Source organism: Macadamia integrifolia, chromosome 2 (genome assembly GCF_013358625.1).
Source record: "Macadamia integrifolia cultivar HAES 741 chromosome 2, SCU_Mint_v3, whole genome shotgun sequence".
NCBI lineage: Eukaryota > Viridiplantae > Streptophyta > Magnoliopsida > Proteales > Proteaceae > Macadamia > Macadamia integrifolia.
In genome coordinates, this window is record NC_056558.1 from 20,495,653 (window position 1) to 20,639,831 (window position 144,179).

Below are 144,179 nucleotides of genomic sequence, written 5' to 3' on the forward strand. Positions count from 1 at the left end.
TTAATCCATTACACTGACAAGATTCTTTATAACAATCTCTATGGGGTAGTGATCCTCATCATCACTATTCGTTATGGTAAATATCCCTATCATAGGATCATTCTCTTCTTTAGATTCTCCTTCCCTGCTTGGGGTGGGAAGTCGAGGTCCTTCACAGATATCAAGAGCCTTAACTAACAATTTCTTGACCACGTTGGAAAGGTGTTTGACCCTTGCATCCACTATTTCTGTAAGTGTGTCATCTCCCCCTATTTTTTTAAGGTTTTCCATTTGTTTGGTGTAGTAGCGCTCACTGGTAGCTTCTTCACCTAACATCTGCTCAATTTCATCAACTTCAAGTTTTATCTCAACCAAGCACCCATAAACATCAATCATATGCTTTGCCATAGGGTCCATGTTGCCTTCAAAAATGATCTCATACCCTTCGATATCCTCACTATCTTTTGAGTCTAATGTAGGCTCATCCCCTTCCATGTGGATTGTGAGTGCTGATTGGATAGCATCTGTCAAGTCAATCATCGGGTCATCTTCACCGATTGCATACACGGAGTATACTCCCAGATCCCTTGGTGAGTAATACTCAGATTCATCATCTTCATCATTATTCCAAGGTCCCTGGTAGTCACTGTCATCCCAATCCTTGTACTCATCATCACTTCGAGCATCGGAGTCATCACCATCATCCCAATCCTCACTCTCATCCTCATCATCATAATCATCGTCCTCTTCTTCACTGATTTCCCCACTTGATTCTTCATTAGATTCCTCATGGCCCTCGAATTCTCTTACATCCAAATGTTTGTAGTATTCAGAGCGTATGGATCAGAAGATCTCCATAGGGTCAGACTTAACCTCATTGGCTTGGAGCCTGATCAGACCAGACTCATCATCTTCTGTGTCACTCCCTATATGGATTAGGGAGGTGTGTTCCTTAATTTGTTCTCCTACTATCAATGCCATTACTGCTCTAAGAAGGTCATCTATGACTTCTTCAATTGTTTCTGGATCATCCTCCTGAGGTACAATTGTTTAAATCAAAGATGTAGGATTAATGTCTTGACTTTCTCCTAAGACATTCACCGAACCTATTGACGAGGCTATTTTTGGAGAATCTGGCAAGATAAGCATATCCTTCCAACTATACCCGCCAATCCATCCTTCTTTTGGGTTATCCACCGAACCTTGAGAATGGGAATGGCATGAGGGCGATGAGGGATATGAAGCAGAGTGATATGAAGGTGATGTGATGTGGGAGATAGGGTGTTCTGATGAAGATAAGGGGTTGTAAGATGATGATGAGGTTCCTTATCCTTGATGGTGTGGTGAAGGTTGATGGTATGGCAAAGGTTGATGGTATGGTAGAAGTTGATGGTATGGTGAAGGTTAATAGTAGGATGAAGGTTGATGGTAGGGTGAAGGTTGAAGGTATGGCATGGTGGATTCTCCTATTGACGATGAAGGAGGGATGGTGGATATATGATCTTTTGATGATTCTTCTCTTTTGGGAGTTCTTATGACTTTGGCCTTTTGCCTCATGATTTTTCTATAGGCACGGGCATTCATGTGATTCTTCCGAACTCTGGGTGTGATGAGTTGAGTGGTATCACTCTCTGTTGCTTCCTCTTTTAGATTGTACATGTGCCAAGAGCAAGAACCATATAATATGGGACGATAGAAGTGCTTGTCTGCATAGTACATATAAATGGACCTTTGGAAAGAATCACATTCCTTCTGATAAGCCACCTTAATGAAGCTGATTATAGATAAACCTTTCACATGCAACAACTTCTCTACCCATTTATGTTGCTTCTGGAGATGGTACTTCTTGGAATTCCTAATAAGATAAGTTGGATCGAAGAACCAAGGATCAAAATCTTGCCGATCATTTATCATTGACAACATGTTGACGGTTCCATGATCTGGGAGTGGGTTGGTATTGACATTGGGAGGCTGCTTGACTTTAACTTCAATAGTCCCGTTGTCTACCAAATCTTAGATTGCATGTAGAAGACATATGCATCTTTCAGTGGTGTGCCTCTTCTGAGTGTGGCAAGCACAGTATTCATGGTCCCTATACCAGATTGGAGGAGGATTGATGATTACCCTTGGAGCTACTATTCCTAGCAGTCCTTATTTCTTTAGCTTCTCATATACTGTTGCCACGGGCATCCCCAAATCAGTGAACTGTCTCCTTAGGCAAGGAGCCTTTTAAACAGGAGCATCCACTTATATTACAAAAGGTTGTGAAGAGGTGAGAGGTGATATCGACTGTTAGACTGCACGTACCACATTGGTTTCAAGACGCTTTCCCCGCCCAACTCTGGTATTCTTTCCCACATCTTGAGAGGATCCTTGATACTGTGCATCTCTTAGGATCTTGTTCTCCACACGTGTGTCGGTGGCTATCAAAGCATCAAAAGTTTGTAGATGCTGATAGTAGAGAACATCATAGTAAGGCTTGGACAAGTTTTCAATCAACATTTCTAATTGTTGTTCTTCAAAAGGTCGATCTACCATCTTGGCGGCCTTGTCTCTAAACCCCATCAGGAAGGTGATGAATCCTTCTCTAGGCTACTGCCACAAAGTCTCAAGTTCCCGACGCTTCACATCCACTTCAGTGTTGTACGAGTACTGCTTGGTGAAGGCTTTCACCACTGTTGTCCAATTCTGGGTCTGGGTAGACTCCAACTGTGTGAGCCACCTCAGTGTTGGCCCTGATAGAGTCAACATGAAAGCTTGTCCCATCTGATTATCAGCAAGTTGCCATGGTTTGGAAATGCTAAGGAAGACTTTGAGATGAGCCTTGGGATCCCCAGACCCATCAAATCTGTTGGTCTGCCATTTGAACTTCTAGGGAATCCTTGCCCTGAAAAAGAAGCTCATCTCGTCAGAATCCACAACTTGACTTTCCAAACTCTTTCCTGCTCGGATTATATTTTCCAACTTTTCCAACTGCTCTCTAGTTTTTCTTTCTCTCTCCGTCTCCGGAGGTTCCATTTGAACATGCGCCACAAACTCTCCTTCCTCATCTTCAATCACCACCCTAGGCGGAGGAACTCGGGAATAGGTTCCTCATTAACCATTCAGATGGGTGGGTGAAAATCTTCATTGACCGAATGGCCTGACTAGTTCTAGCTCTCCTGAGTCAACTAGGGAGGAAGTTCCACGATAACCCATAGGTCCATTCTATTCCAATTCTCCTGTAGCCTGTGCTGGTTCAGCCCTGGGATCAGTCCTGGGAGAGTTTCGTAGCATGTGTAGTATCTGGGCTAATCCACTCTTGACCTCAGCTTTTTTTGTTTGCAAAGTCTCTACGGGGTGGACCCATGCTTGCTCGGGTGATTCAAGGTTGAGTGGATCCATGTGAACTGGATTGTAATCACTTGGAAGGAGACAGTCTCGGAGAGACGATGGAGGTGACACTAGACTTAAGCGAGTCAATCGGTTACCCTAACGTGTCCAAACGGACCGCGGAGAATACTTGAGGTGTGGAATTGTGCATGAACCAAAAGTGGTTTATTTTAGGATTCTTGTATTCCCACCCCTTTATTCATTCATCCACTCAATTGTCAACCAATGATTCATCCAAAGTTAGTCTGATAGCGAGTAGATAGGGGTTAATTCCCCTAGTCCAGGTTCATACAAATGGCTTGAATAGAATATTCCTATAAGACATTCTCTATCAATAAAGACGTGCTTTCCTTAATCTTATCCCAATAGTTGACCTTCATTCTAGTTTCCTTAAGTCTTTTAGATAATTTGGCATTTTGCGGGACTTTGACTAGAATAACCCCGGAGTCACATATACCAAATCATCCATATCTCATTTATAAGGAGGAAGGACACCTTTTATCCAAAACCCACTTAGGAGAGCATTTCTTTATACAAGAATGCATTATAGGAATCTTCCTTTTCAAAACCTTAAACAAATTCTACAGATCAGCTTGTGGTGTTCCTAGCATTCTCCATCTATTTCCTACATGATGCGAGTATGCAGTTGATGCAATAGGACCGACAAAGCTTCCTTGACAGGATCTATATACGTAAGGTACATGATCCTTTTGATATACCCGGAGGTACGAGATCAAGGGGTGACTTTCGTACTCATTACTCATGACTACACATGAGGTTAAGTAAATTGGCCACAGGGGTGGTGGAATTGTGAGTGATTGTGTACAAAAGTGTAATGTGGGAATATCATTATTCAATCTCAGAATATTATAAAGTGCGAAGACCTCCCCGAGGGTGCTGGCACAATTACGAACATCATCGCCGTTTAACAATACCCCACACCCTTGTACAGGAAGAGGCTACCATTTGCTCTCAGAGTACTCTCCATGACATGCACTGACCTCCACAAGAAGAGGCTACCATTTGCTCTCAGAGTACTCTCCATGACATGCACTGACCTCCCCAAGGGTGCGGGCATGAAAGGGAGTCCCTCACCAAATGATTTCACTTTGAGCATGATGCATAATGCGGTTAGTGAATACAATTACAAATATGGGGTTAGCCAAACATGTTTTCAAACAGATGTGGTGGAAAATCTTCTTGCATTTAATGGTAGCATCTAGTGTTGGAAGCTTGGCATATCCCTAGTGGAGTCGCCACTGTGAGGGTAGTGGCCGAAAAAATACCTCTCTCCCCTTTGGTGGGGGAAAAAAGACTTTGGCATTCTACCCTCTCTCCTCTCTTTCTCTTTCCTAAGGAGGGTTGTGTCGTGTGTGCTTAGCCATGGGCCCCGCACCATAGTACCACCGCTCAGAGATATGTGGGGGCCTATTTCGCAGGAGTGTAAAGGTCGTCATTGAGATGACGATTTGATGATGGTCCAATACATGGGACTAGGATCATATAAAAGGGGTTTGGAGTGGCCACCTAGTATTATAGGCGTAAGACCTGGGGGTGGGCCCAATTCCTAAGAAAAGGGCCCGAAAGTTGGTCTGGTCCAGAGATTTAGGGTATGTGTCAGGTTGTAGAGTTGGGAAGATGTTAGGCACCCAATCTACCCGGTTCAACTTGTCTTCCTATTAGATGCTTGAGAATGAACATTTTCCATAATTATTCCTATTCCGCATGCATGACTAAGTTATCACATGTTTATACATTAGCTGAATTGAATTAATTATGTACACTAAAACAAGGTCAATAAAAAGCCTACAGTGTGCTAATTCGGGTGAGAGATTATAACTAAGCTTAACCTCTGTTTCAGGTCAAGAGGGGGGGACCCCCGATTAGTGCTGGTATGAACTTTCTTGTGGATTCTCCTGGCTCAGGGGAAGATGGTCTTGACCTCCAACTTCCTTTTTTAAGAGATGCTAACTGTGGTAATGTTTGGACAGAGTTCTAGCTAGGAATGGTTACTTTCGGATTTGAATTTCGGCAGAGCTTTGGCTAAGGAAAGCTACTTCTGGGCTTAGGCTGAATGGTCGGTTTAGCAGAGCTTCCATTAGGGAGGGGCTACTTCTGTATTTTGGCTGAGGTGGCACTCTGGCAGAGCTTCCGCTAAGGATAGGCTATAGGAGGGCTCTGATGAGGTGGCACTTCGACAGAGCTTCCATTGGGGATAGGCTATGGGAGGGCTATAATAAGGTGGCACTCCGATAGAGTTTCTACTGGGGATAGGCTATGGGAGGGCTATGATGAGTTGGCACTCTAGCAGAGCTTCCGTTGGGGATAGGCTGTGGGAGGGCTATGATGAGGTGGCACTCCGGTAGAGCTTCCGCTGGGGATAAGCTATGGGAGGGCTATGATGAGGTGGTACTCCGGCAGAGCTTCTGCTAGGAATAAGCTATGGGAGGGCTATGCTAAGGCTTGAAGAAATTCAAATGATTGAGGAACTTCGAAGGCCCAAAAAACACTTCGAATCTTTGAAGATTGCTTCAAAGACTTGAAGAACCTCAAAAGGGAGGGAAACGAAGGCAAAGCTTCTCCTACACAAAATTGTCACTCAAAGATTTCTAGATGATTGAAGAACATCGAAGGCCCAAAGAACACTTCAAATCTTATGAAGATCTCTTAGAAGACTTGAAGAACCTCAAAGAGGGGAAGGATAGAGGGCAGAGCTTCTCTACAAGGGATGCTTACTAGGAGGCTTGAGTGTGTAAAACCAAAGGTGGGGTATTTATAGATTTTTTAGGCCAATGGGGTGGAAATGGAGATTTTCTTGGCCAATGGGGTAAAAAAGTAGATTTTCTTGGCCAATGGGGTAAAAAAGTAGATTTTTGGGCCAATGGTGTGAAAGATGAATTTATTTGGCCAATGAGGTGGAGAGATGCTTTTCTTGGCCAGTAAGATGAAAAGATGCTTTCTTGGCCAATGGGGTGAAAAAAGCAATTTTTTTGCGAATGGAGAAAAAAGAAGCTTTTTTTTTCCAATGGGAAGTTGTGGTGTAGGGTATGCTAGCAGGGCGGGGTGGTGTGAAGTACACAAGTGGGTGAAGAGGGAATCTCATAAAAAATTTGGTCATTGGAGTGAGGATGCCGATTGCCGGTGGGAAGTGAGGCTGAGCGTGGGGCCAGATGCATGATAGGCGAGTCCATGCGTATAATATGCGGGGGTGTCTGTTGACAGGAGGGGATGCGCGGTGACAGGAGGGGGTGTGCAATGACAAGCGGGGGCACATAGTGACAGGTGAGGGTGCGTGGTGATAGCCAGTGGCACATGGTGATAGGCAGGGGCACGCAGTGATAGGCGGGGGTGAATGGTGATAGGTGGGGACACACAGTGGCAGGGGGCGCATGATGATAGGTGGAGGCACATAGTGATAGGCAGGGGCTTGCAGTGACTGGTAGGGGTGCGCAATGACAGGTGGGGGCACATAGTGACTAGTGGGGTGCATGATGATAGGAGAGGCACACAGGGCTGGTGCACGCGGGGTGTGCGAGGCTGGGGTTTGTGCTCACAGGGCACATAAGGCTGGGGTATGCTGGGCCCGCAAGGCTTGTGCACGCAAGTCTCGCAAGGCTAGTGCACATAGGGCACGTAAGGCTGGGTTGTGGCTGCTTGCATGGGTGGGGTTTGAGCGCTCATGGCACAGTGTGGGTGCTCGCATGGGTGGGTTTCTGGTGCTCATGGCATGGTGTGGGTGCTCGCATAGGCGGAGTTTGGGTGCTCATGGCATGGTGTGGGTGCGCACGGCGTATCTTCTGGGAATGATTATGGGAGATCCGACGGTCCAATTTTAAAGCACCATATATCGTTAGAATCGTGATTTTGAGTACTATGCATCTGTATGGTCACTTTGGACTGGATTCTTTCGTATATGAAAAGTCATAATTGGACCCTCTTTTCTCTTGCATAGGATTTCTGGGATTTTTAGGTGAGTATGGAATGTTTCTGGGTTGGATCACCTCAGTCAGTTGTCATCTCTGTTGATTGGGAGTGAGAGGTTGTGTCCACAATCCGTAAGTCATCATAGCTGGGGGAGGGTGACAAAATTGGGTGTCTACAATGTCTTGACCACCCACACGGCTAGGGAACTTGTACTTCCCAGTGCGAAGATGTTTTCCAGTAAGATTGCAATAAAAGGCACGAACTAGTCGCGGGTAGACCTCTTTTTTCACCTTCAACATTGCTTCCCAACCCAAGGCTTCAAATCTTTCACGCACCCGAAAGGCTCAAAGGTCGTGTGTTACAATGGGTCTCTTTATGATGATGGCATTTAACATGAAGTGAACCTAATTATCTTGGTCTGAAGGAGTTCGAAACCAAAGAATATCATACCCTACATTTCTTGCCATATGCCCCAATGGCATGGGAGCAACTTTACTTCTAGTGCATCTTTGGGAAGCCATAAGTTCTACATCATAAAAAAGCATAATTTCAAGTAAGGGTAAATGGGCAAATGGAAAATGTGCTATCAAACCAAGAACACATAGCTAAGTAAGAGAATGGCATAAAGAAGAGAAGAAAATTTCACAAAAGAAGAAGAAAATAGAGAAATGAAATCTAGGTTAGGTTATGTTCAAAGAAATTGAAATATTGACCTATAATGAGTAAATTGAAGAGAACGCACATGCCTGGAATGACTCGAAGCAAGGAAAATGATAGAAAGTAGTGAGTAGAAGCTTAGAAATGAGTTTGGCAGTAGATTGGTACCGTTAGAGGGAAAAATGACCAAAATAGAGTAGAATAAAATGCTATCGGATACTGTTTTAAAAGTACAGATTTTAGCGAATCAATCGGCCTATCATGGAACCTCTCCCACTGGTTATCTCCCACTGATTTGGTCAAATGGGGTTCTGCTGGCTGGACTTTCACGAGGGAGGTCTATATGGTATTAATGGAAGTCAGAGGACCATGTTTTGAGTGTTTGTCATTAGAAATGAAGCGATAAAAATAATAATAATAAATGTGTGAAAAGACATATTTACTATGAGGTCATGGGATTTGGAAAGGAGAAATAAAGGAATGATGTTAAATAGGAATCAAGAAGGTGGAGGCAAATAGGAATTTAGAAAGTGAAGAAAATACGAAGTGGTTCAGCACTGATAAAGTAGGTAAAGACTTAATGATATAAAATTTGGATAAGATTTGGATTGGATAAAGATGAAAAATGATGATGTGTAATTAAACCTATAAAAAGATGGAATAATATGTGGATAATGACTTAAGTAATCCTCAATAAGTGGAGATCAGATTTATTTATTTTCCCAAATCCTTATGGTGGAAGCTATTACGTGGTTGAGGATGGATCTAGTAATAAATGAAAGTAGAAAGTGGAACACGATAACAAGTCTATGTATAGATATACGACTACAAATTTTTCTTTTGTGGTGGAATATAATATGAATGTGACAGTTGAGGTTCTAGATGAAACATGATGACAATTATAAATATATATAGCATACGAGGGTTGAAGACAAAATATCTTGGAGTTTGATGATTTTGTGGAAACCTATGAACTTGCCTACAAGATATAGGAGATCAGAAGTGACATAAGAAGGAAAATCACACTTTATGCAGAGACATTTGAATCCTAGAAATATAATATTATTAAAAACTCAAGAATTTATAGTCATGAGGTATGAATTGGACAGATGAGTAAATTACATTGATGACTTAAGTGTATTGACAGAAGTAACGAGGTGGAAAGTGATAGCTTTTGATTTTGATGAGAAATCAAAGAATGAGTGAATGACGAAAAAGAAGATGAAGAAGTAAGATAGCTTGTTTTGAGTACTAGCCACCTCACAAATTTCGTGGATGAAATTTTTGTAACGAGGGGAGAAATTGTAACATCCTGGTTTTAGAATCTAGCCTTAAAAATAGAAAGTTATGGAGAAGGGTACAAAGGGTACATGGTGGGAAGGATTTATAATCAGTTGTATAGGAGGAAGTAAAGGGAGGAAAGGATACCTTACTATGGTATAGGGATAGCCTTTAGGACGCCCACAAGACCGAAGAAAAGGGGTCCCACATAAGGTGGGGTACCTTAGACAGAAGTTAGGGCAACAAGGGACCAAAAAGGATCTAGCCAGCTGGAGTGCCTCTGGCCAACCAGCCTGCCTGTTCAGTGGCAGAATGCCCAGAATTGGTGTTTTTTGACAAGGTTTTTCCACCTATCTTCTACCATAATTAGGGTTATGTTTAAGGGTTTTAATGCAATTGGTCTCATAGTAAACCCTAATTCTATAAAATGTTATTTCAATTTAAAGAGATAAGAAAAATCTATTTTTATAAAAGTGTTTTTGCCAAACAAACCCTAAGGTCTGTTTAGCTTATAAATAGGGGGAGAGTCGGCTAAGACTCTCATTTTTTCTACTGCAAACAAAATAAAGACAGAGGAGGGAGAAGAAGAAAGGAAAGAAGAAGGGAAGAAATAAGGGAGAAAGGGAGTTATTGGATTCCTACGAGTTACTAGACTCCTACTACAGCTGGGCTGCTATCCTATTGTTGCTGTTGCTGCCAAGAGGTTGTGGCCCTCCTCTAAAGCTACTGGAAGTGTTGTAGTTGTTGATGCTCTGTGCACTTACGAGTTATCCAAGTACTGCTATTGCTGGAAGTTGGAACCTGAGCTGCATAGCTGCTGGTAGACTCATCTGCACACCCAAGGAACATAGAATAGGTAAGAAACCCTAACCCTCAGTTAATTCAACCAAAATAGAAGATGGTTAGGGGTAAGGGTAGTACAGAAGTGAAATTAAAAGCAAGGAATTGCTTGTGAATACTTGGCACAGACTTTCACAGCAAAAGCACCAACTATGGACTTCAATTAGGAACTCGAATGGGTATAGGGTTGTCCCAGAAACCCTAATTCATAGGGCTTTTCCAAAATAAATGGAATTAAGTGAAATTGAAGGTGGGATTGACCTCAACATAGGTCTAATTAAGCCCAGGGATTGTCAGAACAAGAAGCCAGAATGTTGGTGGAAGAAATTGGGTTAAAGTGAAACCTAAGCAACACAATACAGTGTTCGGAGACCCAAATTGAATTGGGAAATTTGCTTGCTAGGTGTAGGAAGTTTAACTGAAATGGGTAAGATGCTAATTTGAGATTGGAATTGATACAACAAGGAGCTTAGTTGATAGGTTGAGAATAGCCTATTCTGCCAGGCAACCTGGCCAGCTAGTTAAGGCCTAATAGAATTGGGCTATTAAATGGATTTTGTTAATGAATGACCTATGTCTATGTCTGTGTTCTGACTTGCTCAAGACTATTTGTATATTGTGTGGCCATGCTTTATGGGATTAATAAGGGAAAGAAAATGGTAGAAAAGTTAGAGAAGGCATGAGGCTTAAATGATAATATTGCTCCTATCCCATCATTCAAGTGTTTCTTTGAGCCTCAGGCAACACCCACATGCCCAAGAGGAAAAATAAAAATTAAATACCTGTACGACCAGCCTAGTAAGCCAAGAATGAGCTTAATAACTATGTGGGTTGGATGAATGCCCTCTAAATTGGATAAAAAGGAATTCAATTGCAGTTGGATCTGAATACAGGAATCTAAATGGAACCTAGGAAGGATAATTTGTAAATAACTATGTCAATAAATTGACTTACATGTAACTTGACAATTAGGAACCTGATATGTACACCTGGTGAGGATACGCGAGATCAAAAATTTTGTGAAAGACATGAGAATTGGGAATTTCAGGTGAGTGGGTGCTTGATTTCTTATATGGAGTGTTTCTATCTTTCCAGTTTTGCATGCTCATGTGATATGTGATGACTGTTATGTTATGATTATATTTTATATAAATGATAAATATAAACTATATAATTTCACATGATGCATGTTTTACCGATATGGATGTGATCGTGGTTTTGTGGATGCCTAGTATGATAGATGTGTGGTATTGGATGTACTATTGACTGTTTGTTGCACGGTGTGGCCGAGGTTCTGTCTAATACTATGGGCTCAAAGGTTAGTCTTATAGCTAGAACCACGAATGTATGTATGTGGAGATGGATGTAAAATTGACGGTCTGTGGCACGGTGTGGTCAAGGTTCTATTCGGGTACTGTGGGCTTAGAGGTCAGTCTTACAGCTATAGCCATAGTTGTATGTGTGGATGCTATGGATGCATGTAGATTGCATATGGTTAGGCTCACACCCCTAATGCTATAACCCCTTGCCAATAGGGGTGAGGTATTGGCCAATCCCACTCAGTGGTATGTCGTGTAGGACTACTACGCCTGGGTACGACATACTGTATCCAGAGAGGGCATAGCATGGTACGATGTACTGTACGCATGGCTGTTGGACACATAGGGGATAGAGGCTCTGACCAAGACTGACTGGCTCCTGCTTGCAACTAGCTTGTATTCCTGAGACCCAACGTATAGGGTAGGGAATGCCACCTACGTTGCTTATAGGTTAAGACTTAGTAATTAGAATGGAATAGATAAATAAATGAATCATGTGGATTCTTGCATATGGAGTATGTGGTTTGATATTGTGAGCCTGTGTTGCATTCATAACTTGTATGTATGTGCTTGCATGCCCACTCCCTCACTGAGCATGACGTGCTCACCCCCCGTTGATATCTATTTCTAGATGACGGAACCAAGGCTGAAGAACAACTGATCATTACAAGTGAAGCTGTGTACGCAAGATACTGTCTTGCAGGATGGAAACTCTTACTGGTCTGGATCATTGTAATTAGTAATTGTTGTAAGGTTTATGTTATTATTTGTAACCTGTGGATTCAATACTTATGGGCCTGTAATATTTTATATATATCACATAGATGTTCACCACACATAATTTATGTTTCTTATGGATTTTATATGCATACTCTGATTTAGTTATTGGGTAAGAGGTGGGTTTGGTTACTACACTACATCCGGAATCCTAGGTATTGGTAGGCTGACTGGATTGAAAATTCCAGTGCCACATACCCATGCCATATAGAGGGCAGCATGTGACATGATGCATCACTATACACAACCATTCCTGAGGTGCCATCAGGAATAGCAAGCACTAGAGCTGATACCAGTAGGTTCTTTGACTCTTGAAAGCTTATTTCACAGTCTTTAGTCCACTCATACTTAATTCCTTTCCGAGTCAACCGAGTCATTAGGAGCAGAAATCCAAGAAAAATTTTCAATGAATATCTGATAGTATCCCACTAGTCCCAAGAAACTATGAATTTCACTGACATTTTTAGGTGACTTTCATTCTAGCACTGCCTTGACTTTTCCAGGGTCTACTTCGATGCCTCTTGCAGATACAACATGCCCCCACAAAAATCACTTATGAAAGCCAGAATTCACACTCGTTGAAGTTTGCATACAACTGTTTTTCTCTCAACCTTTGTAGCATTGGTCTCTAGTGAACTGTATGATCTTCCTTGCTCTAGGAATAGTCCAGAATATCTTCAATGAATACGATGACATATTGATCTAACATATTATGGAACACCCGGTTCATCAGCCCCATGAAAGTTGTCTATGCAATTATTAACCCGAAAGGTATGACTAAGAACTCATAATGCCCGTATCGAGTCCTGAAAGCTGAATTCTGTATATCACTCTCCTTGATCTTTAGCTTGTGATTTTCTGACCTCAAATTAATCTTTGAAAATTTAGTGGCACCTTGCAACTAATCAAAGAGATCATCAATGCGGGGTAGTGGATACCGGTTCTTAATAGTCAACTTGTTTAGTTCCCAGTAATCTATGCACATCTGCATACTACCGTCCTTCTTCTTCACAAACAAGACTGGTGCTCCCCAAGAAGACAGACTACATCTAATAAAACCCTTTTCAATAGGTCATGTAGCCATTCTTTCAACTCCCTTAGCTCTGAAGGTACTATCCTGTATGGAACCTTAGACATAGGTGTAGCCCCCGGTATTAGGTCAATACAAAACTCTGTCTCCCAATTTGAAGGCACATTACACAAATCTTCAAGAAATACATTAGGGAATTCTTTTACTACTTCTAATTCCTCTATGGATGTAGCTTTCTTTGTAGTATCCATTTCGTAAGCTAGATATGCTTCGTAGCCTACATCAAACATCTTCTGAATTTGAAGGGCAGAAATCATTAAATTCTTTTCTCTCTTCACTATATTTCCTTGGAAAGTGAACTCATCCCCATGACGAGGTTGGAAAACTATTCTCTTTTCCGCATATAGAACACAGGCTCTATAGGCGGACAACCAAACCATCCCCTTACATCAAAATCCTTCATGTCTTGCTGAAGCAAATGAGCTATCATTTCTCGACCACACACAAACAAGACAAGGTTCACATATTCTAAATCAACAACACAACTAGTAGGTGTACTAATTATTAGCTTATGTGCCAACTTCTTTGGTTCAACACCCAAGTTTGCAGCAAATTTTGATGACACAAAGGAGTGAGTTGCGCCAGAATTAACTAACACTTGTGCAGGCATCATGGAAATCGGCAGTGTACCTATTACTACTCCAGTGTTGGTCTGTGCTTCCTCTACTGTCAAAGTAAACACTTTCGCTTGAATTGGTGGTCTCCCTGATGTTGGTACTATGGGTGTCTGGCAAAGTGACCCAGCTGATTGTAGATATAACATCTCATAGCCACAGGCTGGGCTGCCACTGGTGCTAGTCGAAACTGTGAGGGTGCTTGACTTGCTTAGGCTTTCCTTAGTGCAGAGGGGGTCGATGTATGTAGTTCCCTTAACTGCTCTCCCAAAGCCTCTATGTCCAACTACCATTCCTGCTTTCTTGGCTACTTGTGCTTGATAATTGTCTCTTTGTTTATCTTCAATGGACTTACTATTTGTACTACTTCTGCATAAGTCTGAAACTGATGTGCAATAAGCAATACCCGAATACTAACTCTCAGGCCATTTTCAAACTTCTTGGCCTTTGCCCTATCAGTCTTCAAGTGCTCCGGTGCAAAGAAATATAGAGCCTCAAACTACTGTTAGTACTCTAGAATTGACTTTGGCCCTTATGTCAAGGCCATGAATTCTGACTCCTTTTTTTCTCTAACACTCATAGGAAAGTAATTCCCAAAGAAAGTCTCTACAAATTACTCGTAAGTTGGGTTAGGATGCATATCCAGCAATATAGATCAAGTAGCTCTCCACCAAGCATGTGCTTCGTGTTGCAACTGATAAATGGCATATATTATCTTCTATTCATCTATGCACCCCAACATTGTGAAAGCTTTCTCTACACCCTCTATCCATTTAGCAGGTGCTAACGGGTCATCTGTTACTCCATTGAAGTAAGGGGGCCCGATATTTTTGAAATTTCTCCATCAACTTGCTAGTATCAGTTTGCACTTATACAGCTGGTTGGGTTTCTAGTGTTTGCTGCCCAAGTGGTGTCCCAAGTGCCGATACTACCTGGGATGACTAACCACCAGCTATTTGTGTAGTGACTGAACTCTAATCTCAATAGGATGTGTAGGAGTAGGAGCAGGTGGTGCAAATGCAGGTGCCATAGGAGGATGTACCAGAGGTGGATCTCTGGCACTATGTTGTTGTTGATCCTCTCTCTGTTATTGTTGTTGCATACTTTGTTGGATGCCTTGTTGAAAAGCTTGCATCACATTAGTAGCAATAGCAGCCACATCCTGCACTAACATCAGTGGTGGGATAGGGGGTAGCACTGATGGAGCATGAGGTGGCACTAGTGTTGTAGGAGGTACGACAGGTGGTGCAGGAGATTTCATTCTAGCTGCAACTCCACACTCAACCTCTGACTCAGGGTCAGGTGGTGGGTTTGGATTGGCCCGTGTACTATGGCCCTTCTTTCTTTGTCGTGGGTCATGCTGAGGTTGGGCATGCTTAGGCATTCTGGGAATTCCTGTATGATAAGCAGATGATTAAATTCCCAATACCTTACCATACATCAGCATATAATGACCACACAACATGCTTTGCATATATGAACATTATAAAGAACAAAACTATTGTAAGTAATACACCATATAAATTTCAATTGTCCATTCCATTATCATCGTCTCTTTTATAGTCCAACTAGGTTTACCTTTTTATGCTCTTTATATTACGGACAACGAATGGCTTTAACACTTAGGCTAGTCTCCTAAAGGTGTATAATAAAGCTTATGCTTTAATTACTTTATCTTGAGTCTTTTAACTATAGTCCTATAACACTGGTAGTCCTAAAATCTTGTATATTTTTGGATTAGCTCAAAACTTCTGCTCTAATACCACTCTTACACACCCCATCTCATTTAGGCCAAAAGGTATGCAGACTGTATTCAGTCACCCAGACTCTCCAGGACCACAAAGCTGTAGGCTGATGACCACAATTCACAAGATAACTAAACTCATGTACAATAATAGGATCAAATAGATAATTTTGGTGTTAAACTACATGATACTCCATATATTTACATCTCAAAAGGTGAAATACAATCCATCTCCCAAAAGTCTACATATTCATCATTCAACAGAGTATAATTTATAGTAGCGGAATATATATATATATATACAGACATAAGCAGAAAAGAAATCCTAAGACACTCATTAACTCCAACCTCCAAAAGCACAGTCGTCACACCTGCAGTCAGGTCCATGCTTTGGCTCTGCATCTAGAATGATTGCCAAAGTGTCCAAATTAGCTCCCAAAGGATCAACATTGGTGCCTAAAAACTTAATAACTTATACATCTAAAAAAAATTACATAAAGAATGGGGTGAACTCCACAAGCTCAATGAATGGTGAGGGTAGCCAAGCAAACACAGTACAAATGATGCAATGTATGTTCCACACCTTTATATGATGTTCATGAGTCCATTTGGCTACACTACTTCATATTCTATTACTAGGTCCATCATCGTGGTATTAGTGCTACACAACGTAGGTGGTATCGCCAACCCAATATGTCGGGCTCCAAAGATAGAAGTTAGTTGTGAGCAAGAGTCAGCCAGTGCCAGAAAGAACCACAGTCCCTAGGTTAGTAAGTTTGGTAGCTACTGGTACAATACATCGTATCGCGTTGCAACTTGCCCCAAATATAGTCTATTGTACCACGAAAGTGCATTGCTGATCAGGCAACTACTAAAGGGATTAGTCAATACATCATCCCTACTAAGGGGTTTTAGCATCCAAGATATGAAAAATTAACCCACAAATATTCTACAAGATGCTAATCATCCATCATCCATCACACACAATAATCGCAACCATTGGGCACAGGGTGTCGGAATTCACCGTTCGTCCACACCATGTCTCGTCTTACCTCTCTTACCGCCACAGTATCACAATGTCCATTGCCACAGTATCAAAATCATGTAATTCAAATCATATCAACAACATAATATTAATGCAACAGTTCAATCATGCATATTAGCAGGCATAAAAGAAAATAGGCATTTAAACGCTATGTAAATTAAGGTCAACACCCACTCAACTGAATCACGTATATGAAAATAGATATTAAAACACTATGCAAATTAAGGATAACACTCTTCGTGTCCTCACCGTTGATTTAAGTTCTAAAATAATGTATAGTATGGAATTGGAATTAATACACATAAAACTCAACCCTCATTGTACATGAGTTCATTTGTGAACTCCAACCACATTTCCACAATCCAAAACCTAATTTATTCCTAAAGCATGAAATGCTCACAAGATACCCCACTCCCATAGAGCCAAACTCATATAGGATATGTATAACATGTCCCACAAGAGGGCAGGGTGCCAACAGTAAGAGCAAGGACAAAATAATGTTGCTGAGGCTCCACTGGTAGGTTGGTTGCATAGCCATCGGCCAGCCGCTGGCACTCACTAGTTCATGTCTATATAATTTTTGTATTCTGCCACTCTACCTGTTGAACACCTTCTACTTGAATTGAGCACAAGACCGAGGGCCATTGCACCAGACAATAGGGGGATGGTCTCCTTATGCATCTAGGGTTAATTATACTACACCTAATGGCTAATTTAGTGAACCATGACTCAGCCCATTCAATTCCATAAATTTCTAAAATTTTTAAGCAACGTCAAGTTGCTGAGCTCTTTCCTCTTAACTCCCACTTAATTGCAGCTGGAAGTACACTGAGATGAATGTTGTTCACTTCCCATCTCCAATATAAATTCACGCATTAAAACTTATTTGGAAATCGCAAGAGATCATACTCTATGAGAGAGGAAGGCATCAATTTAACCTCCAATTTGCCAACCCACATACACATATCACTAGGTCGGGGTATTCCCATCTAATTTCCACTCATATGAAGCTGAAACACTATAAGAAACATGTATTGACTATAATTCAGCTTCAATTGAGTTCAATTAAAGAGTAACATAGGAATCAGAGAAGAAAATGAATAAATTCTTCTCAATTAACAAAGAAGAAACAAGAACAGTATATATACTATGCTCAAATTCTGAAATCTATTGCTTTCAATCATCATCCTAAGCTCCAATCACATGAATCTAAGCATTCAACTCAAAACCCCTAATTTTTAAGGTTCCAAGAGATGGGTCAAGGCAAGTCTGAGTCCCATAACCCACTCTGGAGCCAGAAATTTGGCAGCAGAGAACTGGTTCTCAGTTCATAAACTCATTTGCTACCACCAAACTTCACATGCAACTCAACCCTAGCATGATACTACCCTTCTCTGCAAAATTACATAATTGGAAGGGGTAGAATCACTTACCTTGGTGCAGGCAAGTTCAGTAGCCTTCTTAGGTGAAGAAGGTCTGCAACTATCTCCCTTTCTTCTTCTCCTTGTTGTTCCAACAATTTTCGCAGTTCACAAATGTGTGAATAGTGGCAAGAAGTAATTTATATAGTTTCAACCAAATGGACCTTAAGGTCTACTTGGATGAACACTATAAAACTGATTTTTATCTTAAAATTTCATAACTCATGGTGAACCCCACCATTTTTCGATCTGAAATTAGTATACAATCAGCATTGGGACCCTTACATATTGGGTAAACATAGGAGGCTAAGCTGTAAGGCCGTGGGCCCCACAGAGGACAAAGGTCGAATTCTGCCCAAGCCAGCTCCACTAGCCAGCTAGTTGGACCTGCCAGTGGGTTGCTGTACAGCTAGTCCACCTTCTATACTGAACCTCCACAAAACAACTTACTATTTACCTTTTTGCCCACTAATCTTTGAATAGTTTCCAGTGTTGCTGGCATCATGAACACTAATAGGCGGGGTCATCTTGTTCTTCTAGACACTTCACCAGTGCCAACCATCTAGCTGAGGTGTTTCTTCTCACTTCCAACTCTTTCACTGGACAATAGAAATACAAGTTAGGTTTGACCAGTGTATCACAAGATTACAGGTCTTGTGGTTTGGATTTCTTTTCTTTTGCTTTGCTTATTCTTATGAGTATGGAATACTGCAAATGACAAAAACTTTTTTTTTTTTTGTAGACAGGAGGGGTATCCGACTTTAGGCCGACTAAATCCCCCTGGGCTCGTACATGAACCCCGCGCCACATATGAACCGAGAGCTTTTGGGCCCTAGTGAACCTCAGGCTTGTGGCCCCAAGGAATTATGCAGTGACGAAGTTTCAAATGACAAAAACTTCTTTTGCTTTAATCCCCTACTTGCCTCCATAAAGCTGCAAAGATTAATTGTTCATTGCTTAGTCCTGTAAGAATTACAACTAGTTTTAGTCAAACCCACTCTGGATTTTGTTTGAAGATTTCTTATTCAAGTTATCTAGTCAATTTCACTTGCATTGCTTGGTTCGAGGGCTATTAATTGGAGGTTTCTTCTTCTTTACCTTGCCAGATAAGACGATAATTCTCGATAGATTTGAGGAATCCAGTTTACATTCTCGTTAGTTGGACATAGATGCAGAGGATAATGCTAATTTGGGTTTTCAATGGAGAGGCAACAATGGAAGTGAGAGCCTTTTCAATTGTCTTCCTTCAGGAATGTATACCCCTCAACAGCAGTCTAAGAATATTGATAGAATGGCAACGACTTCAACACCCATTTTCATAAGCAAATCCTTCGATGTGGTGGACTCATTCTTGGGTTTTGGTTCGGATCCTTTTTTTCATAGGCAGAGAATGTCGAATTCAAAGTTTCTTCAACAACTTCTTCCTATTCCAATTAGATTTCTTCTTCTCCTTACACTATAGGTTTTCTGGAAACTTAGGGAGTCAGTGGCAGCTCCCATCTTGATTGTAGGTGAAACCACTCGGATTGTATGATCCGTCCTTTGATAAGGACTCAGTGAGTAGTCTTTTGTTTGTTGGAAGGTTAAGACAATAGAGAAAGCCATTGTGGGCATTGACCTACTTATGACTCCACTTAATAGATCAAACATCAAAAGCCTCTCACGGTGTTAGCTGGGCTGGGTTGATTTGTAATTTTGAAATGTGAGTGGGTGGATGTAGATCAAACCTTAGGGGATGTATATGTAAATTTCCCTAGTAAAATTTTTTATGGCTACTTGGTTTGCAGGAACTTTCCTGTTACCCTGGTTTGTAGCCAAAGAAATTAAACAATTCACCTCCCCTTTGACTTCACAAATACAATCTTAAGTTTTTAAGTATTTTCCAAAATACCTTTGAAGATTTCATTTCTTTGGGTGTGGGCCCGAGTAGTAGCAAAATTTCATCCAGGCTAATAGGCCAGAACCACTAAATTTAGGGATGAATGCGTAGACTTGCATTAAACCGGACTACGGAAACTGGGCAGATCTTTGGTTCGACATCCAGACCGGTTTCGAACTTAATTAGGAGAGAAAGCCCAATCTGGAGGGATGAAACCATGAGCCCTCGTCATCACATATAAACCAGAAGCGTCTCAGTTTCCTCCTGCTTTCTGGTCCAAAGATCATCGTCGCCGGTTGCTCACCACTTACTTAAACAGAAGGAAATAAAAGCAGAAAATCAGCCAAAAACAGAACACCCATTTGCATTTGAGAGGAAACCTTTCTGATAATCAATTCTGTTTACAGGTTCTCTCTAATTTTATCTCACTTTCATCAATTGCTGTGGAGGGGGTTTCTTTTTTTTTTCTTTTTCGTGTAAATGGCGATGAAAGCACCCATTATGGGGTTAAGCTTTGCATCGTCACCATCTTCTTCCTTGCAGGCCTCTTCCAATAGGCTGGTAGTACACAGGAGGCCCCTGAGGACATCTTTTCTCAGTGATGGAGGTACGCCCATTTGGCTAATTTCAGTCTCTTATCTGCTTGGTGATTTTCAATATTTCTTACAGTCTTCAATTCATATGGTTGGGAGTGTTATGTTTACAATCCTTGGAGGTCTCTCCCTCTTTCTCTCGATTGAACTTTTCTGCACAGAATTGTGGCACTTATGAGTTATCGAATATTGGTGAAGAAATTAGAATTTGGTTTTGTTCGAGCCTCGGGCTTACAACAACAACAACATAGCCTTATATAGTTTGTATTATGTAGAAATTTGAATATTTGGTTGGTGGGTCCGAATATAGGGACATTAGCTTGAATGCATTCTGTATAAAGTGTGCATTGAAAAAAAATAAAAAATGGAATAACCTATCAAACATTAACATGCATGTCAGATTCAAAATTTCTATGTTTAGTGGTGTTGGTGGAAAGTGTAATTCGGGACAAAGAATGTTAATTCCCTTCTGGGTTACCATCTCTCTGCATGCTAAGGTGGTACGAGGAAAACGCATACAGTTTGTGTTATTCTTTCTGGTTTTCATGTCACATCTCTTTGGTCTTTTGTATTTGGAGCAGAAACCAAAATTCAGTTTATTTTGGCTTTCGAGATCCACTTGTTGAATGATTCTAAGTTTTTCTTCAGTTGATCTGCTACCATTGTGGGCCTTGGAATTTTCTAAAAAATGAGCAACCCAGTGCACGAGGGGCAAATGTATGCAGCCTTACCCCCTGCTTCGCAAGAGAGGCTGTTTCCAAGCCTTGGAACTTTCAGATGATAAATTTTGTTCATCAATTTTATTGTGTTATGGTTTCTAGTGAGGTTATTCAATTAGATGTTCCTGTTGACTAGTACATCATTCCTAGTGTATTTTCTTCTTCAGAAGCTTGCATTCCATGTTTTCGGTTCCTTTTATTCTTTCACAAACTGCTTTTTGGGGCTGTTGCTTATGCTATCTATCTGTGTAGTGGATCACTTAGTGGGGTAAATACTTTTTGAAGGTGCTTGTTACTTAGTCCACCAAAAATAAAATTTAACACTGATGAAGCCCAGTGTGTTTCTAATTTTTTCATTTCCATATTCATATTTTAATGCAGCTAATCTGTAATCTGGTGCAATAAAGTACTAGGAACTTACTAGATCAAGAAAATATTAAATATTTGATCAATTAATATTTGAGTGAGGGAAGATGGAAACATAAAATATGAGCTCCAAACCAACTTAGGACTTTTTATGGAATGGATGTACTTAGTGTATTGTCTCTCTAGACATTAGCTTGAACTTACTCATTTGCAACATCAGCCTCTCTAGGTTACAGTAGCAGATCACTATTGGATAGTGCTAAACATGAGGCTTCTTTTATGATATTGGAAACATGAAGGTTAAACTCCTTTGTTTATTCCATAGACGAGGAAAGGGTTTCTGCTTTCATAGAATCTGTCCTGGGGTTTATCACTATCAATAAAGAAGCTCATGTGGCTTTCTGGGCAAATACACTTCCACCATGGTCGCAGATACCATTCTGATTCTGAGTGCCTTTCAGTTCTATAAATAGCTATGTTGAATCACCTTACTGCTTGGGATGGGCGAGGAAATGTCACTTTTATAAATGAATTAGGAGGATAATAAACAACATGTTGCTTTTCTCTCGTATAATTGTTTTTAGTTATGTAGTCGATAATTCCTTAGAGACAAGTGTCTGACTCAGTTTGGTAGAGATCAAATTTTAATGTAATTTTTGAGCAAGTGAGTTGTTTATTTCAAATAGCGAGATAATAACAAGATCTTGCCGAGTTCTTAAACCATGCTTGTGAGGACCAGACCGATATAGAGAAAGCGATGGCGTTTTGTTCAGGATGGGTCTGTGTGGACCAGAGATTGGTGGCAACTGGAGCCATGAAGTCAATAGGGGTGAGCGGGCTAATAGACGGCAGGGGCAAGAGGCCAACGTCCATGTAGCCCCAGGCTCAATGGAGAGATGCAAGGCAGCAGTTGGCGGAGTGCTGGAGGCCAGGGGGCCAAGACTAGGTGAGCCAGGGAGATGGATCCTAGAGAATAGGTGGGTGAGGGAGACAAGTTCGCAAGGATGCTGGTCGGGTTTAGAGGAGATGGGTTATGGACTTATGGGCGATGATGGAGCGGGTTAAGATGGTGTGGTGTTTCGGCTTTTAGTGGAAGGATGGAGGATGGGGCAGGTTGGGTGGAGATGGACATAAGAGTGGTTTGGAGGGTTTAGGTTGGACCGGGAGGAGGGAGGGTGGTTTGAATGGGTTGATCAAGCAAAGGGTTGGTTTGAGAGGAGATAATGAAGAACTAGGATTGACAAAGCAAGCTAATCCCAATGTTACAGGATACCCTCAAAGAACAACCAATACCCAAATTAAAAGAACAACACAAAGCAACTCAGGATTAAAAAGGAAAACTAAGTCTATAATAGCCAACCGATTATAGAACTCTTAAGAATCTGTGGACAGAGCTAACAATAGATGATGGGGCTTTAACAGGGACTGTAAGAGGCCTAACACAGTTGATAATATGGTCCAACACCCAAAGAAACCAATTGAATCAAGGCACGTCTATCAATTCCAAATCTGGGCAGAATAGTTACTAGAAGACAAAATTAGGGAGATTTCTAATATCACTTGAACCCCTGGACAGAAAAGGCTCCCCTTTGGGTCGAGTTCCCTCCTAGGTAGGTCCTAACTTCGATCGAAAATTCAGCCAAGACTGATGGCTGGTTAGTTTGGGTAGGTTCTAAAAATTGCTCACAAAATCTGCATTTTTCTGGTCAGATCTGAGAGGAAAACTGAATTTAATACCTGTAAGAACTTGAGCAGATCAGTAGCACTTTGTGTTGTTGAGAGAAGAAGAAGATAAGCTAAGGAAGAGCACCTCTTGGGCTTCACAAAGCAGAGAGTCAACTGGATCAAACACCAGTTCCATTAGCCTTGATCAAACACAAGACAAATATCCATGGAGAAGGCAGCAACAGCTACAACAATTGTTTTCTTCAAATTGTTGGAGCTTGAGGAGCCTCTTCTTTATTTATAAAGTTAATGGGGGAGAGAATTACAAAATAGAAGGTTCCTCAAGAGGAAACCTTAATTTAGTCTCCTAATACAATACTTACCAAAAACTAAAATTAGGAACTAACTAAAATTAGAAACTAGTTGAAAAAAGAAATTAACTATTTGACTCAACTAATAACTTAACTCCTGAGAAATAACAAAGACTACCAATTTAAATTGAACTCAACTAGAAAGGAAACTAATGAAAAAAGAAACAAACTAGTTAATCCTGTATTCAACCTTAAAGCCCTCTAGTTAGGCCCATAAAAGTGGCCTATTACACTCAAAACACATGGGATCAAAGGCCCAACATGTATGGAACCAAACCTTAGGCATATTCCTACTAAAACAAGCCTATTTTGGTGATAAATATGCATGGACTCTCTGCAGCTTGTAAAAAATTCGTCCTTAGATTTTGCAGTGACGAGGGAGAAACAACATGTGAGTCGCAGATGTAACAGTTCCCAAACTGAATTCTGGTTCCTTGTAGACTTGTGAAATGTAGTCTTCAAGACGTGGAGCTTTCTCTTCGAAGAACCATGATGACATAACGAACTCTGTATGTTTGATCTCTGAATTGATATCAACTATGAATATCGTATGCATAGAGTCGTCAAAGTCATTAATGCTAGTAGCCTGGTAACCTTCTCATTAAGGATTAGAGGAACAAACTCTTCCTTTTCATCATGAATCTCACAGACTTGTTATGGAGTGATCTCAACCACTACAACATCGTCCAATCTATAGCTTCAATATTGTCTACTTTTTCTCTGTAGTGGAGTCTTCATCATCCATGTTTTCAGTAACCAAGAGATTACTTATCACATGAACACCACAAGACCCATCATCATCTGCATTGGCCTCATCAACGATATTAAAGTCCCCATCCCCAAGTGGATACGGATATAGATCAAGGTCTACCTTATTATTTGCCTTTTTAATTTCAGCAATAGTATTTGTTCTTTGATGATGTGGACATGTCTTCACATAGTGCCCAACCTCTTGGCAGTGATAACATTGCACTTTATTGCTACTGGTCAGAGGTGTCTCCCCTTTATCATAACGTGGAGGAAATGTGGCGTGTGTAAGAGCTGTAGTAATAGAGTTAGGTGTTGGAAAATTTTTCTCATACTCTCCAGCTTGAAAACCAAACCTTCTACCTTCCGGTTCTGTTAATTCCTCTGCACGAAGAGCCTTGTCAAAGCAATCTCTCACTGTATACACATCAACAACACCAATATTCCTATTAATTTCAGTCCGCAATCCCAGTCGAAACCGAGAAAGTAATTGCCTTTCATTCTCCCTAATGCCAATACGAGAATAGAGTGCATCAAATTTGTTCATGTACTCCGCAACGGTCATATTTCCCTGACGAAGAGAGTTCAATTGATCCTGTATGCAGGCTTTAAAATTACATGGCTAGTATTTGTCAGACAATTCTTGTTTCATCTCTTCCCATGTAATAGGTTCTCTACCATGTACAAGTTCTCGCTCATGGTTCTCCACCAATCACGAGCAGCCTCAATTAGCTTAACACGAGCTAATTTGATCTTCTGTTCATCCGATAGGTTATACTAATCAAAATAATCATCCAATGCTGCTAACTAGTCATAAAACACTTGGGGTCATGCTTATCATCAATACTCCTTGAGATCAAGCTTGACTTTTTGTGACTCTCCCGAATGTCTATGGTATGTGGGGCGATTTGATGCAGTACCGACAAGGGTTTACATAAGGAGAACCAAGACCAAGGTCGACCCAGATCTGGTCCAAGTCGGCCCACGATTTGGGCTGCTGATGGGGATTATTAAATAGCTTAATAGTTTCTTATTTAGTTTCTATTTTGAAGTCCTAAGTTTCTAATTTCAAGTCATTGTTAGTTTCTAATTTATGTTTAAGACTAGTTTATATTTTCATTAGATTCCAATTTCTAGTTTTAGTAACTTCTTGTAATCAGTTTTAGTAACTCAGATTTAGTAACTCTGAGTTGCTATTATTTGTAAACCCTCTCCATCGTTATAAATAAAGATGAAGGCTCTTTTATGAGCCACGATTTGACAATTAACAAAATAACTCTCTTGTTGCTGCCGCTAGGTATCCATGGCTGTTTCCTTGTGTTTGATCGAGGAAGAAGGACTTGGTGTGCGATCCAAGTGACTCCTTGCGGCGTGAAGTCCAGGAGGTTTACTTCAAGTATTATTCTCTTAAGTTCTTATATATTTTTCAAGGTTTCTTAAGGCTGCAAACCAGGTAAGTGAATTCTGAACTTACCCAGAAATTTCTGATAAAACAGAGCATCCGCCCCTCACTGGAAGTATCAGCTCTGGTTATCGGATCACTCTAGATTTCTGGTCGATGATTCACCTATTCCTTACTAAGTGTCGACCCTACTTTGAGGCCTTTCTGACCTATGGTTGTTGAGTTATTTAAAATCTCCCTAGTTTTGTCTTTTAGTGGACTGAAGTTTCTATTTTCTGGATTCTGGTTCTGCTGATCTGAATAGTGTTTTCTGGACTGCCGAATATGTGTTCTAATTATTGAAGACTGTTAGTACATCAAACAGTTTCTGATTTAATTCTAAAACTACTACTGGTTTGGTTTATTCATATTGTTACTGTCCTGACAGATCGATACTATTTCTGTGATCTGGAGTGACTGATTGTGACCTATTTTCTGTCCTAATTCTGTTGTTAATTGATTCTGCTTACTGATATAATTTCTGCTTTTCGATATTCCAGAATTCTGTGTTTGTTACTTTTGGTTTTCAAATTCTGTTTACTGGTTAAATTCTGGATTATTGCTGCTGTCTCCTTTTGGGTGAATTTTGGTTGTCCTTTAGGTTTATAAGATCCTGCAGTCTTGGGTCTGGTTTGGTTGTCAATTCCATTCCTACGTTATGATCATTGTCAAAATAACTCCTCTTATGGTCTTCAAAAGTTGGTGGTACTACAGGGATCCTTTATGGCCCTCTCAGATTAGGGTGAGGTCTCCTGTAAGCAACTTGTGCAGCAGAATGCATCGGAGCATCATGCTCAGATGGCACATGAGTACTATGAGTAAGCTGTTGAATTTCCACGGCCAACAACCTTTCGTCAAAAGCCTTCTGCCCAAGGATTAAAGTATCGGTATCGGTCGGCCAAAATTAAGATACGTATCGAAAGGTATCGTATCGTATCGGAGATACGTGAAGATACGCTAAAGATACACGCATAAATAGATAAGAAACATTTTTTAAACACTTTTGCATAAAGAATTTGTTAAAAAAAGCTATTGATAACATGTATTATGCATAAACACTAAATTGAGGGTATTGCACTAAGAATTTAAGGTTTGTAGTTGTCCCATAAATGTAAAATCTTTGTTCCCAACCTTGATTTCCACTTTAGTTAGAGAGAAATATGGCATGTAGCAACTTTGGAACAAAAACCCCTCAAAAAATCGTATTTTTCTGAAAAATTACCCATATTGGCCATTATATGACCGTAGCGCACTGTATCGGTACATACCGATATTCACCGATACGTACCGATACTCACCGATTTGTACCGATCGATACATACCGATACTCACCGACATGTACATTTCACCTTGATTTTATATTTTCCATAAAGTCGTATCGGTGCATATCGTATCGTATCGTATCGATGTGTATCCATGGTGTATTGATGCATATCGGTATGTATCGTAGGATATATATCGATACAAAAGGATTTTAAAAATTCAATGTATCGTATCGCCGGGCTAAATTTAAGATACGTATCGGAGGGTATCATATCGGTATCGGAGATACTTTAAACCATGCTTCTGCCCTGCTGTACTTCTGTAATATGTCCAATGGAGGCCATTATATCAACAGCAGGGTTGTTCTCTGCCATGCTCTAATGCCACTTAATGCAGAACTAGGATTGACAAAGCAATCTAATCCCAATGTTACATGATACTCTCAAAGAAAAACCAATATCCAAAGTAGAACAACAACACAAAGCAACTTAGGATTAAAAAGGAAAACCAAGTCTGTAACAACCAACTGATTACAGAACTTTAAGAATCTGTGAACATGACTAACACTAGATGATGGGGCCTTAACAGGGACTAACAACACAAAACAACTCAGGATTAAAAAGGAAAACCAAGTTTGTAACAGCCAATTGATTACAAAAATTTAAGAATCTCTGAACAGAACTAAAAATAGATGATGGGGCCTTAACAGGGACTATAAGAGGCTAACCCAAATTGATAATATGGTCCAACACCCAAAGAAACCAATAGAAATCAAGGTAGGTCTATCAATTTCAAATCTGGGGAGAATAGGTCACTAGAAGACAAAACTAGAGGGATTTCTAATATCCTTAGACAGAAAAGGCTCCGCTTTGCATCAAGTTCCCTCCTAGGTAGGGCCTAACTTCGATCCAAAATTCAGCCAAGATTGATGGTTTGTTAGGTCTAGGAAGGTTCTGAAAATTGCTTACAGAATATGCAATTTTCTGGGCAGAACTAAGAGGTGAATTTAATACTTGTAAGAACTTGAGCAGATCAGTAGCACTTAATGTTGTTGAGAGAAGAAGAAGATAAGCCGATGAAGAGGACCTCTCGGGCTTCACACCACAGAGAGTCAACTGGATCAAACACCAGTTCCATCAGCCTTGATCAAACACAAGACAAATCTCTATAGAGAAGGCCGTAGCAGCTACAACAATTGTTTTCTTCAAATCGTTGGTGCTTTCGGAGCCTCCTCTTACAACAACAACAACAGCATCCAAAACCTTATCCCAACTTAATGAGGTCGGCCATATAGAGATTCCAAGCAAGGATGGGTGCGAGGATCCATGCAAAAGATTGACGGGTTATGGCTAATTATAATAAGTGCCGACTGTCAATTTGACGCACCACTCCAAATCAGCCACTGGCTAATAATGATAGATTATAATAAGGTATCGGCTATCTACCTCACATACCATATAGATCGGTCAAGACAAAGCGTCCTACATGCATTACGTCCACCACAAAGACAATCTATCACCCAACCAACTTTTGTGAAAGGAAGAATAATATAACAAATTCTTGATAGCCCCACTTGCACGAAAAAATCCCTCTTAGGAGCCTCCTCTTCTTTATTTATAATGTTAATGGGGGAGGGAATTACAAAATAGAAGGTTTCTCAGAAGGAAACCTTGATTTAGTCTCCTAATACATTACTTGCTAAAAACTGAAATTAGGAGCTAACTGGAATTAGAAACTAGCTGAAAAAGGAAACTAACTATCTGACTCAAATAATAACTTAACTCCTAAGAAATAACAAAGACTAACAACATAAATTGAACCCAACTAAAAAGTAAACTAATGAAAAGGAAAAAAACTAGTTATTCCCGTATTCAACCTTAAAGCCCTAGTTTAGGTCCATAAAAGCGGCCTATTACACTCAAAACACTTGTGATCAAAGGCCCAACATGGATGGAACCTAACCATAGGCTTATTCCTAATAAAACAAACATATTTTGGTGATTAATCTACATCAGGAGATGGAGTTCAGGTGGAGGGCTAGAGAGGTGGCAACGGAGGAGATGATGGGCCCCTTAAAAGGAGGGGAAGAGAGATGGAGGATCGGGGAGGATTGCGCAGAAGAGGGAAGGTGAGAGGTTAGAACATCAGATGATGAGACAGATACATGGCGAGGAGTGTCAAGGCGTAGAGGATAGCTCTAGCCAGAAAGCAGACGGGAGGAAGGATCGTGGCAGGTAGGCAAGCCGGTAATGTCAAGCACATGAGTTTCTCGAAGGGGCAAGGATCTTAAGGATTGGGGGGACAAGTTTGATTCACCTTCTAAACCTGACGAAGTCGAAAGTAGGGCGAATCTGTTGTGACCAACGGTTTTATGGAGGAAAACCGTAGTACTAATGGATGAAGCACGAGCATTGGTGCCGGCGTAATCGGAGGGCTTTGGAAGCGCCATTCTGCTATGGTTCCGACATTTGTGATTTTTGGTTTTTCTTTTATCACCCCCATGGAGGGAATGAAATCTTACCTTGGAAGGAGATCTAGAGTGAGTATCGGCTGAGCATGGGCTTTATGTGTAGCAACAATAGCAGGGGTTGAGGAGGTGCAGAGGCTAGTTTGATGCCCAAAGAGATTGCAGACCATACATTGAGGTGGGAGCCCTTCATAGTAGACAGCCCAGTTGAAGGAGTGGCCATCTTCATCAAGGATGGTAATAAAGGTAGGAGGGATGGTTTTAGCAGTAATCTTGATGCAAATAAGAGAATAGGCGATTCTGTCCATCTTTTTCATTCTATGGTCGGAGTATAAAGGCTTCTCGATGACGGATTTGACAATGCTCAAGCCCTTGGCACACCATTGAAGAGGCAGATTTGGCAGAGCAACCCTGATTGGAATTCTTTAGAGGTCCACTTTGGTAAGGATGGAGCATTAGTCCCATTGGCGGAGGAAGATGGGCTTCCTTTCCACCTGCCAAGGGCATACTTCTAAGACAGTGATCTTATCCGATTCCTCAGAGGAGTTGAAGACGAAGATACCGTTGTCCAGCAGGAATATGGACATAGTTCCATTAAGCCTCCATTGCTTAGATAAGGAGGATTTGACAACCGAAAAGGGGGCGGCTACCAAGAAAGTGGCCTATCACACAATTCTTCCAGCGGGAGATTTTTGGCTCAAGCAGTCTAGAGGGGCTGAGACCCACAAGTTTGTCATCAATGACGGAGGGAGGCACAAAGTGCAGATTATGGCTGACAGTAGAGGCATGAGAGGGGGAGGAGGAAGAGGCGACAATGTTCCAAGGTTTAGAAGTGGAAGTGGAAGGAGGAGGAGAGAGAGGGAGGCTAGGGGAGGTGGTCGTAGTGGGAGGGCAGGATGTCGAAGGTTGGGAAGCGAGGGGTCAGGGGAGGAGTATGGGTGGTTCTGACAGTAGAGATGGACATGGAGGGAAGAGGGAAGTTATGGATAAAATCTTTAAAAAGGGGTGTAACACGAGGATTTCCCAGGAGGTCACCTTGTTTATATTTTGTTAACCTTTGTGTCTTATAACTCCATATCTCCTTCCCATAGTTGTTATGGCGACAAGGCGAACCAAGGCGGTGGAGGGTTGTCTAAGCGCTTAGGCGAGAAGGCACACGCCTTGAGGCGAACAAGGCGATCAATTGTTATTTTTTATTTTTCCTATTTTCTAACATTATTTAGTAAGCTATATATATACCTTGTATCATAAAAAATCAAGATTAACCAACATCAAGTCATTAAAAATCAACATTTAGCCATATTAAATCATAAAAAATTAACATTAAGTCATATTAAGTTATAAAAATCAAAATTTCGAGAAATGCTCTGGTTCTATAATAAGTTTGACTGGTCAAATGATATTATTTTTACATGAGACTTTTTGTATCAGTTATAATATAAAATCAGCTTTCCAACAAGTCTAAGATTACTTAAATCTGAGTTGTAATGACAAAGTTATGCTCCGGTCAAACTTATTTTTAAGTGCGCGAGTGTTGTTAAAATCGCCTGAATGAAAATAATTTTATGGATATCAAAACAAAAAATTATTTTACCGGAATTTTGGTTTTTAGTAATGTTTTAATATGATAGAATTTATAAAATTTTCATAATTGAGAAAACTCCAGCATTTAAAAGTTGAAAATCACCCCTATAACCAAAATCCAGTTTTTCTTATTGGACTGGGGGGTTGACTTTTTATCCTTTTGGAATTTGATTTTTAAACTATTTTTATTGGATTCAAATATGGGGTATTTGCTTATTTATGAATAATATCTTAAGTAAATGAAATAACAAATATAAAAATGAAATAACAAATATAAAAAACATTTACTTAAGTAAATGAAATAAATGAAATAACAAATATAAAAATGAAATAACAAATATAAAAAACATTTACTTAAATGATATTTGGCATAAATAAGTGTCAAAACACAAGGCGGCATGCAGTGCAATAAGGCGACTGTCGCCTAGGCCTCAGGCAAACCGCCTGGACACCTAGGCGTCGCCAAGTGCTCCTTCCTATTGTGCTTTTTTTTTTTTCTTTGTCCTCTGTTTTAATTCCTAAAACTGGCAGGAGGCTTTTGTAGAACCATAGTGGAAAGATGCAATGGACGAAGAAATGAGGGCACTTGGGAGGAATGACATGTGGGACTAGTTAGCTCTTCCACCACACAAGAAGGCAGTGGGATGCAATGGGTGTTTATAGTCAAGCAAAGGCGGATGGAACTGTGGATGGATGCAAAGCTAAATTGGTGGCTAGAGGTTTTACTTAGACCTATGGAATTGTTACCAGGAAACGTTTGCCCTGGTTGCCAAGATGAATACCGTTCGAGTCATCATCTCTTATGCAATTAACTCAGGATGGGACCTACAACAACTCGATGTCAAGAATGCCTTCCCTCATGGTGATCTTAAGGAAGGAGTGCACATGGACATCCAAGTTAAGGAGACCCAAGGGAAGTTATGTAAACTGAAGTAGACATTATATGGGCTGAAGCAATCTCCCAGAGTATGGTTTGGTCTCTTTTACAGAGTTATGGTTTCAATGGGATATAAACATAGTAATGCTGATCACATTCTATTTATCAAAAGAGTTAGTGATCATGTTACTATTCTTATTGTATATGTTGATAACATTGTTGTCATTGGGAGTGATGTGGATGAAATAGCTAACTTGAAGACTTATCTATGTAAGGAGTTTGAGATTAAAGATCTGGGTAAGTTAAGGTACTTCCTTGGTGAGTCAGTACATCGCTACTTGAAGTCAGCTTCAGGGAAGGGCATTTTGTTCTCACCTTGTGATCATATGCATGTAGAGGCATATATTGATGTAGACTAGGCTGGTACCCCAAATAATTGGTGGTCCACGTTAGGCTATTTCACTTTTTTTTTGGCGCAATCTTCTCACATGGTGCAACAAGAAGCATGTGGTGGTGGCTAGATCTAGCGTAGAGGCTGAGTTTAAAGCCATGACACGTGGTATTTGTGAGTAACTTTGGCTCCAGGGGCTACTTCAGGATTTGGGTGTGCCTATTTAATTGCCTATGATGTTGTATTGTGATTACAAATCAGCTATAAGCATCGCACATAACCTGGTTCAGCATGATCACACGAAGTATGTGGAGTTTGACAAGTCAAGGAGAAGTTGGAGCAGGGTCTTATATACATTCCTTTTGTAAGGCTTGAAGATTACTTAGTAGATGTCCTTACAAAGGGTCATAGAAGTAAGGTTTTTCATCTTATTTAGTGTAAGCTGGGCATGTGTGATATCCATGCACCAACTTGAGGGGGAGAGTGTTGTAATATGGGTATAAGGGTAGAATAATCCATGGGGGCAAAATTGTACTTGTACTCATATCTTTACTATTATAAATAAAGGAGGGCTTGTGTCAAATATTGACACAAGTCATTCATTCCCCAAAATCAACAGCACAAAACATTGGCGTTGATCGTTTTGTTCAATCACACACAATCGTTTGCAACACCCCACCTTAAATGTTGCAAGGTCTACCATATGTGCACACCCAGTCCGCAATAAACAGACTCCCAATATCCAATGAAATAAGCTGGCTTTTTACATATTTTGGCAAGAGTGCCAATATCCACGGAGCAATGCCCAAAATGGGGCTTCGTATTTTGCTTCATACGCTGCTAATGTTTTAGTTGCTACAACGAACCAGGAGCACCGACTCTTGTTACAATGGTTCTTGTACCCACAAGAAACCCTAAAATAGACTACCAAGCACTCACTTGATAGTGATTACAATTATAACAAAATAACCAACCCAGTGAACTAGGAATTCAACAACAAACAATCTTAGAATGACATTAAACTAGGGTTTGCCAAATATTGTGTTACCTCCCTTGAAGTAATCACATCTGAGAAGAACGTTGTAGACTTGTTTCTCTCAATGATTCAACATTGTGCAGCAAACGAATTAGACCTTCACTGAGAGACGCAGATACAAATGGTTATTGAATAACATAGAACTTCTCTTTCTTCTCTTCTTGAGGCTGCCCTCTCCTTTCTTCTCTCTTTGTACGATGGAAAGAGTTAGGGAACATAGCCCAAAAAACATCATTAACAAAAGCCCCAATCCCGTGCATGGTCCAACCACATGGTTCAGACTAGTTGCGAGTTTGGTAGACTGACCTTTGCTCAGTCCAGATGGCATAACTCACTATGTGATGTAGGGAGACCCTAGGAATTAGAGTCTCTATACAGGTTGATTAGTTTGGCAACACTAATGTAGGTTGAACTCAGGTATGGGCTGGAAATAAGGGAAAACAGCAACATGCATGAGTTATGTGCAGATTTAGAATCAGCAAATTACAGTAGCCATAAGCAATAAAAATCCTAAGCATTAGCATCAACCCAACAGATTTCAATTAGGCAATATGGGGATGGGAACATGTAGTAGTAAATTGCCAGTGGGGTGCATGCTTTTCAAGATCCCAGCAGTAGCAGTTACTAACCCAGTCCTTAACTTGCAGTCAATAAGTAAAAAACCAGTAATATTCTTATGCAGAGGTTCAGCAAAGGGATAAGTAATAGCAAAACAAAGGGATTCAGCAGGGTTTGGGAGGCATGCGATTGAGGTCGTGGGTAAAAAAAAAAAAAAAAAAAAAAAAAAAAAGAAGGAAAAAATGGCTTATGTTGCTGTAATAACAACAGGGAAAATTCAAGGATTGGGGGGAAAAAAAGGAAGAAGTATCAAAGTAGAGGAAGAGAGAGAGAGAGAGAGCTTACCTTATTGCCGAGAGAAAAGTAGAGGAGATGCCATCCTCAATGAGGGGAGAGAAAAGACTCACGATGGGGGTGGGGGGGGGAGAACTTGCGCATAAACTGCTTTTTGTTTTTCATTCACTAAAGTTGGCTGTAGGCCTTACAATTCAGAATATAGTAAAAAGCAATAAAAAAAGAGAAAAAAAAATCCAAATCAGAATCTAATAGTTTAGGGAATAAATAAAGAGTCCTAATCTAATCCAATGATTTTAGGAAACAAGAGTCCTACTCTAGTAATTAAAAGAAAAATAACAAATTTACTTTCCTAAAAAAAAAAAAAAACATAAGACTAGCAATTCCCTCTTGCGTTGAATGCTCAAGTGGGGCCCATATGAAGCTGTCCAAGGAAATCAGAATCATGGAGTCCTTGAGTGACTCTCTAAGGTGGGCCCCATGCTAATCTTCATCCATCCAGCCAAATAGAGTCCAAGTTGGGAGGTCTTCTGCGATGCCGCCTCTGGTAGACTCGATATCCTGGACTGATGTCCCCATCAACTCTCCCCGGCTTGGAAGAATTCACCATCAGTGAATTAAGAATCATGTAATACTCAAGCATGTCCAGATTGAGCTTCTGAAGCTTCTTCATAGTGATCCACGTACTGTCAGTCTCGGGGCGTCCTCTCCATTTGACAATAACTCTCGTAAACCTCCATCTCTTGTGGACACAAGCTTCTCATCAAGGATGTTCTCAACTTCTTCATCTCCCTTTGCAATTTTAAGTACAGGTGATAAGGAGGGGAGGGGAGGGGAGGGGGAGGGGGAGGGGAAGGGGAAGGGAAGGGAAGAGGTGTGTTCAATAGTGTCATCAAGCACAAAAGGAAAGTCTTCGAGGTCATCTGGGTAAAAGGAAATAGTAGTAGGCGTATCGTGGAAACGGACAAGATCTCTACATTAAAAACATTGCTGATTCCCATATCGGCTGGCAAATCAAGGACATAAGCATTGGTACCTACTCGTTTAAGAATCATGAAAGGACCAACACTACGAGCATGGAGTTTTTTCGCTTTTCTTTTGACAAATTGCTACGGTTTGATTCTAACCATCTCCATATCGCCCTCTTGAAATTCTTGCAGTCATTGATGCACAGCTACCCTGGACTTATATTGATCATTGCTTAATGTTATCTGTCATCTTATAATATCTGCATGTAAATCATGTATGTGCTGTGCAAAGGATTCGGCTGACGGGGGAAGTTCTAGAGCTAGACATAACAGGGACGAGGTTCATAGGTGTTCGGGGTTGGTACCCTAAGTAGATCTTAAAGGGTGACAAACTAGTGGTTCGGTTCTTAGAACTGTTATATGCAAACTTGGCTTGGGTAAGGACTCGATCCCAACTGGTGAGGTACTCTTCTATGAGACAACGTAACAAGTTCCCTAGACTCCTATTGACAACCTCTGTTTGGCCATCAGTTTGAGGGTGGAAAGCAGAGGAGAAGCAAAGTTTAGTACCCATCATCCGCCATAGGGTCCTCCAAAAGTGACTGGTGAACTTAACATCTCTGTTGGATACTATGGTTAGGGGCAACCCATGGTACTTGACAACTTCGTTAAAAATGTTTGGCCATTATTGACGCATCAGAGGTTTTGGAACATGGAATGAAGTGTGCCATTTTTATGAAGCGGTCCACAACCACATAGATAGAATCATGTCCCCTGGAGGTTTTTGGTAGACCAAGCATAAAATCCATGCTAAGGTCTTGCTATGGGGCAAGGGGCACGGGGCACGGGGCACGGGAAGGGGAGTGTACTAGGTGGTGTTCTATTTTTTCTGTTTAGCAGTTTGGCATATCCTACATTGACTCACAACTCTAGCAACATCCCTCTTTAAACCTAGGCAAAAGAATCGGTCATCAATAAGGGTGATGGTCTTCTCCCGACCGAAGTGGCTGACGACTCCCCTAGTATGCAATTCCTAGATCAGGAAATCTTGGAGTGAGGTCTTGGGAATGCACAACTTGCTTCCTTTAAAAAGGAAGCCATCTCTCAACAAATAATCCGAGTGACTAACAGGATTACCTCCACTCAAAGTGAACAACTCACTAAAATCAGAACAGGTGGGATACTGGTCCTTGACTCGCTCGAATCCTATAACCTCTATACTCATGGTTTGGAGTAGTGCATTGACCCGACGTCTAGCGTTTGTGCAACTAAGGAACATATTCACCCGGCTTAATGCATCCGCTACAGTATTCTTAACACCAGGTCGATGTTTGAGTACAAAGCGTACTCTTGGAGGAATTCGACCCACTTAGCATGTCTTTGGTTTAACTTCTTTTGGGTACTCAGGTACCTCAGAGCCTGGTGATCAAAGAATAACATGGATTCTTACGGTAGAAGGTAATGTCGCCAGTAGCGTAGGGATTGGACAACCGCATATTCCTTGTCGTATGTCGAATAGCATTGCCTATCATCATTAAGCTTCTCACTAAAGTAAGCAACATGATGCCCTTCTTGTCCTAGGACACCACCTATTCGAATACCAGATGCATCACAATTTAGTTTAAAGACCTCAGAAAAGTCTGGGAGACATAGGACAGGGGCCTCCGTCTTTAACTTCTTACTTTTAGTAAAGGCCTTTGTAGCACTTTTAGTCCATTGAAACTCATTTTTTATGCAATCCATGATAGGAGACATGATACAACTAAACCGGTAAATGAATCTCTTATAGAAAGTAGTTAAACCATGAAAACTTCACACTTCATAGACATTAGTTGGTTCTGGCCACTCCACAATTGCTCTTACTTTCTCAGGATCAACAGATACTCCTTGTGCTGACACGAAAAATCCTAAGAAGATGACTTGGTCACTCATGAAGGTGCATTTCTTGAGGTTGGCATAAATTTTTTCTTGCAGAAGCACTTGAAAAACCTGCTTCAAATGATCCAAGTGAGGATGTCATCAAAGTAGACCACTAAAAACTTGCCAACGAATGGTTGTAACACCTGATTCATTATCCTCATGAAGGTTCTAGGTGCATTTGATATGTTGGATATGATGGCTAACTCATCGATCTTCTTAAAGATTGATCTTAAGAGCCGGTATCACCAGATTTGGGTTAGGCCCGGAGATGAGTGGAAGACAACTTTCAAAATAAAGGATGGCCTTTTCGAATGGTTAGTCATACCTTTTGGCTTGTCTTGTCTTATTATAAATGATGATGTCATTAAAGTAGACCACTAAAAACTTGCCAATGAATGGTTATAACACCTGATTCATTATCCTCATGAAGGTGATAGGTGCATTGGACAAGCCAAAAGGCATGACTAACCATTCGAAAGGCCATCCTTTGTTTTGAAAGCTGTCTTCCACTCATCTCCGGGCCTAACCTGAATCTGGTGATACCCGCTCTTAAGATCAATCTTTGAGAAGATCGATGAGTTGACCATCATATCCACTATGTCATAGAGCCTAGTGATAGGGAACCTATACTTGACAGTGATCTTATTGATGGCTCTACTATCAGCACACATCTGCCAAGTGCCATCCTTCATTAGCGTGAGTATGACAGGTACCGCACATGGGCTAAGGCTCTCCCTAATGAATCCCTTTTTTGTAGCAAGTCATCCACTTGTGGTTTAAGTTCGGCTTGTTCTTTGAGAAACATACGATAATGGGGGTGGGTTTGGTAGAGAGGATCCTGGAGCTAGGTCAATGGCGTGCTGGATGTCATGCATAGGTGGTAGTTCGTCAGGTAGTTCCTCAGGGAATAGCCTCTCAAACTTATTTAACAAGGGTTGTACTTCTCTAGTAGCCTCAATAAATTTGCTTGAAGTAACAGTATTACTCTGTATGGAAACTAGAGCATAAATAATCCCTGACTCTCTACACTCTCCTTCAAACTGTTGTCGACTTAAGATGTTAGAGTGTTTTGGGAGGGGTTTGTTTAGAGGTACTTCCCTTATGTTCGGGGACCTTTGCTTCTTTAGGGGAACTAAGGTTTAGTCTAATCTTCTTCCCTTTAAATTCAAAGACATAAGTGTTGGACTTCCCATAATTAGTGACATCCCGGTCATATAACCATGGCCTTCCTAGGATGATGTGAGCAACATCCATCTCTAAAACATCACACCACACTCGGTCCTAATATCCTGCAAAGTGCAAAGGGACTAGGCACCTCAAACTAACGGAAATAGCAGACTGATCTACCCAGGAAACCTTGTGAGGTTTCAGGCGGGGTTCTGGCTTGAGGCCCATTCGAGCAACAGTGCTCTTGGTGACCACATTCATGCAACTTCCGTTGTTAATGGCGATGTGGCAATTCTTGCTTTGATGACATGTATAAGTGATAAAGATGTTGGTTCATCGCCAATCGTCGTTGTTTTTAGGTTGTGAGACCATGCAACGCACAATACCGAGCTTGAGGTTATCAACCTCTTTGACCTCCTCATCAGATATGGTCTCACCTGGCCTATGGTCCTCATACTTATTGTCCTGAAAGCCCTTTTGGTCATCAGCTTCAAGGTTTTGCTTTCCTACATAAAGATTTCTGTTGGGGCATTCCCTAGAGAAGTGACCATACCCTTGACATTTGAAGCACTGTTGTTGACCACTCCTCTTGGGTGCTTCTCCCAATATTCAATTTCCCTTGTTATCAAATTGACGTTGTCGTACAACAGGTGGTTTCGGAATCTTGATGAACCTTAGAGGGGTTTCCAAAAGTGGAACTCCCCAGCCTGGAAGCTCTTCTTTTGAGGATAAGTCCTCATGGAGGATTCTACTTCGAGAGTTATCCGGAGGGCTTATGGAACATCTCGCACCAGGTGGGGTGCCATACGTGACTGGATTTCGGAGTTGAGCATAGTAAGGAACCTGGAAAGTGTCTACTCAACATCCTCACGAATATGACTTCTAATTTTCAGTTCATTGAACTTGCTTATGTACTCACTCACAGTCAGTTTCCCTTGCTTCAGGGTGTTCATGTCATTCAACAATTATAGCCTATAGGTAATAGGCGAAACACCCTTTTGAGCCTCTCCTGCATCTTTGCTTATGTTGTAACTGGATCAAGTCCTAGATTGATCTCTTGGTATTCTAGGTTTGTCCAGAAGTCTTGGGCAACTTCTTTAAACTTGAATTTAGTGAATCTGAAGCGGACTTCCTCAGGCATATCATAGAAATTGAAGTATCGATCCATCTGCTTAATCCAGTCTAAGAGGACTCTAGCATCGATTGGACCATCATAGGAAGGGGCATCTACCTTGATCATTCGCCTAACATTATAACCCCTGTCATATTGTTCAAAACCGTCGTAATCTCCATATGGTTTGTGGTGCCTTGGACCAGGTTGTCCACGACCTCTACTCCGACCTCTACCACATCCCGTGCCTAGGAAGTTATCCCCTATTTTGTTATAACCATTAGCGTGGTTGTCATGGTTCTCCACCTCGGGGTTAGGAACTCCTATCCTAGGTCCAGTGCCTAGAGCATTGTGGCCCTGCTGCCCGTCTGAGTTTAGGACATATGTCTCAATGGTAGCAAGTCTGGTAGTAATGTTTCGGAGATTAGCAACCTGTGCTTCCCGATCAGCTATAGTAGCAACCAACTCAGTCTAGTTAGGTTGGAGGATTCTTAAGGTTTCTTCGTTCTGTTGAACATTGCCCATTGCTCAGGCGGAATGGGGGTGTTAGGAGGGTTTGACATCTCTTGGTATGCTCTACCACTACGGGTGGGCATAAAAGGGGGGGCAGCCAAGTTATTGTTGCCATGCTACGTTTCAAGACCTACTTAATCTCCAATTGAGAAAGGTAGTTGGCTCTTTCAACCTTGAGACTAAAGATGTCCCTCTCAAGGATGTGCTTTTGGTGGGAGTAGTGTCCTATGCTATTTGGTCCAACCAAACTAAGGAGGAAGATGGTGTCTTCTAACCTATGGTAGCACTCCCTCAACTCAAACTCGACTATGGAAAGGTTATGACGGAGATTGGATCTCAGTAAGCAAGACATAGGGACAAAACCAGCAACAACCTACTCATCACAACCATGCTCTGATACCAGAATTGATGTAGGGAGAACCCTAGGTGTGAGTCTCTATAAAGGTTGATTAGTTTGGCAACACTAACGTAGGTTGAACTCAGGTATAGGTTTGAAGCAAGGGAAAATAGCAACATACATGAGTTATGTGTAGATTTAAAACCAGGAAATTACAGCAGTAATAAGCAATAAAAATCCTAAGCATTAGCATCAACCCAACAGATTTCAATTAGGCAATATGGGGATGGAAACATGTAGCAGTAAATTGCCAATCGGGTGCATGCATTTCAAGATCCCAGCAGTAGAAGTTACTAACCCAGCCCTTAACTTGCAGTCCAATAAGTATAAACCAGTAATATTCTTATGCATAGGTTCAGCAGAGGGATAAGTAACAGCAAGACAAAAGGATTCAGCAGGGGTTGGGGGGGGGGGATGCGACTGAGTCGTGAAAAAAAAAAAAAAAAAAGAATAAAAAAATGGCTTATGTTGCTGTAATAACAACATGGAAAATTCAGGGATTGGGGGAAAAAAAGGAAAAAGTATTGAAGTAGAGGAAGAGAGAGAGAGAGAGAGAGAGAGAGAGAGAGAGAGGAGGAGATGCCATCCTCAATGAGGGGAGAGAAGAGACGATTGGGGGGGGGGGAGAATTTCATGCGCATAAACTGCTTTTTGTTTTTCATTCACTAAAGTTTGCCATAGGTCTTACAATTCAATATCCATATCAGAATCTAATAGTTTATGGAATAAATAAAGAATCCTAATCTAATCCAATGTTTTTAGGTAAAAGAGTCCTACTCTAAGTAATTAAAAGAAAAAAAAAAACCGACTAGCAATTCCCTTTTGCGTTGAATGCTCAAGTGGGGCCCATATGAAGCTGTCCAAGGAAATCAGAATCGTGGAGTCCTTGAGTGACTCTCCAAGGTGGGCCCAATGCTAATCTTCATCCATCCAGCCAAATAGAGTCTAGGCTGGGTGGTCTTCTGCGATGCCTCCTCTAGTATACTCGATATCGTGGACTGATGTCCCCATCACTCTCTATATCTCTGATTAGGCTGATTTTTCTTGCTTTGAAAGTAGACTAGAAAAGCTACAACTTTCATAGAAATAGCCTTCCTCTAATTATGCCTGAAAGATGCTCAAAATTCCATCCAAAGTGACGTGAACCAAACTCATGTCAACATGCACCAAATTAAATTTAACCAGCTTCAAATGAACCCTCACCGATGTTGGATTAATCTAAAACAGCCTGGGATGAGTTTTTTCTTGACATTGGTTGAGCCTCATTGAGTGCCGGACTGAGAGCAACTCACGTCGGCCTTTGTCAGAGCTCGAGAACACTTGTCTCCATCATTTTTTGACGTATGTACACTCAAATCTCCATATCTTCCTCGCACGAACTCCAATTGACCAGAATTTTTTTCCTACGTGAAGAAAACTTGAAGGGCTACATTTTTCATAAAGACACCAACAACACAGGTCCTATGCACGTGTCCCAAAACTGAGCGCCAGTCTGACACAAGTGTAGAGACAGCTACCTTGAGCATTCATGCCATGACTGATAATCATGCGAAGAACTTTCAACTCTGATATCAGATTGAATTTATTCAAATATCCTTGGAATGCTAACTTAAGAGATCTTCATTTCTTATGATTTGAGCTCTTGCAAATACCAATTAGAAGGCAGCTCCAAAAATCCATGAAGATTCTGTATGTGCAGAAAAGCTTCCATCTGAACACACTGCACTACGCTTTGTCTCCACCCAAGCTCTCCAGCACCACCAAACACTTACCATCACTATGTGTTGGCTCTAGCCTCTAGTACACCCACGAAGGTTGCCAAAAATGGCAACTCACCAAACAACACCCACTTGGTTTGGATGCCTTCTGAGACGGACTCCACATAACTGAAACTTTGGTCGAAATATGGGTTGCCTATAGAGTTGACTCCTGTTTCATTTCAAGGCTTCTTGAAACCAAATATTTCGCGAAATTTGGATCAAAATTTCAAATCATGACTCGTAAACAGGAACAAGATATTTCAGTTTCCAAACGACTAGGAATTCTGGCAGTCTTCTAGTTCTGGTTTCTCCTTTTGTAAATTTTCAGCTGGTTCCAATCCCAATGGAATCAAACTCTTATGGCAAAAGGATATTCTCTCTCTCTCTCTCTCTGGTCTAGACTCCAATGTTGTTTATTCTCAAAATTATACAGTTTCAACTCTCAAATATTCAAAATAATTTCATCATAATTGGGAAGGGAATAAAAGGAGATGGTCTACTTCATCCCGCACTATTGAAAAAATTTGGGACATCATCTCATTTGAGGTTCAAAATAAACTTCTTCATAAATGTGCAGTAAACCCTGGCTCAACCAAAAAAAGGTTAATGGCCCAATCTTGGGACCTTCCGCTCATTTGCCCCCCCTTTGTTTTTGTTGTATCATCTTTCTGGTTTTGTTTCTTCCCCTTGCTCTTGGTTTTGTTGTATCGCCTTTCTGTTGGTGTTTTCTAAATTGTAACTTTTGTTTGTATGTAATCTTTAATTTGGCTACCGTAAGTGGCAGGGATGCGCATTACCTATTCTACTAGATCCAGGTGTAGTGGACAAGGTAGGGGAGCTCTTGGTGCTCAGATGAATCTGTTTGACCGCTTTGCTAGAGTTATCAAGGTGAGATGTGGGGACATAGCTTCCATTTAACAATATACTGTAACAGCTTCAGTCTATTATTTCATCCATATTCTCCAACATAGTTTGCTTTCTGCCACAAATGTAGTCATATGCAAATGCAATCGTAAGTTCTTTCGAAGACCCAGAGAAGATCTTAGAGCAAACAGTGCTTGAAATGAATGATGACTTGACAAAAATGCGGCAAGCCACAGCTCAGGTTTGTCATTGTCATTGACTTCCCCCCACCTCCACTTGTTTTCTTTATTTTCTGCTTCCTTTTTTTCCCCCACTTTGGAAAAGGAAGAGAGGAACTCAAGGAAATTTGGAATTTTCTACAGGGATTTTGAAATTCCTTCCCCTGTATGTAGCAGCAATGTTGAACTTTTTTTCTTCTCCATTTCTCTTTCTAATTATTTTGTAGTTATGCAAAATGTCATTTTTCTGAAGGTGCTGGCATCCCAGAAGCAGTTGGAAAACAAATATAAAGCTGCACAACAGGCTTCTGAAGATTGGTAATATTTTCTAGGTATTTTTTCCATACCTCTGGACGTTGGTTAATGCAAATATGTGACCACTTGTTCTTTGTTTGGACACAGGTATCGTAGGGCACAACTTGCTCTTGGTAAAGGAGATGAGGATCTTGCTCGTGAAGCCCTTAAGAGGCGTAAATCATATGCTGTAAGCAGTTCATTATAAAAGAAAAAAAAGCACGCTGCTTGGAATTTTAATTTTCCGGTGGAACATTTTAAATCAAGAAATTAACCTAATGAGTGAAAAACAATGATACATCTCTTGGTCTCACTTTCATTTTCCGATAATTTGAGTTTTTTCTTAAAAGAAAAGCCAGGAAATATTTTCTTAACATACATTGAAGTGACTTTTTGGGTGTCAGAGATTGCATCCATTCTTTTTATTATTAATTTTTTTTTTTGGGGGGAGGAGGGGGGGATGGGGTCACTATGGGGTAAACAAGATGTGAAGCTCTGAAAATTATTTTTGTTAAGGGGAACTTCTGCAGTCGGGGTCTCAAATTATTGGTAGGATCGGTGATATTTCTTCTTCTCTCACCTGAAAATGGAAATACTGACTACATTGTTTCCAAAAATCAATTTCTTTAAAGCCTTCTCTTCAGAGGATTAGCCAGGATCAGTATCAGATAGATTCATATCAGGTTTGCGGTACAAGTTGAGGCATGTTCTGACTGTAATGAAGATTTTTTTTTGGGGGGGTTATACATAGGAAAGAAAAAATACTGGCTATTGTTTGTTCTAATTGATTGAGCCTGATCACATGCCATTTGGTTCATACTGTTTTACAGGATAATGCAACTGCATTGAAGGCACAGCTGGATCAGCAGAAGAACATTGTTGACAATCTTGTCTCAAATACTCGGGTGTGTTACACTGTTACAATATTTAGTTAATTTTCAATTCTTTTACATTCAATTTGATCAGGTCACTTGTGTTATGGCTTCTTTCTTTTTTTTTTCCAGGTGAGCAATAAATCTAATAAGAAGGGAAAAAAGAGGGGGTGGGGGGGGGGGAAGTGATATACAATGCCACAAGGGCAGGGGAAGGGAAAAATACAACCTTAAAGAGGGGGGGGAGTCAAGATGGACAAACTGACAAAGGTAAGCCCCAAGAGACAACAATAAGCCTACTCCTTGGGAAATCAACAGCCGAGCTATGGGGGATCGTGCTAAGCTTGGAGGGACGTCAAAGTAGATGGCATTCCAAATCTAATCGAAGGATCTAGAGTTGGAAGTCCATCTATAAAGGTTACCCTCCATCCAAATATGGTTGATAGCCCCAAAGGTGAGTTTTTTAGTAGTGGCGCAAATAGCTATCCCAAAAAAAGTCCTATCAGTCCAAACCCATTCTCGTTGAAGGGGGAGGGGCCTTCTCCGAGCAGGCCAGCAATTGGCAAGGACACACTTCTAGATGCGAGAAGAGAACGGGCATTCAAAGAAAAGATGGTTGCTATCCTCTAGACCATTCCAGCAAAGACAGTAGGTAGGGGAAACATATAAATTAGGAAGAATTGGGTGGGAAGGCAGTTGGAGAGGGCCCTCTAGCTAGTGAAACTGTGGCGGGCTTTGAACCAAAGTAGGCCAGGGAATGGTGGGACTGGTCGACCAAACAAAGTTCCAAGCAGAGGAGAAAAAGCAACCCGAGGAGGAGGGAGACATATGATCACCTCCGATGGAAGAGGGCAGGGAGGGGAGGGAGCGAGAGAAGGGATGCTTAAAGAGGGGACCAAGAGCCATGGGAGATGATTGAGGAGATTGTAGAAGATCTAGGGAGACTAGAAGAGTAGACTGATCTATGGCCAACAATCAGGGAGAGCACCCCAGCCAGGTGTCAGTTGTCAAGCCAGAACGAGGTACCAACTCCATTACCAATGTGAGATCTAATGATAGTCAAGGCAAGAGGCCTAATATGAAGGATCTTGCCATACCCAGTAGGAATTGGGGTTGATGTTGGAAGTCCAAAGAGAGTCTTTGCAAACGAGGGAAGAGTAGACCCAGGAGACCTAGATACTGGGTTGCTTGGAGACCAACTTCTGGATCAGCTTGAGGATGGCAATAGAGGTTGCATCCTTGATTCTTCTTCTTGATTCTTATAAAGCCAAGGCCTCCTTTTGACTTGTGAAGGCAAATAATGGACCAACGGATGGCGTGGAGGAATTTATTAGAATCGGAACCTTTCCACAAAAATGTGCAGAAGAGGGATTCAGTGGTTTTGATGATGGATTTGGGAAGTTGGAATACTCCCGACCAGTAAATGTAAGTAGATTGGAGGAATGATTGGATAAGAACCATTTGACCTGCATACGACAAAAGCTTTACTTTCCAAAGCTGTGCCTTTTGCAAATTTTACTTAGTATGGTGGTACAGTGATGGGTAGTAAGCCTGGAAGAAATTAGGGGAAGGCTTAGGTATTTGACAGGAAGGGAGCCAAGAGATAAACTAGTAAGCTCAAGGAGGTGAGCTTTGGAGTCAGAACACCAGTAGGGAAGAGGTGGGATTTGAGGAGATTGATGCAGAGGCCTGAAAGGGATTCGAATAGATGGAGGGAGGACATGATGGAATTAATGGAAACCTCATCTGCCTTGGAGAAAAAATTATTAATCATCGGAAAAATTAAGGTGGGTGAGCTTGGAAGCTTTACAATTAGGGATGGTAGAGATAAGAAGATTATCAGTATGAGATTGGATGGATCTTGAGAGAACCTCAAGAGCGAGACTGAAAAGGAAGGGGGAGAGGGGACAAACCTGTAGGATCTCGACAGAGGAGGAGAAGAATCCTGCAGGGAGCCTTTCTCAATAACGGATAATTTGGGAGAGGAAATAGAAGAATAGATCCAGTTGACAGAGGTTGGGGGAAAGGACATGGCAAGGACTCTAGAGATGAAATCCCATTTGATGGAATCGAAAGCCTTGTGAATGTCAATCTTGAGGAGGGCCAAAGGGAATGTGATTTCCTATCAAAACCTCGAACAATCTCATGACAAAGGATGATATTATCAGCTATGCTCCAACCGACAATGAAATTCGATTGGTTAGCACTGAAAATAGAGTCAACGACAAGCCGAAGGCAATTGGCTAGGAATTTGGCGATGAACTTGTACAAAAGATTACATAAGGAGATTGGCCTAAAGTCCGCCATTGAGGAGGCTCCCTTTTTGGGGACTAGACAGAGAAATGTATGATTAATGCTTTGGATTTGGGAGGGGTTGAAGAAGAAACTCTTGATGGCTTTGGTGAGGTAATCACCAATAATGTCCCAACAAGAAGAAAAGAAGCCCATGCTAAAGCCATCAGGGCCAATAAATTTCATAATCAAAGGGGATAGGGTGGAGGGAGGGGACAAGGTCGTTGGGGATAAATTTGTTGAGGATAAGGGGGCAGGGGGGTGGGAATGGGAGAGGGAAGGGGGCAGAAGATGTTGGTGAAGTAGGACATAGTTTTGGCCTTGATGGCATCATGGCCCCGCAAGATGGAGCCATCTCTAGCCGATAGCTGAGGAATGGAGCTGGAGTTGGAGTTGGTCACTTCTTTCAGGGATTTGTGGAAATAGGATGAATTTTAATCACCAAGGTCAAGCCATTTAGTGTGGGACTTTTGCTTGAGAAAACTTTCTTCTTGGGCCAAAAGGGAGGCAAGCTCCATGGAGATCTCCTTCTCTTCAAGGGCAAGGGAGGAATTGATGAGATCAGATTGAAGTCGGAATTGGGTGGATTCCAGCTTGTTCGTACAGGAGGTAACCCAAGAAGAGATGATGTTAAAAGTGGAGGAGTTCCAGTCCTTGAGGGCAAGTTTGACATTCTCGAGCGTATGAGCAAAGGTGATGAAGGGGGAGAAGAAAGAATGGGCAGGTTTCTCCCAAGCAGATTTGACAATAGGGAGGAAACCTGTGTGATGGGTCCACATATTGAAGAACTTGAAAGGCTTAGAGCCGAAGGAGACGAGGGGATGAACATACAAGGAGATAGGGCCATGGTCAGAGATGTTGGAGGGGGTCAAAAGTGGTATGGGAGGAGGTAGGGGCGTCAACCGGTCGGGCCTAATCGGGCTTGACCACTTAAAAGCCTTGCATCGTGAACGCCTGTTTAAGTAAATGGGTCTAGCTTTGGGGGACGTGGTACAGTTTATAATCCGGCTGGTCGGTGTTGGCCTTTAATCGGGCTGCTTCAAACGGGCCTTAACCAGGCTATAGACCTATTTAAGTCTAAACGGGTTTCAAACGCCTATCCTAAAATTCTATTCTTATGTGGGTTGAAGGCCTAGAAATATGTGACGCAAATATTTAATAAAGAAGAAAAGTGATGTGAGGATTATGATTGTTCTTTACAAAGAAAAAGAAGAGATTATGACTATTACAACTTACAAAATAAAGTTTAATTAAATCAAATCCTACTAAAAAGCAAAGGGTAAGAAAGCTTAATTAGTTTCTTACAAGTAGTGGCAAAATAGGAATTTTATGTAATATTAAAAGGGGTCGGGCTGGGTCGGGCTACAACGAGTTAGTTCAAGCCGGGCATATAAACATGTCATTTCGGTCGGGCGCTCAAAGGGCTAGCTACCTGCACCGTGAACGGCCGTTTTATAAACATGTCAGGCTCAAGCCCAACACGTTTATTAATCGAGCTAGTCCAGGTCGGGCCATAAACGTGTTGGGCTCGGTCAGGCCTACTGGTGCGGGCTCAAAATTGACACCCCTAGGAGGAGGGAAAGGAAGAGAGCCAAGCTTCATTGACCAAAACTCGGTCTAATTTGCAGGCGATGCGGTTGGCTCCAGATCTTTTACTATGCTAGGATAGCTTAATGCCAGACCATTGGAGATCATTTAGACTAGAGTCCTCAATGCAGGAGTTGAAGGCCTCAGCAGATGAGGAGTCTAAGCTAGATTCTCCAATCTTTTCATGGGCATAACGAACCACATTGAAGTCACCACCCCAGCCCAAGGATGGGAACCAACTTGGGGGGCTAGAAGTCTAAGATCCTCCCAGAATGGGGCACACTCAAGGCCTCTATTAAGGCCATAGATGGTAGTGAAGAAGAGGGGGTTGCCATTAGAAGCATCCGTAATGCAGGAGTAGATTACAAGAAACTAATCCCCACAATTTATAAACCCTAAACAAGACAAATAGGACCAAGAAACAAAGAAATAAGATCATCAAATAAACCCCCAAGGATACAATAGCATGCAGGAGCAAAACCAGCCCACAGCCCAAAACCCAAATTGATAGGAGAGAGAATAGCCTGTGATAGGGCTGGAGAGAGAGGTGCGGCCGGGGCTGTGGAGCTCCAATTGAGCTGCAATCCTGGTCGAGTGTAGGCCCCAGTAAGGGTATAAAAACCCCCAAATATCAAAGACTTCTGACGGCTGGTTATGGAGTTATGCACTTTCTTGATTTTTAGACTTAGGAGAGAGAAATAGAAGAAGTTCTTCAAGAAACACTTCTGGACTGATGGACTGCCCCTCAGATGAGGATCGATTGATCCTTAGACAGCCTAGAATATATCCTCAAAAGGCCTGTTTGAACAGCTCATAGAACAAGGAGATGAGGAGATCGATTGATCTTCAATTCTTGACTTTCACAGCTGGTCGGTTATGGTTCTGCTTGCTTTTACAGATCTGAAAATTTCTTTAGTGATGTTCACAGCAGGTAAGGGATAATAACAGTAAATAAAAGTAGGGAAAGAAAAGGGAACAAAGAGAATTGTGGGTGGGGTGGCTATCTCAGCCCGAGCATCTCACCCACAACTATCTCGGTTGTTAGAAGCAATTGACTGTAATAATTCTTTATTCAAATTTGAAATTATGAGTACATAGGCTCCTCTATTTAAAGAGGGCAAAATAACAATCCTAATATCCTATCATAACTAGGAGCTAGTTTCCAGATAGGACTAGACACTCTTAGCAGGACTTGGACTCATAATAGGACTAGGACTATAACTCCAACGTGGAGTAGGACAAGAACTCCAAAATGGAGTAGATAACTAACTAGTCATTCACTAATAGGGAAACCTAAATTAACTAAAACTGAAATAACAAAGGAAATAGACTCAAAACAAGAGTCTAACTAAACTAATGAATTAAATCCCGTTTTCTTACTTTCTACCCATATTTTAGGCCCATTAAAGTGGCTCATTACATAGAAAACCCATGGGATCAAAGGCTCAACACATACATAACCCAACCCAAGACTTATTTGCAATAAAATAAGCCCATTAAGTGACTTATCTACATCAGTCCATGATTGAGAGGTGGATGAATTGCGAGGAAGAAGAAATAATGGAGATTTGGATGAGGTCCAAATCCTCCCGCTCAGGCTGGAGGAATAGTGGGAGAGGAAAGACCAAGCGGGGGTAATGGAGGAGGCAATGCGAGAGGCATTGGCTTCTGGCACTTTGGTTTCCAAGATATAGTAGAGAACAAAGCGAGAGACCTTGATGCGGGAGAGGATCTTAGATTGCTTGGATGAGGAATTGAGACCCCGGACAATCCAGATGGACCAACAATTCACGGTGAGGGGAGGGGCAAAAGAGCCTCAGAGGAGCTGAGGGTAGCTGGGGAAGGGTGGGTAATGTAGAAGTAGGTTACACTAGGTAAACAACTTCCAAGATAAAAAAACTCAAACCACTCCAAATCTGAACTCTCTAATTAACCCCAACAGAATCAGAACAGAGTAGCAAACAAGGGGAAACAAAACCAGAAAAATAACCCCAAATGTCTACTTATAATATCAGAGAATAAACCAGTAACAAAACCAATAACAGAGATTGATACCCAAGAGAGATCTGGGTTTCGGTCAGGCCAGAAATAGGAATACCTACAGATGAAAGGGAAGAGCTCAGAATGACCCCAAACCTGGATCAAGTAGGGTGGTCAAGGTGCTGAACAAAACCCCAAAAAAGATTTCTGAAAACTGCTGGCTGGTTGAGTAGATCTGCACCTTTTTCACTTCAGATATTCAAATAAGCTTAGTTTAATCCACACACTCTCCTCACAGTAAACAATAACAGAAATTAGAAAAGAAAAGAAAAGAAGATTAGAAGCAAGATAGATGTGGGTGGGAATGGCTATCTCAGCCTGGGTATCTCACCCACAACTATCCCAGCTGTTTGTCTTTCTTTCTTAGGAGAGGGAGCAAGCAATAACTGTAGCAAACTTCATTAATTCAATTGTAATTTGTGTCTACAGAAACCCTCTTTATATAGAGGTCTGAATTACAAAAATTAGAAATTTGACACAAAATAGAAACCAAGGAAAATAGAAGCTAAATCAAAATAGCAACTAATGCAATTAGCAACTAATGAAAATTGAAGCTAATTCAAAATAGAAACTAATGCAATTAGCAACTAATTCAAAAGAGAAACTAATGCAAAATAAAAACTACCACCAACTTCTAATTTAGAAAAAAAATAGCAGCTAATAGGACTTCCTAAAAACATAACCATACTACTAAATTAGGAAACTAAAATAGAAGCACAAGGGAGCTTCCTATGCTGGCCGGTAGCTTCAAGGCTGCTTCTTCCTCCTTCGGTAATGGATCCATGATGGAGATCTACATCAACTTCCCCCTTCTTAAAATCATTCATCTCCGAAGAATGGATGAAGGACATATAGCACTCGTAGAGATCCGTATCATGACGCTGAAAATCATCGGCATGGATCCAAGTGCTATCTTGTCGAGGACGTCCTCTCCACTTGACTAGAAATGAGTAGTAACTCTTGCCACCACTAACAGTAGTGAACTTGTTGTCAAGAACTTCTTCAATAACATCATTCTTAGGGGTCACAAATTGGGGAAGTCTCAAAGTATGCTCCGTATCTCCGTCATCAGAATGATGGCCCACATAAAGTGTAAGATCGACAACATTGAAGACATTGTTGATCTTCATGGTAGGAGGCAACTCCAACATGTAGGCATTAGGACCAATGTGCTTCAAGACCTTGTAGGGACCCATATTCTGAGGATGGAGCTTGTGCACAGTCCTGGGAGGAAAACTCTCCGGTGGAATTTGAACCATAACCATATCACCTGGCTGAAATTCCACATAACTGCGATGCCGGTTAGCATTTGCCTGATACCCATCATTACTAATGGTTATGCGACGACGAACATTAGCATGTATCTCCATGATATGCCTCAGAAACTCATCCGCTTTAACTCTAACACAGGCATGAAGTGGCAATGGTACCATGTCAACCGGTCGTTGTGGTTGAAGACCAAGAACAATCTCAAATGGTGTATGACCGATGGTATGATTGACGGGACTGTTGTATACAAATTCAGCTATGTCAAGAATAGAAGGCCATTTCTTTTCATAGTCACAAACTAGGCAACGGAGCAAATTGCCAAGGCTTCTATTCACCACTTCCGTCTGACCGTCTGTTTGAGGATGAAATGCCATAGAAAACTTTAACTTGGTGTTAGTTTTCAACCATAGGGTCTTCCAAAAAACATGACCATACTACTAAATTAGGAAACTAAAATAGCAGCACAAGGGAGCTTCCTATGCTGGCCGGTAGCTTCAAGGCTGCTTCTTCCTTCTTCGGTAATGGATCCCATGATGGGGATCTACATCAGTGGGGAGTAGGTTGGCTACGATGTTGCCTACAGTAACTAATGAGGGTGGGGGGAGAAGATCGGGGGGAGGGAGGGGGAGGTGACTAAGTGGTGGGGTGTGATCAATGATTAAAGTATCGGTATCGGTTTTCGTATCGATTGGCTAAATGTAAGATACATATCGGAGGGTATCGAGATACTTTAATCCATGGTCATGGATTAAAGTATCGGTATCGGTCACCGTATCAGCCGGCTAAATTTAAGATACATATAAGAGGATATCATATCGTATCGGACATATGCTTAAGATATGCTAAAGATCAAGGATTAAAGTATTGATATCAGTTGTTGTGTTGGTCGGTTAAATTTAAGATTTGTATCAGAGGGGTATCGTATCGGAGACACTTTAAACCATGGGCGTGATACTTGTCGGAGAAGGAGAGAGGGTGGGAAAGAATGGGGGGAAGTCTCTTAGGGTAGAGAAGCTGCCAGTAGGGGTCATTGACTAAGAGGCGGCCTTGCTAGAACTCATGGTTGGAGAAGTAGTGGCATGGCCTTGCCCCTGTTGGAAGAGTAGGGCAGGGGGAAAGAGGCTCATGGAGGTGAGAGGTGCCTGTAAATGAGGAGGTCCAAAGCATAGTTGTCAAGGCGTCGCCTAGAAGACGACTAGGCATCCAGGCGGTTTGCCTGGGCCTAGGCGACAGCCGCCTTGTTGCACTGCATGTCACCTTGTGTTTTGGCACTTATTTATGCCAAATATCATTCATTTACTTAAGATATTATTCATAAATAAGCAAATATCCCCTATTTTAATCCAATAAAAATAGTTTAAAAATCAAATTCCAAAAGGATATAAAGTCAACCCCCCAGTCCAAGAACAAAAACTGGATTTTGGTTATAGAGACAATTTTCAACTTTTAAATGCTGGAGTTTTTCTCAATTATGAAAATTTTATAAATTCTATCATGTTAAAACATTGTTAAAAACCAAAAGTCCAGTAAAATAATATTTTGTTTTGATATTCATAAAATTATAAGTAATCTTAGACTTGTTAGAAAGTTGGTTTTATGTTATAACTAATACAAAAAGTCTCATGTAAAAATTAAATCATTTGACCAGTCAAACTTATTATAGAATAAGAGCATTTCTCTAAATGTTGATTTTTTATAACTTAATATGACTTTATGTTAATTTTTTATGATTTGATGTGGCTAAATGTTGATTTTTAATGACTTGATGTGGCTTAATCTTGATTTTTTATGATACAAGGTATATATAACTTACTAAATAATGTTAGAAAATAGGGAAAATAAAAAATAACACTTGTTCGCCTTGTTCGCCTTAAGGCGGGCGCCTTCTCGCTTAAGCGCTTAGACAACCCTACACCGCCTTGGTTCGCCTTGGCGCCCATGACAACTATGGTCCGTAGGGGTCCAGCGGTAGAAGAAAATGTGGCATGATCCTGTTGAAGCGTCAAGAGGGAAGCAGGTGAGGCCGGAACCGAAGGCATAACTAGAGTTATTGAAGTAGGTGCAGGGAAGCTACTAGAGAAGGTTGTAGACTTGGAGGGAGCCTAGCAGGAGTGGGGTCTGGCTATAGAAGTAGTAACAAACAAGGGGGAGGGATTTATTGTTGTTGAAGATGTGGATTGGCCCTACCCCTACTTAAAGAGCAAGGTAGAGGAGGGAGCCTCAAGAAAATGAGACGGAATGGTCAATAAAGAGGCTTGGCGGGATCCTGCGGAAGGAGACAAGACAGGAGCTGGGTAAGGCATTGTGAGAGGAAAGCATCGTCGTGATTGGCACGGGAGGAACCAGAGTCGGAGGACTCGCGGCAGGAACTAGAGGTGAGGGACTCGCGACAAGGGTATCATGAGCAGAGGGGAGGGGCTGTCAAGAGGGAAGCCTTGGAGATAAAGGATCTAATGGGGGAGGTAGGAGCAGAGAAAGACAGTAGGTTGTCGGGTTGAGAGGAAGGAGAGTTGGGTTGGGACGAAGGACCCAAAAAGGTTGTCAAGGGAGGATGAGGGTCAAGCGAATAAACTGGGTTAATGGGCCAAGAAGTGTGATGCCCTAGGTCATAGGCCATAGGTCATAGGTTGGTGATGGGCCTCAGGAAAAGGGCAGGTCTTAAGAAGGCTGGAAGTGGGCCGAAGATGCAGATGGGCTGAGGCCAAAAAGGGAGGGGGTGGGACAGAGAAGAAGTTATTGGTAAAGTGGAAGAGCGAGAAAGAGGAATAACGGGAGAAGGTAGGGGTAAAAAAGGGGGAAGTACTTACAAGAGAGGAGAAGAGAGGTTTTTACCTAGGGAAGATAAAAGGGGGAAATCTTTTCCAGCAATTTCTCAAAAAGGAAAGAATCAGGATACATGTCCAGGGAAAAAAAGAGGATGAAGAAGGAGAAGGTAAGGGGCTGTGAGCAGAGGAAGGCGACAAGGAATGACAGACATCAATAGTGGTAGGACCGAGGGCTTTGAGGGGGCCGAAAGTATTTTGTCCATTAGAGCATCTGCTATGGACCAAAGGTCCATGAGAAGAGCCGACAGACAAGTAGTGGCGACTAAAGGGAGTGACAGAGGCTGAAGCAGGATTGTCTTTTGGGCGGCACTTCCTACTCCACCTTCAGTCACGACTAGGATGGTGGGGGAGGGTATAGGGTGGTGATCTGGCAAGGGATGGTGGTATGGGCTAGGGTGTCTGGTTGAAGTGGAGAGGCTAGTGGATAAATGGAGGGAGATAAGTGGAGGTATTCATGGAGGGATGATTTATGGCAGAGGTTTTGGAGGGGTTATCTGAAGAGGAGGGGATGGCATCGTTTTTGTAGGGAGCCAGAGGGGACAGCTTGGTGCAGTTCTTCGAGCAGTGTCCAAAAATCTTGCAAGGAGAGCAATGAGGAGTGACCCAGTTGTAATTAATTTCTTAGTGGAAGGCAGCACCCTCGTCATCCATGATGATTACAGAGGTGGGAGGCAGCATGGCAGAAACTTCAACACATATTCTTACATAGGAGAGATGCTGCATTCTCTTGGTTTGGATGTCTGTAAAGAGGGGTTTTCCTACTACGGAGCCAATAATGATAAGGTCCTTTCCATGCCAGAAATGAAAGGAATGTTTGGGAGGGTGATCCATTAAGGAATGGAGCAGTAGTCTAATTTGTGAATCCGCATATAGCGATTCCATTGGTGGAGGAAAACAGGTTTTTTGCTAACATGCCAAGGGCCCCCTTCCATGGCCTTGAGCATATCTTGTTCAATTGAGAAATTGAAGAGGAAAAATCCATTTTCCGAGGAAAGTTCCCAATTGGCCTTGAGCTATCCATTGTTTTGAGAGGAAGCCTTTGACAATATGGAAGGGTGGCCGGCTGCCCAAAAAATGGCTCACAAGATAGTATCTCCATTTGGAAATTTCAGCTGAGAAGGATGCTGCCATAAAACGACCAATCTTCTTGTTGCCAAGTAGGCAGGCGGGACGAAGTGAAGGGAGAAGTCGTCTTTAGAAGTGGAAGCAGAGGGTTCGAAACATGAAGTCCAAGATTTGGTGGTAGGGTTTGCTGGAGGAAGCGGGGAGGGTAGGGGGAGGAGGGGAGGAGGGGAGGAGGGGAGGGAGAAAAGGGGTGGAAGAGGAGGAGTGAGGGTGATGGTGGCCATGGCCACCAGCGGTAGACAGAGGAGGTCAGATCATGGCGGTGGGGGGGGAGGAGGATGTTTTGTGATGAACAGTGGTTGATTATTGCTAGACCCTAATTTTCGTTTCGAATAGGACCAAGTCTGATTTCTATTGTTATATTTTTTTTGGATGAATAATTTAATTCATTACCAAGAGAGAAGAATATACAAAGGATGCAAGGGGGGGAGGTGGGAGGGGGGAGGGGAGGCTAAGCCCCTACAAAGCCAAAAACAAAACAAAACAAAGCAAAATCATCCGAACCAAAGAGGGAAGAACCAGGAAGGCAGCAGATGACTGGGCCAAGGGAGCAAACCAAAGGACCAAGCAAGGGCGAGAGGGGGGGGGAGGGGGGAGCGGGGGTTAGAGGGGAGGGGGCAGGGTGTTGATCTGAAGGTTCCAGGAGGCAATGATACGTCTATTCCTAAGGGAGCTGAGGACCGGCTTAAGACGAAGGGTTTGGATTTTGGAGGTAACATCAAAATAGATGTCATTCCAAATCTTGTCTAAGGAGCGAGAATTGGACGACCATCTACGAATGTTATGTTCCATCCAAATGCGGCTAATGGTGGAAGAGAAGGCAAGCTTCCCAATGTTGTCACAGATGGAGGGGCTAGAGAAGGTCATGTCGAACCAGAGCCATTCTCTGTCAAAGTCCAAGATGGGTTTGCTGGATGGAAAGAACCAATTTCCAGATAGAGGAAGGGAAGGGGCATTTGAAGAAAAGGTGATTGATGTCTTCCTCTCCAAGCGGCAGAAGCAGCAGGAGGGAGAAACAGGGATATGCTGGTGAATGAGGAAGGCTTAGGTGGGGAGACAGTGAGAGAGGCATCTCCAGAGAGTAAGGCTATGACGGGGGATGTGGCCTTTGAACCAGACCAGATTACACCAAGGAGCTAGAGGACCCGGAGATCGAACATAGGCCCAAGTAGACACAGAGGAAAACATCCCATTGGATGAGGGGAGCCAAGTGCAAATGTCTACTCTACCTCTATGCCCAGGAGGGAACGGAGGGAGAGAAGACCAGAGATCATGAAGAGGAGGGGGGAGGGAGGAGGGGACCACCCAAGAGGAGAGAGGATGTGGGCTACCAGAGCCGATTTCGGGATGCCGGAGGAATAAATGGTTCTGGGGGAGATCAGGGAGGAGAGGATTCCAGCAGGGTGCCAGGGGTCCATCCATAAGGAGGTGGTGAGCCCATTGCCAATGGAGAAGGAGATGGCATTGAGAGCCAAAGGCCGGTGGGCAAGGATTTTCCTCTAGATCCAGGAGGCATCCGGAGGGATAGGGACGATCCAGAGGGAATTGCCTTTGAGGAGGTAGGAGTGAACCCAGTCAACCCAAATCCCATTGTGCTTAGAAACAATTTTCCAAATGAGTTTGAGAATGCCCACAAAATTGACTTCTTTGATCCTCCTTATGCAAAAATGGTAATAAGGTTCCATAAAAGGGATGCAACACGAGGACTTCCCAAGAGGTCCTATTGTTATATTATTAAACCATGGAAAGTCTTTTTTATTTTTTATTTATTTTGAATGTATAGACTATGCAACAAATGTGATTTATGTAAAGCTAGTATATATCCCCAAATGTAATGAGGTAGTTAATGAACACATGGAAATTTCCTTCAGGCTTCCTTATATGAAAGGTTTGGACACCTTAATGATTCAAATCCTCAGAATGATTTGTAGCTGCATTGGTTTAATTTAATATCAAATGATCAGAGTACCTTCACTAATTAAGCCACATTCCCTAATCCTCTCAGATCAATGAGGAGAACTTTGGTCCTTTATTCACATAAACTTAAACTAGGCAGCTACAAGTCATTTAAGTATTTGAGGCAGCAAAACAGTTCTGCATAATTCAAGTTGGCAAAGTATGCGTACTATCAATGGAGGCTGTGCAGCTCTGTGGTTAAGGGAAGTAATTGGTTTTCCCTCAGCTTTTAGTTGATGCTGAAGAGGAGGAGGAGAGGACCGAAGGTTTATGATGGGTTAAAGGTGATTTGTGTAGAAAGATGAGTTCTTTTCAATGGAAAGGAATAGCGAAATCAACCTGGTTGTCTGGTCATTCTTGGAGATCTTATCGGTGACCAGAAGGGAGATGGATGACCATGGTCTTGCTGACCTTACCAGAACTGGAGGTTTACCATCATTGAACCCCCAAAACCTGCTTCATTTCTGACAGAGTCCACCATCCATAAGTGAAGAAAATCATGGCATTATTCTCACTATGTAAAATCAAATCGCTTATTGACCTCTCATTTCTCTTCCATGTAAGTGGTGATGTAGATCAAGGCATGAGAAAGAAGAGAGTAAACGGAAAATACTGTTCATGAGTAACCCGTGAACACTGTTCACGTGAACAGTGCTGGTGCTCTATGATGGCCTTCTAGAAGCTCCTTGGCAGTGCCCATCTATCCAGCCTACAGCTGCACTGAGAAGTTTCTATTTTGTGTCTTGTGAGCTGTCTTGTTGCTGCCTTTCTTGTCTCTTGTGATTTGACGAGTCAAAGTAGAAGAGAGTGTGTGGAGTTAGTCTTCTAGGAGAGTCTATTGTTCTATGCTAGTTTCTTAGTGAACAAGTCAGTACTTGGTTGCTTAAATCAGTTAGTTTCTATTTTCATGTTAGTTTCCATTTTGAGTTTCTTTCTAAATTGCAAGGATGTACCCTCTACCTTATAAGAGGAGTTGATGTAACACATTAGAAATCAATGAAAGATTGAAGTTTACATCCATTGCTTCTCCTTACTCCTGAGATAGGATGTTCAACAGCTGAGATAACTGTGGGTGAGAGGCCCAAGACTGAGATAGTCCATCCCCCCCACATTTATCCATCTTAATCTTATTTCTCTTGTTCTTCTACTGTGAGAGTGTTTTGAGTATCAGATTGGAGTATTTTGATCCCTAGAATACAAGCTTTCAACTGAGACTAAGATCAGCTACAGAATATAGATCGATCCCACCTGCCAGCCTAATTTCCTTTCTTATTCGAGTACCAGATCTATAGGCCTCTCAACCAGGACTTTTGAGGGCTTGTTCTACCCCATACAAGGAGCACTCGACCAGGCTTGGAGGGCCTTTGGAGGCCAGGCGTGTCTGCAGAAACTTTTCTCCCATCCGAGCTTTCTAAACCCCTAAAAAAAAAAAAAAAGAGAGAGAATAAGAAAAGGAAGTAAGAAAGATGAATACTTTATAGTCGGGTTTTGGTGATCCAGACATCCAGTGATAACAAAGGGATAAGGAGAGTGATTAGAAGCATCTGTGCAAAGAATCTGGGGGTCTGATTCTTCGTTAGATTGGTGTTTCCAAAGAAGAAGCAACTGTATATTATTTTTATTTTTGGTAAATAGGGGTAACTGTATGAACATGGGTTGGGTTATATTAAACTATACTGAAATTATAAAGAGAGGGGTCTTGCAATTATGTTTTTTTTTTATTCAATTCTGTAATGTGTGGGGCTGTGTTCAGCTGTCTACCTGTCTTAATTATAGTTGGTTGGCAGTTTTAAGAGTCTTTTTTTCTTAATATTTTTTAATTATGATTTAAGGGCTGTAGTTGAGAGGTTGACCACTTTTGTTTCTATAATAAAGGAGGTGGGAGAACAACTTATCTAAGTAGGAGTCATTCAACTACAGTTACAGATTTAGAGTAGGGAGCAGTATAGCTATGGTCCATATACTGTTATAATCTGTTAGGCTTGGTAATGATAATTGTTTTATGTGTTTGGTGCTGTATGTTGGATCTCTAGCCAACAAGTTTGAGGGTCAAACCCATAGTTGTCAAAGCAACCCAAGGCGAGGGGCGCCTAAGTGCTTACGCAACAATGCGCCCTATGCATGTATGAATGGGTTAAACCTAGATGCTGATGTTCAGGGTTATATTGCATAATTGAATTACATAATGAAGAAATTGCAAAATAGCACAATCACAGTATTTCACAGTATTATGGCTAAAATATATGACCCTATCCTGAGATGCGGGGATAGCCGAGCGGCTTGACAAGGCTGTCCATGATCCACCTAACCTGGGGCAGGCAACCAGGATAAGAGCTGACCGACCAAAAGCATTAAGAGAGCTCCTGGAGTCGAATGGCAAGGTCAGTACCAAGCAAGGTGCCACGTGTGAGTGGTTCTTGTAACTGCACCACCCTCAACCGAACGATGGGTTTCCAAGAATTCAAACCATCAAACAGACTAATTGCCGCTCGGAACAAGTAACCCGACAGTCATGTCACTTATGCTTTACCGTTCGGTCTAAGGCCTTGATGGATCATCGCCATGAGATATTCCAAAAAAGGGAGCTGATCAAACCTAGCTTGCAGGATGTAAGATATGGAGTGAATCCAAGCAGGACTCTCATTGGAATATTGGATCTTCCCTCGAAGGGAATCTCACCATATTCTTCAAGATATGGCCAATACGGAAAAACTCTCATAACAGAAACAATCTCTGTATTGGCTTTCATACTACAACTCTTACCAGATCCAGACTCCTACCTACAATGGATAACTACCAAATCGGGACTTTCCACGGGCAACCATCATCTCTAGCTACAAACCTAGGTAAACCTCTCTTAGAGGGACTGATCTTTTTCCATGATTGTTGGAACTATCTGTTTTCCAAGAATTTGACTTAGGCATCAGAGAGTTTCCCAACCGGATCAGCTCGATGCTCACTCTCTTGTGCAGGATCTAAGGACAGCCTAGGTGCAGTTTCTGATGCAATAGATTGGTGCTGTCTATGGGAAGCACATAATAAGTCAAGCCGTTTGCTCGAAGTTATGAATCTGGGCAGGTGACGATCCCAATATCCTCCCCATGCAGCACAGGGGAGACAAGCAAACCAAGGGGACCACCGGCAGGATAAGCGGGCATCGAAAATCCACTAGGTTGGCATGCTGATGCCAAAAACCCTCTGGTGGGGCAGCTGAACTTTGAGGCCCTTTCCCTACTAGGGGACCGTGCTGGTTTGTCTCTCGCAGTCGAGAGAGAACCGCTCTCCGGCCAATGGCCTAATATGACAAGCAAGAGATGTTCTACCTCCCCTTGTTGGTCACTCAGTTAGACCATGAAGGATCGGCGACGAACGCACAGGTAAACAACCTACAATTATAATTGGTGGAAACCAATGACATAGTGCGAAGGTTTATTCTTTAATTCGTACCAACCCTTCCCCAGAGAGGCTTACCTGTCGCTCCACCAGAAAATGCTCCACGCCTAGAACCGATAATCGACCGACGTGATGATCAAACGAGACTCGTCGGCAGATGACACCCATACCCGCACCCCGAGCGAGCAAGTGGACAGAGAGATGAGGGGAGTCATGCAGGCCACCAAAACACGTCGATGTCACGACCCTCAATCCACTATGCCTATGGGGGCCAACAACAGGTATTCTCAACCTGAAAAAAGGAGAGGCTGATCAGCAGAGATAGGAATCCCATGACGGTCCGCTCGGAGATCCCAATTGTGGGTCCAAAGTTTCGCATGTGGGACCAACCCCTTGAGGGGTGATAGCAGCAGAAGGAATGATCCACCTCCCAGGGTAAGTCCTTGGAGAATAGGTCGCTCGGGCCACCGCTCACCAAAAGGTTCCTCGGGGCGATGTGAGGCTGATCGAAAACTACCCCGGTTAAGCTCGCACCACATACCAAACAGGGATCGCTCCCCTGGGGCCCCACGAAAAGACGTGTCAGGTCACGAATGACACTGGAGATCGGGGAACGACCGTGAGATACGCCGACCTCCGAACAGTCCCTAAACTCCACACTTGCACGGATGGACCTCCACGTCGTGGAGACTGCCTGTCCCCCTAGGGAAACTAGTTTAGAGTGTTGTATTCGCGAGTTGGAGCAGAAGGTGAACAACATGAAAAAGGCAACGACAGGGGTCCTGACCGTCCCGACATAATTTCTTATCTGTGGAACTCACAAACGTTGAGATCCTTCGAAAATTCGAGAGACCCACTTTCATTCTATACGATGGGACAACCAACCCGATGGACCATAATGTAGGACTAGATTGGACACCCAATTAGACCCAAAACTGCAGGAACTTTTAAAATAAAGAACAACCAAAACCAACCCTAACCATGTATCAAAAATTAAATTCAGCAACAACCTAGAAACAGTACGAAACCCATAGAACAACAACACAGGGATTAAACAAACCAGTAGCAGTTTAGAACTAATCCAGAGACTATTAAAGTGCTAACAGTCTTCAAAAATCAGAACAGATATTCAGCAGTATAGTAGGCTATCGATCTCAAGAGAATAACAGTAGAGTCCAATCCAACAATGATTCTTAGGACTAAACCAGGAACAGATGGGAGTCCGTTCAGATTTAAGTTAAGAGAATATTAAGAACAGCAGTCTAGAAAACACTATTCAAACTAGCAGAACTAGAATCCAGAAAATAGAAACTTCAGTTCACTAAAAGACGAAAATCTGGAGATTTCTAATATCTCATCAATGGCGGAGCAAAATCAACCAATATTTGGGTCGATCCTCACTGGTATGGGGAGGAACCTTCAATAAAAAAACTGGACCAATCGGATACTCAGATCTGGTCATTCCAGCAGGGGCGGATGCTCTGTTTTACAGAATTTTCTGGGCAACAGAGTGATAGATTACATACCTGGTTTTGCAGCCCTAATAAGTCTTGAAAGAGATATAAAAACTTAAGAGAATAATACTTGAAGTAGACCTCCTGAACTTCACGCCGCAAGGAGTCAATTGGATCAAACACCAATTCCTTCAGTCTTGATCAAACACAAGACAACTCTTCATGAAGAAGACAAAGCAATAGCCATTATTTTTTTATCAAAATCATTCTAGGCTTTTAGGAGCCTCCTCTTCTTTATTTATAATGTTAACGGGGGGAGGGAATTACAAAATAGAAGGTTCCTCAAAAAGGAAACCAAATATTCTCCTAATACAATAGTTACTAAAAAATGAAATTAGAAACTAACTGATATTAGAAACTAGTTGAAAAAGGAAACTAACTACTAATGACTTGATTCAATTAATAACTTGACTCCTAAGGAAACAAATATAACTCAAATCAAGCCCAATTAAAAAGGAAACTAATGAAAATGGAAACTAACTAGTAATCCCCGTACTCAATTTTAGAGCCCCCCTTTTAGACCCATAAAAGTGGTCTATTAAACTCAAAACACATGGGATCAAAGGCCTAACATGTATAGAACCCAACCTTAGGCTTATTCCTAATAAAACAAGCCTATTTTGGTAATTAATCTGCATCAACTGTCCCCATCTTGAAAAAATTCGTCCTCGAATTTTGCAGTGATGAGGGGGAAACATGTCAGTAGTAGCTTTGACCATTCCCAAACAAAACTCTGGTTGCTTGTAAACTTGTGGAATGTAGTCTTCAAGGTGTGGAGCTTTCTCTTCAACGAACCATGATGGCATAACAAACTTTATATGCTCAACCTTTGAATCAATACCAACTGTGAATGTCGTGTGCATAGCGTCATCAATGTTGGTAACCTTCTCATCAAGGGTTGGAGAAACAAGCTCTTCCTTGTCATCATGAATCTCAAAGACTTGTTGTGGAGTGATCTCAACCACTACCACATCTTCCACGTCTTCAGTCTTGTCTATTATGCTCTCTTCAATGTAGAACTCTTCAGTTGAATCTTTTATTTCTTGACCTTCTGTCTTTGAAGCTTCAAGAACCATCTCTTCAATGTGAACCTTGACTTCAAGTTCTTTTGGTTTGAATAGAGATATCTTCACTTCACATAGAGGAGTTGTGGCTCTTGGGGGTGCTAAAGTGTTAGGTTTAGTGGCTGAAAAAATTTTCTTGACCTCCCCAGCTTGGTAACTAAACCTTCTACCTGGTTGTGCCATAAGTTCTTCTGCTCGAAGAGCCTTGTCAAAGCAATCTCTCACTGTATACACATCAACAACACCAATTCCTCTATTAATTTCAGCTCGTAATCCCAGTCGAAACTGAAAAAGTAATTGTCTCTCATTCTTCTTAATGCCTGTGCGAGAATAAAGTGCATCAAACTTATTCATATACTCCACCACAGTCATATTTCCTTGACGAAGAGAGTTCAGCTGGTCTTGTATACGAACTCTGAAATTATGTGGCAAGTACTTATCAGATGTTCAAGTTTCATCTCCTCCCAAGTAGTAGGCTCTCTACCACGGTCTTCCAACTCTTGGTCATAGGTTCTCCACCAATCACGAGCAGCCTCAACTAGCTTAGCACGAGCTAGTTTCATCTTCCGTTCCTCAGGTAGGTCATAGTAGTCAAAATAGTCATCCAAAGCAGCTACCCAATCATAGAACAATTGAGGGTCATGTCTACCATCAAACTCTTCAGATCGAGCTTGACTTTCTGTGAATCTCTAGAGTACCTCTGATATGTGGGACGTTTTGTCTCAAAGTTACCCCTTACATGTTCTTCAAAAGTAGGTTGTGTTACCGGAACCCTCTATGGTGTTCTCAAATTAGGGTTTGCTCTCCAGTTAGTTAACTGAGCAACTACATTTAATGGGGTTTCCACTTCGGGTGTTGTACGTGAATCACTAGTAGGTTGTTGTGGTGGGGTCTCTTCATTCAACAACATGGCCTTCAATTTAGCCTTCAATTGAGTTCGTAAGGCTTGCTGTTCAACCTTCATCTCAGTCCTCATGTTCTGTAGCATCTCCATATGAGAAGCAAAGGTGGGGGTGTTGTTCTCAGTCATGCTCTGATACCACTTAATGTAGAAAAGGATTTGACAACCAAACCAGACCCAAGACTGTTCTGCTGGAGAAGATAATCCAATAAAGAAAACCAGAAAATAATAGCAATCCACTCAGACTTCTCGCCGCAGAGTGTCGATTGGATCAAACACCAATCCCTAGGCCTTGATCAAACACAAGGAACAGCCAGGGTTACCCAGCGGCAGCAACAAGAGAGTTGTTTTTTCTTAGGGTAATTTACAACGCCACCCCCTGGAGAATGCCAATATTATATGGACACCCCCTCTATTTCACCAAATTGGACTCGGACCCCCTACCGTCAGTCAACGTTACATGATGCTTTGAAATGACGTTTTTGCCCTTATGAGTAAAAACTGATAAATTAGACATTTTTCATTATCCCAAAAATACCCCTCCTTACCCTTTTATCTATCCTTCTCTCCTTCTCTCTTTCTCTCCTTCTCTCCTCTTCTCCCTACCTGCTACCAACGGTTCAGACGAGTTCCAGCAGAGATAGAGAGGGCAGTCGCTGAAAAATACCTCTCCTTTTGTCGCCGGCGAGTAGTGCTTCCCATCCAGTTTCTGTCGCAGGCGAGAAGATATGTTTGTTTGTTTTTGTTTTTGTTTTTTTTTTTCTCTTCTCTATTTTCCCCATTTTGATCTCTAGTTCTCTATTGGGATTTTGTGTGCTCAACGAGACGCCGAAGATAGACCCACGAACCTGCATATGCTCTGCCTAGAAACAACAGCAGAGAAGCAACAAGCACCTCTGAGAAGAAAAGTTTCAAGGCCCTTCCCAGTAAAGAGATTACTATTGTTCACTAATAAAAAAAAAATTCCATTATTCTACTATCAGGTGCAGTAGAAAAACACTAATCATAACAAACAACAGAACACAAAATTGTAAGTTTTGGACATGACTTACACAAGGTGTTTTGACCATTCATTAAGCTCAATGTGATAGGTAATACCAGGTGAAAATGAGATATCACCCAATATATTACAATATGAATATATATCAAATTGAGTGAAAGCCCCTAACTAATTATGACTTGTGTTTGTATGTGTGTTGCAGTTCATTATGTTCAGGTTGACAAAAACTGAGACCAAGTTAAAATCAGGAAATCCCTCGGTACCCTATTGAATACAGTGTCAAACAGAAATGAAAATCAAGAAAAAGAAATCTGCCCACATGTCCATTCCACATCAAGAACAAAATCAAAAAAACTTGTCCAGCCTTGTCCACTCCACATATAAATGAAAATCAAAAAACCTTTCCAACATGTTCATTCCACATCCAAAATGAAAATAAAAAAACCTATACACATGTCCATTCCACATACTTGACAAAAATCAAAAGGCCTGTATACACATCAGAATTACACATATCGAAAACCTGTCCAGTCTAGTAATGATAATTTCCAAAATCAAAAGGCCTATATACACATCATTTCCCCCCCCCCAAAAAAAACCCCCCTTTGTCCAAACTCAATTCTTGTTTGGCTTCTGCATTGCCTCCTTTTCACGTCTTCTTGCCCGAGCTGCTGTCGCTTTCGCTCTTTTCCTTGCTTGAACACTATCATTCAATGCAGTTGATGCATTATGTGATCTTGTCCGCTGAGAGACATTGACTTCAGCTTCACTAGCCCCCACATTTCGACTCTCCTACACAAGCATTTAGAACAATCCAAGTATAGTTGAGTAAGTATGGAAGTATAACATATGTCTAAAATTTAGTAGAATTGATTACAATATCATAGGATGATAACTGAATGGTCTTTGGAGAATGAATCATGGTTACCTTCACAGTACTGCTTTTCCTTGCCCTTTTCCTCCTAATTTGACCCCCTTTACATGTTCTCCTGTTATGACCCTGAAGCCCACACTTATCACATCTTACTGATGTAGACTTCTTTCTGTACTCACTTCCTGCTGGTTCACCATCCTCCTTTTTTCTAACTTTTTTGGGTCTGCCTGGGTGCCTTCTCAGAGGTGGAGGCTCCACCACTCCCATACTACTTGTTTCTTCCAACTCTGATATGTCAGGAAGTGGGTGTATCATGTTCTCATAGGCTTGTAGATATTTCCCTAGAAAATAAAAACTATCACAGTAATCTGATAGGTTTTCCCTCTTAAATGTAATACAGCAAGCTGCATGTCTACATGGCAGCCCGGTAGCCTCCCATACTTGACACCCACATTTTCGAGTATTCAAGTTTACCACAAATCTTGATGTGCCATCGTTCACCTCAAATTCATTATATCCTGCTGATAGGGCCACACAAGATCTTGATTGCTGGTGGATCACATCCATTCTCTTCTTAATCTTTGGTGTCAAAGTCCCCTTGTAAGAACAAGCTTGCTCAAACCTCTTATGTAATTTATCCATCAAACTTATCCGCACTTGATCAATCAAATATAGGATGGGTTTGTCTCTATACGGGCCTACCCAGTTATTGAAGGACTCTGTCATGTTGTTGGTTATGTGATCACTTTTTGTTTGGTGATTAAATGCCCATCTTGACCATGAACTAGGCTGGTTTTCCATCAGAAAATCATATGCTTTTTGATTTATACTCTTGATCTCAGCCATTGCCTTTGTCCACTCAATTTCTCTGTAAGCCCTTGATGCAGTCCAAAATAAAGCTTTTAGCTTCTCACCTTTATAATCTTTCCTGAAATTTGCATACAAATGCCTACTGCAATGCCTTGTATGTGATTCAGGGAAAACCTCCTTAATTGCATCAGTTAACCCCTACACACCCAATAAGAATGAAAAAAAAAAAAAAAAAACAATATCAGAAATCAGCAATTGATATAAAAAAAAGAAGTAAAAACATTTAAAGAGAAATTGATAAGAAGGCACCTTTTGCTTATCTGACATGAAAGTTAAATACCCCATGTCATCTGATGTAGAATACAATGTAGTATACAGATTCTGAAGGAACCACAGCCAACTGTCTTTGCACTCAGATTCAACAACAGCATAGGCAAGTGGAAATAATCCATTGTTCCCGTCAACAGAAATAGCTGCCAATAGTGTCCCTCCAAACTTTCCCTTCAGATGGCATCCATCCAACCCAATAAATGGCCTACAACCATTAAGAAACCCTCTTTTGCTTGCTTCATAACAAACAAAACACCTTTTAAACACTGGATTGTCGGCCATGTTAGTTCTTGAAATGAATTGAAGATTAAACATTGAACCTGGATTGGTTTGCCTAACCATCTCTCCATACCTTGGAAGCTTGGAATACGACTTGGCATGGCTACCCTCATTTACTTCTTTTGCAAGAAGACGTGCCCTCCAAATCTGACTGTAACTTGGTTGAATCTTATAATCCTTCCATAACATGGCTCTAATACTATTAGTAGACAACTCAGGATCTGCTTTGAGTTGTGGACCAAGTTTGTTAGCAATCCATCTTGATGTTGCATCCGGGTTTTTGTCTTTTCTTTGAGAACAAGTATGCTGAGGATTAAAAGACTTTATCATAAAAGTGATTTTATCTTCAGTCGGTGATGCATGAATTCTCCACTGACAACCATCATCAGCACAAATAACAGTTACCCTTGTCCTCTCATTTTTTATTCTCTGAAGATGAAAACCCTCTTGGATTGCATAATCTTTCAATTCTCTCCTAAAATGGTCCACATCATCAAATATCATACCATCCTCTAGTTGGACTTTTCCTTCAACATCAAAAACACTTCTTGGCCTACGGACTTGTGGTGCATGGAACTCATCGGAGTCATAATCTGATAAGTCATCAGTTCCAATAGATGCTTCATCACCTTCAGAGCCATCCCCATCTTCAAAGTGCACCTCAGAGCCATCCCCATCTTCAAAGTGCACCTCTTCTTCACTTCCACTTTTACTAATATCTTTAAAGCCATCATCACTTTGCATTTTCCAGTCTTCATCTTCCGAGTCAGACATAACATACTCACATCCACTTGAGTATGTATTAGTCACATCATTTGCCTCATCTATCACCTCTACCACATCTACAATAGATTTTCCTTTCTCACTATGACTTGAAATTATCCCGGGGATTGTACCACTACCATCTTCGCTTGATCTCATGTTGGATGCACCAGTTCTGCCTATAGAAATACCTGAGCAACAAGCACTCTGGACTATCGGTTTTGGTACTCTAGATGTACCACTTTCATAATGAACAAATGATCCAATTCCAATGCTAGGAGGCTGCACTTCATTCCTCTGTCTTCTTCTTGGAAGATCTCTACCAACAACTTTGAATGGATAGCCATTAATGGTATGACCACCAAAACCATTGTCAAACTGCTTCACATTTGACACATACACCATAAGAACCCTCAACTCTTCAAAAATAGACAACACTTGCATGAGTGTGTCATTGTTCCATATATCAATCATAACCCTACTATCAGGCAGCATAGCTTGACAAGTGAACTTGATAGACCTCCCATCTGGAATATGTGACAACACCGTACTGTAGATGTCGCATAGTAACTCAAAAAAACTGAACTTCTCTCTATCAACAATCTTGTGCTCAACCTTCCCATCGTAATGGTAATACAATGTGTAAGGATCCATTCTACAAATGATAACAATGCAATTAGTAAAATTCATAATATTTCTCACACTCTCTTATAATAAACATGAAAATCATAGCAAAATATAGCAAAGCACAGTTTTACCAAATGTAAGAACCACCATATTTGTCTTATTCAGCAAATAGTTCACATTGAATTTTTTACCAAGAAAACTAATAGTAAAAGTTGTCTCTGAAACACAAGCATATGTTAACATGGAATTTCTTTTTTTTTTTATTTTTTCAAAAAGAAAATAAAGTTTAAAGTGATGGGTTGTACCATACAAGAATGATTTATTAGTAGAAGTATAGATAGGAACCATTCCACATTCAAAAGGCCACTACAACATGGAGATAGTAATATTAACAGATGTAAAGAGACCCATAAAGCATAAAGCACAAGGAACCATTGTTTTGGAAACAGTAACATATTAGGAAAATAAGGAGCAGAGCCCAATAATGCCTCAGAAACCATTTACAAGAGGCATAGTTTAGTACATCTATGGGACCCTTAAAGCACAACCAAAACACATTTCAATTTTAGCCAAGCTATGGTGCAAGACAAGAATAAGAATGATTTATTAGAATAGGAAAAGAAGAGGGGACCAAATGCTTAAAAAAGCCACAAGAAGTGATGGTACTGTCGGAACCAATAAGGCAGATACATATCATTTTCAATGGCTTAAAAAGGGAAAATTCTGTTCTGAAGCAGCTTGTGGACAAGAAACTAATGTATAATCATCCATGGTTGAAATCTACAGGTATAATCTGACAAAAGGGTCTCAATCGTTCGATAGCTATTTGATGAGCAATTCGTGCATGTATTAATCATTATACAAGGTTATTCATATACAAAAGGATATCAAAAAATTTCTCAATCATATATACCCAGTAATGAGAATAGAATTCAGATACAGAGTGAAGAGAGCCAGCAGAAGTAGCTGTTCCTATCAATCGATTTGGGGATGATCAATAAAAGGGTAAAATTTCAGAGATACCTGTAGTCGCTGGAGGGGGTTCGCCGCCGTAGTCGCTGGAGGGGGTTCGCCGCCGTAGTCGCTGGAGGGGGTTCGCTGCCGTAGTCACCATCGTCGCCGTCGTCGAAAGAGTGTTCGCAGCCGCCGATCTGCAAGCCTACCCGTTCTTCTTCTCAACTCATTGAGGCTGATTTGTGACCCGTTAGAAGTGAGTAGTGAGTTAGGGTTGTGAAATCGATTTGGGGATGATGAATAAAAGGGTTAAATGAGACAAGGAGGCAGGATAACATACCTGTAATCGCCGGAGGGGGTTCGCAGCCTCCGTAGACGCTACCGGAAGGTGTTGCAGCCACCGATCTGAAAATTCCTATCAATCTTCTTCTCCGACGTTCTTCTCCGACGTTCTTCTCTTACTCAGTAACTCGCGCGACTCGTCATATTTGAGTTGTGAGTTAGGTTTTCCTCAATCGATTTTGGAAATAGAACCATTAAGGGCAATTTTGGTACTTCATTATTTTGAAGGGCAAAATGGAATTTAGAAAAATATTAACTGCTGATGTCAGCATTCTTGGTATATTATGTAACGTTGACTGACGGTAGGGGGTCCGAGTCCAATTTGGTGAAAGAGAGGGGGTGTTCCTATAATATTGGCATTCTCCAGGGGGTGGCGTTGTAAATTACCCTTTTTCTTAATGTAGGACTAGATTGGACATCCAATTAGACCCAAAACTGCAGGAACTTTTAAAACAAAGAACAACCAAAACCAACCCCAACCCCAACCCCAACCCCAACCATGTATCAAAAATTAAATTCAGCAACAATCCAGAAATAGTACCGAACCCACAGAACAGCAACACAGGGATTAAACAAACCAGTAGCAGTTTAGAACTAATCCAGAGACTATTAAAGTGCTAACAGTCTTCAAAAATCAGAACAGATATTCAACAGTACAGCAGGTTATCGATCTCAAGAGAATAACAACAGAGTCCAATCCAACAATGATTCTTAGGACTAAACCAGGAATAGATGGGAGTCCATTCAGATTTAAGTTAACAGAATATTAAGAACAGCAATCCAGAAAATATTATTCAAACCAGCAGAACCAGAATCCAGAAAATAGAAACTTCAGTTCACTAAAAGACGAAAATCTGGAGATTTCTAATATCTCAATATCTCATCAATGACTGAGCAAAATCAGCCAATATTTGGGTCGATCTTCACTGGTATGGGGAGGAACCTTCGATCAAAAAACTGGACCAATCGGATACTCAGATTTAGTCATTCCAGCAGGGGCGGATGCTCTATTTTGCAGAATTTTCTGGGCAGCAGAGTGATAGATTACATACCTGGTTTTGCAGCCCTAATAAGTCTTGAAAGAGATATAAAAACTTAAGAGAATCATACTTGAAGTAGACCTCCTGGACTTCACGCCGCAAGGAGTCAATTGGATCAAACACCAATTCCTTCAGTCTTGATCAAACACAAGACAATTCTTCATGAAGAAGACAATAGCAACATCCATTATTTTTTTATCAAAATCATTCTAGGCTTTTAGGAGCCTCTTCTTCTTTATTTATAATGTTAATGGGGGGAGGGAATTACGAAATAGAAGGTTCCTCAAAAGGGAAACCAAATATTCTCTTAATACAATAGTTACTAAATCTGAAATTAGAAACTAACTGAAATTAGAAACTAGTTGAAAGAGGAAATTAACTACTAATGACTTGATTCAATTAATAACTTGACTCCTAAGGAAACAAATATAACTCAAATCAAGCCCAATTAAAAAGGAAACTAATGAAAATGGAAACTAACTAGTAATCCCCGTACTCAATTTTAGAGCCCCCCTTTTAGACCCATAAAAGTGGTCTATTATACTCAAAACACATGGGATCAAAGGCCTAACATGTATAGAACCCAACCTTAGGCTTATTCCTAATAAAACAAGCCTATTTTGGTAATTAATCTGCATCAGACCACCTCCGGCACTATAAGTTATAACACAGTGATGTCTATGCAAACTTGTCGGACGTAGCCCTTTGCCAAGTGTTCCCCGCATCATTTAAGGGGGTAGCGCTGAAGTGGTACACCACCCTAAAGCCGTGATCAATACACAACTACGAGGAGCTTGGGATTGCTTTCATCTCCAGGTTTCAGACCAACATCTGGCAACAGAAGACTACGCATAGCCTATTTTCCATCAAGCAATGTCGGGACAAATCACTTCATGACTATACCACTCGTTTCACCGAAGCAACTGTTGGGATTGAAGACTTAGAGGATAGCACGGCCTTCACTGCACTTTGCCAAAGGGTAAATCACGAAAAATTAATAGATTCCCTATCCAAGAATGACAAACTTAGTAGACCTTTTAGCTAGGTGTCAGAAATACATGACAATGGACGAAAATCTAACAGCACGTAAAGTGGTGATTCAGCCGCCGCAAGAGAAGAGAAGGCCAGCCCTGTGACCCAAAGAGGATGAATGAGTTGCTAAAAAGACAAGGGCCACTAGTCCTGAATTCTCGCAGTTCGATTAGCTCGATGGGGTGCCGTCCAAGGTGTTGCTTGAAATTAAGAACCAAAAGTACCTCCACTGGCCCCGACCAATGATATCCAATCCAGAGGAATGAGATCCGAAAAAATACTGCTGCTTCCACAGAGAAACCAGGCATTATACAAATGATTGCTGAGCGCTGAAGAAGGAACTGGAGGAACTAATCAAAGCTGAGTACCTCAAGGAATTCCTTCGGAACCCCGAAACCGATCGAGTAAAGCACACAGAACAGCAAAAAGACAACAACGAGATGACTAGCGTAAGGAAGAGGAAGCAGAGAAACTATAGCCAAGTGATCGAAGGCTTGAGTATACCAATAAGCCAACAAGACCTATTATACATGCTATCTTAGGCGGCTTGAGGAGCAAATCTATGAGAAAAGCGAAAGCACATACTTTTTTTGTTTGCATGGCGGAGGAGCCGCTGAAAGTTGCTCGGAAGAACCCTGTTATCACATTCTGAGACGAAGACTTCCAAGCCTGAATTGGCCCCCCAACAATGCCGTTGTAGTCTAGTTAGTGGTTGCGAATTGCCCATTCGAAAGATTTTTATTGATTAAGAATCCTCCGTGGACGTCATGTCGTACAATGCATGTAAGAGGCTCGGTTTAGGAGACGACAAGCTAAAGCTTGCTACGGGGCTTTGTGGGAACGACAGCGTACATTGAAGGATGCATAGAGTTGCCGATCACCATCTGAGAAGGCCTATGCTCGACCACAGTGCTAGTCAATTTTATGGTCGTCAAGATGGCTTCGGCCTATAACGCCATCTTAGGCCGACCTGCGTTCAATGATCTAGGAGTGATAACTTCTACCAAGCACCTCAAAGTAAAGTTCTTTGCCGAATATGGGATTGGGGAGTGCCGCTCGAGTCAGAAGGATTCATGTAAGTGCTATGCCAACTTCATCAAGGACAAAAAAGGCATCAGTACGTCCTAAACAGGCAACGTTGAAGCATAATGAAACTACCAAGCGAAGAGTATAAAGAAATCGGAAGCGGACTTGCTATGGAATGTCGTTTGTCATTCTATTTGACTTTATGTTTTAAATTATAGTTTTCATCTTGAATTATTTTTTGTGAATAACTAATAGTATATCATAGTTTTATTGCATCACGGAAACTTAAAAGACCAACTCCGAGTTGGCATCTAAGCCCGATCTGTACTTATTGGCAAAAAACCAGAAAGAACGACTCTGAGTTGGGCACTAAGCCCGGTCCATACTGATCGAAAAATTTGGAAAACACTAACTCCGAGTTGGCAATAAGCTCGACCTGTAATGGTCTGCAAAAAAGACCAACCTTGGGCTGGCCACCCATGGTTGGCATAAAGAAAAACTCAACCCTAATCCTGGGAAAACACCAAAATTGAGCGACACAAGAGGAAATAAGATCTTATTAAAAAATTATCTACAAAAAGGGAAAATATGCATATGCGCTCATTCATTGATTGCTCCACCCTCTTCACCCTCCGTAACGGATTACCGATCCTATAGGGACTTAAGGTTTAGTTCCAGTCGAGCTGCTCGTTGCTCAACCTCTTCCCTTGTCGCACATTCGTGTTGTAAGGCCGCTTCTCCCTTGCAAAGATAAGCCTGAGCGGAACCCAAATCTGACTCAACGCTCGTGTAAGATGATCGAGCAACTCTTTCTCTCTATTCAACCAATGAGAATGCTTGGCCTTATAAGTTTTCACCACTATCGCTACTTGGGGTTCGAGAATGGTCAGCCGCTCTTGACCGACTCTGAGTCGGGAACAAAGCCCGGTCTATACTGATCGGAAAATTTGTAAAACACCAACTCTGAGTTGGCAATAAGCCCGACCTGTAATGGTCGGAAAAAAAGACCAACCTTAGGCTGGCCACCCACGTTTGGCATAAAGAAAAACTCAACCCTAATCTTGGGAAAACACCAAAATTGAACGAAACAAGCGGAAATAAGATCTCTCATTAAAAAAATGTCTACAAGAAGGGAAAATATGCATATGTGCTCATTCACTGATTGCTCCACCCTCTTCACCCTCTACAACGGATTGCTGATCCTATAGGGACTTAAGGTTCAGTTCCAGTCGAGCTGCCCGTTGCTCGATCTCTTCCCTTGTCGCACGTTTGCATTGTAAGGCCGCTTCTCCCTTGCAAAGACAAGCCTGAGTGGAACCCAAATATGACTCAATGCTCGTGTAAGATGATCGAGCAACTCTTTCTCTCTATTCAACCAACGAGAATGCTTGATCTTGTAAGTTTCTACCACCATCGCTACTTGGGTTCGAGAATGGTCAGCCACTCCTGGCCAACTGAGCGAGAGCCATTCCCGGTCGATAAGATGCTCAACCGCTCGGTCAAAGAAGCAATCTCCTCATCCTTCGCCGTGAGGGAGGCTTGAAAGGTCTCCACTTGGTCGGACAGTTTTTCCACCTGATTGTACGCCTTAACAGCATATGCAGAAAGCTGCGCAAGATGAAATGAGGTGCGTAAAAAAAAAGGGGGAACGAAAAAGGAAACAAGAAAACACTTACTCGAGCAAGCGTTGCCCTTCCTTTTTTGGTACAGCGCGTATGCGGACATATTGCCCAAGGTCAGATGGTCCTCAAGAAAACGGCACATCTGAGTCCAGAAGTCGGCCATAAATTCATATCTGAAGACCGAGCATCGGTCGAAGGCACAATCCTCAGTCGGTTATGGTCGTCTAGGGCGGCTGTCCTCATCCACATCAATCTGAGCCACCTCTTCAGCCGTAAACACCCTCGTCGAGGAAACATGACCCACTGGCGATGGGCCATGAGGGGTTGACCTCTCTGGTGGCACATCTTCCCTCGTGCAACTCGAGGATCTGCCCCGTGGGATAGACTGACCTCGCAAAAGGTCCCTTGAGGTAGATCCTCAACAGGGGATGATCCACCACCGCCTTGGATGTAGATGCTTCCTTCAGCCACCACATATAAGGGTGGTCGGAAAACCTGCTCCACCAACCTGGCTTGAACAGATGGTGAAGGAGTGACACCCCCAGAATCAGGAGCAACCTTTGCTCCACGACCAGTAGGGAGGCCAGAGGGAACTGCTAGCCTCTTCTTTCAACGTCTTTCCCTGTCTCTTGAGAGGACGATTAGAAGCCTCCATTTTTGTCTCTCCCAATCTTTGGCCTCGATGACATCATGACACATCTCCGCTCTAAGTTAGGGCATCATAGAGGGCAAAGGCCTCTTGAATCGAGCGACGAAGCAACACTGCAACAAAGAAAACAAGATTAGTGTCCAAAAGAACACATGTACACATCGAAAAAAAAGGGAGCAAAATCACTTGGACTTGGACCATACCGAGGGAGGAAACTCTCATCTCCCAACTCGACGATGTTGATGACCCGGATCCGAGTCCATCAACACCTGGAGGATCCGCTCATCCGAGGCTAATAAGGTGGGGCTGATGTTCAAAGAGGCAATCCCCGGTTTATACCATTTGTTGCAGATCGACAACCCCCTCAAACCCTCAAACGAAAAAAAACCGGGTTTTCCACCCTTTGTTCGAAGAGTTCCCTTTTTACCACTCTTAACTCCTGAGCACTGACTAAGGCATACCACCCCCGTTGGCCGGCGAGCAGGCTTAGGTAAAAACATGCTAGGAATAGGAAAGAGGTTGGAGGGTCTAATCCTTCGACTAGGGCACAAAACCCCAACAAACTGCACCAACTGTTCGTCATGAGCTAGGAGGGACTAATATCATAATACGTGAAGACTTCCCCAACGAACGGGTGGATGGGTAAACATAGACCGGCCCTGAAGAACTCCTTGTAGACGCATGGTTCATACGCCAGAGGGGTAGAGGCAAACTCACTTTCCATAAAATCCTGTAGGACTACCGAGTCAGGTATGTGATAGTGAGATTGGACCCTCACCAGGTCCCCTTCTCTCAGTCTATTACGGTAGTTCAAGGCTTCAAACTTCGAACTTATGGAAGCAAGAAACTAAGCCGCGACCTCTCTGGACGCCAGAAATAATAGAACAGTAAGAATCTAACTCTATAATGCCCTAACCAGAGCTGGCAATACCCCCCGAGGGAGTACTCGGCGAGATGGGAACAAAGTACACTGAAAGACGACCTATCTACGGTCGAGATTCCTCCGACATTCACCTTGCAGGCTTTGATCCGAGCCTGTAGGTGACAATGACAAAGAAGGAAAATGGAAAACCCCTCTAACCAGAAATAACAAGGAAAGAAGGAACTTACTTGGCAGCATTCGAACTCTTGGCATTGACAGAATATACGGTGACAACTAGAGTGGTCCCGAAAAGGCGAAGCCTGGGAATCTTGGAAAGGTAGAACAACAAGAACGGTGAAGCAGAGGACTCTTGAAAAACCAGAGAAGAGAGAATGAAGAAGACGAATAGTGAAGAGCTTAGAAACACACTTTTCGTCCTCCCAGGAAGCGTGAGCAATTAATGCCAAACCGGCTCAAAGACACCTATCATGGAAAAAGGTGCGAACCGGACCTACCAGGCACGTCGCTTTGCCTTTCTCACGCCAGGCTGGCGTCGAGGACACTGGCATGGCACTCCTCCATTCACCTAAGAGTAAAAGAAGCATCCTTTCAAATGGGAAAGCTGCCCACGCTGTAGTATAACACCATCGGAAAATCTACGGCACACTAAATGTCAAGGAAAAGCTAGTTCAGAAGGCAAAGGGATAAACCCATTGTGGTGGTTCCGCCATGATGGCCTTTGCGCTTACACAAAAAAAAGGGGAGCCACTAACTCGGCTATGAGATACTATAACCTGACAGACTCCCACCGACCTCCAGAGGATCTGTGAGAGTAGGTGGGTAAATTGTTATGGCTAAAATATACGACCCAAAATGTCTACCGAGCGATCCTGAGATGTGGGGATAGCTGAGTGGCTTGGCAAGGCCGACCATAACCCACCTTACCTGGGGCAGGCACCCAAGACAAGAGCCGATAGACCAAAAGGGTTAAGAGAGCTCCTGGAGTTGAACGGCAAGGTCAATACCAAGCGAGGTGCCATACGCGAATGGTTCCTGTAATTGCATGACCCTCAACCGAACGACAAGTTTCCAGGAATTCAATCCATCAAACAGACTATCTGCCGCTTGGAACAAGTAACCTGGCTGTCACGTCACTTACCCTTTACCGTTTGGTTTGAGGCCTTGACGGATCACCACCATGAGATATCCCAAAAAAGGGAGCTTATCAAACCTAGCTTGCATGCTGTAAGATACGGTGTGAATCGAAGCAGGACTCTCACTGGAATATTGGATCTTCCCTCGAAGGAAGGGAATCTCGCCATATTTTTCGGGATATGGCTAATATGGGAAATCTTATAGCAGAAACAGTGTCTATATTCGCTTTCCTACTACAACTCTTACCAGATGTAGACTCCTACCCACAATGGAAAACTACCAAATCGGGACTCTCCACAGGCAACCGTTATATCCAGCTATAAAAACCCAGGTAAACCTCTCTCCGGGGGACCGATCTTTTTCCATGATTACTGGAACTATCTATTTGCAAAGAATCTGACTTAGGCATCGACGCTCACTCTCTCGTGCCTGTTCTCTTGTGCAGAAGCCAAGGACAGCCTAGGTGCAGTTTCTTGACGCATTCACGCAACACAGTAAATCACATAATCATAGAATTGCAAAATCAGTGCCACATAATTACATACAGAATTACAAAATCAGCGAATCACTTAATTGCATACTCATATAATCAAATAACTTCAGTTTCATATAATCACAGAATTGCATAACTTATACTAATAGATGAACAATTTAATTTGAATAACAGAATTACAGAAGCAGCAGCCAAAGCTAACGGCCACCACTAGTGGAAGCCAGCCAGCTGCCACTACTGCCACCAGCAGAAGAAGGTGTTGAAGACAGGAAGATTTGAAAAAAAAAAAAAAAAAAAGAAGACGACCCGGAACAAAGAAGAGGAAGAAGAAGCTAGAAGAATAAAAGGAAAAAAATGCAGGGTAGAAGGAGGATTTCAGGTAGGAGACCGTTTCAGGCAGAAAGAGGGTTTCTTTTTTATTCGATAAAATTAGAAAAAAAAAAACCAGAAACAATAGTAGGAGGAGAATGGAAGAAGTAGAAGGGAAAAAAAGAGGGAAGCCAGTAACTCAGGAAGAGTTGGGAGGAGACCAGATGAAGCAGAAGCAGAACTAGTAGAAGAAACAGAACCATAAAGCGGAGCTAGTAGAAGAAGAGATGGAGTTGTCGCTGGAGCTGGAGCAGGAGTCAAGGGTTTCAATTTTCATCTTCTCCCCTCCTCGAAGGCGTGAGCAGTTGTTGAGGGTTTCTTACTATTTGTTTTGCTTGTAAGTGATTCAGTGTAATGCGGTGTACAATAATTATGAACACTAGCCAATGAAAACATAAGAAATAGAATAAAAAAAAAAATTATGATTAGCGCCTAGACCCCCAAAAAACTGCTCCGATGTGTAGCTGATGCCTTTGCAAACCTTAGAGACCTGATCATTGTGAACGGCTCAACCATTTTGTCGAACCCAAAAGGTTCAATATTTTTTATGTGTTTTGGATATGAAAACCCTGTTGATGTGTGACTGGTTGTTCAACAAGTTTGTTCATCTGCTTAAAGAAAGAACCCAAGTCACTAAGGTGAAATCCAAGCTAAGAAAGATGCATGATGGATGATGATGAAGAGTTGCTATTGACGGTCTTCCGTCAAAAGCTACGGTCGTCCGTGATATGAGAGATTCAAGGGCTTCAATGGAAAAATTTAGAAGATGAAGTCTTCCATGGAGATTAGTTTAGTTATGTTATTTTATATGCAATCTTGATGTTGATATCTGCAAGATTGAAACGCCCATCGAAGTCATAAAAAGGATCTCAATAAATAAACCCAAGAGACAAAGAGGTTTTAACACAGAAAACATTTTGACCTTGTTGTTCGTGGTCTTCCATTACTAGCTGCAGTTATCTATGCTTCATTGGTAAAATCTAAGTGACAACTGATGGACTTATAGACACTGTCCATGGGTTTTGAGTCCCTTGTTTCTGTGGTCTTCCATGACAGAAGCATTTAGTGATCCACACTAAATGAAGATTGACTCATTTTTTGATCTTTAATACATCACTTGGACTCTAACCATCTGTAGGGAACTCTAGGCATCTTAAATGATGTTAATGAGCTCCAATAGCTAGTTTTCCTTGGAACTTAGACTATCTTGGAAATAAGAGATGATAAAATACTTCCCATTATGAAGTTATTCTAAGAACGGTTTGTAACTTGAGTATTAATACCTTTAGGAAAATCGTGCATGACTCCAATGGCTAGTTTGTTGCCTACGAAAAGGCTTGAGTCATTTGAAACCAAGATAAGCTATAAAAGGAAGTATCACAAAAGAAAGATTGAGCTTAAAGAGTAAATCATTTTGAAAAGGGCAAAGTAATCTTGTGAGAATCAAGTGGGGTTAAATGATGCAGCATCTGACTTGTGAAGAAGTCTTTTTGCTGTAGCTTTGTGTGAGCTTGATGAAGCTCACTATTGTACTGTGTGTACAAAGATGAAATCCTTGGCCAGTGGTCGTAGTACTCAATCCATAGAATGTGATTGATTTTGTGTGAAATCCTTAGCCAAGTGTGGCTTGGGTGTTCAATCCGATAGACTGTGATTGAGTTGTGGAAATCCTTGGCCGGTGGTCCGGGTGACAACCTGAGAGACTGTGCTTGGTTTGTAAGCTTTGATTCTTGCCATTTGGAAAGGAATCCCCATAATGGAAAAAGAAATCCTTAGTCCAGTGGACTTAGGTAGTGGACATAGGATCTTGGATCCAAACCACTATAATTATTTGTGTTCTTCCTTGTCTCTCCATCCCCTTCTACTTGCTTTCTTCATTTGTATTTGTATGTTTGTACGTCTTTACTTGCAAGTAGTTGAAAGTTGAAACCAAGAGCCAAGTAGGCTAGCTGTAAAACAATCAAACCTTGTTATGTCAAACAAGCCATCTAAGGTGTAATAGCAATAGGCCTTCTGAAGGTTTTATGTTATTTCAAGAAAAGGAGTCTTGAAAAAGTAGTTACCCAATTCACTCCCCTATTGGTGTTGCCATTCATTTGCACACGTTTTACTCTCCCTGCCTCCCTTTCTTCTCTTTTCAAGTCTACTGATCAATCTGATTCTTTTTTAGGTTCAGGTCTTGAACCTGGAATTCAGATTCACACCTATCTTATGCATTTGGTTTTTCTGGTTTTTATACAAATACATTTATTGGGTTCATTATCAGGTGGTTCATTAATCTCTGCCTGCATTAGAGAGGAAAAGTTCTTTTGACTGGTATTGTAATTCTGACAGTTGATTTTCAAGAGGATAGGAGGGGTCCTTTTTGAATGTTTAACATCAATAAACTCACTCCATAAGCTTTCTTAGATTGAAGAATAACAGTTAATCAAGCTGAAATTGGTGGTTCAAAACCAGTTTAACTTGGGCATATTGTGGGATTTTACAGAAGTACATCTTATTGTTTCAACTTCATTTTTGAGGGTAAAGCTACATTATAATATATTGATGGTAATCCAGTTGTTTATAGTTGAAGTCTGGTTTTTGTAGCTTCTAGAGAGCAAGATACAGGAGGCTAAGTCCAAAAAGGATACTCTCAAAGCACGGGCACAGTCTGCGAAGTTTGTCCAGACCTCCATTTTACATCACTTGTTTTCCTTTTGGTTATTTCCTTCTACTTAATGCTAAATGGATTCTGTTATGTTGCTTTTAGAACTGCAAGCAAAGTGAGCGAGATGTTGGGGAATGTCAATACAAGCAGTGCTCTTTCAGCTTTCGAAAAAATGGAGGAAAAAGGTAAAGGCCCCTAATGTTGTCTATACATATCTTACTACATTTGATTGCCAGCTATGATCCCTTTCGAAAGTTAATTACACCACCAATCCGGACTGTTCAATTGATTAGATGCACCTCTTGGATCAGCCATTCTCACAAACCATGTGATAGTTAATGCTAATCGTTGCACTAGTATGCTATTCCACACCCTCTGGAATATTCTGATAGTTTAGTGATATCACTTTGACCATTGGATTATTCCTATCAGTCTCACTTGATTGTATTTATATAACAATTCATTTGATGGAAAGAGTCTAATAGGCTTGGAAGCCCGGGCCGAGGAAGAAATTTTCTAAGGCTGTGGGCCTAGAAGATAGGTCCGTATGAGTATCTAAACGGGTAGATTTGGCTAAAATAAAGCAATGACTTAATTAATATAATAGGTTGTGCCTTTTATTTTTGGGGTTTCTGTTGTATTGGGATTATTCAATAAGCCTATAATTTAGGGTCCTAGCTGCTACGTTGGGATTAGCTTAGAAAGAATACTTGTTAAAGTCAGTCGAGTCCTAAATAGGGTTGTCTTTGTTTTTAGAGTCTATCAATGCATATAAAATGTACTAATCAATATATGGTTTTGAAATTAATAAAAATGTACTAATCGAGTTTGGTAGCTCAGTTAAATGTGTATAGTCATTGAAAATTACCATTGAATTCAGGAAGGTTTTGGAACAGCTTGATTGACAGCTAGTTTATTTCTTTTTATACTTTATCCTCTTTTCTTCTCTCTCTTCCTATTCTGCTAATTCTTTTGTCTCCTATCTCCATGTGTTTCTATTATATGGTCTGTTTTATCATTCCTTAACAGACGTGGTACCTTTTTTTTTTCTGGGTAATTTTTGGACCATCAAATTTTGCTGTATCTGATACTTTGCATATATGCTGCTGCTCTTGTTTTCTTTGCAGGTCAATAGGGACTGATTATAGGAATTCTCAACCCAAATTTTAGCCCCAACCAATCAGTATTTTGGAGTTCTCAATTTTCTCCCATTGTCCCTTAAGTGTGCTCTCTTTTGAGATTATCGAGTTCTATGATCTTCACTCTCTGATTCTGGTTTGTAATGTAATGTTTGATTAATAATTCAGTTCTCTTTTTCTGTTCCTCTGTTTAAAGCTGAAATAACTGAAAATCTTCATCATGAATTTCTTTTCCCTTATGATGCTTGGGTGCGAAAAAGGCTGAACTGATTGGATGCTCTCCTCTTTCAGTTATTTTCTTCTTCAGTCTCTTCCCATCCAGGTTGGATCTTATTTTTATCAGTTTCTGTTTATGCTAAGCTCTTCTTATAGTTCTTCTCTTACTCCTTTTCTTCCATCCCTTGCATTTCCTATCAGTGTGGTTACTGTTTCCCCTTTGTTCCAACGATTCGCCTTACGGATGGGTTGAAGAAATTTATTAGAATTCCCTGTTTATGAACCCATTCAACCTGAAATTTGAGGGTTAGATCACTTTCTTGGGCGGTCCAAATTTTGGCTTCTACTATCACCTCTGTTATGAGTTCGAAGCCTGCAGCCAAGGCTGACACATAAACACCTCTGTTTGGTGGTTTAAGGCCCAGATAACACATTTTTTGGGATCTTTTCTGTTCCAGGCTGGACAAGATTACCTCTTTGGTTCCTTCTCCATTCGGTTCTCAATCTCCATTGTACTATATTCCTAAATTATTTCTAGGTGCTCCTCCAGTTGCTCTTATTCCTAAACAACCTGGGTGAGCGAGTTATTCTCCATCAACCCAATCTCATGCCAACCCAACCTCTTCCTCAATCTTCCAATTAGTCTTCTCCTATAATCTCCCCTTCCAAATTGGGTACTCCATCACGTGCTCAATTTTCTACAATTTCTCGTTTCCATGCAATCCATTCCTACAATATCTCCTTCCTAATTGGGTACTCCTCATTCTTCACGTGCTAAACTTTCCAGTTCCTCTATTATCGCATGCAAGGATGGTGCCACCTCCTTTTCAAAACCTGGCTGAACTCCATGATAATTCTCCTCAGTTTTCTCCATCACTCCCATTATCCAATCCTTTAATTCTTCCATCAATTGTCCCATTTTGATTTTTATAAATTTCAGATTTTTGGAATTTTTATTTTTAAATTTAATGATTTTTAGGACCGATCCCAGAAATAGCATTTTTCTATTGTTTCTGGCCGATCCAGATCGGGATCCAATCGGTCAATTCCGATCCCAATTTCCAAGTTCTTACACCATGGTTCTGAGTGATTGTCAAGTGGATATGAGAGGTTCGGGGTTGGGAACTTCCTCCTAAATTTCACTGTGATTGAAGTCTTCATGAGAGAACTCTCTCTGAATAAGACCTGGCTCTACTTACCTATCTGTTTTAATGAGAGGTAGAAGAAGACTACTTCTATGTCTGAATTTAATTTCCATAATAGTCCTTGCTTTTGTAATTTGTTTCTGTTTTACCCTATTCTGACATTCCAGAAAAGTCCTAGTGTGCTGAACTTATCGTTCTGACCCTCTTTTCAATTTTTTTTCTTTTTAATCCCTATTCTAATTTTAAATTCCTATCTAGCACTTCACTTCAAGTTTTATTTACGGTTCATTCCAAGATTCTGTTTCTTACCCAAACGGGTCCTGAACTTTCCTGAAAATTACGAACTACCACTGATGATTCAATTTGATTTATGTGTCACTCATGGGCCCATAGTGATCCAAATTTAGGGTTTTGTAACAATGTTTGCATTAGTTGATACTGAGCCAAAAATCTTTTTCTTTTCCATATCCTAATTCCTAACCATGACAAGACCTTCTGAGATCACCAACGTTGAGTTGCACAATTTATATAAGGAACTCATTGAGAGTCAATAGCAAACTAAAGAGAAGCTGGAGTCCAGATTCGAGGAGCAATCAGTGGCTATAACAACTCTCACTTCTAGGTGGACAGCATTTCAAAGAGCATAAATATCAACAGACGAGGCCAAGCAAGACCGTCTGTCACAACCCACCTTCACATATATGAAGGCATGTGACCTGGACTATGTCCAATCAATCATTTCAGGATCAACGATGTAGTAATTTAACACCACAATTATATGAAATTAATAAAAATGCATTAAGACATATAAGATTGTACATATAAACACAAGAAGTGATCATCTATTGATATGTAATTTAAATATACACAAAATTCTGTAAATTGTGAAGACATATCATACATATCCATCCACTGTATTAGACCATATCTACACAAAAGAATCAAAATGAAAATGATTTCGATCATCCTCAAGGTGCTCCATAAGCACAGTCATCACACGCACAGTCCTGATCGTGCTCTTCATACTCTGGCACCCACATCTCCTCAACCATCGCAGCTGGTGTCTCACCACGAGTAGTTATCTAAAAAAACACACAACGATGGGGTGAGCTTTCACAAAGCCTAGTGAGGGTGGGAGCAGGAAAGTAAACGCATCCAATATGATGTAATGCATGGATCAACCAAAGTTGTAATGATGCAACATGATTCCATTTTTAATTACACAACCTAATAACATTCTAAGTCCATATGTGGTATTAGTGCTACTACAACATAGGTGATATCCCTGTTCCCAGAATTCGCCATCAGTCACCCACCGATACAAGATACTTGCTAGTCGAGGGCATACCGGTCCCTATATGCACACTTCAGTTGCCCGATAAGCCCCTATTAATATAACCTCTAGTTTGCCTCGGCACCAAAATTACCATTGGCCTCCCCGAGAAGTGTCCGCCTCCAACAACAATCACATTGTACCGCGGACGACGTATTTTGGAATTGTATCATCGAACCTACCACAAGTGGGATTAGCCAATACCTTTCCTCTATTGGCAAGGGGTTGTAGCACCCGGTTTGTTATCCTAACCATATGCAATCTAAGTGTGTGCACAAACATCAATCATTCCATCCAAATCATAAATGGAAATATGGTGCCGGAACCACCCTCGGCCACCCCGCATTCCACTACAACCACAACACACCTCATACTACAATATAATAAGTAACAGTAAAAAAATGCACAACAACATGTTCATACACAAATATCAAAGTATTAGAAACACTCCTCAAATTAAAACATACACCCACTCCTCGTCTCGATGAGGTGAATATGATCGACAATCCCGTACCACGAAGCCTCACCTCTTGATGGTTCTATTCAAGTGAATCAAACATGTTTTTAAGGTAAAAAACCAAGTCCTAGGTTGGTGTTCCTAATTGTTGTAATAATGGATTTTAGGAAAAGTGGCAGTTGTCAAACGGATCCTAAGGGGTTGAATGGTCTTTGTAATTCTCTAGAACTTTTCCCATTGTTATAAATAAAGAGGACTATTGTCGTATTTGACACAAGTAATTACCCCATCCAACATGGTATCAGAACCATAGGATCCGAAACCCTAAGGGCTCTCTCTCTTCTCTATCTCTTTCTCTTTTTTTCATTTCTCTCTCTCAGCGCCTCCTTCCGTTTGCGCTTCCCTCCATCTCTCTTCATCTGCTTCTCTCTCGTGGTGGGAGCTTCTTAAACCACCAGAATGCTTTTTAGCCTCATCTTTCCCTTGGGCTCTCTGACTCTTCTACAATGATCTGAGATGCTCAGACCCTTTTTTTATCACTTTTTCAAGGTTTTATTTTTTTATTTTATTTTTTATTTTTTATTTCTTCCTAAAATCGTTTTTGCATTGTCAAGATGCTTTTTCTCTGCTCGATGCTCTGATCGTCTTTATGTTTGTTGCGATTGGTGCCCTTTATCCTTGTAGTGGTATGTACTAACCACTTTTCCGTTTGAGGTCTCTGTTCTAGAGCTATCCGATTTTTCAGGGTTTTTTCCCTCTATCGATTTTGGGTTTTCTAGCCCTTTCTGGTTTTTGGTGCTTTCTCTATCTTTGGCTAGTGTCTCTTCTATTTACACAACCCCCTTGAGTAGCAACCATTTCTACTAGCTCGTTTGCTTTACTGGCAGAGATACCACGATTCTTCCTACCTTTCCTCCCTGTGCTATTAAACTTGATGGCACAAACTACCTTGTGTGGTCACGCTCGGTCTGCATCTCCATCAAGTCCTATGGTTATTATGGGTACCTCACTGGAACCACGAAGTGTCCGACCATCAGTCCTAAGATTGACAAGTGGGAGTGTGCCAACTCTCTGGTTATGGCCTTCCTTGTCAACTCTATGTTGCCATAGCTTTCACGTGGCTATCTCTTCCTTGACTCCACTACGAAGATCTGGAAGTTTGTCCAGGATATCTATTCCCAGGAGGGGAATGATGCTTAGGTCTTTGAGCTTCGCCAGAAGGTTCGTGATATGAGGCAGAGAGGGATCACTCAGTCACAGTACTACTATGAGTTGCGGACACTGTGGACTGATCTTGACTTCTATGAGTATACTCCTTCCACCCCTGTATATATCACTAGTTTTCATAAGCGAGAGGACAAGATCCAGGTCTATGACTTTCTGACAGGTCTGAATGTGGAGTTTGATCAGCTGTTGACTTAGGTTTTGAGTTGTGACCCCTTTCCTACCTTGGATCAAGCCTATGTTGTGCTCCAACTAGAGGACAACTGACGTACCACTATGATTCCACAACCTTCTGCCACTCCTACTGAGAGATCTACACTTGTCTCTGGCACTCAGTCCCTTAATGCAGTCCCACAGTCTGGTGGCTCCTCCACCAAGACTCTAGTGAAGTGTGATTACTATGGGAAGGAGCATCACACCAAGGAGCACTGCTGGAATCTTCATGGCCGCCTTGCTGATACATCTGGCAAAGGGCAATGGAAGGGTATTGCCGGTACTCCTTGATGTAGATCCATATTATGGGCTAGGCTATCGCAGGAGAAAGCCCAGCCCAAAGGATCCCTATCGCCCCACTTAATTAAGGGAGCTGGTTAGTTAATTAGTGAATTAAATAAGGGCCCAATGGGCCCATCAATTTAGGCTTTCTAATTAAGTGTTTTTAAATTCAATAAAGGCCCATTAGGCCTATTGGTTGTAAAGTCCTATAGGGACTATTAGTCAGTTAATCCTACTCCATGTTGGAATTATAAAGTCTGAGTAATGTAGGAGTAGATTACAAGAAACTAACCCTCACAATTTATAAACCCCAAACAAGACAAATAGGACCAAGAAACAAAGAAATAAGATCATCAAATAAACCCCCAAGGATACAATACCAATACAGGAGTAAAACCACCCCAAAACCCAACACGGTAGGAGAGAGAAAGACCTGCTATAGAGCTGGAGAGAGAGAGAGGTGCGGCAAGGTTTGTAGGGCTCCGTTTGAGCTGCAAATTTGGTCGATTGTAGGGCCTAGGGCGGGTACAAAAACCCCTAAATATGAAGAGCTTCTGCGGCTGGTTTGAGAGTTATGCGCTTTCTTGATTTTCAAACCTAGGAGTGAGAAACTGAGAGAAATCTTCAAGAACTCTGATAGGGCTGCTTGGGCAGCAATGAGGAGAGGATCGAGCTCCTTGGACTTGTCAGGAATAACCCCTGAAAAGGCCTTGTAAGTCAGAGATCAGATGTGAGAATTATGGGGTTCGATTGGACCTCAAGTTTCCTCGCTTTGACTTGGTCGATTCTGGTTTTAATGGCCTGAACATATCTGAAAACTTCTTAAAGAATTCTCACAGCAACTAAAACAAGGAATAGAAAATAAAATAGAAAAGAAGAATAGAACCGATGGGGGTTTGAGAAGGGTGAAAGAGAATAAAGGAATGGGTATCTCACCCCTCAGGTTTTGGGTATCACACCCCTCAAAGGCTTAGGCATCTCTCCTCTCAATAACAACTTTTAGCTATAGAGTAATAACTCAATAATTCATTCATTCAAATCTAACCATTATATATACATAAGCTCCTGTATTTTTAAAGCAGAGTGGCAATCAAACTATAACTAAGAGGTAGTTTCCAAATAGGACTAGACACTCCTAATACAACTAGGACTTGAAATAGACTGAGATTATAACTCCAACATGGAGTAGGACTAACTAATAGTCTATATAGGACATTACAATCAATGGGCCCAATGGGCCTTTATTGAGCTAAAACAGCTTAAATAAAAGCACTTAATATAAATCCCGTTTTTTTACTTTCTACCCATATTTTAGGCCCCATTACAAATAAAACCCTTGGGATCAAAGGCCCAACACATGCGTGACTCAACCCAAGGTTTATTTGTAATATTATAAGTCCATTAAGTGACTTATCTACATCAACTCGCCCTATCCTAGAAAAAATTTGTCCTCGAATTTTGTAGTTGTGAGGGTGATTATAGTATGGTGCACGTCTCTCTTCAAGCATTAGAAAAATTCAGGTAGCTCTTTGATAATAAGGATGTAGTCTAGAATGTGAGGAGCTCAATCTTCAAGATACTATAATGGAATGACAAGCTCCACATGCTCAACCTCAAGGTCTTCAGATGTATCCATGAGGTTGTCTTCTAGCACGTCCTCTACTTGCTCTTCTTTGATCATAGGCTCTTCAAGTCCTTTGTCCCTATCGTTCACAATCTCCTCAATGGTTTCATCAACCATTACTTCAATCTCTAACCCTTTAGGATCTTCCACTTGGCTGTCTATAATCACCATAGTTGTTGTAGCACTAATCTCTTTGGGTTTGATCTCTTTGTCCACTATTGTGACCATGTCGCTTTCGATTTCATCCACATGAATACCACTGATAGGAACATCAATGACCAACTCTTTCTCGACAATAGCAACCTTGTGACATGTGGGTGGCTTTTGGGAATCTGGTGGAAGGAAGTACATGCTTCGTTCATGCTTAGATAAGTACATGCCTGCTAACTCGTATTGCATCTTGTCCCACGTTCTAGGTTTACGTCCTTGAGTTTGAAGTTGCCTTTCAGGGACTCTGTTAAGTTGTAGTTGTCAAAATGTACGTCCAATTCATACACCCATTCGAGGAATTCCCCACGAAAATAACGTGGCTGAGCATTAGATTGGGCAGCAGCAGCCCCCTTTAACTCTACCATTTGTTTCAAACTCTTGTCACCTGTGGGTGTCTTTTGGAGACATGTAAATGTATACTGATGGGAATCTTGCTGATGAAAGAACCTTCTTTGGACATATGCAGGGAAGTATTGGGTCGCCAACTTGTACTTCATCTCTTCCTAAGTCCGAGGCTCATGTCCTTGAACTCGGAGTCGCTTTTCATGGACTCTCCACCATTCTTTAGCACAACCAATCAATCGGGAGCAAGAAAATCGAAGTTTTTTTGTTTCTATCAAGTTATAGTAGTCAAAGTAATCCTCCAAACAATCTATCCAATCAAGGACATTGCATATATCCCTTTGTCCAGCAAAGTAACAAACTTTTAGAACCATCTTTGGTTAGGCTCTGATACCACTTAATGCAGGAGTAGATTGCAAGAAACTACCCCCCCCCCCAATTTATAAACCCCAAACAAGACAAATAAGACTAAGAAACAAAGAAATAAGATATCAAATAAACCCCCAAGGATACAATACCAATACAGGAGCAAAACCACCCCAAAACCCAGCCCGATAAGAGAGAGAAAGACCTGCTATAAAGCTGGAGAGAAAGAGGTGCGGCCAGGTCTGTAGGACTCCAATTGAGCTGCAAATTTGGTCGATTATAGGGCCTAGGGAGGGTACAAAAACCCCCAAATATGAAGAGCTTCTGACGGCTGGTTTGAGAGTTATGCACTTTTTTGATTTTCAGACCTAGTCAAGAACTCTGATAGAGCTGCTTGGGTAGCAATGAGGAGAGGATCGAGTGCTCCTTGGACTGTCAAGAACAACCCCTGAAAAGTCCTTGTAAGTCAGAGATCAGATGTGAGAATTATGGGGTTCAACTGGACCTCAAGTTTCCTCGCTTTGACTTGGTCGATTCTGGTTTTAATGGCCTGAACATATCTGAAAACTTCTTATAGAATTCTCACAACAACTATAACAAGGAATAGAAAATAAAATAGAAAAGAATAATAAAACCGATGGGGGGTTGAGAAGGGTGAAAGAGACCTCAGGTTTTGGGTATCACACCCTTCAAAGGTTTAGGCATCTCACCTCTCAATAACAACTTTTAGCTAAAGAGTAATCACTCAATAATTCATTCATTCAAATCTGACCATTATGTGTACATAAGCTTCTGTATTTATGGAGGGCAGAGTGGCAATCAAACTATAACTAGGAGCTAGTTTCCAAACAGGATTAGACAGTACTAGTACAATTAGGATTTGAAATAGATTAAGACTGTAACTCCAACATGGAGTAGGACTAACTAACTATTAGTCCATATAGGACATTACAATCGATGGGCCTAATGGGCCTTGATTGAATTAAAACAACTTAAATAAAAACACTTAATATAAATTCCTTTTTCCTACTTTCTACCTATATTTTAGGCCCCCTTAAAGTGACCCATTACAAATAAAACCCATGGGATCAAAGGCCCAACACATACATAACCTAACCCAAGGCTTATTTGCAATATAATAAGTCCTTTAAGTGACTTATCTACATCACTAAGTCCTAGTTCTATTTGAAGTCCTAGTTGTAATAGGAGTGTCTAGTCCTATTGGGAAATTAGCTCCTAGTTGTGTCTTGATTGTAATTCTGCCCTCTTTAAATAGAGGAGCCTATGTACTGATATTTGTCAGATTTGAATAAAGAAGATTTGCAATCAATTGCTTAGAGCAGCTGGGATAGCTGTGGGTGAGAAGCTCAGGCTAAGATAGCCACTTCCTCTCCCACTTTCCCTTGTTTCTTCTTTATTTCAAGCATTCAATTTCCTTTGCTGCTTTTATTTATAGCTATTGTGAGAAGTTCAGATTTGTAAAAGCTATCAAAACCCAGGATCGACCAGCCAAGAATACCCATTCTTGAATCAACCGATCCTCTCTCATTCCCATTCTGTGATCCGATCAACCAGCCATCCAGCAGGACTGTTCCAGACCCTCTAAGGATCAATTAATCCGCACTTGAACACTGTTAAGGAATCCAGCCCTGTTCTTAAGGAATCTCCCTTATTTCTCTCGCCAACATGGTTTTAAGTATCTCCGATACCGATACGATACCCTCCGATACGTATCTTAAATTTAGTCGGTCGATACGATACACACCGATACGATACATTGAATTTTTTAAATCATTTCGTATCGATATATATCCTACAATACATACCGATATGCATCAATACACCACTAATACACATCGATACGATACGACATGCCTCGATATGACTCTATGAAAAATATAGAATTGAGGTAAAATGTACGTTTCGGTATGTATTGGTACGTATCGGTGAGTATCGGTATGTATCAATCGGTACGTATCGGTATATATCAGCACGTATCGGTGAGTATCGATATATATCAGTACGTATCGATACGTATCGGCGCTACGGTCATATAATGGCCAATATGGGTAATTTTTCAGGAAAAAAAAACTATTTTTTGAACGGTTTTTGTTCCAAAGTTGCTGTCAGCCATATTTCTCTCTAACTAAAGTGGAAATCAAGGTTGGGAACAAGGATTTTACATTTATGGGACAACTACAGACCTTGAATTCTTAGTACGATACCCTCAATTTAGTGTTTATGCATAATACATGTTATCAATAGCTTTTTTTAACAAATTCTTTATGCAAAAGTGTTTAAAAAAATGTTTCTTATCCATTTATGTGTGTATCTTTAACGTATCTTAGTGTATCTCCGATACGATACGATACCCTCCGATACGTATCTTAATTTTGACCGACCGATACGGTGACCGATACCGATACTTTAATCCTTGCTCGCCAAGGTCGGAAATCAAGAAGATTCATAACTTTCTGGTCAGCCGGCAGAATCGGCTCATATTTGTAGGTTTTGTTCCTCACATCAAGGGCTTCCATCGACCCAAGTTGCAGGCCCATCAGAGGCCTACTGTTCCAGCCGTAGGTAATCTCCCATACCCTAGCTGCAGGGGTGTTTCTCTCTTTTAGGGTTGAGTCTTGATTGGGGTTTGACTATTGCTTTGTTCTTGAATCTTTGGGAAGTTAATTCTGGTCCTTATTCCTTTGTTCTCCTGCGTTTACTTCTGTCTATTGTCAAGTTAGCTATTGAGTCCTATTTATCTTGTTTAGGGTTTATAAATTGTGGGGGTTAGCTTCTTGTAATCTACTGTTGTATTACTCCTGAGCAGGACAACCATACTGAGAACCCTGACTCTGACTTTGCTTCTAGCACCTCAGCCTCACTATCATTTAATGAGCTTACTGGCCTCCGATGCCTTTTGACATGTCCGGGCTCTCTTGCACTAAGCCATTGCGAGCTCTGCTCATTCCACCTTTCTGGGTCAGGCATCTCCTTCTGTGGCCGTACTATGTTTATCCCTTCTACCCTTTCGATTATACACTCTAGGGCTTCTGATCATATGACAAACCGCTTGCCTCTTTTCTCATAGTACACATCTTGCCCTAGTAATGGTAAGGCCAAATTGGCTAACGGGACTTATTCCACTATTCAGGGAAAGGGCTCTGTTAGCTGTATCCCTTATTTATCCCTTTCTACTGTATTGCATGTTCCTTTTTTCCCAACTAACCTTTTGTTTATTTGTAGTTTTACTTTGAGACATAATTGCAAAGTCACATTTTTCCCGTCTCATTGTGTTTTTCAAGATCTAGTGACAAGGGCAACAATTGGCTCTGGTAGGGTGCGTGGTGGCCTTGATGGAGGGCCCTAGGGAAGAAAGGGAAGATTAGAGTAGAGAGGGGAGAAGAGAAGAATAGCACAAAAGAGGGGGGAAAAGGGGGCACACGTCTTGCACCATACCCGGCACTAAAACCTTCAATTCAAATTATCATTCAAAATCTGTCTAATACCTTGGGTTACATGCCTTTATATAATAAACTGAATTTAAAACTTGTCTAAATAAAATCTAAAACTAAATTAACAACTTCTAATTACTGCATAAGTTCTAACTAATGAAATTAGAAATAGAATAAAACTCAAACTGGTAACTCCCTAATTGCCTAACAACTACCCAAAATAAATGATTACATCTCCTCCCAAATTAAATAACTCAATATTTCCTAAATAAAGTAAATCCTAAAATATTTTATTGATCCCAAAAAAATCAAATCAGATCCGGTTCGTCTCGGTTGAACTTGCCCGAAGGGTCAACCTGGTTCAGGCTCAATTGTGCATCAACTCCCCCGATGTTGAGAAAAACTCATCCACGAGTTTTAAAGAATGATAACAAAAAAAACTCACGAATGGGGGTGAATTGCTCGTTGTCTGTATTGCGAACAAAATCCATGATGGGAAACTTTGGAGGTGCATTCAAGTCTGGAAAATTATGGGGAAGAACGAACTCATGATGGTCAACAACTGACGCTGCATTGATGTCCTTTGTTACTCAATCTACGATTGTCTCACTTTCCACTGTGATCACCTGTTCCACAATAGGATGGTCTTCCACTTGTGTTGATGCATCTACTTCGTCTTGTGGTTGTACTGGGGGTATCACTTTCTTTGACTCAACCAATCCATGAAGATTAAATTTTGATGCATGTGGTCAAGCCTAGAGGGTGCATACATTGTTATCTCGATCAAGGATGCCGTCTCGTTGTTCCAACCAACATCGACCCAATTTAATGATACGTTGAGGAGAGTCAAGCACTTTACAAAAAGTACCATCATAATAATGAGAAACAGAAAATTCAACAAAGACATCATCCTCTGCCTAAAAAATAATCTGATTGGTTGTTGACAACATATCTACCATAGATTTGGAGACAAAATTGTCATTTAGTCCCTTATCAATTAACAATTTAGCAGGCTTTCCATTGGGCAGTCGAACTCTGAACTTGAACACAAAAGATTCCATGACCAGATTTGTATTCAGAATTTGCGATGGGCCTCACACAAAGAAAACTCCACTAGGCAAGTGTGGGAAAAACTGTAAATATGGAGGTTCACTTTTTTTTTTTTTTTTTTTTTATTATTAAGTTGGTAGAATTGTAAGTATCCAAAAATTCCTAATACTTGAATAGGTCGGTCAAGGAGAGAGGACACAAGTGGGGATTTAAATTATTGTTCATGGATGGATTTGGAACTAAAAGAAATTAAAGGATAAAGTGGCATAAAAGGCCTTTATAGGGGTATAATGGGAAAACAAGAATAAAAAAACTTGGAACACCTCCCATAATTTTGGTTGTCTTCAACCTCCAGCCAAGAAGAGGGAGGCGGAGAACCAGAAGGGGTTTTGAGAGGTCTGAAACTCTCTCAATAGGGATCAGATGGGTCTGAAACTTCAGGGGGAGATACCGCACTCATAAAGCTCTTGATTCCAAGCAGCTATAAGGTCAAATGACTAGTGATTGGAAGATCTAGGACTGCTGAAACAAATCTGGCGGTGGAACATACGTTCAGGTCTGAAATCTGGTTTTCACCCAAGCTGGAAGGAGTTTTCAAGCAAAGTTCCATATGATTCAGGTCGTCTTTGGGATTGCTTCCTTCGATCACAACCTCGACCCAAACAGATCACACACAAAGGAGCTCGAAGCACTTCAGTAGGGCTGCAACTATCGCCAGAAACAGGGAATGGGAAGACAAACCAGAAAAGGAGAAGAAGAAGAAGAAGAACAGAGATGATAAAGAAGAAAACAAATAAAGAAGAAGTAAAGTGAGAGAGATTGATATCGCAGGGAAGAAAAGGGTAGGGAGAAAGAGGCTGTTGTGGGAGAGAGTTCAACGAAGGGTTTTTTTTTTTGGGTTTAGAAGAGGTGGTGGGTTGCTATAGAGGGATCGAAGATGATAGGGGGGTTTGTGTTGCTGTGGAAGATGAGATTTTTTTTTTTTTTGGCTGTTCTCAGTCTGCAGAAACCAGAACAGAGGATGGGGAAGAAAGGGAAGGAAAAGAGAACGAAGGAGAGGATCCTTCGGCTCTGATACCACTTGATGGAGGGCATAGTGAAGAAAGGCAAGATCAGAGTAGAGAGGGGAGAAGAGAAGAATAACACACAAGAGGGGGGGAAAGGGGTCACACGTCTTGCACTATACCCGACACTAAAACCTTCAATTCAATTCATCATTCAAAATCTGTCTAATACCTTGGGTTACATGCCTTTATATAATAAAGTGAATTTAAAACTTACCTAAATAAAATCTAAAATTAAATTAGCAACTCCTAATTACTTCATAAGTTCTAACTAATGAAATTAGAAACAGAATAAAACTCAAACTGGTAACTCCCTAACTGACTAAGAACTACCTAAAATAAAAGATTACATCTCATCCTAAATTAATTAACTCAATATTTCCTAAATAAAATAAATCCTAAAATATTCAATTGATCCCTAAAAAACAAATCAGATCCGGTTCGTCTTGGTTGAGATTGCCCAAATGGTCAACCCATTTCAGCCTCAATTCTGCATCAGGTCTGTACCTGAAAATAAAAGTGCCACTCCTTTTTCATTGATGTATTCTGATAGTTGAGGTCCACTCTGCTATTTGTCTGTCAATAGTTATCGCTGCTGGTTTCTCTTTTATTGATTTTGATTCTTAGACCACTTAGGTTTATATTTGCAAACCAAGGGCGGGACCTTCTATTGCTTTCAACAATTTCACCGCATGGTTCAGATTCAGTTCGGTGCAACCATTAAGATCCTTCGAAGCGACAATGGCCGTGAATACTTCAAAAGGTCCTTTCAAGCTTACCTTTCCAATCATGGGATGATCCATTAGACTAGTTGTGTGGATACACCGGCTCAAAATGGGGTTACTGAGCGGAAGAATCACCACTTTTGTGAGGTAGCATGTTCTCTTATGTTTGAGATGCATGTTCCTTCACAGCATTGGAGTGACGCAATTCTCATTGCTGCCTTTTTTATCAACCGAATGCCTTCTTAGGTCCATTCCTTCCGCTCCCTTCTGGATCTTCGTCAAGGTTTCGTTGCTTTTCCTGTTCCTCCTAAGGTATTCGATAGTGTTTCCTATGCTCGCAATCATCATCCTTATGGAAAGTTTGATCCTCATTGTCTCTGGTGCATTTTTCTAGGGTATGCGCCTACTCAGAAAGGCTATCGGTGTTTTCATCCTCTCACTCGGCATTAGTTTGTGACTATAGATATTCTCTTTCATGAATTTGCGTCATACTACAATACGACACCTCTTTAGGGGAGTCTCCTTCCATTGTGGAAGATGTGCCGTTGCCTCTTGAAATTGCATCCCTACCAGTATCCCATTTCAGGGGAAGAGTGATACTCCTACTTCGCCTTGAATAGAGATACGTGTTTATAGTCACTGGCAGCAAACTCAGACCACTACACATCCAACATCTACCCTACCATGCCAGTTGTCTCCTCTCAAGCCTGATCTTGTCCCCTTAGACCAAGTTAATTCTCCTTCTCCTTCTGTTGATCAGTCTCTTGAGTTGCCTATTATTGTTTGTAAAGGCACTAGGTCTTATACTTTACATCTTATTGCTAAAACGGTTTCTTATGACTTTCTCCTTCTTACTATAATTTTGTGTCTTCTCTTTCCTCTATGTCCATTCCTCATGCCTGGAAGGAAGCAAGTGCAGACTCACAATGGAAAGCAGCTATAGTTGAAGAGATACAAGCTCTGAAGAAGAATAACACATGGATCTAGTGTGTCTTCCTTCACAAAAGAAAACACTTGGGTGTAAGTGGGTCTTCACAGTAAAACAGAAGGCTTATGGATCGGTATAAGGCTAGACTTGTTGCAGGGCTTCACTCAAACTTATGGGATTAACTACCAGGAGACTTTTGCTCTAGTTTCTAAGATGAAAACAATTTGTGTTATCTTAGCTTGTGCCACCAACTTAGATTGGAATCTCCAACAACTAGATGTGAAGAATGCCTTCCTTTATGAGGAACTCGAGGAAATGTATATGGACATTCCTCTTGGGTTCCCTTATTCCAAAACCCAAGGGAAGGTATGCAAGCTGAAGTGTGCATTTTATGGGCCGAAGTAGTCCCCTCGTGCTTGGCTATATATAGATATTGTTGTTATTGGTGATGATCTGGCAGAAATTTCTCGCCTCAAGAGATACTTGAGTGAGGAATTCGAGATCAAAGATTTAGGATAGATTCATTACTTCCTCGGCATTGAAGTTGTTAGGTCTTCTCGTGGGATTTATTTGTCGTAGTAGAAGTATGTGCTTGATCTTTTTTCTAAGACATGCATGTTAGGGTGTAAGTTGGCAGACACTTCTATTGAAGCCAACAGTCACCTGAGTAGCAAGGAAGGTGATCTGTGGATAAGGTGAGATACTGGCGATTAGTGGGGTGCTTGATCTATCTTTCTCATACATGCCCTGACATAGTATTTGCCTTCAACCTGGTTAGCCAGTACATGCATGATCTCTACTCGACTGACATGGAAGGTTTGCTGCCTATTCTTCGGTACCTGAAATCTACCCCAGGACGTGGCATCCTTTTTTCTCCTTATGATTACCTTCGGATGGAGGCCTTCACGGATGCTGATTGGGTAGGTTCCTCTAATGACAATAGGTCTATTACTATTGGTTATTGCACCTTTTTTGGTTGTAATCTTGTTATATGGCGAAGCAAAAGCATCAAGTGCAGAAGTAGAGTCCTGTGCTATGGAACATGGCATTTGTGAGCTCCTATGGCTTCATGGTCTTCTCACAGATTAGGCTTTCCTTGCCACCCTTCCTATGAAGCTCTTTCGTAACAGAAAATCTGCCATTAGCATTGGTCACAACCTTGTTCAGCATGATCAAACCAAGCATGTGGAGATCGATCGACACTTCATTAAAGAAAAGCTGGATATGGGTCTTATCACTATGCATTTTGTTGCCAGTAGTGAATAATTAGCTGATGTGTTTACCATAGTTGGCACGACGCCAAGGCGAACCAAGGCGGTGGAGGGTTGTCTAAGCGCTTAGGCGCCCGCCTTAAGGCGAACAAGTGTTATTTTTTAATTTTCCTATTTTCTAACATTATTTAGTAAGTTATATATACCTTGTATCATAAAAAATCAAGATTAAGCCACATCAAGTTATTAAAAATCAACATTTAGCCACATCAAATGATAAAAAATTAACATTAAGCCATATTAAGTTATAACAAGTCAACATTTAGATAAATGCTCTTATTCTATAATAAGTTTGACTGGTCAAATGATTTTATTTTTATATGAGACTTTTTGTATTAGTTATAACATAAAACTAGCTTTCTAACAAGTCTAAGATTACTTAAATCTGAATTGCAATGACAAAGTTATACTTCAATCAAACTTATTTTTAAGTGTGCGAATACTGTTAAAATCGCCTGAATGAAAATAATTTTATGAATGTCAAAACAAAATATTATTTTACTGGACTTTTGGTTTTTAGCATTGTTTTAACATGATAGAATTTATAAAATTTTCATAATTGAGAAAAACCCCAGCATTTAAAAGTTGAAAATTGTCCCTATAACCAAAATCCAGTTTTTGTTATTGGATTGGGGGGTTGACTTTTTATCCTTTTGGAATTTAATTTTTAAACTATTTTTATTGGATTCAAATAGGGGGTATTTGCTTATTTATGAATAATATTTTAAGTAAATGACTTGAATGATATTTGGCATAAATAAGTGCAGAAACACAAAACGACATGCAGTGCAATAAGGCGGCTGTCGCCTAGAGGTGATATCTATGCACCAACTTGAGGGGGAGTGTTATAATAATGGGTTTTAGGGAAAGTGTCAGTTGCCAAACGGACCCTAAGGGGTTGATGGTCTTTGTAATTCTTTAGAACGTTCTCTCCATTGTTATAAATAAAGAGGGTAGTTCCATATTTGACACAAGTCATTTCCCCATCCAATAGTAATGATCAAATTACTATTTTAATTTGACTTAAAATTTATAGTTCAAAAGGTTCACCGGTTGGAGGTGACCCACTGGTGGGGTAATCGACAGATGAACCAAAAGCCTCTGATCTACAAAAATATCCACCGGTTGATGGTCACCGGCTGGTGGTCATCAACCACTGAGGCCAAAACTCTGGAATCTCTGCCTAGATCCTCTCCTCTGAACCTTAAGGTCCCTTTAGGTGTCTACACTCACCTGCATATCCCATTGTATGATGATGATCATACGATCATCCCAAATAGTGCAATTTAGATGGGTTTCATTACTTAGACTCCTGATCCATGCATGCAGTCCATGTGCAGTTTTACAGCATGCATTTAGCTGAAATTGTTATCCTTTACATGATTTCAGCAGATATAATCAATTTAGGTGTTCTGAGTCCATCTTAAAACCCATTACAGAGAGGGTATTCGTTATGATCCCTTAATTCAGTTATGGGGTTCAATGTCCTCACTTATGAGGTGGATTTCCAGCGAATGCCTAACCCAAAATCTTTCTCAATAAGGACTTTAATTTGGCTGATCAGCCAGAACTTGAGTAGGCAAAGATCAATTACATATCAAGTGTGGAAGAGAGAGAGAGGGAGAGAGAGAGAGAAACATTCACTAACCTCTTTGTGAGTTGTGGATGAGTGTAGTAGATTTACCCTTCCAAGCTTAATTCTCTTCCTTTCCTTCCTTCTCCTCTTCTTCTCCTTCCTTCTTCAAAAGTGAAATGAAGCAAATGAGATAGGTTTACACATTATATACCTAAGCCCATCCCACTAAGGCATGCTTAGTAAATAGATGCCATTTCTTATTCAATGGGTTAATTCTCCATTGGCACATGGGGGCTCACCTCCAAGTGAGTTTAATGTAAGATTGGTTCACAAGTGATCCAATCCCAGGTAGGATCTTTAGTAAATTCAATAAAAATTAGATAGTATGACAGATAGTGTGAACAAAACAGAAATAAGAGAAAGAATGAAGGGAAGAATGGGGGTAGGGGAATAGGTTGGGTCGAGTATCTCACTCTTCCCATGGGCATCTCACTTAAGCTGTCTCTCACAACATTGCATCTCACAATTTTCCAGCACAAAGCTTTTTTTTTTTCGTTCAATCAAATTCGTGTTCAATGTTGTAGGCCGTTACAAACTTATATAGAAGACATAGAAGACTCAAAACTGACTCAAACACTAAAAAAGAAAGGCCTAACCCAATCCTCAACTAATTGGGAAACCGAAACTGACTAGAAAACTGAAATAACAAAGAATATAGACTCAAAACAGGACTCTAACTAAACTAATGAATTAAATCCCGTTTTCCTACTTTCTATCCATATTTTAGGCCCATTAAAGTGACCTATTACAAAGAAAACCCATGAGATCAAAGGCCCAACACATAGATAACCCAATCCAAAGCTTATTTCCAATAAAATAAGCCCATTAAGTGACTTATCTGCATCAGAGTTGATGCAATAATCTACCCTATCATAAGTTGTACAGAACATTGGAGGTGATTTGAAGTACACAACTGCGAAGACTCAGGCCCACGGGTAATTAACCTATTCTGTCAAAATAGTCCCACCGGTGGATGACCACCAGTTGGTGATGACCCACCGGTGGTCATCAACCGGTGCAGTAAAATCTGGACACTTCAGCTAGAATTTTCCCAATGTACTGACACTGCTAATCATGGGGTCTTATATGAGTCTGTATACATTATTTGAGGGTATTTCACTACCTAGGTCCGGGTGAACCCCGTTGATGATAGAAGACTTATGCAGCCTTCTTCGATGACTTGAATCCTTTCCAGTTCTTCCGACAAGTAGCACTTGCATGTGGGATCATCTCTTCCCTCACGGCAGAGAACTACTGCTATCCAATAGTCACTGGTACTATCAACCTCCAGTGGCTCATCTATGGCCAACAACATAAAGTAAGTTAGGGTTCGGATGTCACACCATCTACACCCATTCCTTAATTTGGAACTCTACGGTTTAAAGATACACATTGGAGACCCCATCGGAGCTAGTTATTCCATAAAACGATATACAATTTCTCCAGACAGGGTGTTGGACCGTGGTTGTCATTGTTGTCAGCATAGTTCCAACACTCACATAGTGATGTAAGTAGAGTTGGTGTGGGGGACTATACGATATGGTGTCTCTTAAAATGTATGCCCAGTGTAGTGTTGATATGACCAAACTGATGATGTGGCCATTATCAAGGTTCTGATAATTGGCCAGTGTCGGGGTTTTGATGATGTGGCCAATGGCAGGTTCCTGATGGTAGAGAAGTACATAGTACAGAAATGGTAGTGGGTTAGTGTATTTTACATATTATTTATTTTAGTGTTTTATGCTTCAAAACTGTATTTTACATAAATTCTAAGAAATTTCCGTATGTTCCTTGACCATCTCCATTTGTTTATAGTGTATCTTGCGTCTTTCTGATATGATGTGATTCGTCTCTTAAAATTACACTTCTGATACGGAATTTGGTTTTGCAATACTTTAAACCTTAAAGAGTTAATCTGCAGTTTGGGCCATTACAGTATATGTGCTTTGCTTAGTCACCATGTTGGCGCATTCTAACATTCTTCTAAGGCAACCTTGGCAACAACATGTTAGTATTCTCTATGATGGTGTACAAAATACCATCAAGGTAATATAGGGAGGCTATGGACTCTTTTAATGATTGCAGTCATGAAAAGCAAGGGGGTAACCCCATTGATTCTTAGGCCGTGGGCTCTTTTAATGATTGCATTGAGGATCTCAATCTCACTGATCTTAGATAGTCTGCGACTAAGCTCACTTGGCACAACAAGAGAGCCGGCATCCTTCGGGTAGCTTGTAAGCTCGATAGGGCCCTTGTCAATGAAGCCTGGCTTAACTCCTTTCCTTCTTCTCATGTCTGCTTTGGGCTCCCTGGGATCTCTGACCATAGTCCCATCTCAATCCATGTCCTCCCTTTCCGCTTCCTTGGTCCTAAGCCATTTAAGTTCTTTAACATGTGGATCTCCCACCCGGATTTCCAATCTCTTGTCCATAATACATAGAATTGCCACACACCCTATTCCCCGTCCCCTCTCTTTGCTTTTGCCAGTAGGCTTAAGAGTGTGAAATTTGCCCTTAAGCTCTGGAACTCCACCTTTAGGAACATCTCCTCTCGTGTCACTTCTGGTCAGGACAAACTCCACTCTATCCAAGCCAGGCTCTAACATGATCTCCTCAACTCAATCCTTGCTGAGGAAGGAAAGCTACTGCTTTTGATCTATTTCAGCTTCTCGACCAGGAAGAGAGCTTCCTCCGTTAGAAAGCCCGAATCAAATGGCTTGATTTGGGAGATTCTAACTAGACTTATTTCCATCACTCCCTCAAAGCTAGAAATAATGCCAATTCCATCCCGATGCTCATTTCCTCCTCTGGGATAGACCTATTTGCCCTAGATCTCATCAAGTAGGAAGTAATCTCCCACTTTCAGAGGCTATTTAGCCCTCCCCTACAGCCTAAACCCCCATCCCCCATGACCTCCTTAATAAGTTCGTCCCTGATGACTTCATTCCTTTTCTCCAATCCATTCCTAGTGAGGAGAAAATTATTTCTGCCATCCTTTCCCACAAATCCAACAAAGCCCCGGGCCCTGATGGCTTCAGTATGGGTTTCTTCTCAGCTTGTTGGAGCACTATAAGAGATGAACTTATTTCTGTAGTGCGTAGCCTCTTCTACAATCCGAATCAAATTGGGGGGATTAATCACACCTTGTGTCTCATCCCCAAGAAAGAGGGAGCAGCTTCCATGAATAATTTCAGGTCTATTTCTCCCAATAATCTCCTTTACAAATTCATTACCAAAATCCTTGCCAATAGGACCTAGAAAGTCCTTAACTCCCTCGTCAGCCCCAATCAATCGGCCTTTATTATTGGTAGAAGTATCTCTGACAACATCATCCTCTGTCACAAGATTGTCCGTGGTTTTGACGGAAAGAACCATGCCCCTATGGCCCTCCTTAAGATTGACATCCATAAAGCTTTTGACACCATTAGCTGGAATTTCATCTCAAATGTGTTGCTCCAGATGTCTTTCCTGCCATCTTTTGTCCAATGGATCCATGTTTGCATATCTTCCCCCCATTTCTCCATTCTGGTGAACGGGAGACTAGATGGGTACTTTCCCTCGGGTCGTGGCATTTGCCAAGGATGCCCCCTTTCTCCCTTGCTTTTCTCCCTCTCTTTAGAGGTCCTATCTTGTTCCATTCAATCTGTTACTGACCTCCACATTATTTCTCCCATCCCTAAATGCAAATCCCTTCTCCTCTCCGACATGGCTTTTACTGATGATAGCATGATCTTTTCCAAGGCTGATCCTCTTTACATCTCTACCATCATGTACACCCTCCAATCCTTTGAATCATTCTCGGGGCTAAGCATTAAACTCCTCAAATCTAATATCATCTCTGGTGTTTCTCCTGATGTCCGCGACTCCCTATCCGAGCTCGCTGGTATCCCGCTTGGCTCCCTGCCTGTCAAATATTTGGGTGTTCCCATTATTTCCTCCAAGCTTTCTGCCCACCACTGTGCCCCTCATACTGGATAACCTTAGGAAAGGCAAACTTCTCTCTTTTGCTGGCCGCCTTACCTTAATCAAATCGGTCCTCCAGTCTATGTACCTATACTGGTCTGGTACCTTTACCCTTCCTGTTTTTATAATTAAATCCTTTGAGGGTCTCCTTTGTTCCTTTCTCTGGAAGGGTTCTGATTCCTCTAAATTCCTAAGGCCCTTAAGTTGGGAGAAGGTTTGCCTTCCTCAAGCTGAAGGTGGCCTTGGGATTAAAAGAATCAAAACCACCAACTCTGTTGGGATCCTCAAGCTCATCTGGAAAATTGTGTCCAAGCATAAGAATATTTGGGTTGATTGGATTTACTCTAGTCTGCTCAAGTCTAACTCCCTTTGGATTGCTCCCTCCATCTCGGATGGTTCCTGGATCTGATGTAAGATTCTTGAGCATAGATCCCTTGCCTGCCATTTCCTTCATGATTGGTAATGGCCAGTCCATCTCCCTCTGGAAGGACCCTTGGCATCCTGTGGGCCTCCTTGCTCACATCATCTCCCCCAGAGCCGTCTACTCTTCGGGCCTTTCTCCAATTGCCTTAGTCTCCTCTATCCTTTTCCCCACTGGCTGGTCCCCTCCCATCTCTCCTCCTCCCCTTCTTGACTTGTGGTCCTCCCTCCCTCTCCTCCCCCCTAGCCTCAGAGAAAGGGTAGATAAATGCATTTGGCTCCCTTCCTCCACTAAAACCTTCACTTCTGCCTCCGCTTGGTCTTTCATTCGTAGCCCATCCGAGGTTGTTCCGTGGCACAAGGTGGTTTGGTTTAAAGGGCACATCCCCCGCCATAGCTTTTCTCTTTGGCGTTGTCTGACAAACTTCCTGCCCACTCAATCCTTTCTCATCCACCGTCATATCCTAGCTAATCCTACCTGCTGCCTATGCCCTCTAGGTATAGAAGACATTCCTCACCTCTTCTTCTCTTGCCCCCTTTCTTCCCTCATCTGAAAACCTGTCATGTCCAAATACTGGCCAACAAGAAGATCCATTCTCTTTTGGCAGAGAATGGAATTGGATTGATATGACATTCTCTGGATCCTCTATTTGTGATTCCATTGGTAAATTAGCCTTTGCCGCCACTATTAACCACCTCTAGATAGAACGTAACATCCGTAGATGGACTTCCAAATCCCGTTCTCCAGATAAGATTTGGAAAGCTATCTACTTTGATGTCACGTCTAAAGCTTCATCTCTTTGGACCTGCCCAGTCCCCGCCACCCTAAGAAATTCCCACATCATTGCTTCTTGGAACCTGCAGGTTGACTTCATCCCACCCCCCACTTGATGGCTTCTTGGATTCCGGCTCCCCGGCTCTCCGGCTCTCCCTTGCTCCTCCCCCCCTCTTTTTGGCAGCCTTTGTTGGTGATTGCTTTATATTTGTATTTTATAGTTTGTTTTTTATGTAGGCTTCGGCCATTGTTTTCTTTGTTGGCTAAGGCCTCCCTCTGCCCCCTCTTCCCTTGTATATTCTTCTTCTCTTGGTAATGAATTATTTATTCATCCAAAAAAAAAAATAGGGAGGCTGTATGTACTTGATGCTGCTAGACACGTTATCAGCCATGCCTCATCAGCGATAGTCTCCTCATCCAATTATGAGTCACTCTCTCCTCCCCATTCAAAAAGTTGCAGTTCGACCCCTCTTCCCTGAGATACATGCCACCCCAGTGTCAAAATAATTACAACAGTATCTTGGGTTCATGATTTAACTTGACGGAATCGAGTTCTTTTAAGGGCGGGAGAGTTGTTGCAGTTATGCATAAGATATTGGATTTCTCTTTGAGTATTTTTATAATTTTCATTTTTTCATTTATTTCTGTTTATGGAGTTGTAGATAGGAGTTAGAGTTTGTTTCAGTTTTTGAGTCCAAGTTAGAGTCAAGTTTTGTTTTAGTTTTGGATTAGAATTAGGACTGTTTTAAGTCTTTAAATATGTGCTGAAGGAAGGATTGTACACAGGTTTTTGGAGTGAAATGTTTAGTGGAGTTTATGCTGGTGTCATGAGAGCCTAAATCGACTGCTAAGTTCTTCATCTTCCTCCCTGGTTTGAATCTCTTACTTTTCTTCATCGATTGTCTTCTGATATTCTCTCTCTCGTTTAGATATGATTCTCCTCTCTCAGTTCAGTTCTTGGTCTCTTTCCTTCTTACTGCCATCCCTTCTGCTATTGTGATTACTACTACTGGGGGCAAGGATTCATGTAGTCAACCCCATTTAGCTGAGTTTCTCCTAACTTGCTGGGCTGGGCCTCTTTCCTTTTAAGTTTCATCTCCCTTTCATTTCTCTGTCATTTCTCTTTATCATTTCCTATTTTCTTATTTTCTTCATTTCTCCTTTTCTGTTTTGACCTCAGTTTTCCCTCCTTTGCTTTGCATGGATCTTTGTAGCCGACCCCATTAAGTTGGGATAAGGCTGAGTTTGTTGTTGTTGTTACCCTCCTATTAGCAAATGCAGCCCGAGATATTGTGTGCTTGAAACCCTTGAATACCAAACCAATCAACATAGGGTTTTGGGAGCTGACTGACTTACCTCCTTTGGGGAGACCCAAACACCAGATGCATGGTCCCAATTCCCCCTCTTCTCTGATATCGAAACCAGAGACCAGACCTGGTTTCAATGGTTCTGCCAAGCTCTGATTTCAGGAATTTTGTTAAGTAGCACGATTGCTGTCTTGAGGGATTGTTGGTTGGAATCAGTAGATGAGCAAGTGAGGAATCTTACTCTAAATCTCACCGTGAGTTTGGTTTGGGTGAATTCTTCTCGTCTGGGCCATAAGCTATTCTACCACCACTGTTTTCGTCAAGTTAGAAGACGACTGATTTAATCCGGAGTTCCGAAAACCTGACTCGGATCTCTTATTGGTCCTGAATAATCGGACTCAAATCAACTCCATAACTAATGGCAATTTCGTAACTTAACAAAGAGAAGAGAAAGTGGAATGTATCGTTTGAGGCAAAAGGTAAACTAGGAATGGATAATAAAATAAGGGTACATGGTAATATTCATAAGGGAGGGTGGTTAACTATCAAGGAATAAAAGGGTTAAAGCCAATAAATCATGGGCATGGTCATATCGTCTTCAACCTTGAAACTTCAACCAGGGATGGAAACCCAGTTTCAATCTTGTAAAGGTCTCTATCAAGTCACCATGGATCGACCTGAAACTCTAAGAAGGGAATCACAAATCAGTCCTCTTTTAATGCACTTGCTAATAATCCCAGCCGATCATGGAGATGAGGATTAAAACATTCTGCGACATACCCTGGCGGTAGAACAGGGTTAGTGGTTTTTCAGGTTGATAACTCTTTGTAAGAAGGTGCTTAAGGCTTTAGGTTTTGTGGTTTTGTGGTTTTGATCGACTATGGGAAGGCAATCTTCCTTCACAGTCTTAAGCTAAACCGATTGAGGATGGCGAGTAATGAGATAAGTTGGTTCGGTTAAGTATTACCAAGGATTAACGTATCGGTATCGGTTGTCGTATCAGTCAGATAAATTTAAGATATTTATTGGAGGGTATTGTATCTTATCGGAGATATGCTAAGATATATTAAAGATCAAGGATTAACTTATCAGTATCGGTCGCTGTATCGGTGGGCTAAATTTAAGATACGTATCGGTGGGTATCGTATAGTATCGGAGATACTTCAACTAGAATGGAATGAGCAATATAATAGAAGAAAGAAGAATAAGGAATCAAGGAGAAGAATAAGAAGAGATAAAAGGAAGATTGCACTTGAGACGTGAGAGAGAGAGAGAGAGAGAGAGCACACACTCAGCTCTTTGACAATAACCAACGAAACTCATTCTTCATTCATATCTCAAATCTGAATGAAACGATGGTTACAAACTTGTATTTAAAGATGAATAAAAGACTCCTAATTCGACTAAACAATCTTAATCCTTGATCAAAACTAAAACACACCTTAGACTCTAACTTGGACTCAAAAGTGAAATAAAACTCTAAAACTAAAACATGGAAAGGACTCTACCACTCCATAGTCAATTCAAAGTAAAAGATTACAAGATAAAATCCCCAATAATAAATCTAAATAAATAAATAATTATAATCTCCTACTGAACCCAAAAACCCATTTTGACCTGGTTCATCTCGGTCTAGATTACCTAAAGGGTCAAGCCTGTTCAGCCACAAATCTGCTTCAACGACACTGTTCCTCTTTGTTTTAGAACCTTATTTCTTAACTTTCTAAAACACGCCTCTTTCTTAGAATTATTACCCTTTATCCTTATTTTACTTTCATTTCCAGATTTAACCCTCACACTAATGAACTACACTCCTTTGCTTGTGTTCCTACCCTTGTAGTGGAAGTATTGAATTTCCATTTAAGTCTGGTACTCCCACCCTATTGTGAATTCAGTTTATTTACGATTCTGCCATTACTCTTATAATCTTCACAATGTTTACTGTTATTGCCACTAAGCTCTTGATTTGAGTCTTCTATTACTTGGGTGAGTACGTTGCGAACCCAAACAGGGTTTCTGAACCCCAGGATCACATCAGTGTGAGTGCCTGCTCTAATATCTGTTGACAACAAACCATATGGATGTTAACGTTTTGGGCCCACTACTCATGGTGCACTTCTTGCTGTAGTCTGTCATATCCTATTTACTTTTTGAGGGAAGTAGCATAGATCAGGGAATCAAATTTTATTTAGGCCCACGTTATGGTAATTTAGTCACAACCGAAACTGAAATCTTTCGGCTTTTTCAATTATATGGCATCAATTGATTTTGGCCATAATTGGGAAATGCACAGTGCTATTTGAAACTGAAATATTTCTATCTAAATCTCCTAAGTGGGACAAACTTTTGAACCCATCACATAGAGCCATGTCCTTGATGTATTTGTATCCTATCCACCACGTACAATTCTCCACATTTATTTGTCTGCTATTCTGAGGGTATGGTGAAGTTATAAGCACGTTGGGAAATCTCTTCCTTCTATGATGGATGTGGTCAAAAGGGAAGTGAATTGGCAGATATATGTCTTGCCATTGTGGTGTTAGTGGGGACTTAAGCCTTCTTGAAAAGCCAAGATCTCTATATGTCTTGCCAATCTGGTGATCCAAAATCTCCTTATGTGGATCATTAATACTGGTAGCATTCTGTGGGAAACTAATCTGTGTACCTGTAGCCTTTCAGCTGAACATTGTATGGTCATCAGACAAGTGCTATGCAAACAACATACAGATCTTATTTTTTGGGTTTTTTTTTTTTTCTTCGTGGACTGGAAATGTATCAGGATGTTGGGTTGGCTGCTTAATTGCTCTTTTGCTTAGGTGGGTTGCCTTGCCTTCCTGTTGATAATGTATTATTGTGCACTAATTTTTATCCTTCTCAGTAAAACTGCCGGTTATTTTATCTGAGAAGTACTCAACTTAGTTTTTTTTTTTTTTTTCCTTATATATTTATTTATTTTTAATCTGGGTAAGTACTAATAAAAAAAAAAATTTAAAATCATTCTAATACTTGCCGTTGTGTTTGAGGAATAAATTAACAACTGGATATGCACAATGTGGGTTTTATTTCAGGTTATGATTTTATTACAACCCTTTGGAACACTGAAAATTCAAAGCATTAAATATAAGAAACAAGCAGTCTCTTTCTCTATGTATGCAGTGGGAATGGGCCCCCACTTATGTCCTAGTGCAGAAAAATAGAAAGAAGGGACCTTCTAAGTGATTCAAGTTCTGGAAATATTTTGTTCCACCCACCCCCCCCCCCAAAAAAAAAAAAAAAATATCGAAACTGTGGGGATAATGACTAATCTGGACTCTATTATTTCGTGAAGATTAAGTTTTACTATGGCTGTCACTTATGACAGTTTAACTGACAGCTAGGGGTAAGTGGCTGATAAACATTTTGACTCCTGCAGTGTTGGCCATGGAGTCCCAAGCAGAAGCACTTGGTCAACTAACTACTGATGATCTTGAAGGGAAGGTAATTTTGCTTTTCTATTTTTTTTTTTTTTTCCATTTCTCGTCAAAGTATCAGTTCGTGTTTTCAAGTCTTGCAAATTTCTACTAAGTAGTTTTTTGTTGGAGAACTCAAATAGATGCTTTCTAGAGATCTTGAAGAGCTTATAATGAACTGATGAAAATTTCCTAGCTATCTTAATTTTATGTGCTTTTTACAGTTTGCCTTGTTGGAGAGTTCGTCTGTTGATGACGATCTTGTAAAGTTGAAGAAAGAGCTATCAGGAAGCTCGAAGGTTTGCTCTCTTGCTCTTCTTCCCAGGTTATGAAAATTGAAAAGCTATGTGCTTGAGTCTTTACAATAGCTCATTAGGACATGGTCTTGATAATGGCTTTGCATCATAATGCCAGTTCACTGAGAAATGGCCATTAGTGATTGTTTCCATTTTATAGTGGCCGCTGTACTGTTATTTTTGGGTGTTCATGATGTTCTCTCTCTCTTATGAAATTTGCAATACTGTATGTACTATTAAGAAGAAAAAATAAAGACGAGTCAAAAGAATCTATAATAATGTGGATTCAACAAAAAGAGAAGAGAAACTCCCATGTGTTAAATTGGTAGCAAGTGATTTTATCTTTTCTATAATTTTTTTTCTTTTTTTTTTTTAATAATAGAAAGGAGAGCTTCCACCTGGCAGAACGGCTGTTAGCAGCTCTAATGCTGCATTTCCATTTCGAGACGTGGAGATTGAGAAGGAGCTCAATGAACTGAGGAAAAAGGCCAAGGATTTCTAGATTTTAGCCCAGCTCAAGTTGATTTCGAATTGAATGTTATGTAACTTGGAAATTGTTTTGTTGCTCCAGAAAATGCTGCACAGTTGAAGTGGGGATATCATTTAGAATTTGATCTGTAGATGTGTAACCTCATCAATACATGAGGAAGAATCAGAGAGAATTGGGTTGTTGTATTAAATCCTATTCCTCGGTGATCCATATTATCTGCATAGCCGGTTTTGTTAAATATTGTCAAAATAGTTCATTTTGTGTACATGTATGATTTATCTAATGAATTACTTCCACATAGGAGGCTTCTTGTATGGCCCCTAATAATCATGTAAAAGGGAAAGCAAATAGAGGATTGGGGATTATCTCAATGTAGTTTTTCACGCAGCGGAATGGATTGGTTGCACCACACGTCAATCCGCTCGAACAACGACGAACGAAAAATTGTGGTGATCTTGTTAGGTAAAGTTTCACCCTCCAAATCTAAGGATTGTAGTGGAGATCCTTAGAGAGACACTCTCAATTGGAAGAGAAAAAGAGAATAGGGAGAAAGAGAGCCTCATATTTATAGAGATTTGGTCAGTTAGGATTCTAGGGTTCCTAATCTTAGTGGGTATATAATTATCCCAAGTGGGCGACCCATGATCGAATCGGGTTAATACCAAGTTTGATTAACATCTCTCACTCGCCCACATAGGATGACATATTCAATTGTCATTCTAGTCTCTCTACCATAGGTGTCTCATCATACAAGAAATATAGCGTGTGACCTAACAAGATAGTAGTATCAAGGTAGAAGTGCTATATCAAGTTTTCATCTAACCAAAATAGCACAACACTCACAAATAATGTGGGGTACTCTAAATAATCTAACTACACCAAATCTAGCATTCTTGATCCCTCATGATAAATAGTGTTAACCTCAATACATGTAATGTGTTCGTGACTACGTCGAAACACAAATACGACAAATCGTTGAGGCAATGAGCCACAAAACAAAGGTGTAATTTGAAATAGTTTTCTCTAAGCCCACATGTCAATTTGACTATTCCCAAATGCTTTCCCAATTATGTATCGTTGGACTGCATCATCCATGATCCTAAGGAGTACATCAAAGTAGCGTCATTGGGCATCATCTTTATAACATGGTCTTAGGTAGAGGGTATCCATATGGTCAACTCAGTTTGATCTAAGTGGTTCACAAAATGAGAAAGAAGGGATCCATTCAATCACTCTCACAAATGGTCGTAACAAAGCACATACAATATGAAATGTATGTGGTATTGAAACTCCCACTAAGCTGGCATGTCACTCATAAAATAAAAGAGTACCATACGACTCTAGGTTCAGTCGCACTATCAAGTGCCTAACCTAAGTCAATCAGCCTAGTCGCCCCACGACGCCTGCTTGAATTCTCATACACGGCTATAAGCATGCTACACTAAGACGTGGGATCTCTGTATTCGACCATAGAAAGGTCTCATCTTAGATCCTAAGGTGCCACTTAGCTTAAAATCTGTCTATTCATCTTGCTCTCTCTCTCTAAGCACCAAGGTGAATTTGACTCATCTTACTTGCTAGTTTCAAGTGCCAAGCTGAATCACCACTCATGTGATTGGATCGATTCAAGCCTGATGACATATATTACAAAGTAAAATGTGTACATACGCAATCATATATAAATCAAGGAATGATAACAATAATTTTTAAAGAAATGTCAAAAACCAAAATACAGATCATCCACTTCCAAGTCCCAGATTTCTAACATGAGTAAGAAAAACGTCTCAAGCAATAGGCTTAGTCAATGGATCAGCCACTATGCTACTCGTGGAGATATGCTTGAAGATAACTTTCCCTTAGGCAACCATGTCTCGAATGTGGTGATATCTGATGTCTATGTGCTTGACTTTCCCATAGAACTTGGGGTCTTTAGTGAATGCCAAGGTTGTCATACTATCATAGTGTACTAGCATCGCATCTCCTGAATGAGTGATAAAGCCAAGGCATTGTAGGAACTTCCTCAGCCATATGGCCTTCTAAACGGCCATTGAGCATGTGATGTATTCGGAATCTAACGTGGATAGCGCGATGCAAGTTTGCTTCTTGCTGCTTCAAGATACAGTCAGCCCCCTACGACAATTGCATATCCTGAAGTAGATTTGCGCTCATCTCTGTCACTAGCCCATTTAGCTTCACAGTAACCTCTTAATCTCAATCTGAACCACTGTAAATGAGGATGAGATCAGTGGTCCCACATATTGAAAGATTCTTTTCACTGTCTACCAATGACCTAGTCCTGGGTTATTTTGGTAATGACTAACCATGCAAACTACAAAGCATATATCTAGATGCGTGGACATCATTGCGTTGATCAGACTACCTATCACTGTTGTATAGGGTACTTTGGACATTTGATTCTTCCCTCATCAGTCTTAGGGCACTGGTCAAGGATCAAAGTACATGCCTTGTCCATGGGAGTGTCAATGGGTTTAGATTGTCCATGTAGAATTGTTCAAGGATCTTCTTTATGCAAGTGTCTTGGAACAAACCAAGAAAATTCTTGGAGCTATTGCTCACAATCTTAATTCCTAACACAATTTTATCTTCACCCATGTCCTCTTCTCAAAAGTAGAGGACAACCACTCTTTAGTGGCAACAATCATCTCCATGTTATTCTCAGCCAACAGAATAACATCAATCAATACACAGATAAAATAAATAAACTTTCTTTATACCATTTCATATATGCACATTGGTCCTCTTTCATAATTTTAAAACTAATAAAGATTATGGCATGATGAAAACTAAAGTACCACTGCCTAAAAGATTATTTAACTTCAACTTCACAGTAACCTCTTAATATGAGGATGAGATCAGTGGTCCCACGTATTGAAAGATTCTTTTCACTGTTTGCCAATGACCTAGTCCTGGGTTATTTTGGTAATGACTAACCATGCAAACTACAAAGCATATATCTAGATGCATGGACATCATTGCGTAGATCAGACTACCTATCACTGCTATATTACTTTGGACATTTGATTCTTCCCTCATCAGTCTTAGGGCATTGGTCAAGGATCAAAGTACATGCCTTATCCATGGGAGTGTCAATGGGTTTAGATTGTCCATGTGGAATTGTTCAAGGATCTTCTTTATGCAAGTGTCTTAGAACAAACCAAGAAAATTCTTGGGGCTATTGCTCACAATCTTAATTCCTAACACAATTTTATCTTCACCCATGTCCTCTTCTCAAAAGTAGAGGACAACCACTCTTTAGTGGCAACAATCATCTCCATGTCATTCTCAGCCAACAGAATAACATCAATACACAGATAAAATAAATAAACTTTCTTTATACCATTTCATATACACACATTGGTCCTCTTTCATAATTTTAAAACTAATAGAGATTATGGCATGATGAAATCTAAAGTACCACTGCCTAAAAGGTTATTTAAAGTCATATATAAAACGTTTGACATGGCTGTTGTTTTATGGTTGTCCTTGTTGGCAACTCGGCCACGTGGCAGTGATGACGTGGCGGTGATGACGTGGCCAGCTTGGGTGACGTGGATGAAAATGATGACATGGCAGTGTCCAGTGTCACCGATGAGATAACAGAGTAGTTTGGTATGCATGGAGTGGTTTAATACATCATTAATAGGTGGTGCGGGTTTCTGGGTCAAAACTGGCAAAATTGGCCTATTTACAATCGAGGGCATTTTCGGCAGTGAAAATGACATTTTTGGAAGATCGGTTCTTCATGAAAAAGATATATTGTAATTTACCTAGTCCATTGCATTTGATTTCGTCACATTCCGATACCGTATGAAGAAGTTATGGCATTTGTGGCAGTCGAGGGCAGTTTCGGCATTGAAGATGAATTTTTTAAAGGAAGTGTTCTACATGTAACAATACGAAAAAAATATAATCTTTCCAACGGTTCTAATTTCATCACGTTCTGATTCCGTATGAGAAAGTTACGTCATTGGAAAGGTGTAGGGGCATTTTGGTCTTTTTACATGGATGATTCAGATGATTGAGTCTTCTGAAAAGTCGTAGAGAATCTAGTTACGATTCCAACGCACTTCATTTCATCTTGATCGGATATCGTATGAAAAAGTTATAAGTGTTTCCGTAAAGTCGGTTCGAAAATCCAAACCGAAAATCCATCAGTTGCTCTCGGTGTTGGGTGGATTTTTCGGAATTTATTTTTGAAATTTGAAGGGTTTTTGTGTAATTTAAAGATTTTGAAGGTCTGAGTTGCAAGGGGTCTTTAAGCACTGAAACATATGGAGGCAGGGGCTTGATTGTAATAAAGAGGAGTAAAGGGAAGTGAAATGGATGGTCAAGATTCGACCACGTAGGCTTGATGCCCATCCAAAGGCTGCTGAGATTTTGGTGTGATATGGACGAGATAGATGCTTGCGCGTGGGATTTGATTGGTTAAATGCATAATTCTTGATGCACTGGCGCTACACTATATCAAGGTATGTTATTGTGTTTCGCACGTGTATAGAAGGTATAAAAAGGATTCTGATCTTAATGATCTCATGAAATCTAATTAAAGCCATCATGGAAGATTTGGATCCAACGGTCAATATGCATTTTCACTTTTGTGAGTGGGAGACAAGCTCCCTTAAAATCTGGAAAAGCAACCAATCATAGATCGACAACACTTCTGACGATGTCAGCGCCTACGTCATGATGACGTCATCGATATTCAAATCTAACGGTTTGGATCTATTGTCCGTTGGTTTAATCGGACGGCTTGGATTATAAGATCTCTTATATGAGATCTACGGTCAGATTTCGCCCCTGTTGCGCGCGCCGCCAGTGTAACCTACTCCACCCGTACGAAGATTCTATTTCAGGCTATCTCATTGGTCCAACTTCAAAAGGTCATAACTCCCTCATTTTAAGTCGGATTTGGGTGAACCAAGTTGCAGCTTCTTCGTTTTTTCAAGCCCTACACCATGGAAGCAAGAAAAATGGATTTTGAGTGAAAGAAAGCTACGGTTTTGATAGGAGAAGCTTCCCCCTCTTTGTTGGTCCTTGAATGAACATACATTCTTGATGATAAATGTTCTTAGGCCATTAAAGAAGGTAAAAGAGGTGGTTGAAGTGTGTTAATGGTACATTAACTCAAAGCCAAGGAAGAAGAGAAGAAAGCAATGATGTGTTTGCTTTGAAGAGCAAGAAGCCAAGGAGAGAGAAGGTGTGAGCACCAAACTTGCCAGTACAAGTTTCCAGTCATCCCAGGAAATCGGTTGTGAGATTCTCTAACCCTGGATTTTACATTACATGTATGTATGTATGTTAGGGTTAATTGTGGATGAATGTATACATGCTAGGTTAGTTGTGGATGAACTGTAAGCATGCTAGCTTGTTGTGGATGCATATGCTAGGCAGAGCTTGACTGTAGGGCATTGATATAAGCCCGATTTAATTATATTATTTATTGTGTGCTTAGTGGGTGCTAAGCACCGGGAGTGGGTGCTCCCGTGTAGTGGGTGCTACACATTGTATCGGCACTACGAGTGCCATCTCAGCTTCGGCTTGAGAAAATTGGGTGTGGGTGCTCCCGACTGTGGGTGCAGTCAAAAGTAGTGTATTGAGTAGGTACGAAGCCTTTACAGGCACTACTCCGGGGATGTAGGCAAATTGCCGAACCTCGTAAAAACCCTGTGTTGTGGGTGCTTGTTGTTTGCATTTTATATTGAAGTGCGTGGAATGTGGAATGGGTGTGCACACTTGGAAGTGCCTATGAGAGGCTGAGTGTGCATACGACTGTGTGCAAACAGGGACAGGTATATCAGGTTCTTCTTGGCCAGACATCGGACAGGTTTTTAGGTATCAGAATTGAACTCACTGATTCACCCCCCCTCTCAGTGACTGCCGGGTTACAACAATGGCAGACTTAGCGATCTTGTCATTTGACCTCAAAACCCACTAGTGATCCATAAAAATCTCCTCATCTAGTTCTCCATTGAGAAATATAGTTTTAACATCCATCTGAAAGAGTTTCAAATTCAGTTTTACGACAATGGCTAGAATGAGGCGAATTGAGGCAATTCTCACCACAGGGGAGAAAGTCTCATCATAGTTTATACCCTCCCTTTAGGTATAGCCCTTTGCCACAAGGTGTGCCTTATCAATTGAATCGTTCGCTACGCGTTTGATATTTAAAGCTCAGTTGTTTCCAATGGTCTTATGCTCAGGAGATAGGTCAACTAACACCCATATCTGGTTTTTACTTATAAAACTCATTTCATCCTCCATAGTAGCTTGTCACTTATCCTTAGTAGTTGAGGAGAGCGCCTCTCACAAAGAAGCGGTCTTATCCTCATCCTTTAGACCACAAAATGAGAGCTTCCCTTTTAATATCAAAATGACAACGAAGAATGTATCCACAAGTGCTCCCACACGTAAGGGAATCTTGATGATCATCTAGTGGCACACTCCCACTAGGATGATGATCAGTCTCACTTTCTCTAGCAATTATAGGATGAGTTAATTCCCCACCCTCACCAAGAATACATGAGACACTTTCCTCATCCTCTATCTCAAAGAGGTCAAGATCCCTATTAGCGCCACTAATTTTCGGGAGTTTGCCATACATAACGTAACCTTTTGAGCTATCGAAATATCTTATAAAGATGTGTTTCCAAGCTCTTGGGCCAAGCTTCCTAAAAGTATGGGTGGTGCTGTGAATATAACATGTTGATTCTCATGGTCACATTTGCCCTAAATAAGGTTTTGTGCCCTTCCATAACTCATAGGGGGGGTCGAAGGAACTGACTATGAAGGCACCTAGTTAAGGATGTAGGTTGCAATCAAAAGAGCATCACCCCTAGAAAGTTATTGGGAGGTTGGCTTGCACCATCATCGACCTAGCCATATCTAGAAGTGTCCTATTCCTCCTCTTACTTAACTGATTCTGAACCTTTGCAACGAAGCATTTGAAGCAATTTAATGCCTCATAGCATGCAACGAAGCATTTGAAGCAATTTAATGCCTCATAGCATTGAACGATCAAATATACGTAATCATATTGCAAATAATCATCAATGAATGTGAGAAAATAAGAGACGTTATGACGTGCCTTTACATTTATAGGTCCGTAAATATTTGAGTGGTCAAGTTCTAAATGCTGGGTAGCTCAGACTGCTTTTTCAAAAGGCTTCCAATGAGCCTTACCTGCTAGACATGATTCATATATAGGGAGGTTGACTTTAGCGAGTGAGCCTAAAAGGTCTTCTCTTAGCTAACATAGCCATCCTGCCTCGCCATATGTGTCCTAATCTAACATGTCATATAATAGATTCAAAATTATCACATGTATTAACTACATAAGAAATAGATGAAGCAGAGTCAAATAAATCTAATTTTAAAAATCCATCAATTAAGGATCCATGTCCGACTATAGTACCACTCAAATAAAACTCTAAAGTACAACCATTAATATGGAAAGAAATCCTAAAGGTAATAACATAGAAATTAAAAGTAGATTATGTTGAATATTCGATGTGTAAAGCACATTGTGAAGAAGTAAGGTACACTCAGTACGCATCTTGAACTGATAAGTATTGATGAGGCAAAACCTGACCATCACTCTAGCACCAACCAATAGAGGCTAGGATTCACCACGCCAAAACCTCACCTCGATCAAGCTCTCACCTCAGCCTCCCCATCTTGGGCTGAGCTCTCTCCTCGATCTTCTATGGGCCAGGCTCTCGTATCAGCCTTCCTATGGCAGAGCTATCACCTTGGTCCTCCTTGGGCTGAGCTATGACCTTGGTCCTCCTTGGGCTGAGCTATCGCCTTGGTCTTCCTTGGGCCGAGCTCTCGCCTCGGGCTTCATCGGGCCAGGCTCTCGCATCAGGCTTCCCATGGCTGAGTTCTCTCCTTGGCCTCCCTATGGATGCCAATACTCTTTGCCGATCTCAAGGGTAGATGAACATTCAAACTGTGCACCTGGGGAACCACCTTGTCAAGACATTCTACTGTGATGTGGAGAGCTCTGTTGTGCTGGGCTCCTTTGGGGAGCTCTAAATTTGAGAATATTAAGGATTGTACTTCATATGTTGCCCCGACTATGTGTGTGAGATGTGCCAGATTTATCTCCATTGCACCTACATGTTGGCTAGAGACTTCAAGACTGCTTCACAGTGTGTGGGGGAGTCTATCAACAATCCCCAAATTGAGATACTAGCCTGGGACTTCTTGAGTTGAGCCAAGACTAGATTCTCTGGTTCTCTTTTCAAGCTACTGGTTCTGGCCTCATTGGCCCTTGACTATTCCACTGTTAGGGCCTTGCCCTTGTAATCTCTACCACTTCGGGTCTCCATCACACTGACCGGCTTCTTCACAATAATTTCTATGGGATAACTGTCCTCATCATCACTGTCCGTTATGGTGATTATTCCCACCATAGGATCATCCTTTTTAGATTCTCCTTCTCGACTCAGAGTGGGAAGTCGAGGTCCTCCATAAATGTCGAGAGCCCTGGCTTTCAACTTTTTGACTGCATTAGAAAGCTGCTAGAATGCGGAATCGACTGCCTCCATGAATGTGTCGTCTGGCCCTAATTCCTCTAGATCATTCAGCTACTCATGGTAGTAACGATCACCAATAGTTACTTCTCCTAGCATGTTGTCAATTTCTTCTACTTTCTCTTGCTTCCTCAATGTGTTTGAGTACACTTCACATTACTTTTCTTTCATCTCTAATGCAGAGTCCCGTTCGTCCATATAAACTTGCATCGGCTCTCTAGATTCCTCATCATTTTCTGAATCTGATGTAGAATCATCTCCTCCCATACAGAGGGAAGGGTGAATGCCACCTGTCAGATCAGCTATTAGGTCATGACCACAGATAGCATAAACTGAGAAACATGTCTAGTGAGTAATATTTTGACTCATCATCATTATCATTGTGCCAAGGCAATTGGTAGTCATCCCAGTTCGGATACTCATCATCCTCTTGAGAATCAGAGTCGTCTCCATCATTCTCATCCTCATTCTCATCCTCGTCATCATCCTTCTCTTCATTAATTTCCCCCTTACTTGGCTCTTCATCAAATTCCTCTTGTCCATCAAATTCTCTTGCATCTAAACGCTTGTAGTATTCAGAGCGTATGGACAGGAAGATTTCTATAGGGAAGTTGGATCAGACGTGATTCATCATCCTCCATATCACGCCCTATGTGGATTATGGAGGTGTACTCTTTAATCTGCTTCCCTATGGCCAATACGGTTACTGCTCTTAGAAGATCATCTGTAATTTCTTCAATCACCTCTGGATTGTCCTCTGAAGTTATAGTGGGTTGAATTAGAGAAGTGGGATCACCCTCCTAGTCTTCTTTGAAAGCATTCACTGATCTTGTTGATGAAGTCATCTTTAGGGAATCTGGTAATGCAAGCATATCCTTCCAATTGTACCTATCCGTCTGTCCTTCTTTTGGGTTATTAGGTCAGCGTTCCCTTTCACTCCATCTGTGTCAAGGCGTAGGCGGCCTTATCGACCCCAGATCCAAGCATCCGCTGGGTTCGTGATGGTGGAACTCTCCTCTAGCAAGTCCCATGCTGGAGGTACGACCCATTGTCTAGCCTAGGGGACCTCACCAACCCAGACGAATCGGGCCTTCCTACGTTAGCTCAACTCGGAGACGGCTCCTCACGACGCCACTTGCGGTCACATTGCTCCCCAGGGGGGAGGCGGGTTCAGAGCCTCAGCCGTTGCCTTCGCCAAACTTTGCCCTTTAGTCCCCACGAGGGTAGAAGGACCATCACATCCTTTCCCTTGCCCCGCATCCTGAGCTGAACAGGAGACTTCGCCGGGGGACTCTTCCCTTTGTCGCTTCTTAGCTCAATCACAATAGGGGCAATCTTGGTGACCCTAATAGCACTCAAGAGGGTTTTGCTGCCACTGGCAGCACCAGAAACACCGATAGCTCCTTTCCCCTTCTCTGCGGCCTTCTTGGCCACCAGTTTTATAGCTTATGCCTTTCTTTCCTGAGCCGCCGCTACAGTAAGCTGTTGAGGGTTAATCGCTGCATCCACCACTATAAAAAGAAAAAATAAATGCAAGACCAACATTAGGGAATATGCAACGACAATAAAGCATAAGGTGGAAACCCAAGTTAGGCTGATCCCTCACCCTCCTTTGGGACTTCACTGAGCTCCCACTCCCAGAGGAAGTCTTCGTCCGTCAAATCACGAACGTCCACTGCTTCCCCATCCAAACACATTTGGACGGTCTGGATGTCATCTTCACTAAGGGTGGGGACTCGGTTCAGTTTCTAAAGTTTGGTCTGGTCCAAGGCCCCTTGAAGGGATTCCCGGGCATCGCCATATAGAAGAACTGATCCTTTCAGTTCTTCACAGATGTGGGTATATCGGTAAACATCTGTAAATCCCCGTAGGACCCATCCCTATTCCTACGGGTGAAGTAGTATCACCCAGAGCGATGCCTCTTTAGTATAAAAAATTGACGAAAGGAGTCCAGAATCGTGTCTCATTGAATTTTCGACACGAAGAGTTCAAAGCTGAGAAAAATCTGCCATGAGTTCAGCATCAGTTGGCTCAGTGAGATCCCCTAGAAATCTAGGATTGAGCATACTAGCGTCGGAACAGGGATCCAAAGGATGCATTGGAATGCTACATCATATAGTCCACCTTGTTCCCGTGAGTATCCACCGACTCTCCTTCATCAGGGACCCTCATCACCACAAAGTCAAGGATTCCGAACCGACTCCTTATTAGGTTCAGAGCCTTTACTATTATGATGCTCCCAATAGTCATTGCGGCCCTCTTCTAGTCAAAAGAAGAAGCCGAGCCTTCTCCCTCCTCGGCTTCCCCTTCAGCAGAAGCTTCAACCCTTGCTACCGCAACAACAGGGGCTTCGCTCGAAGGTACACCCTAGGGCCTACCCTAGCATGGCCACTTGGCACCACGGCCTCCTCGGCAGACTCAGACTCTAAACTACTACCTGAGCTTGAACTACTAGAAGAACTCTTATTAGACCCCATTGGTCTCACTACGGCCAGAGGGGGCAGTTGATCCAGTATGGTAGCACTGGAAGACCCCGCACCCTGTTTAGGGGGGCCCTTGTTGATAGGACTAGAAGGAAGGACAGAAGAAGAACGAGTAGTGACCATAACTTATTAAAGAAGGATGAATAGATCTGGAACTTCAAGACGATCGAGCTGAACTAACACCCAAGCTATTGCTGCGCCAACCACTTCGAGCCAATCTAGTCATTTGAGCCGAATGAAAGAAGTATGGAGGAAGAATGCCTATTTATAAGATGGGGGAGGCAAATTAAACGACCCAAATCAATCGTATGTAACAACTGAGTTCTATGGGCGCTTCACCTTCTTGAGGTAAGTATTTACGCCAGTGCCACGCGGAGGACCCAGAGTAATTCGTGCCAAAAAACTAGTGCACGTTTTACAAGCATTAATGACATTGTTCCATATAAAAAAAAAGCTCTGAAGGACCAGCCCGATTCTCTAGAGCGGGGGGCAATGATGAGGCAAAACCTGACCATCACTTTGGTACCAACCAGCAGAGGCCAGGACTCACCACGCTAAAACCTAGCCTCGGGCTTTCTCGGGTGGGCTTTCACATCAGCCTTCTCATGGTCAAGCTATCGCCTCAGTCTTCCTTGGGATGAGCTCTCACCTCAGCCTCCCCATGGATGAGCACTCGCCTCGACACTCCTTTGGCCAAGCTCTCATCCCGGTCCTCCCAGGATCGAGCTCTCACCTTTGTGTAATCCTTCAACTAACCATGACGGGGCCAATACTGTAACTTGTTGTAACACGCAACTAGCAGGGTGTGGAGGGCTGGTCCTGGTTTTCAGGAACCACAATCTGTGATGATCACACATAGGAGCACTACCACCCCAAAACTCAGAATATCTCTCACTCTAGGAGTCCAGGGCGTTCACGAAGGATGGGAATATCCATGGAATCTTCCTTAGAATCAGACATATTCCCAGGATCAAGCAGGAGTGGATGATTGGTCAAAGTTGGACTCTCCTCAACCGATACTCTTGGTTCATTGCTTATAAATAGCAAGGTAAGACCCCAGAAGGGGGGATCGATCACTTTTCATGATAAACTCTCTTGAGTAACTGTTGTGGGAAAAATCTGACTTAGGCATCGGAGAGTCCCCCATCGGGTTAGCCAAGCTCTCCTTTGTCTGCCCTTCTGTGCAAGTCTAGCGTGGAATACCAAGTCTTGCAAGGAAGGTCACCTAGTAAATTTTTACTATGTCAAGTACCAACTCCTCAAACTATCTCACTAGTACGTTATGAGATCCAGCCGAAACTCTACGATAATCTATAAAACCCCTTTGATCTCGAGCTATGTATTTCATTGCTCCTGTATCCAAAATCCAATCAGACTGTGTATGGAAAATCAAAATATGGGAATAAATAAATATACAGAGAGAGTGGGATAGAAATGGTACCTTCTTTTGCTCAGTGTAATCATGAGCGAAATGCTCCATCTTCTGGAAGTTGTAGCATTTGACCTTGGATAAATCCTTCATTCTGTCATGCTTGCCTCTTTTGTGCTTGGCAACCTCGCCCTCCTTTGGCTCCTGGTTTGTGCCCTATTTTGATCCTCTAGGCTGTCTTGTCTTTTGCACTTAGACTTATGCTTATCTCCCTGGGCGATTAGGGCCCGTCGCACTTTACATCATGCACAAGTGTATCTCTGATGCACATACAAAGAACATGCCAACTTAAATAAAATACCAATTATGATTTGCAACCCAAAATAAGAATAAACAACCATAGGTTAGTGGGTGGAGATCGAACACGCATTCTAACAAGTGGAGCGAGTCAAAAGTCATAAGCACCATGGGAGGGTATGATAATTTGCCAATCCACACACATAAAGACACACACACATCTATATATATATAAGCCAAAGGTTTTGAGTTCGAATCATGCCAATGATCTATATTTTATAAAGCAAACAACATAAGCATGGTTTATGTGATAATTACTATCACAAAAGAAAAATAATTATCACCATAGCCATCCATAACATAACACATGGCATCATGATCAAACCCATCATATAAAGCCTACCAAACATGACCTAAGTCATCAAGGGTAAAAGTGTAATTTAACTCCAAACCCTAATTGCATCTTCTTCATCTCCTAAAACCCTAATTTCTTTTTCTTAAAGAAACCTTAATTTCACTTTATTTTTTTTTAAATAACTAGATTAACCATTATCCATATAGTATCGGCCATTAATCGAGATCGATCATGATCAATATCGATCCGATCTATCCCATTCAAGCCTATCCGATCCAAGATGATACAATCCAATCCAGTCTGACGCCCAAGGGATGTGTGCTAGTGACATCACACTGATTTGTGAATATTCAACAAAACAGTGAAAAGAGTAATGACTCTTTTCAATTCATTTTATTTAATGACATAAAAATTATTTGAGAAACTGTAATCTATTAACTTGAACAGTGTAATATTGTTCACTCACAATTCACCATTATTTTATTATTGAAAAATGAATCCATCAAACAAAAAAAGGTGTGATGTTACTAGTGAGTTTTTTTCCCTTATAATTGTAGTCCATATATCAAAATGAATATATGAGGCTGCGAGGCGCATGAAGCGTAGGGCCATGGTCATAGGAATCAAGCGGCAACAACCAATGTTGCTGCATTGTGCACGAAACGCAAACGATATGCAGGTTCAAGGCGTGATGATATGCAAGCATGTGCAGCAAGGCCGGTCATGCATGTTGATTCACATTCAAAAAAACCCTAATACTAATGTAAAAGAACAACAAGTAGAGGATCGGAGAGTACATCGATGTACCTTTCAACACAGCGGAATGGATTAGGTTACACCATGCATCGATCCGTACGAACAACGATGAACGGAAGGTTACTATGATCTTGTTAGGCAAAGTTTCAGCCTCCTAATCCAAGGATTGCAATGGAGATCCTTGAAGACACACACTCTCTCAATTTAGAGAGAGAGAGAGAGAGAGAGAGAGAGAGAGAGAGAGAGAGAGAGAGAGAGAGAGAGAGAGAGAGAGAGAGAGAGAGAGAGAGAGCTCTTAAGATTAGGTCCAAAAACCAAGCTTTGTTGGGGGTTTTGGCCAGCTAGGGTTCTTAATCCTAGTGGGTTTATGAATACCCCAGATCGAACCGGGTCAAGACCCAGTTCGATTAAATGGCAGATAAAAAAGCACCCTAGATTTGGTGTTTAGATAGGCCCCTATTTGCCTTGCCTTTGGGCTCTCACATTGAACTATGTTTTTTCACTTAATTTAACATTCACCTGAAAATAATAATAATAATAAAAAGATATGCCTAACAGAGTTTGCCACATGGCAAAAATGAAGGTTTAAAAAATTAAAACTATTGAAAGTTGATTGAAAATCAAAGATTGAAAATACAGGAGACGATGGCAATACTTTGTGTATATATGATTGAATTTGGCTCCACAAAAATTGCCAATCCAAAGATGCCCTTTCCCACGTGGTGATATATGGAAAAACCCTTTTTAAGTGGATTTTATGCCTTATGTCTTTCCATTTTTGGATCTCACCCCGGCTCATTTGACTCAGCTTAAATGCCTGAGATGGGGTCAAGGCTTTCTATTTTGGACTTGCCCAATTTAATTCAGATTTTGTTACATTGGGCTTTCTGTTTCTGGATTTACCTCATCTTGAAGTGAATGAGCTCGACTTAAGCTTTCCATTTTTCCCTTCATCTTGGATTTTATGCCTTCGGATTTCTGTTTTTGGATCTCACCTCTGCTCTTTTATCTGAACTTGAAGTGCCTGAGCTTGGCCAAAGCTTTTCATTTTGGGCTTCATCTCATCCCCTTCATCTTGGATTTTGTGCCTTGGGCTTTCCATTTTTTGATCTGACCTTGGCTTTTTTAAATTGGCTTCAATGCCAGAGAGCAAGTGTTACACCCGTGCCCTAATCCAGTCTAATTTGAACTGTTGTGATAGGTCTCGAATCGGAGATCGAAAGTACGATCGGGTTTTGGCTCGTGGATGCGCATTGCCGAAGGGGTAGAGATGACCCCACATGTTCGTGCATTTCATGCCTATCTAACTGGAGGAGATTCATACATTCTAATCCCAGACGGTACGTGACCCGACTCCCCACACTTGATTTCTGACACGCATCATAATTGCTAAAAAGCTTTGGGCATGTTCGAGGGCAACCACCCGTGCGAGACCAACCATGAAACAGCAAGCAGCCTTGACCACCGGAAACAAGCCACCGGAAGTAGCCTAGGCATGAGTCCAGTGCCTGTTTCTGGTGGGTCCACAGGCTGCTGTCGATGTTCCGATGCCCGTGGGTCCCACCACTAGCATCATAAATGGTTCCGGATGATCCCAAATCATTCTCCACACTTTCTTCTTGATGTGAACACCTTATGGACCTAAATGTGTGGGTCTTCGTGCCCTGAAACTCATTTTAAACTGATTAGTTCAAAAGGGGCCCAAACCAAATGGACCTTAAGGCCCAACTTAAGTCATAAGTTGGGAAATGAGGATTCATTTCCTCATTTTCCTTGTGCCCAATGTAAGAGAGGAGAGAAAGAGGAGAGGAAGGAAGAAGAAGAGGAAGGAAGAAGAAGAGGAAGGAGGGGATTGAAGGCTTACCTTGGTGCCGGCTGTAGCCTTATTGTCAGAATTATTGCCGAGGTTGGTACAACCTCCCATATACTCTCTCTCTTCATTTCAACCTAGAAAATTCTAGGAATGGATGGAATCTTGGTGTACACACCATGTTATGGTTGTAGGATGGGTGTTCTACCCTCCCGATGTTGTTGCCGAGCTCGAACCAAGCCCAGTGAGCTCTGGCAACATGTAATGCCAAAAGACCAACTAGGGTTTCGATCGTTCGATCAACGTATCTCCCAAATGGCTCAGTGGAATGGAATTTTCTTAGCTTAGAATGATGCTAGGGACATTCCCTACAAACTCCATAGAACAAATCCTGACAATCGGGCCCGAGCTGGAAAGCCCCAAATTGTTGGACTGCCCTGTACCTCCACCGGAAACAGTCCATCGGATCCACTGGGTCTATTTTCAGTAGCATATTTCTGGTGAACATGTGAGCTTTACATGCTCTCTGTTACCTCCACCGAAAATAGGTCTAATATTTCTGTTGTAAATGCCCTATTTTCGGTGGTTGTTTCCAGTGACATTATTGTCATTGGGAGACAGTGTCTGTACACTTTGGGGGTGACCTGTGTGGTGCCCTATGTTTCTGACGTGTACTTATGTACTATCCCCTTGTGTCTAGGACAGTGAAGTGCACGCGCCCCGAAGTCAAAATTGAATTGATCAATCGATGGCCGTACTTAAACCCGAACACGATCGATCGTAAAACAGGTGAGGGATGGACTGTGTTTATTTTTAAATGTTTATTAATTATTTAATTGCTCACATGCTCAGAATTATATGTTTAATTGAAATTTCCATTTTATGATCATGATATGAATTGTATAAAAATGTATGATGGGATCCGGTGTGGCTGAGGTGGTACCGGTACCGTGATCTCTGTGTGTTTGGATCGGTGTGTGTGTGAGACGAAATCTGGTATGGCCAAGGTGGTACTGGTGCCATGATTGCCATCTATATGTTACATTCATGCATTGATTACGTGCATTAGAGTTAGATGTAGTCACGGGTTACACTTTATGGCCAAGGTCTTGCTAGTATCGTGTACCCCGAGACTACATTTGAAAATGGATTTGCTTCATGGCCGAGGTCTTGCCATTGTTGCGTAGTCCATACTCAACTGTGATATGTATGCTAGATTAGGTAAACGGTCTCGGGTTTCACTTTATGGCCAAGGTCTCTCAAGTATCTTGTAATCCATACTAACTGTATCATTATGAAGGCATGTAGTATATATGTGGTTAGATATCACTCCCTATGCTACACACCCTTGCCAACAGGGATTGAGGTGTTGGATGACCCATTGTGGTATGTTTGATGAGCCTTCCCAAAGTGCCACTCCCATGGTACGATGTGATTGTTGTTGGAGACAGGAACCTGTCTGGCATGGCTGATGTGTTACCGGTGCAGTGACTGCCAGGAGGGGGTTATCAGGGGTTTGCTAGGTGACCCATGGATGCATACGGGGATCGACAGGCTTCTAATCATGGCTAGGGTTTATATCCTTGCATAGTCAATGTCATTTTCAAAATGAGGGATACAGCCTAATGCGCCGTAGTAGCATTTACCAGACTTAGTTGTATTGTTAGGTGGATAATAAACAAATGAACTGCATCACGAGCATCATGGACTATGTGTTTAATTTTCGTAATCATGGATCATAAATATTACTGCTATTGACTTGCTTGGATGTGCTTGACCCCACCCCTCACTGAGCAAGTTGGAAAGCTCACCCCACGTATACACCCCTTTTTAGATGATGATGCAGGTATTGTGGTGCCGATGGTGGATGATCCAGTATCTTCTAGGTCAGAGTACGGTATAAGCGACTGGTGGATGCCAGAAGCAAAGGAGCACAATCAGGACTGTGCTTGTGACCACTATGTTTATGCCACACCATGAGATTATTGTGATATTTTTGGATATAGTTGTGGATTGTATATTTTCTTGTGATTATAGTATATGTCATGGATGAATGTATTAGAATAACTCGGTTATTGCCATTATATTACCATTAGATGTTTCCCCATTTTACTTATAAATTCCAGTACTATACTTTGATTCCGCTGCTTATACTGGTTTGTGATGTGAGATTATGAAAATGTTAAGGAATTGCTATCAGAGATCCTGGTATGTTTATAAGGCAGGTACGTGTCTTACTCACACCACCGGTATTCCTAATGGTAAGTTGGGTCTACCAGGAGTGGGGTGTGACAGCAAGCGAAGGCTTTCCATTTTGGTCTTCATCTTGAATTTTATGCCTTTGACTTTCTATTTTTTTTATCTCACCTTAGCTCATTTAACTGGACTTGAAGCACTTGAGAGAAAGTGAAGGATTTCTCTAACATGGGCTTTATCTTAGCTCATTCACTTGGGTTAAGGTGCTTTAGGTTACGCAAAATATGCCGAGGTGATGCGTTATTTCCAAAATTTCAAGAGGGAGATGTTGGTTTCCCATTTTAGTCCTCATCTCAGCCCTTTTAGCTCAAATTTATGCCCTTAGGCTTTCCACTTTTGGATTCATCTCCATTCGTTTATCTAGGTTTTAAGTTTTTGGATCAAGTGAAGACTTTCTAGTTTGGGCCTTGATGAGTCAAAATCAGACTACCACATCAGCACGAGAGAGTCAAAGCCACTTGCGTGAGCTTTCACCTCGGTAACATCTAGGCCGAGCTTTGAGCTCCCACTTCAGTCACATCCAGGAAGAGCTCTAACCTCGGTCACATCCAGGTCGACCTCTCACCTCGGTCGCATCTAGGCTGAGCTCTAGCCTCAAACTCTCTAAGATTGAGCCCTGCCTCAAGCTCCTAAGGGCTGAGTTCTTACCTCGGACTCCCTGATGCCAAGATTTTTCTTCGGTCTTCCTAAAGGCCGAGCTCCCAGTTCGGTCCCCTACGACCGAGCTCATGCCTTCGACAATCTCCAGGGTGGCCACGAACTAGCAGAAGCCGTAACCCACTACAACACTACCAGCAGAACGTGGAAAACTAGGAACCACTAACCGTAAAAGTCACACACAGGAGTCCAACCACCCCTAAAACTCGGAAGACGCTCACTCAAGAGTCCCAAAAGCTCACGAAAGAAGAATATCTACAGGATCTTTCTTGGAATCTGGGCATATTCTCAAGATCAGACGAGGTGGACTGTTAGTCAAAGCTGGACTCTCTGCAAATGAGACCTGAGGGTTCACAGCCTATAAATAGCAAGGTAAGCCCCCAGAGAAAGAATCAATCACTTTTTTTTATAAGAAATTATCTTAAGTAACTGTTGTGGAGAAATTCTGACTTAGGCATCGGAGGGTCCCCCGTCGGGTCAGCCCGGCTCTCCCTTGTCTGCTCTCTTGTGCAGAACTAGCGCGCAGTACCCAGTCTTGCAAAGAAGGTCATTCTGTCAAATTTTACCGCATCAGAATGGCGCTGTCTATGGGAAACTGAAACAAAAGCCTTAGAAATCAATGCATTTTCTCAGTGAACAAGTCGTATCTCCCGCTGCCCCTAAGACTTGATCCCGATGGTCTCAATGTTCACAGACCACTGTAGATCCTCCTATGGCAGAACCAGGGCATCCTACACCGATGGAGGGACCTGCATTGCCTCCTGTAGTGGGTGCCATAGGGGAGCAAATGCCGGCGGTAAGACCACTGGCAATGGCCACTCAAGGTGATCCCGTGAGGCACTACTTTGTTTCCGAGCCCGTAGAGATCGCTGAACAAATATAGGATCTACAGAGACAAATGCTTGAGACCAACAACCTCGTGAGAACGTTCATCAAGCAGTTCAGATTGACCTTTCCAGATCCACCCGTACGCCATAGAATTGCGTCGACGTCTAGACAAAGTCGCACTGGCTCAACTAGTCCTCGTAGGCATGAGAATCGGCAAGAACCATTGTAGAATTCCTAGCCCGAGCCTAACGAACACCCACATGTGAGGAGGCCACATGACAATAGCGTGACCCCTCCTGTGGAGCCAGGTCGACGTGCTAGGCATTCTGTCTGTGAGTCAGGGTACACTCCTATGGAGGCTAGTAGTGGTCTGACCTCTCACACTTGACCACATACTGAAGACTGCATCAAGCCTGCATCTCAGAGGCACCTCGGGTGCCAAAGCTCACATAATGACTGAGCCAATCACAGGAGAGAACCACATGGAAGTCCACCCCAACCATGCCAGTAGCAACTGCCCCTTGTAGATTAGAAATGCAAGATTTAGAAAGGCACCTCCAACAGCTGACAGAGAAGGTAGAGAGCCTCCAGAAGCCAACACTGAGCTTGACAGTAGCTCTTGCTCACAATGCCTTATCAGACGAAATAATGGACATAGAGCTTCCTCAGAATTTTTTGTACCCACCTTCAAGACATACGACGGGACCATAGACCCATCTGATCACTTATTATACTACAGCTCGACCATGACAGCACATGCCAAGTCAGAGGTCACGCTTTGTAGGGCTTTTGCAACATCCTTGAAAGATGCAGCTCTCCTGTGGATGTCCAGTCTAAGGCCCAAGTCCATACGAAGCTACGATGAACTCACAAAGGCGTTTCTTGCAAGGTTTTAGGCAAGTATAAGGCAACTCAAGATGCCCAATAACGTGATGAACATGAGGCAAAGGACTGGTGAACCCATTCAAGAATTCCTCACCTGATTCATAAAGGCTGCGTTAGAGGTGAAGAATCTACCAGATGGGGTGGCATATAGCTCATTATGCAATGGGATTACACACCCAGATTTAGTACGGTCTTTGGCTCTTGACCTACCGGCAACAATGCCAAATTTGCTGCGCAGGTGTAACCAAGGGAAGAAGATTGGGAATATGAGAAAAACAAGCCTGATCATTCAATAGACTGGAGGGATGCACCAGAAAGGTACGAGCTGGACAAAATGAGAACCAATATCTTGATGGAGATCCAGGACCAGAAATTTCTACGTTGGCCACGGCCAATGGTTGCAAAACCCAAAGAAAGAAATCCCAACAAGTACTGCAGGTATCACAAGGATCACAGGCATGACACAGAGGACTGTAAAGCCCTGAAGAGTGAAATTGATGAACTCATCAAGGCTAGCTACTTGAACAAGTATCTAAAGCAGAAGTTCAGAGAGCAATGGCGAAGCCAAGATGAGGCTGGGCCGTGCCAACAAAAACTTGAGCAGGGAAATGGATAGCCAGATTTCTAGGCTAACCACCCCATAGGACCTGCCATCCTGATAATCCTTGGAGGACCAGCCGCAGAGTTAGTACAGAAGGCAAAGGCCTATACCTGTTTTGTGTGCATCACCGAATAGCCTGTGAAAGTAGCTCGGATGGATCCTATCATCACCTTCTCAGATTCTGATTTAGAAGGGTTGAATTGGCCCCATAATGATGCAATAATCATCCAACTAGTCGTCACTAACCACCCGTTCCACCGAGTGTTGGTGGACACTGGTGCATCGGTTGATCTCATAGTGTACAAGGCATTGTAGAAACTCGGCTTGGGAGCAAATGCCCTGAAACCTGTAAGCGGCCCGTTGTATGGGTTCTCTGGCTCCCCATCAAAAATTGAGGGAACTATTGAATTGCCAGTGATCATTGGGCACGAACCACAAAGCATATGAAGGTCAAGTTCCCAACATAGAGCAAGATTGGAGAATGTAGGTCAAGCCAGCGTGAATCAAGAGAGTGTTATGCTAACTTCGTGAAAGCCATGAGAAGTCGCTGCGTAGACCTGGCTAGCCTCGTAGTGATTGCTGATGTAAGGGACGAAGAGAAAGTGCACCGAGCCGAGTCAATTGAGGAGTTGATAACCATCCCATTGAGCTGAGCTAAGCCAACAGAGATGGTGTGGGTTGGTGCCTTACTAAGTCAGGGACACCAAAAGGAAATTTTGAGTTTCCTCTAAGATAATCTAGACGTGTTCACATGGAGTTCATCAAACAAGCTAGGAATCCCAAGAGGAATGGCCTAGCACAGCCTCAATGTTGGGGCAAACTTTAAGCCATTCCAATAGAGATGGAGAAATTTCATCCCAGGCAGACAGGCAATAATAGATGTGGAGGTGGAAAAGTTATTAAATTTAGGTTTCATAAGGGAGATCAAATACCCTACCTGGCTGACCAATGTTGTGATGGTAAATACGACAAATGGCAGATGGTGAATTTGTATAGATTATACAGACCTGAATAAGGCATGCCCCAAGGATTGCAATCCACTGCCTAAGATTGACACCTTGATAGACTCCATGACACGCCATGAAATGCTCACCTTCATGGATGCGTGTTCAGGGTACAATCAAATCTGAATGAAGAAGGAAGACAAAGAGAAAACCACGTTCTTAACTGCCTGAGGAAACTTTTGCTACAAAGTGATGCCCTTTGGATTAAAGAACGCAGGGGCAACTTACCAAAGGATGGTAAACTTTATGTTCTAAAGGCAGATTAGGTGAAATATGGAGGTGTATGTTGACGACATGTCGGTCAAGAGTGGCAAAGGCAGTGACCATGTTGTTGACCTGAATAAGGCTTTCGAGGTTCTGCATCAAAACAGAATGAAGCTGAACCCTACAAAGTGTGCTTTTGGGGTGACCTCCGGAAAATTCTTGGGTTTCTTGGTATTCGAAAAGGGGGATAGAAGCAAATCCGTCAAAGGTTAAGGCCATACAAGACATGCAACCACCAAGAAACATACGAGTGGTTCAGAAGTTAACATACAACATTGTAGCCTTAAACCAATTCATCTCTCATGCAGGAGACAAGTGCTAGCCATTTTTCAAAATCCTAAAAGGGGTGAAGACCAGCAAGTCATTCTAATGGATGAAGGAGTGCAATGACACATTTGAGAACCTGAAAGCATACTTGGTCAGCCCATCGCTGCTAAACCGACCCGAGCTAGGAGAAGTACTACAGATGTATTTGGCAACATCCCCATGGCCGTAAGTGCGACACTCATGAAGAAGAAAAGAAACACCAAAGCTCAATTTATTTTTTGTTAGCCATGTCCTCCTGAGTGCAGAATCGAATTACACGAAAATTGAAAAACTAGATTTTGCACTCGTAAAGGCCACTCAAAAGCTTAGACCCTACTTCCAAGCTCATACCGTGGTAGTACTCACAGATCAACCACTGAAGAAAGTCCTCCATAGCCCAAGTGTTTAGGGCTGCCTCATAGCATGGTCTGTTGAACTAAGCGAGTATGACATTGAATATCAGCCAAGAAGTGCGATTAAAGGACAAACGCTGGAAGATTTCATTATAGAATGTACCCTGGCAAAAGAAGAGCAAGAAAAGGAGGGTGCCGAGCCGAGCCAAAAATGGAAGTTGCACATAGATGGGTCCAGTAATTCTTCTGAAAGTGGAGTAGGCATCATCCTCTTAAGTCCAGAAGAGTTCGCAATCCAATATGCGATAAGATTCTCATTTTTGGCAACTAAAAAGACGCAGAGTATAAAGCCTTGATAGCGGGAATGAAACTAGCTAAGTCGGTACTAGCAGAGGAAATAGTAGCTCACAGTGACTCGAAGCTGGTGGTGAACCAAGTCAATGGGCAGTACGAAGTGAAGGAGGAAAGAATGTGCAAATATCTCCAGGAAGTGAAATCACTTGCTGAGAACTTTATGACATTCACAATGGTCAAGGTGCCTAGAGAGGATAACTCGTCGGCCAATTCACTCTCCAGGCTAGCAGCGGCTGAAAGAGCCGAGCTAGGAATGACAGTGTATCTTGAAACACTTAGCCATCCTGCCTATCAGAAGAATGAAGTTTACTGCAATGAAACATCCATTACTGAGAAAGGCTGGATAGAGCCCATCATTAGCTACCTAAGGGACGACCGTTTACCAAAGGACCAAGCTGAGGAAAGAACGGTGAAGCGAAGGGCTGCGAACTATGTAATGCAGGGTGGGCTACTCTACAAGATATCACTCTCAGGACCATTGCTGAAATGCTTGGGAGCAATCCGAGCGGCAGACGCTCTTAAGGAGGTTCACGAAGGGATCTGTGGTGGTCACATGGGAGGTCGAGCACTAGCGTATACAGTGCAATGCCAAGGGTTCTATTGGCCCAAGATGTAGTAAGAAGCAATGCAGTATGTGTGACGATGTTTCAAATGCTAGATAGATGCCGTTGTGCCTCACATCCCAACAACCGAGCTGAGCTCAATTATTTGCCCCATCCCGTTTGCCATGTGGGGAGTTGACATCCTTTGGAAATTTAAGAGTGGTAGAGGAGGAGTAAAATTCTTGATTGTGGCAATTGATTACTTCACCAAATGGGTAGAGGCTCACCCCTAGAAAGAATAACTGAGCCAGCTATGAAGAAGTTCATAAGAGAAGACGTCATCTATCGTTTCAGAGTCCCCAAAATTCTGCTAATAGACAATGGGAAGCAGTTCGATAATCGGAGATTTAAATGTTTTTGTGAAGGGTATGGAGTTAGGTTTCGTAACACCTTTGTGGGACACCCACAGATGAATGGGAAAGTAGAAAAGACAAATCAGATCCTACTTGAGGGGATCAAGAAAAGACTGGACCAGGCAAAGGAGAATTGGCCGGATTAGTTACAAAACATCCTATGGTCCTACAGGACAACAGCCAGAACCCCAACAAGGGATACACCCTTCAGGTTAGCATACGGAATAGAGGCCCTAACACTAGTGGAGGTCAACCAAGCATCCTTCTGTGTAACGGATTTTGAAGAAGCCCATAATGAGGACAGACTAAGGGCTAACCTTGACTTCATTGATGAAGTTCGTGAGGAGGCTCTCCTCCGGAATGAGGCATACAAGCAAAGAACAACACGATTCCATAACAAAAGAGTGAAATCTCAAGGTTTCTCATAGGAGACATAGTTTTGAGGAAGGCTTCAGTCTCTAACCCCCAAGGAGTTGGCAAGCTCAGCCCAAATTGGGAAGGCCCTTATATAGTTTCCAGAGTGATCCGCCCGGGGATGTACCACTTGCAAACCCCCGAAGGCCGAGCCCTACAGCGAGCGTGGAATGCAAAAAATCTCAAGAAATTTATCAGTAGTTTCTTTTATAGCAAGTCTTTTTTTCAGCAATTAGTCGGAAGTCATGCTTTCCTAGTCTATTTCCTTGCTAGCATTTTTTACCAAATTAATTAATGCTCATTTTGGAATTTGATTCGTCTCAACAATTCTTGTAATCTACTCATTTAATTAAAGATGAACTCTCTTTATTTCCAAATTATGGTAAACTTCCATTTATGTCTTCGCAGGCAATGGTCTAAGTTCACTCGTTAAGGCTCGGTAGCTTAGCTCTGCCTTCTTTCCATCCCAAAGTACTATATTCCCTTATCTTTAAGGCAAATACAAAGACCTTATCTTTAAGGAAAAACCACTGAAAGACCTTATCTTTAAGGCAATAAAAGACCTTATCTCTAAGGCAAGTGCTAGAAACCCTTACCTCCGGGGCAGGGAAATTAAAGATCTTATCTCTAGGGCAGTGTGACAGAGCTCAAAGGACCGATCAATACAAGTCCGAGGTGTAACCCTTGTCCCTACAGGATCCAGCTATAACCCCAGCCTCTACAAGACTGAGCGCTTACCTCGGCCCCTACAAGACTGAGTTCTAACCTTGGCCCCTGCATGAGCGAGCTCTAACCTTGGCCCCTACAAGACCGAGCTCTAACCTCGGCCCCTACAAGATCGAGCTCTAACCTTAGCGCCTACAAGACTGAGCTCTAGCATTAGTCCCTGCTAGCTTTTGGCACAGTTGCTAGATAACCGGGTTCCACCCCCCCAGAAGACACTAAAGAATGAATAAAAAAGAGAAGAAGAAAGTTGTACAAAGAAGTTCTTTCCATTAATACCAAAAAATTAGATGTACAAAGGTTCTTGATTATAAAAAAGAGAGAAAAGAAGGAAATTGTTTACAAACAGCGTATCAACACCCACAAAGAAAGATAGAAGAAAAAGAGAAGGGGTGGGGGAGAGCTTGACTCCATTTCACTCGCTAGCCTTCCTTGGGATGGCGGCCTCAACTGCAGATTCCTGGTTTACTTCTTCCCTGTGCTCATCTGGACCAACAGGCAACACGAAGACTCAGGAAGAGGAGCAACATAATGCTTGATGAGCACATTTATGTGTGAAATCTAGGGTAGTAAAACATACATTTTACATATTTAGAATGGAGCTACCTTGGGTTTTACTCTCTTTTTGCAGGTTTTATATTTTCAAGGCCTTAAGGATATCGGGAGCTATATCTTCAATTTTACACGTAAAGAGGTCCTATTTCTTTCCATGGTTGCGAAGAGGACGAAATTCTGAGCAAGATGGACGTGTTCAATTAAAAGTACACATTTGTTTGGTCACCCGTACAAATGATTATTCTTTTTCGGGTCAGAAAAGAATAATGGATCAGAACTGAACCGAGATGCAGAACCAGCCCGTTTGCAATTGTCCCAGAGGTACAAGGAATACTCCAAATGCCAACAAGGATCGATGGACCACATCCTTAAGTGATTAAAGATTTGTTTTTGGTAACAACAACTACCTAGCTTAGTTGGTGAGCTATGGTGTACAAAATTCTCTTGCTCACCAAGAGGTCTCAAGTTCGAATCTTATGGTTGTTTTTTTTAGAAGATTTTGTTGAAGATTTCCTGCCTTTCACTCAAAATCGTGGAAGTAAGAAGAGAAGAAAAAGAAAAAAAAAAAGGAAAGCAAAATCGTGGAAGCAAGAAGAGAAGAAAAAAAAAGGAAAGAGAAAAAAATGGGAGAACCAAAAATTGTCCAAATCTTCTCTCTCCTCCAAATCATCACCAAAGATTGTCCAAATCACACAAAGGAAGAAAAAAAAATCGTCCCTAGGAGAGAGAAAAAAAGAAGAAAAATAAATTAGAAAAAAAAAAGGAAAGAAAATAAGCAAAAAAATTTTAGGAAATTTCTCAAAATTTATTTCTCTCTTCTCTCTCCTCCATCTTAGCACTTTTGGACTCAAAAGATCTCACAATCAATTGTGGGTTTCTCTCTTTTAGGAAAGAGAAAATTGTTACCCTACCTCTCCATGCCCTATAAATACAACTCATGTAAGAGGAGGAGACACAATTCATTCTTCTTCTAGTTTTTTTTTAGTTGCTCTCTATCTCCCTCTCTCACTCTTTGGTTTTAGTTCTTCTCTATTTTTGCTTTAATCACTTTTGTAATAGTTTTTTTTATTTCAATTAATGCAAGTACTCTTTTATTTTTATTCAGTTCTTTTTATGTTTATGATTTATGCAATTGAGTTGTAATTTTTTAAGTTATAGTTCTAGGCTTAGATCTAGGTGACAAGATCATGAGCCGTGGAGCAATTTTTTTTTCAAGTTCAAGCATTGATTCAAGTAAGTAGGCTCCTTCAGTAGTCTTCTCTCCCCCCTCTCATTCCTACTTCTGACTACCCTTTCTTTCTTAATTTAGGATTTTTATTTTCAGTCGTTACATTATTGCTATCCCTCTCCCCCAAGGTTCATGGCAAGTGTATGTGTTGGCTTTGCCCCTCCTGGCCATAGAACCATCAATTTATTGCTTTTATTTTAATTGTCTCCCTTTCCCTAAAGCCAAGTAGAGAAACCCTTGTAAGAGTAACTCTCTGGTCAAGTAGGGAAGCTCATATTATGATGCATCCCTCGGGCTAAGTAGAGAAACCTGCTTGTGAGTCTCTCTCTAGCTTTATCCCCTTTCTTTTACTTTATTTTTATTTCAGCATTTTTTTCCTTTATTATTATTTTTTTTTAATTGCGTGGGTTGTTTACTTTTAGTTATTTATTTATTTAATTTTAATTGTGTGGCTTGCGTCTTTAAATTCTTAGACGACGAATGGTTAGGACGTTATTTTTAGGACGGTAATTAGAATTAGATCACAACCATTAATCAGTTCACTTTCGCATTATTAAAAGAAATAAAAAATAAGGTGGCTGCTCTCCCTGTGTTCGACCCGTAGCTACACTGATTCGTACGCTTGCGGTTACATTTTAAATCTCAAACAAGTTTTTGGCGCCGTTGCCGGGGAGACAGTTCCATGTTATTTTTCACTTTCTTTTGGTAAATTGGAGTACTTTGCTTTATTTTTTATTTTTTTTATTGAATTCCTGAGAAGAACAACTTGCAATAATAGTTGTATCAGTGGAGGTCGCCATACCTCACAGTATGATAAAGACAGGTTTCGCCCTGTAGCAGTACCTCAGGAATTGACCTGAGCAACCCCGGATCCCTGCCGGTAAGCTCCAAAAAAAACAAAAAACAAAAAAATCAAAAAAAAAATTCAAAAAAAAAATCATAAAAAAAAAATAAATTTTTGCTATCCATTCTTTTGTGCTTGCTTTACTTTAGTTGTGGGTAGTTTTCTGTTGCATGAGTGTTAAGTGGGTACGTAATACTAAGAATCGGTTAGAAAGAAGAGATCCAACAAGTAGTGACCCTATACATTTGCTCTCTTTAAAACCCTTCAATATGGGAGACCAACAGCAAAACCCTTCACCTAAATCTCTGAAAGATAGGTTCTACCCTGCTAGAACATCCCAACCTTCCTGTATAGTTCTACCACAAGCCCAGGGCAATAATTTTGAACTCAAATCTCAATACATCACTATGTTGCCCCACTTTCATGGGTTGACCTCTGAGGATTCATACCTATTTCTAAGGGAATTTGAAGAGGTATGTGTTCTAATTAAGATCCAACAGCTTTCTGATGATGCTGTTAAGCTTAGGTTTATCACTTTTGCATTGAAAGACCAAGCTAAGAAGTGGTTGTATGGATTACCCACAAATTCCATAACCTCATGGGAACAGTTCACAGTTGTCTTCCTTAAGAAGTTTTTCCCAACTCACAAGACCAATAAGCTTAGAAGTGATATCCTTCAGTTTAGGCAAAAGCCTAGTGAGTCATTTTCCAAGCTTATGGAGAGATTCAAGGATCTACTCCAAGAATGCCCTCACCATGGCCTAGACCTATGGCATTTATGTCAAGTAATTTATGAGGGTATTGATTACCCAACTAAACAAATGATAGAGTCTATGTGCCCTGAGGGATTCACATCCTTTACAGATGAAGGAAAAGCATGGGAATTTTTACTTGACTTAGCTGACAAAACCCGTGAGTGGGAATCAACCCAAGAGAGTGAAAGAACCATAGGAGGAAAAGGATATTTTGTGGATGGGATAGTAGCCAAGGAAGCCCATTTGGATAGCCTAATCAAGAGGATTGAGGCTATTGTTCCTAGAGAGCCATCATCAGTCAATTTAGTTAAGATTTGTGTTTGGTGCCAGTCCCCTGGACATGTCATAGAAGAATGCCCTAACACCTCTGGGGGCACTTCTAATGATAGTGTTAATGCCTTATACCAGAATAATCCATATAGTAACACATACAATCCAGGATGGAGAAATCACCCAAATTTCTCTTGGAATCAGGGCAACCAAGTAGGACCTTCCAATTTCTATAATCAAGGTCAACCTGGACCCCAAAGGCCTCCCTTTGCACAATAATCTTTTTCTCAAAATACTTTTCCTAGGTCAAATGTAGGACCTCAGGCGAGTTTTCCTAGGGCCCCTCTACTATCATCTTATCAGCAACCCCCTGGGTTTACCAACACTGGAGAGGCAAGTAGAATAAGTGACTTGGAAAAAAATATGGCCCTCCTCATGACAAGCCATCAAAATCTTACGAGAGAACTTACCCAAGTTGTCTCAATTATGCGTGAGAGGGAGAAGGGAACTTTACCCAGTCAACCAGAGCCTAACCCTAGGCATCATCAGCCTGTTAGTTCACAAACATCAACTAATGCACCACTGAATATAGTACAAGGTCAGACCCAACAAGGGCCCTCTAACCAATGTAATGTTGTTTATGCCCTTAGGAGTGGTAAAGAGTACCTACAGAGCGTTCCTAAATCTTCCCCATCTATTACTCCTGTTAACTCTTCTTCAGTTGAGGACACAAGTGTGCCTCTTGTTCCAGGTTCGTCTGATGAACCTAAAGATTTTTCTGAAACTAAAGATGATTTGGTTGAGGAAACCAAAAATGATTCTTCTAAACAGGGGCAAATCCCTAACAGTCCTTATGTTCATCCTGTCCCATTTCCTAATCGCTTGGTAAACAAAAAGAAGACTGCTTCCATGGACAAAATTTTAGAAGTCTTCAAAAAGGTAGAAGTAAACATCCCTCTTTTGGATGCCATATCCCAGATCCCCGCCTATGCAAAGGTACTGAAAGATTTGTGTACTCACAAACGTATCACTTGTGTGCCCAAAAAGGCGTTCTTGGCAGGTAACATTAGTTCCATAATTACTCAGCCTATAGCAGCCAAGTATAAGGATCCAGGGAGCCCTACCATATCTTGTGTCATAGGCAACACCTATATTGAGCATGCCTTACTTGACCTTGGCGCAAGTGTGAATCTTTTACCTTACCATGTGTACAAGCAACTAGGATTAGGAGAATTGAAAGCCACTGGAACTACTCTTCAGTTGGCAGATAGGTCTGTTAAGATTCCTAAAGGGATGGTTGAGGATGTCTTACTAAAGGTGGGGGAATTTATTTTCCCTGTTGATTTCATTGTGTTAGATACTAAGCCCTTCTCAACCAAGGATGAGATCCCAATAATTCTAGGAAGACCATTCTTGGCTACCAGTAATGCATTAATCAATTGCCGGAATGGTTTCCTAAGATTATCTTTTGGTAACCAAACTGTTGAGTTTAACATGTTTAGGATTGGCAAGCAACCACATATGGAAGAAGAGATCAATATGCTTGAGGATTTTTTGGATTTTTCTGATGATTTAGTTACCAACTTTGATATTGATTTTGATTCAGAATTCCAAGAGTGTATGGATGAGTTGGATGATGATAGTGAAAATTTCTTTTCTTAAGTCTTGAGTCTTCACACACTTGTGGAGCCCTTAGGACCCCTTTCCAATTCCATTCCCAAACCTTCCATAGTTGAGCCCCCTAAGCTAGATCTTAAGGAGTTGCCATCTAATTTGAGGTATGCTTTCCTAGGGTCTGATCAGACTCGTCCTGTAATAATTTCTTCAAATTTGACTTCTAGCCAGGAAGAGGAGTTACTTAAAGTGTTAAAAGATAATAAGGAAGCCCTAGGTTGGACCATGGCTGATTTCAAGGGTATAAGCCCTTCCATTGTGCAACATCATATACATCTTATGAAGGATTCCAAACCATTCACGGAACCCCAAAGAAGAGCTAACCCAGTGATGATGGAAGCTATTAAGAAAGAGATCCTAAAGTGCTTGGATCATGGAATAATTTATTCTATTTCTAACAACCAATGGGTAAGCCCAGTTCACGTAGTGCCTAAGAAGTCTAGTGTGACTGTAGTTCCCAATGCTAATAATAAACTAATTCCAACCCGTGTCTAATCTAGGTGGAGAGTGTGCATAGACTGTAGAAAACTTAATTTGGCAACCTGGAAGGATCACTTCCCATTGCCATTCATTGACCAGATGTTAGAGAGGTTAGCTAGACATGAATACTATTGTTTTCTTGATGGATATTCCGGCTATAACCAAATCCCAATTGCTTCAGAGGATCAACATAAGACCACTTTTACATGCCCATATGGAACATTTGCTTACAGGCGTATGCCCTTTGGGCTTTGCAATGCCCTGCTACGTTCCAACGATGCATAATGAGCATCTTTTCTAACATGGTCAAAAAATTCTTAGAAGTATTTATGGATGACTTTTCAATTCATGGGAATGCCTATTCTGAATGTCTTCATCATCTTTCTCTAGTTTTGAAAAGGTGCATATCTAAGAATTTGGTTTTGAATTTGGAGAAATGCCATTTTATGGTTAAATTTGGTATTGTTTTAGGCCATGTAATATCCAAGGAGGGAATTAAGGTAGATAGAGCCAAAGTGAATTTAATTGATAATTTACCACCTCCTCAATCTGTTAAGGATGTTCGGTCCTTTCTAGGGCATGCAGGCTTCTACAGAAGGTTTATTAAGAACTTTAGTCAGTTAGCCCGACCTCTTACCTCATTACTTACTATAGATCGAACTTTTAAGTTTTCTAAAGAGTGCCTAGAATCCTTCAAACAACTTAAGAAGGAGTTGAGCAATGCACCTATTGTTCAACCACCTGTTTGGACTGAACCTTATGAACTGATGTGTAATGCTTCGGATTTTGCCATAGGAGCGGTTTTGGGTCAAAGGATTAATAAGTTGCCCACTGTCATTTATTATGCTAGTAGGACCTTAAATGATGCACAACTCAATTATACAACCACTGAAAAAGAATTTTTAGCGGTTGTATATGCATTAGAAAAGTTTCGGTCTTAATTAGTTGGTTCACATGTGGTGGTGTATACTGATCATTCTGCCCTCAGATACCTAGTTCAGAAGAAGGATGCCAAAGCCCGTCTCATTAGGTGGGTTTTACTTTTGCAAGAGTTTGATTTAGAAATTAGGGATAAGAAAGGAGTTGAAAACCTAGTTGCAGACCATTTATTCCGGCTTCCCAATTCCTTGACTATTGATTCTCCAGTCAACGAAAACTTTCCAGATGAACAATTATTTGCAATGTCCAGTGAACCATGGTTTGCTGACATTGTCAACTTCTTAGTTTCAGGTGTGACTCAGGATCACTGGTCCACCCAAGAAAAGTATAAGTTTCATTCCCAAGTTAAGCACTTTTTCTGGGATGATCCTTATTTGTTTAAGATATGTCCAGATCAGATTATCCGACGATGAGTTCCTGATCATGAGCAACATTCCATTCTCTCTTTTTGTCATGATCATGCATGTGGTGGACACTTTGGACCTAAGAAGACTGCCGCAAAGGTTCTCCAATGCGGATTTTATTGGCCCACTCTTTTTAGAGATGCTTTTAATTTTTACAAGGCTTGCCCCGCCTTCCAGTCTTTTGGCCGTATCAATAAGAGGAACATGATGCCCCTCAACCCTATTTTGGTAGTTGAGATCTTTGATGTTTGGGGCATCGATTTTATGGGACCATTTCCTAATTCTTTTGGGAATTTGTACATACTTTTGGCCGTTGACTATGTTTCTAAATGGATAGAGGCCATACCTTGTAAAACTAATGACCACAAAGTGGTGGTCCAGTTTCTCAAAGAGAACATTTTTTCCCGCTTTGGTGCACCATGTGCAATGATTAGTGATAGGGGTACTCATTTTTGTAATCAGCCTTTTGAGGCCTTAATAAAAAAGTATGGGATCACTCATAAGTTATCTACCCCTAAACTAGTGGCCAAGTGGAGGTGTCTAATAGGTAGATCAAACAAATATTAAAGAAAACTATTAATCCCAATCGTAAGGATTGGTCCCTTAGGCTCATTGATGCCTTGTGGGCCCATCGGACTGCATTCAAGACCGACCTTGGTCAGTCTCCCTACCGTTTGGTGTATGGGAAAGCTTGTCACTTACCAGTTGAGTTGGAGCATAAGGCCTTTTGGGTCATCAAGAAGCTCAATTTTGATTTTTCTGATACGGGAATTCATCGTAGGCTCCAACTATCTGAGTTGGAGGAACTTAGGATTGATGCCTATGAAAGTTCTAGGATTTACAAGGAAAAGACCAAAGCTTTCCATGATAAACACATTCTGCGTAAATCTTTTGTAAATGGTGATAAGGTCTTATTGTACAACTCTCGATTACATCTTTTTCCTGGTAAGCTTAGATCCCAATGGGATGGCCCGTTTATTATCCATAATGTACATCCCCATGGGGCTGTGGGGATTTTGAATCCAAGAATAGGGGTAACTTCGAAGGTTAATGGTCAGCGTTTGAAACCATTTCTCTAGTTTCCTAATACTGACAGTGAAGAGGTTATGGATCTCCATGAACCTTTTTACACTGATGATTAACTTTCAATCAGGTATGACCCCCTTACATTGTCTTCGTTTTTAATTCT

At 41.4% G+C, this 144,179-nt stretch overlaps 2 protein-coding genes and 1 non-coding gene across 4 annotated transcripts; 1 reads left to right on the top strand and 2 right to left on the bottom strand.

Annotated features, from left to right (window-relative positions):
• The first annotated feature begins 20,168 nt into the window (after window positions 1-20,168).
• On the top strand, window positions 20,169-110,916 carry LOC122067105 (probable membrane-associated 30 kDa protein, chloroplastic). Of its 2 annotated transcripts, none has more exons than XM_042630951.1 (11): window positions 20,169-20,549; window positions 42,929-43,038; window positions 43,145-43,255; window positions 43,486-43,550; window positions 43,635-43,716; window positions 44,357-44,431; window positions 81,180-81,250; window positions 81,343-81,425; window positions 109,794-109,858; window positions 110,055-110,129; window positions 110,509-110,916. In XM_042630951.1, the coding sequence occupies exons 1-11, from the start codon at window positions 20,423-20,425 to the stop codon at window positions 110,626-110,628; spliced, it is 984 nt and encodes a 327-aa protein (XP_042486885.1). In that variant the 5' UTR covers window positions 20,169-20,422; the 3' UTR covers window positions 110,629-110,916. The 2 variants fall into 2 exon arrangements, with proteins under 2 accessions (XP_042486885.1, XP_042486891.1); XM_042630957.1 differs by having other exon boundaries at window positions 20,172-20,549; window positions 42,935-43,038.
• Window positions 65,480-67,497, bottom strand: LOC122067117. The gene is made up of 2 exons (XM_042630967.1): window positions 66,293-67,497; window positions 65,480-66,156 (listed from the first exon to the last, which is right to left on the bottom strand). The coding sequence occupies exons 1-2, from the start codon at window positions 67,082-67,084 to the stop codon at window positions 65,980-65,982; spliced, it is 969 nt and encodes a 322-aa protein (XP_042486901.1). The 5' UTR covers window positions 67,085-67,497; the 3' UTR covers window positions 65,480-65,979.
• Window positions 110,917-139,124: 28,208 nt separating the features above from the next.
• Window positions 139,125-139,231, bottom strand: LOC122072424. The gene has a single exon (XR_006138440.1). It is a non-coding gene; the product is annotated as a small nucleolar RNA R71 (small nucleolar RNA).
• Window positions 139,232-144,179: the final 4,948 nt, after the last annotated feature.

Coding starts and splice junctions, on each gene's coding strand:
- LOC122067117 (XM_042630967.1), bottom strand. CDS start 67,084: ATGGCTGAGATCAAGAGTATAAATCAAAAAGCATATGATTTTCTGATG. Junction 66,157..66,292: donor GGAAAAGCAGTACTGTGAAG/GTAACCATGATT, acceptor ATGCTTGTGTAG/GAGAGTCGAAATGTGGGGGC.
- LOC122067105 (XM_042630951.1), top strand. CDS start 20,423: ATGGCGATGAAAGCACCCATTATGGGGTTAAGCTTTGCATCGTCACCA. Junction 43,039..43,144: donor GCTTTGCTAGAGTTATCAAG/GTGAGATGTGGG, acceptor CCACAAATGTAG/TCATATGCAAATGCAATCGT. Junction 110,130..110,508: donor AGCTATCAGGAAGCTCGAAG/GTTTGCTCTCTT, acceptor TTTTAATAATAG/AAAGGAGAGCTTCCACCTGG.